This window comes from Pyrus communis, chromosome 10 (genome assembly GCF_041283825.1).
Source record: "Pyrus communis isolate YQ-2024b chromosome 10, ASM4128382v1, whole genome shotgun sequence".
NCBI lineage: Eukaryota > Viridiplantae > Streptophyta > Magnoliopsida > Rosales > Rosaceae > Pyrus > Pyrus communis.
In genome coordinates, this window is record NC_142574.1 from 28,963,493 (window position 1) to 29,085,388 (window position 121,896).

Consider the following 121,896-nt stretch of genomic DNA (forward strand, 5'->3'; position numbering starts at 1 on the left):
ATTTCATCCCTCCCTATGCAACTGCTAGAGGCCAAGATGTACTCAAAGGAGTTAACTTTGCATCTGCAGCTGCTGGAATTAGAGAGGAAACTGGACGCCAATTGGTGATTAAAATTTTCCATTACACATATTTTCACCATAACATTATTCTAATTAATGTGTTTTAATTATATTCAATCATGTTTTATTACTGTTGTAGGGTGATCGGATTACATTTAGTGGTCAGGTAAAGAATTACCAAAACACAGTGTCTCAAGTGGTCAACTTACTAGGTGATGAGGACCAAGCTGCAAATTATCTGAGCAAATGCATATACTCAGTTGGATTAGGCAGCAACGATTACCTTAACAACTATTTCATGCCCCAGTTTTACTCCACCGGCAACCAATTTACCCCGGAGGAATATGCTGATTCGCTCATTCACGATTACGGTCAACAGCTGACGGTTAGTCTTTTTCCCCTTCCTGCATTTTTTGTGCATTTAGGTTCATCAAGACCAATATTGTTTTATGGTTATGAAATTATATTGTTAATACAGAAGCTGCAGCATTATTCCATCAAACAATCGAATATATTATGTTGTTTGACAATTTGATAAAGAACATTTCTCATAAGATCGTAACACTCCCTTAGATAGATCTCAGGGTAGCTTGAAGTTATCTCATATAAACTATGATAACAGCAAGCGTAAATATGACACAAAATGAGAATGCACCTTAAGTTATGGCCATGTGTTACTTGTTATATATATATATATAATATGTATAGATTTTGGTAATTTGCATATAACATAAATATAATATATGTATATGTATATGTATATGTATATGTACATACATACATATATATATGTGAGTGTAACTATATTATGAAATTTAATCAGGTGGTTTCCTTTAAAACCATTAGATTGTAATTATTTAATGTTGATTGATGTGTGCTGTATAGATTTTGTACAATTATGGAGCAAGGAAGGTTGTGTTGTTTGGAATTGGTCAAATAGGTTGCAGTCCAAATGAATTGGCACAAAATAGCCCAGATGGTTCTTCATGCGTACAAAAAATAAACTCTGCAAACCAAATTTTCAATAGCAAGCTCAAGGCACTTGCCAATGAATTCAACACTAATCTAGCAGATGCAAGATTTATCTTCGTAGACTCTTATGGCATTTTCCAGGACATAATAAGCAACCCTGCACAATATGGTAATTACAAAGGGAAATTTTCAAAAACCATATGTTATTCATCTTGAAAATACAACCCTTTTTTTTTTTTTCTGTTGCGACATAACCCGATTTTCTTCTGTTTGTTGATTCGGTTAAGATTAATGAATAAGCAATCACGCAATCACCAATTGCCTGATGAAGTAGTAAAAATGAAAATTCCCTCTCTTGGTCACGTGATTGCTTTTCAGTTAATTTTAACATAATCGACTAGTAAAGAGCAAAATCAAGGTAAAAATGTCGAAACATTTCTTTTGTATTTTCAAGATAATTTTTTAGAGTGGTTCATGAAGTCTGCCCTAATTATGGATTAAAACTCACTAGGATTTTTTTCTTTCTTTTTTGTGTGTTTCTGGTGTGTTTTATTTCAGGATTTAGAGTTACAAACGCAGGGTGCTGTGGGGTAGGGAGGAACAATGGCCAAATTACATGTCTTCCTTTCCAAACTCCATGCCAAAATAGGGATGAGTATCTATTTTGGGATGCATTTCATCCAACTGAAGCTGGCAATGCTGTTGTAGCAAGGAGAGCATACAGCGCCGTTCAGGCCTCGGACGCTTACCCTGTCGATATACGCCGGCTTGCCCTTCTTTAATCATCGTCGTCGTCGTCATCATCCACATAATCATTGATTTATGGCTGCAGTGGCATATAATCATGCTTGCATGATTGCATCGTATCATAAAAAAACTAGCACCTATATAATACGTCGTGCTTTCTTGTACGTCATGGTTTTCTTTGTTGCAGTTAATCATGTTTGGTTTTTAGAATTTTGAAATGTTCATCAAACTTTGATCTTCTTCTTGTGGACTACTGAAGGGATTAAATTAATACGAAATTGAGTTTGTTTGGTTTACTTCAGAGAAAAAGAGAAGCTCCATGAGTGGTCTCGCCGACCCCGTCTCAATTTCAATTATTTTCCCCAGTGCCCGACATTCATTGTCAACTTTACAGACAGGTTAAATAGGTGAATAGCATTATATATCCCCACATTTGGTGTCATCAAATATGTCGGCTGCATAAGTGCAATTATTACTAATGTGACATGTCAATGACTCGATATTGTTGGCTTGTGATCTTCATTTTGCTTCTTTTTTTTCTTCAAACTAAATTTCTAAAATTCTATCAAATAACCTTGTTAAATGTTTGCTTTACAAATTTTGTTGGCTTGTGATCTTCATTTTGCTTAAAAAATTCTCCACAGTTCTCTCAAATAAACTTTTTATAAATAAGCCTAAGCAAATTTTTTTTAACATATACGATATTATCTACACTAAAAGATACAAAAGTGGACTGAATCTCGTAATGAACTAGCCATAATAATTTGGTTAGAAACACTTTTGATGATAATCAAATTTAAGACTTTTTCATAAACCGTAACACTAAGTGGTCAACAACATTTTTTTTCATAGAGTAAAAACTCTTGATAAAGAAGCCATTATTATGAATGTACTTTCCTTGTCCCCAAAAAAAAAAAATCTTTTCTTTGTCCGGTTTCCATTTGCACACCACTCTTATCAGAATTCACTCATGTTTTCATTTACACCACAACTTTTAATTTAAATTTTCTTTCTATAAATATCCACCAACATTATGCCCTCATCATGCTTCCTCTAATGTGTGTATATATCTTGAAAGGAAAACGACAACTTTATATAACTAACCCAACGAGAGTACAAATCTTGGTTGAGACTCTCCCTAATAACATTTGGGGGTTCCTCAAATCAAACTACTAAATCATGACTATATTTTTTTCTGAGAAATCTTCTATTCAACCATATTTGTGTTTCACCAGTTGAAATATTATAAGGCTAATGTTGTAAATTACAATAGCTTTTGAATACAAAAATTGAATAAAACCCCATGTTTTTCGACAACTAATCCCTTTTCCTATTTTTTTTTCCAATGTTTTCGTTAATAACTGCGCATGCCTCACATGCATAACATTTACGAAATTGCTAATATAATTTATAACAATATCCAACATAAGAAAAAACAAAAAATGCATCTAGAATGTTCCATAGGAACAGAATAATACTAGCAATACAAAAGGATGAAGCATTGCAGGTTAAACCCAACCTAAAGGAACAGTCGATGGTAGTTTGTGGTCCAGTGGGAGTGTGAGGACAACAATATATGGCTAGGGTTTTGGAGCGTGAGGCCAATACAGAAACATGTGGCAATGTCATCAGTCGACTCTTCCCCCTTTCTCCTCTCGTCCCACACAGAAAGAAAGAGCACAGAGCCCCAACCCGACCTGTAGGTCCGCTAAAGTAAAGTGAGGAGTTGAGCCCGAACTGCAAATAAAATTAAGAAGCATATATAGGAACCCAAAAGGCCCAAAACGCCAGCCAGAGTTGTAAGCTTATTAGGAGGCTAGGAGCCAAAACTTCCCGCCTTTTACTTGGGACTACTCATAGATCGTGCATTGCATTGCATGTACGGGCAGTAGCTGAAAAGGGTAGCCGTAAGCTATGTATCCCTCCAAAGATAGGTAGGGCATGATTCACTTAGTGTCCTGTGGCAATTTGGCCGTATATATATGATCTGCAGGCAATGTGACAAACTTGATTATTACTATATAATCGCATCTCTTTCTCTTTCTCCTTCTCTAAGAACCACATATATTTGGTTGTATAAATATACATGCACATATAAATATATATTACAGATGCACTGTAACTGGAAGGTGAGGTACTCGTGGCGATTAAAGTATCGAAATGATCGATGGACCAACTATTTGAGCCATTTTTTGTTAGGAATACACACACGCGCACACACACAAACACAAACACACACATATAATTATATATATATATATATATGTATGTATATTACTGGTCCCATACATATATATATGGACGCGAACAAAATTCACGGCATCCCGAAATCAACATATTGCAAGAGTGTGGGAAATTTTCAGTTTTTTGGTTAAACACTTTGCCTCAATATCTCATGAAAGAAAATGCATGAAAGAAAATGCTTTTTAGCTAAAATGGTTCTTTGGTATTGCTATAACTCTTCATTTTGATTTTTGACAATGAAAATTAACATGAGTGGTCCTTGAGTTTGTTCATTGTAAATTATTTTGGTCATTCCGTGAAAAATCTATTAATATCCTCGTTAAGTGAAGTTGGTTTGACAAAAATAACTTAACAAAGTGGTCATGTGGTTCTTAACGTGATAATTTAACGAAGATATTAACATATTTTTTTACAGAATGACTAAAATGATTTATGGTAGACAAATTCAAATATCATTTTTATTAATTTTCATTGTTAGAAACTATGTAGAAAGGAAATGTTACAAGATTTATACTATGAAAACAGTAATGAGATATATAGGAGTGCATGATGACTTGACAAAACATAAAATGAAGTAGTATTTTTGACTAATATTTGGGAAGTGGGGGGAATTGAACAGCAATTTCTGCCGACATATTTAGTACTATTAACTATTTGAGTTACAATTATTTAGAAAGACACGTGAACAACAATTTCTGCCAACCCTCTTTCATTGGTGAAGATCGAGCTGTCTACAATTCTTATCAAAGACACGTGATTTTTTGGTATGAAAGTGCAGGTACGGAAGTCTCGGAGATTTTGAATATTATTTATTTTACTTTTGAGTTTTTATTATAAATGATCTTTATTTTTTTCAAATAATAAATTTTATTAGATTAAATATTAGAATAGTTAAAGATGAGGTTTCAACGTCATGTAAAAATTCAATATATTTTCATCATTATAGTAAATGGCCAATTGCATCACAAATGGTCTTTTATCTTTTACTAATTTATCAGTTTGATCTTTTATATGTCAAAGTCATCAATTTCGTCTTTTATGTATTGTCTTACTCATTAATGTAGTCCTTATCGTCATATTTCGTACTTTTTCTTGTGCCTTTGGTCATACTTTTTCTGGGAGACCTTTTGTAAAGAAAATTATATCGATATCAAGGATTTTATTCTTTTGGGTGATCTTATTTGAAAATACAAGATCGACACGCGATCTCTAATATAAGTAGAGTTTACATATAATTGTAGAATTCATATTTATTAGAGAGTGTTAATAAACGTGTTAAATGCTTCCAAATAATTTTATATTTTTTTCACCCTAAGAGAGTGGTTGCCAAACTTGGTCTTGGTCTCACCAGAAGTTCCATTCCATTTTCTACCTTTAAATAGTCACTCTAGCTTTCACCTTTTTGCCTCGTTCTCTTCTATTTAAAATATTATTCTAGATTTTGGTTTTTTGTATTTTCTGTTCTTGGTATGGCTGGTGGTACGAAACTATTGGCTGTGGTGATTGCTCTATCTTGGGTATCGAACATGCAGCAATTCGTTCAGGGAAAGCCACAAGCTGTCCTGGGAAAGCCACAAGTGCCTTGCTTTTTCATATTTGGAGACTCAGTAGCTGATCCTGGCAACAACAACAAGCTTCCCACATTGGCTAAAGTCAACTACAAGCCGTATGGTATTGACTTCCCCGCTGGCCCAACAGGAAGGTTCTGCAATGGCCGAAACATCGTTGATATTCTTGGTCTGCGCCTCTTCTCCACCTTCATTTTCTTCTTTGAATTGCTCTTACGTACAATCACAGAAACTATATATGGTAAATTACTTTGGATGGTTAAGATGGTTTGGAACTAAAAGTTTCAAAATATCGAAAAAAATTAGCGTAGTTTTTCTACATTGTAGTTTATATTTTGGGATCCTTTTGTGTTCAGTAAACATTGTAAGCTATATACATTGTTTTTTTACAGCTTAAAATTGTGTGTTTAGAAGTTGTTTAATGGTATCAGAGTCTTGTTTTAATATTGAATTCGATTCTCGTTCCTCACTTTCTTTGTTGGTTTTAGAGGGTATAGCGTGGGGCTACACCATTGGCTAATGTGTTTGTCTCTCTTTCTCTGTTGATTTGCCTCTCTGTATGCAGAATGAATCTGCACGTGAGAGGGTGTAAGCTCGATATACTTGGTTGTCCATTCTCTGACAGCTTAAGCTTCTGATTACAGCTGAACTTCTGGGATTTGAAAACTACATTCCAGCATTTGCTTATGCTAATGGCACGGACATACTCCAAGGAGTGAACTATGCATCTGGTGCAGCAGGAATTAGAAAAGAAAGTGGAAAGCAGCTGGTATACTTAATCACTTAAATTAACTCAGCTTTTAGCTATTTGTTGTATAATAAAAAGTTTGATAAACTTGTCTTGCAGGGTGCACGTATTAGCATGGGGGAACAGTTGAAGAATCACAGAACTACAGTGTTGCGCATTATCGACATATTTGGAAAGAAAAGCTTAGCCAAAAATCAATTAAACCAGTGCTTATATTCAGTTGGAATGGGAAGCAATGACTACATCAACAATTACTTCATGCCTCAGTATTACACCACCAGTCAAAAATATACCCTTGAGGAATATGCTGATGTTCTTATTAAACAGTACACTCGCCAAATACTGGTAATTAATTAATTAATTATTAATCAACACATTTTATTTTAATTTCAGAATGTCATTGGACTGCTTGAACCAACAAAAAGAGTTGCAGAACAACAAGATTAAATACCCTTTTTGGATTTTTTTTATAACATATATTTTATAGTACACTTTTTCTTTCATTTGGGCTACTTGAGTTCAAACATTAGCTTAATTAGGTCACAAACATTTGAAATTAGGTCACAAGTCATTTAAAATATCTTTATTTTTTTTTTTATCAATGCCTTTCTTTGTAAAAAATTGCTGTGAACTAAAACTTAGACATGAAAAAGACTGGTATTTAAAAAGAAATATGTCTTAGATTCTGCACTTGCTTAACACCCACCAACAAATTGATTATTTTGTTTAATATTATGTTTTTAAAGAAGTTGCACCAGTTTGGAGCAAGGAAGGTGGCCTTGGTTGGACTGGGACTAATAGGCTGCACTCCAGATGCAATTAAGACCTATGGCACAAATGGGTCTGCATGTGTGGATATAATGAACAATGCATCCCAAGTTTTCAACGGAAAACTTGTTTCTCTTGTGGACGAGCTCAACACCAATCTCACTGACTCACAATTTATCTATATCAACAGTTATGGAATGGGCTCAGGGGACGCTACATTAGCTGGTACGTATTTCAGATGTAATTTTTTTTCGCATATGACGCCCGTTGTTTAATTTGGTTGATAAATTTTGTGTCAGCCGTTTATTCTTTATTGAAGAAAGGATGTGGATTGATATCGTCGAGAAGGCATCCATAACGTGTCCGTGTTTTATTATCCACAATAATATGAAGGGTGAATCAATATGTTATCAATGTATCATTTCAACACTACGCCTGTTCCATAGCCGAATTATGATACTTAAACTCTCTATATCTGACATATATGCTTTGGTTTCACAAGAATTGTAAAAATGATTTGGATGAAAATTAATCTATTATTTAATATTTCAGGGTTCAAGGTTTTGAATGCTGGGTGCTGTGAAGCAGATGAAGTTGGTCAGTGCGTTCCCGATCTAACTCCATGCCAGAATAGGAGTGAATATGTGTTTTGGGACTCATTCCATCCTACTGAGGCCGGCAATTTGATCAGTGCAAGCAGAACATACACAGCTTCTGAACCTTCAGACACATATCCTATGGATATGAGTCAATTAGCTGAGCTGCAAATTAATCCTCAAGTCAACGAGATCTAGCTAAGTTAGAAGTATTGCGAATAAAATTCATAAGCGAAAATTCTATGTTGATTCGGAGTATAGAGCTTGGTCATTTTAGCTTATGATCTAATAACGGGAATATGGAATACCCTTGAGTAACTAGAAAATCTCATTCAGATGAAGAAAAAAAAACATCCTTATCATGAGCAATAAATCACGACATTTGTCTCTAGCTAGATAAGATTGTAATTGTCACGTATCATGTGTTGTTTTGGTTTGATCTGGAACAAAATTTTATGTTTTACCCCAACTCATGAACTATGGGCTGATCAATCCTATGAATCGCAACCTAATTCGTAAAGGAGTTTGACTTCGTCAAATTTAAATCGGCTTGACTCAGTTTTTCCTAAAAATGTTTTTTTATTACAAGTACAATAAGTTTTTTTTTTTTTAATAAAAATTTCAAAGTATTCATGAAGAATCATTTGAAAGAACTAGAAAGCAATTTAATAATGAAATACACCCTTAAGTTTTTGTGCTAAACCTGGTTCACGGGTGCTTCAGTAGGATGCAATGCTGCTGATAAGTAAACAATTGTGTTATATATGCATGCTAGGTGTTTTTTTTTTTAGAATTAATTAAAGTGATTTCAATTGTTCGAAAACAAATTTTGAATTTTTTTTTGTTTGTTAAAATCAAGGGAGACTTTGGATGCGGTTCTTAGCTATAAATATTTTTTAATTAAAACCTTGTTGGTTTTTAATTTTTGATCGAGATCCTTGAAATCAATGTGATAATTTATTTCTATGCACGTTACTATATTTTTTAAATTAAAAATTAGAAATTTTAGTTGTTTATATAAATGAGATTTTAAATAAAAAAAACCATAATTTGTGGGATTAAAAATATTAAAATATAAATATATTATTGTGTGTGTGTGTGTGTGTGTGTGTGTGTGTGTGTGTGTGTGTATATAAACATGGGTACATTCATCAAAATTAACCAAATAAATTATTGTATCAAAACATGGCTACATTCTTCAAAATCACAAAAAAAAAAAAAAAAAGAAAGAAGAAGATATTAGGCTTAATAACATTAGTAAATTTCTTCAATTAAACTTGACATGGATACATTTTAAAATCAAACAAAAAATAATATACCCATATAAGTTTAAAAATGGATTAAAAAAATTGAATATATTTTATATAAAAAAAGGGTACATTTTACATATAACAAATTGGTATATTTAAGAATGAGTACAATTTAAGATTAAAAAGTTTTACATGAATGGGTACATATAATTAGCATGGGTACATTTAGCAAAACAAAAAAAAAACAAATAAAAAATATATGTGTACAAATACAAATAAACTTTAAAAAATATGGGCACAAAAAGAAATTAATATATGGGTACAAATTAAAACTGAAAAGAAAATTGGTACAAATTAAAAAAGAATTATAAATTAAAAATGGGTATAAACTAAAACTAAAAATATATGATAAAAAATTTAGCCATAAATATAAATATACTAATTGTAACATTTTTAACATTAAATGAATATATTTAGAAATAAAAAATATTTTATTATTGAAATAATTAATGATGTTATTAATACACAAGGACCTTGATCAAAAATTGAAAGGGAATAGGATTTTAATCAATGGAATATTAAAAGGAAGGATGAGAACCTAATTTCTCCTAAAATCAAACTAAAACAACAAACAAACTAAACAAAGATATATAAAAAAGAAGGGTAAATTGCACAAAACTACCTCAACTATTGGTTCGCATCACAATCTCATACCACATGTTTTAAACATTGCAATGTCATACCTTAATTTATGAATTTGTTGCAATGTCATACCTCTGTTAATTAATCTATTAAATTGACCATTAAAGTGATGACATGGCAAATGTAGGGCCATATTTTGCTGACATGGCAGCCAACTTGTGCCAACTAATAAAAATATGTAATTGTTAGAATTATTTTAATTTATTTAAAAAAAAATTTTAAAAAAATTCAGCCTCACGACCCTTACCCCACCCAACCCATCCTTCCCCTCACTTCTCTCTCTCGCCACACATCATCCCATAACCACCATTTATGCAAAAGCAATCAAACCCCAATTTCTGAATCATAAGGGTTCAGCCAAGAAAATCAAAGAAAGCCATGTAATTTACATCAGAGGACGAAAAAGAAACCAAATTAAGCAAACAAGCAAGAATGGGCCGATGAGCGAATTTGGGGTAAATGCAGGAGGGGTCGAGGAACATGAGCTTCTTGACTCTAAATGTGAAATCCCACATCGCCCATGGGAGTGATCCTTATATGTATATTCTCATCCCTACCTAGCACAAGGCCTTTTGGGAGCTCACTGGCTTCAGGTTCCATGGGAACTCCAAAGTTAAGCGAGTTGCGCGATTGTCACATCCCGGCCCGAGGGAGACCACTTCCCAAGCCTGCTCCACCACCGTAGCACGATATTGTCCGTTTTGGGCCCCGACCACGCCCTCACGATTTTGTTTCTGGGAACTCACACGAGAACTTCCCAATGGGTCACCCATCCTGGGAGTGCTCTCGCTTACAACTCGCTTAACTTCGGAGTTCCCATGGAACCCGAAGCCAGTGAGTTCCCAAAAAGCCTCGTGCTAGGTAGGGATGAGAATATATATATAAGGATCACTCCCCTGGGCGATGTGGGATGTCACATTGAATAGGTAGGTGCCATCAATGATGTTGCTTTGGATCTAGAGATTGAAAATGATGAAATCCATTGCATTCGTGGTATTGGTGTGAATGACGTTGGCAAGGATTACGAATTAGGGTTTCTCGACGGCTAAAAAGGAATCGACGTCGGCATGGCGAGTGAGGTCGAGCTACGTGTGGGTGCGGAGGACGAGGTTCATGAAGCCTAGAGATTGGAGCTTGCGGACGATGGCGAAGTCGACGAGGCCGCTGTTGCAGCATGAAAGGGAGAGAGAATATAGGAAGGAAGGGGAGAGGGATGGTGGTTCTGGGTTATGGGGAAGGAAGGAGATAGGCGGGGTAAGTGTTGTGTTGTTTTTTTTTTTTTTTTTTGAATTTTTTTAAATAGTATTTAAATGAATTAAAATAATTTTAATAGTTAAATATTTCTATAAGTTGTTTGACCATTGACACAAGTAGACTACCATGTCAGCAAAATATGACCTTGCATTGTCACGTTATTACTTAACGGTCAATTTGATAGACTAATTAACAGAGGTATAACATTGCAACACATTCATAAATTAAGATATGGCATTGCAATGTTTAAAACATGAGTTATGAAATTGTAATGCAACCTATAGTTGAGGTAGTTTTGTGTAATTTATCCAAAAAAAAAATGATGTGTGTAAATAAATTAGGGGTAAATTACACTTTACCATCTCAGGTTTGAGGTCTATTACAACCTCATACAACATCTTCAAAAAATTTCACTTTCATACCTCACCTACTATTTTATTTCAATATAGTACCTCCGTTGACATGCCCCAACCCCGATATTCCCAAATCTCAGGGTAAACACATGTTGGCCGACACCTGAGGGTGACGAAGCCATTTTAAACATGCATACGAATAAAATATCTGCAATTAGAACGATTATACCAAAGTAGGAACGTGTTTAGAGCATACAGCTACTAAAAATAATATGGAAGAATTACTAGGAAAAGATATGAAGAAGGGGAATGAGACCTATATTGAGGAAACTCGAGGATACCTATGCTGTAGACACCTGACGTCGGGATTATGTGCCTCGATCCTAACTCCTGAGAGGGCGCAAAACCAGAAAAGGTGAGTGGACCAAAGTTTATAATATTAGTACTAATAATAGGAAAACATTTTATTTTTGAACATAATAACCCCCCGTTTTGAAAACATATATATATATATATATATATATATATAATAGTATATAGTAGGTTTTATGAAAACCCTAGCATGCAATGAAAAATGTTTGTAAAATCGATACATGTAAAACCATGTTCAAAAATGCTGAAAACGTCGCCCGAAGGCAAATCCATAAATCTCATCAGTAAGGTACTCAACTAGGGGTTTCATAGTCTCCCGAAGGCAGGACCTGTCCATCACCCGAAGGTGAAGCGATATAACCTGTTCATCACCCGAAGGTGAAGCTGAATAACCTGTCCATCACCCGTAGGTGAAGCTGTATAAAATAGCATACATCCACACCGACACTAGCCGTGGTTAGTGAAGTTGTCCGACACCGCTTTCGACAATGAAGTTGTGGGTATATAATATATCAAATCTCACTCCTCCATCATCTGTGTCCTATGGCCATAGACATAATACCCGTGGTGTGCGGATGTGTCGATAAGCCACTAGAGAAGTACTAAAAACATACCTCAAAATCTTGTATCAAACATCAAAGCTCGAAAGCTCGAACCTAGCCTCATAAATCCATGGAAAATCATATTCATAAATTTGTAATATAAATTATATTAAAAAAAACCATAGAAACCAATAAATGCAAATCCAATAATTCATACTCTTTAATAAAACGTAATTTCGATAAATAGTAAATATAGAAATCTGGAAAACAGAATATAAAGCATATTCAATGCATGAAGTATGAAATGCATGCTAAGTTAATATTTTATAAAAAAAATATAAGTTTAGAAGGGGTTCACTCACTGATTTTATTGCCCGAAAACCACCCGAACTAACGAGGATGATGTCGCTTCCCGCCAACGTGCCTAAAGAAAATTAAGGACCTTTTAGTAAAACTCTACTAAAATGTTAAAATTTGGGGAAATGGATAGCTGATTCAGATTCGGCACGTCGAGAAACCTAAGGAGTGACCTCGGGCTTTTCCCCCACACGCTGCCGCGTATGGTAGCCAGCCGCCCTGACTCGTCGGAAAATCCAACAACTCCAAAAATTCCTAAATTTTATAGGAATGAAGATCTCGATGAGTGGAGAAACTTTCATAATTATGACTAAGGCCAATTTGGTCGGGAAAAGCCCCAATTTCACCCGAACTCGTCTGAAACCCTAAAAAGGGTGACTCTTAATTCGTCCTCAAATGGATTCCGATGCTCCAACCAATGATTGGGCATTTTTCCTGAGCTCATGGGAAGTACAGTGGTGGTGGCAATTACATGAAATCATTGCAGGAATGGCGGATTCACTGCTATAGGTGCCCTCGGAGCCAACGTGAGTGTTCGCCGTGAAATCATGACCAATATAGCCATTAAACTTGGGTGGGAATGGAAGATGGGATGACACCAAGTTGATTGGTGGTGTTGGTTGGCTACAATTTGTATGAAAATCGAAGAAAACCGCTGGAATTAGCCTTGGGTCAAAACCGGGTCGCGCGGGTTGGCTGGGTGTAACCGGGTCAAGGGTGATACGGTGTATCCCCTTTCACTTCTTTCCCTCCTTTCTTTCCTCTCTAATTGGTCATTCACCCTCTCCCTTCTCTCTAGTCGTCCTCACCTCTCCCTTCTTTCTCTCCTTTATTTTTCATCTCCACCGACCATCTCTCATTTCCTTTAATCTTAGCCACACACGTGGCTTTCTAGATTTTGCTCCAAAAAATCTGGAGCATTCCAGAAAATAATCAATTGACCATGTTGTCATCGACTTCGTTCGTTAATAACTCCTTGGTTATAATTCCAAATTGCGTTCCGTTTATGCCCACGCGTTCGTAGCGATGAGTACTACGAATATACGCCAAGAAAATGAATCTTACATGACACAACAAGGCGGTCGACAAAAGTCAACGTATTTACTTCGAAAGGCATTTTCATAAATTCACATTTTAAAATTATGAAAACTATAATTTTTAGGGACGGGTCATTACATCTGTTACATTTTTCATCCACTGATCCGTTAAGAGTTGATGTGGCTACCACATTTGTGCCATGTGGCAAAAAAAAAAATTTATGCATTTCAAAATAATTAATCAAAGAAGAGTTAAAAAAAAAAAAAAAATCAAACCAAACCCATAACCCATCTTCTCCCTTTCCTCCACTATCTTTACCTCCCCCGCAACCCCCCACCCCATCCCCACCTCCCCGCAAACCCCCCCCCCCACCCCACCTTCTCCCTCTCATCCCTCTTCACCTCCCCGACCTTCGTCCCCTCCCTTCACCACCAAAACCTCAACTTCTCCCTCTCCGTCACTTTCCCCAATTGCAGTATGCAAGCCCCTCCTCGACTACCTCACCGGAAAGATCTCCTCCTCCGACTCCATCAAGTTTCTCCTTCCTCCCTAGAAGGACGCCATAAACCACCCCAAAATCTCGACCGCCCTTGATTCCGCCAGCAACGACAACGGCGATTACGCCGCTTTGGATTATAGGGTTTTCACTCAAATTGCGACACCGATAGATGACGGAGTGGATGTCAGAGTGGATTGATAAGGGGGTTCTCACTTGTGGCGGCGTGTATTCTGGCGTCGCAGTGTAGGCAGAGAATAACCAAGTCGACTCTGCAGGGAGATAAAGGTCGGGGAGGGAGAAAAGGGGTGGAGGTGATGAGGTAGGAGACGGGTGGGTTTTGGGTGGCTTGGGGTGGGATGGAGTGTTTGGGTTACAGAGAATGGGAAGGGCTCGGGGAAGAAGATAGGGTTTATTTTTTTGTTTTTTTTATTTTAAGGGTAGATTATTATAATATTTTTAATGCATAAAAATTATTATTTTTGCCACGTGGCACAAATTTGGCAGCCACGTTAGCACAAATGTGGATCCCATATTTGCCACGTCATCACTTAACGGTTTACTTAACGGATTTTCTAACAGATGTATGAAATTGAAATAAAATGATAGTAAATGTATGAAATTGAAATGTTTTAAAAATGTTGTAAGGAATTGAAATGGATTCTAAATCTAAAGGGTAAAATGTAAATTACCCATAAATTAGTGCCAAATATACCTAAGTTGTATAGCTCGTACACGCTAATATATGGCTCAAAAGCGCCCGGTCCTCCTCCGAATTGCCAAGACTCCAACATACACTACTAGCTAAAAAAATTCAGTTAGTAAAAAATAATTCAAAATATTTTTAACATCAACGACGTAAAAATTTATTTTTTTTAAGTGAAACAATACTAGTTTTATTAGCATCTTAAGAAAATGTACCTACTTAAAAAGGATATCCTGAATTAAATACGAAGGATCCTCAAACAAAGAGGTTTCCAAAACAATAAAAAAGGCCAACTTGGCAAATCTAATAACCACCATATTGGCAGATTTTTTAGTGTGATTGAGAAGCACAAGAACACAAATAGAATTCCAAAGTCAAATGAACTTCAATCCAGGCAACTAGAAATTCAATCACTTCATGATCCGCCAAATAGAAAACATTGTGCACAAGATTGCCAACAAAACCCTTAAGGGAACACTCGTTGCATACAAGTAGCCCCAACTTTGAAGAAAAACAGCAAAACTAAAAAATAAATAATGACCGCTACAATAGCTAATATGCATACAAAATCACTAACTACCTGTTGCATTAGAAAAAACCGCACCAACATGAGATGTGAACAAAAGACAAAAGCCAAAAGAAAAAAAATATAACACGGAAAAAAGCTGCAGTATAATCTAGAAGACCAACATCACAAAATTTTAGCTCATCTACTACGTCCAATAAACCTAAGAGAGAGGATTTTGGTAAAAGGATTTGATTGAAAAATGACAAAAAATTAGTGATGGGGAACTCATACTAAGAGGAAGATTTAGTCACCATAAAATGGGCTATTATTCAATACAACAGATTAGAAAAATGAAAAGAGGGAGCCGAGTGGAGCAGAGGGAAGAAGGAAAAGCAGAAGTGCTTCAAATTCCTCCTTCCTCCTCCTCTTAAGACGACTTTTGCTCTGGATTGTCTCCGGAAGCTGGGGTTTAACATAAATAAAATTACTTGATGAACCGTGAACGGCACTTTGCCAGTTATGCATGGGTCAGTTGACCTCCAGCACATTCTTTTGATGGGTGACAAAACTGATATCTCAAACAAGTCGATGGTCAACATCTAATTATCCCTTCATTTTTGGCTGTCTGAGTCAGTTGCAAATTTTGTACTGCATGATTTTTGTAATTTTTTCATCAATATAATATTGTATATAAATTCTAGAAAATAAAATAAAAGATCAACGAATGAGCATCTTTAGGTAAAAAATTAAAGAAAAAGTACTTAAACTTCCACGTGCTTTTATTAAACTTGCATAAAATATGTCATGCTTGAAACAGACTGGCAATAACAATTTGTATGCATACATCATCATTCCTTCTTTCAGTTTTATGCCATGATTGTAGCTTACTTGTACCAGCTGCTAGCTTCAATATTCTTTGCCCAATCTTGAGTCAACTCTAATAAACATATCCACGGGGAAGAATAATATTAATTCAACTGGGAATGAAATCTTTTTATGATCGGATTCCCGGCAATTGAGGATTTAAACCTATTTTATAATGGTTACCCCAACTCTCCCATTGCCTTTGCCCACGCCATCTGTTCATTTTTTTTCGTCAACAAACAATATAACCAACACTAAAGGATTGAGCGAGTCGGCTAAGCCTCACAATGGACTAGTAATAATGTGGTTCAAATTCCCCTTTGGCGAGAATCGAACCTAAAACCTTTCATTTACAAGTGAAAAGGAATATCACTAGACCGTAGTACTAAGTTGCGTCATATGTTCATTGATCAAGAACATTAATTTTCTTCTGGTTTGTGGAACTTCCAAACCTTATTCGTGATGTTTTATTAGACGATTGTAATGCTTGATTATTAATAAAACTACCATTTTCCTCGAAAAAAATTGTGTATTAGTTTTCATGTCTAAATAATAATACAATAAAAAAATGCAATAATATTTTTTTTTAACAAACGATAAGATAATCAACATTAAACTCGAGTGCAAGAATAAACACTCTTAATTAACTGATCTACAAACCACTTGCTGCAATAATATTATTTGTACACACAAAGTGACACATTGCTGAGACACTCTTTAATAAAGGTGTGCACTACTATTATATGTAGAATCCATCTATATTGGAGAGTGTATCAACAAATGTGTTAATTTTGTATGTACAAAACAACATTGCCCAAAACCACGAAACCACTTTTTAATATAGATTCAAAGTAACATTTCGAAACCTCGATTTGTCTCTATAAATATTGCCTCCTCCCTTCGATTTCTTCATATCCTATTTCCTCTCTCTCTCTCTCTCTCTCTCTCTCTCTCTCTCTCTCTCTCTCTCTCTGTGTCCTATTATCTTCTAAAATAATGGCAAATGAGGCGAATATGTGGTTCACGATGATTGTGGTTATGGTGATTTTACAGCTGTCACAGTCATCTCTTGTTTATGGAGCACCACAAGTACCTTGTTTTTTCATTTTTGGGGATTCATTGGCCGACAATGGTAACAATAACAACCGCCAGACCTCTGCCAAAGTGAATTACCATCCCTACGGGATTGATTATCCCGCCGGACCAACAGGAAGGTTTTGCAATGGCCGCACCACAGTTGACATATTAGGTCTTAACGTCTCCTATTCCTTTAAATTTCTTTTACGTGCCCATAGTTGTTGTTTGTTCATATCATAGCCCTCCCTATACATCCTAGCTAGCGACTACATAATTAGTAAAGCTTGAGTTGTAGGCTTGATTTGGTAAATTCAATCCAATTGGCTTGATACCTGGTAAACAGGGTTTTCCTCTTCAATCCTGGATTCAAACACTCTCCGGCCCCCTCCCTTTTGTTTACGTGTATTGATCCTTAATTTAGTAAACACAACTAATTGGCTAGCTACCAACTTGATTAATTAGGGCCATGCAGAAGATGAAAATTCTTGTGCGTGTGTTTTAATTTTTCTTTTTTATGTTCTCTATTCATTTGTGTATTTATATATAAGGTATCTATATATGTTAACCCATCTATTAGATGTATGGGTTGCAAGGCATGCACAAAAAAATTAATGAAGCTGATTAGAAAAAGTTTACCCTAATTTCAGCTCAACTTTTGGGTTTTGAGAATCCCATCCCACCATATGCAACTGCCAGAGGCCCAGAAATATTAAAAGGTTTGAATTATGCATCAGGCGGAGGAGGAATTCGAGCAGAAACTTCATACCAACAGGTAAATTTACTAATTAATCACAATAAGCATGACTTATACTGTAATATTGTCCATATGCAAAATTTAATTAGTATTAATTAAAGTGAACCTTTCCTTGCATTTGCAGGGAGCTGTTATCAGCTTAGATCAGCAGCTACTGAATCACAAATTCACAGCCTCACGCATTGCTTCTATTCTGAGAAGTAAACGATCAGCTGGGCAGTACTTGAATAAATGCTTATATTCAGTCGGAATGGGTAGCAATGACTACATTAATAACTACTTCTTGCCTGAACTTTATCCCACCAGTCGCCTATACACCCCTGAGCAATATGCCACTGTTCTCGTTCAACAATATTCTCGCCAAATCATGGTTTGTAATTGTTTACTTTTCCATATCTTTTGTGACTCCTAACCCTGTTATTGATTCTCAGTTTGTCATTTTGCATTCTAGCCAGCCCCGTGACGTTTAAATCTTCTTAAAATGTGCAGAATGACAAACTAGACCTTTAAATAACATTTCCCATAAATTTGATTAAAAAAATGTTTGTTAATATGTTTCATACTGTTTTTAAAGAGTTTGTACGAGAGTGGAGCAAGGAAGGTAGCATTGATTGGAATTGGCTTAATTGGATGCACTCCACGTGCAATTTCAGCGTTTGGTACAAATGGGTCCGCGTGTGTTGATAAACTGAACAGTGCCGCCCAAATATTTAACCAAAATCTTGTATCTCTGGTCGATCAGCTCAACACCGATTTGACCGATGCAAAATTCATCTATGTCAACAGCTTTGGAATGGGCTCAGGAGACCCTACAGCTGCTGGTACAAGTTTATAATTTTGGGGACTAATTAAAATCATTTTATATGATTAATAAGTGACATTAATCTATTTTGTTCATCGAATTTCAGGATTCAAGGTTGTGAATGTTGGTTGCTGCCCAGTAAATAGTTTTGGTCTATGTGCTGAAGGGCAAACTCCATGCCAGAATAGGAGTGAGTACGTGTTCTGGGACGAATTTCATCCTACAGAGGCCTTGAATGTCATCACTGCAGCAAGAACTTACACAGAATTCGACCCGTCGGACACTTACCCGATGGATATCAGTCACCTAGTTCAGCTTAGCCTATGATAATGGATTATTTTAGAAGCCAAGAAAATAAAATTCACATGGAAAGTGATCAACAAAATGTTACATGATATTACATAGGAATAATCACATATATGGCAGGGTTCAGTTTTCGATTGATACGGCATAATAGCTCTTAATGTATTAAACCAAATGTATTTGGCTCTTCAATCGTATAGTAGATTGGTTTGATGTGAGTAGGTGTGTTAAAGAATGGGACGTCCCACATTATTTGCATCAAAGGTTTATTTTATTTTATTTTATAGAATTTAGTTGCATTATAAACTAGGGCTTCCCATAGTTTTTTTTTTTTTTTTTTTTTTTGAACAAACGATATTACATATACCAAAGGGAGGGGGATGGGTTAGCATAGCAATAATGTGGTTTAAATTCGTCTTTAGTGAGATTCGAACCTAAGACATCTCACTTATAAATAAAGAGGAATATCACTAGACCATAATACTAAATGACAGCTTTCTACAGTTAAAACCTCAATATTTTAGAAAGACGCATACCCTTCACGGAGTTTAGGAAGATTCCTCGGAGGACTCCTCTAAGTGTCAAGCTTAGCGGCAGTCATCCAAGTCATCGCTGGGAGGTGTGGGGCGAGAGGCGTAAAAGAGGGATTTAGGAAGATCTCTTCCAATCTTGTGAGAATGTTGAGAGGAGAATTTGAAATAGATACAACCGCTTATGGCATTACTTTCTATATTCTGCATATGGCTAAATAATTGGAGTCAAGTTGAGTTTTTTCATGCTCCTCATCAATGACTCAATGCAACGGAGCCGCTTACTCCATGTCTTCTTATGTGAGTAGAAATGGACGTTCTCATAGATAGGGTGTAACGAATGGTCGAATTTAATAAATTTCTATCACTTTATGTGAAAAAAAAGGACCAATAATACAAGCCTCAAATGTGTAGTTCGATGACTTTACTTTTTTTTTTTTTGGACAAACGATAATATTACTGGATTAAATTGTTATTTGTTACGGGGAGGTGGGCTGGAGCCGGGATAGAACCGGCACTAAGGTGTATAGACATGGTTACTTTTCGCTACTACAATAAAGCACCATTTGCTTGACAACTTTACTTTGAGGATCTTTTTTTTTTTTTTTTTTCCACCCATGTCACACAAAAAGAGAGTAAGGCAACGATTGTAATTCAACGACCAAGCCTTTATGTGTAATTTATCTTGCCTTATTCTTCATTCTCATTGGATGTCTTAGGTTCCAACATTCTCTTTTTGTAATTGAACTTTTATCTTGAGAGATATTAAAAGGTCCTTGGGTAATAGCTTATTGGCCAATTTAAAAGGATGCATGAATTTTTGAATGACACGCCCAACCTTGATATTCTCTAAACACTAAGGTAGGCACGTGCTGGCCAACACCCGAAGGTAATGAAGCCATATTAGGATGCATGAGAAATAATAAATATAAACAATACTTATAAATTTAAATACAACGTTTATGCAATTGAGGAACGTGTTTAGAGCATACAACTAATCCAAGAAACTAGAAAAGAATAATATAAAATTGAATCAACAAAAGGATGGGTCCTACACTGAGAGGACTTAAAGATGCCGATGCAGAAGCGCCTTGACGGTGAGATTGTACGTTTCAATTCTAAGTCCTGAGGGGGCGCAAAACAAAACATGAGTGGACCAAATTGATATATATATATATATATATATATAAAATACTGAAATAGTTATTCAATAATGTACTAACCCCCAAAGTTTTATGAAAACTCATAGCATAATATGGAATAGGTTTTCCGAAAACCTTAGCATGCCATAAAACCTTTCTCAGAACATATATCGTATATAGTATGCTGAATAGTGATATAATAATCGACCCATAGGCCCCTACATCACTCGACCCGTAGGCCAAATATATAAATCTTCATTCGACCCGTAGGCCAATAAGTATCATCGCCCGTAGGCAGAATATTAGTGACTACTAGATAAACACAAAAACATTGAATATAATATTTCCAACATAAATAAACATATCTCAAAACATCTTCATAGTATATAGTCATCCATCATATATACTACAAAGAGTATAAAAACATGTCCATAAATAGTATATAGTCATCCATCATATATACTACAAAGAACATAAATTCGACAAAGTATAATATTCTAAAATATTCTCAGTAAAACATGATAATCATAAAGTGTAAATCTAATTTACTCATAAAATGTTTCGTAAAACGTAACCATTAAATCATGTTTTTCATGCATGCATTTCTACTACTAAAACATGCATTTTAGAAGGGGTCCACTCACATATACTTCGCCGTCGAAAAGCCACGCAAACTAGCGAAGCCAAAAATGTCACAATAAATGCACCTAAGCACATAAAGGGTCCAATTAATAAAGCTATATTAAAATGATTGAATTTGGGAAAACAGACGTAAAAACGGATTCAGAACGTCGAATTACCCTAAGAAGGGTCCTGGATAAATTTTGGAAAAGTCAACAAAAAGTCAACATAAGAATATTCCACAGAATGTTCCTCCGATTTGGGTTGGGCCGGTCAGCCAGTTCTGGGCCTAGACTTTGGGTCGGGTTCTGTGGCCCAAGGTCCTGGTTTCATTTGGTTCGTATTTGGGCCTGGGTCTTTGAGTTGGGCCTATAGTTGGGCTAAAGGATTTCAGGTTTGGGATTAATAGCCCGGCCCAAGGACAATGGGTTTTAGGTCCTAGGTTAGCATGGCCCAAAGGCCTGGTTTCAACGAAAAATGGACGTCGGAGCTTCCCCAGCTTTGGTCAACTCAATTCTCAACCAAACATTGCAACACTATACATCAAAATGAAGCCTGTGAGATAAGGAAGAAGTTTGTAGCACTTTCATGATGTATGGTGGCCGGAGTTGGCCGGAAAACACTCTGAAACTCACAGGTTCTCGTCGGAGACTGGTTTTAGCCTTCCCGTGGTCTTTTCACTATAAACCTTCACCAAACACCTAAAATGAGTCCTAACTAGAGTTTGTTCAATCTACAAGGAAGGTTAAAGAGAGTCCCGAAGCTTACCAATGTCAAGAACGGTGAAACTCGCCGGATTTTCCCCCTGTTTTGCACCGGCTTTCATGGGGTTACCGTCCCAATTGCAAAGGGAGAAAAGGAACGAGGGAGGTGAGGAGGTCCTAGGGAGAGAAGGTTAGTGTGTGGGTGTGGAGCCGTGTGTGCACTACTCGGGGAGAAGAAGATGAGAGGGAGAGTGGGCTATGAGAGAGACCACTAGAAAGAGGGCTCATAGGACCGAGAAGAAGAAAAGAAAAAAGGGTCGGGGGACAACCAAAAGAAATTGGGCCCTATGTGGCACACACTGTAAGACCCAAAAGCACAAATAAAATATCTAGCCCAATTTCCAAATAAAATTACTACAATACCCTCTCGATTCAAAATCCGTTTAAATAATCAGGACGGGTTGTTACATTGAAGGAGTGTTGATATGTGCCCACCCCATAGTCTTAATTCTCTGCCCACTTATTAACCATGTGTGGTGTCTAGTTGTGGTTGCTTTCGGCTAGGTTGGGCGAGGACGTTCTTGACTATTCCATTTTCCTAATATCTCCAAGATTCAATCATTCTTTATATTTATTTTATTTGTAACTTAAAGTTGTTAGGGATATTTTAAAAATATAATGGGTGAGAAGACAGTGTTTGATTTTTTAAACTTTTTATGAAGGGTGAAAATATAATATGAGGTGGGAAACATGAAAGTATGGAGTGGGCATAGTAGCACTTTGTTTGAAATAAGTCAATCAATTACACGTTTACATATTTAGAATGAAATAAGTAGTGAATTTGTAAAATAGAAATTGAGGAGAGAATGAATGCAAAAGATATTCCTCCTAATCAAAATAATCTTAATACCATTTCTCATCATTTCCAAATGAGAAAATATGTGATCAGTCCTTCATTAACCTCAAGTCCAACGTATTCACTATTTCACTTTTGAATTTCCTTGGCAGTGAGGCCTTAAACGTGGAGCCTAATTAACCCTTAATTGGAAAACTAATCGATTTTGATTCTGGACTATAAGTAGATTGGGTCCTCTAATACTCCCTTTGGCTACACACGTATGTAACATCTCCAAGCCCCTCTATATATATTCTCCCCCCTTTTCCATTTTCTTCACATCGTGATTTGTTCTGGTAATATATATACTCTCTGTATCCTACTACTACTACCACCTTCTTTCACAATGGCAAAAGAAGCAGCAATTTATTTCGTAATGAGTATTGTTGTTTTGGTGGTTTCAATGTTATCACAATCTCCTCCTGTTTATGGAAAGCCGCAAGTACCTTGTTTCTTCATTTTTGGCGATTCATTGGCGGACAATGGCAATAATAACCTCCTTCCGACATCTGCTATAGTTAACTACAAGCCCGACGGGATTGATTTTCCCGGTGAACCAACTGGAAGATTTTGCAATGGCCGCACCACTGTGGACATACTAGGTCTTGCATATCTTCTCTCTCTCTCTCTCTCTCTCTCTCTCTCTCTCTCTCTCTCTCTCTCTCTCTCTCTCTCTCTCTCTCTCTCTCTCTCTCTCTCTCTCTCTCAATATATATATATATATATATATATATATACGGGTGAAGGGCCGATTTAGCCCATAAACTATCACCTTAATGAAAATTAGGTCCCTAAATTATTTTTTTTGGTAAAATAAGTCCCTACATTCATTAAAAATTGCTAATTTCATCCCTATTATTATTTCAAAGCTATTTTATTCAATTTTTCATCAACCTAAGTCACTTCATACACTTTAGAATGTAATACCATCATTTTCTCGCTTATAAGCCCTTAACATTTCACTCAGGTGATATTTCAAGGACTAAATTGGCAGTTCACCATATATATCTTTTGTGTGCTTGTTATAGTTGTTTGTTCCTATCATATATTCTTTTAGATCTAGCCTAGAAACCATAGGATAAAACATCCTTGTAGTTGTTTGGTTTATTTGTAGGGAACTTTAACGAAAAACTCCCGATAATGTTCACTTTAACGAAATGAAATTGCGCTAAAACTAGGTCGTCACATGTAAGTGGCGCACTGTGTGGCCCTAGCACAATGATAAACGAGCAAGAGTCGCTATATCTCCATCGGTACCCGGATAGTGTTAAACTAGCAAGGGGCTGTAGAAACTTCTTTTTGAAACATACCATATTTTCATAAATAGAACAAGTTAAAGTGTTATATTAATTTGTATTGTTTTCATATTTCAGGATTCAAGGTGACCAAAACAAACTGTTGTCAAGTAGATGAATCTGGCCAATGTCTTCCTTCCAAAGCTCCATGCCAGAATAGAAGTGAGTATATGTTCTGGGATTTATTCCATCCTACTGAAGCTTCTAATCTCATCACCGCAAGAAAGACATACAATTCTTCTAATTCGTCGGACACTTATCCAATGAATCTTAGTCACCTAATTCAGCTTAGGCTATAACCATGGGTAGCCAAGAAATTAGATTTTACATTGAAATTAGTCTTCCTCGTGTACATAAAGATTAATAAACTAATCGCTACGTGACATTTACAAGATTGAACTAGGAAGAGTATACTATAATTGTAAATATAATTATGTATTTTTTTGCCAATTTGGCATGAAATTAAGCTCCTAATATATTAGTCCAAACGTGACTCCAATTCAATTCTACGAATCTTTTTCTTTCATTGATTAAACGCTTCTATGAACTAGTTCTTCACTTGGCGATGTATATTTCTTTCCAATGTTGAAAGAAGTTTCTAAGTTCAAATCTCCCTCTTCCATTAATAGCATGATTGATAAGGTTGAACTAAGCATTCTAAGTATTTTGTACCCATTTCCGTGGGAGAGATTGATGTAAGTATAAGATATAGGCTGATGGACCTGTTAATCGTGTTTCTAAAAGAACTACATAAATTAACGATTTCATACCAGCCTCAAGCAAAAGTCTAAGAGTACGTACCCTAACTCCCGTATGCCTTTGCCTTTGCGCATCAGCGCATGGCATCTCTTAGTCTCGTTTTCTTTGGTTTCGAAAATATTTGTGCATGGGGAAGTAGCGTAATTCTAAAACCACACCTCTTAGTCCTCAATATCAGCCACAAGAATCAAGTAAATTGCTTGCCAATGAATTGGTAATAACGCATTGATATAATAAAAAATAAAAAATAAAAAATAAAAAATAAAAAAAAACTTCTCAAACATGTTGAGAACACTATAATGTTTAATAAGATTGTATCTTATAAATGAGCAAAGTCTTAGAAGAGTACGCTTTGGTTTCAGGGTAGCAGTGATTACATTAACAGTTACTTCCAGCCTCTGTTTTTTAACACCAGTCTCATATATACCCTTGAACAATATACTGCAGTTCTTGTTGAACAATATTCCAGCCAAATCTGTTAGCAGTCCCATGTCAGTGGGGTAAAGAAAAACAATGACTTTAAATAGGATTACCCCACTCTAATTAATAATGAGGTCTTTTGTGGTAAAACCTCACACCTGACGGATTGGGCAGGTGGTAAAGTTGGGGACAGTATCGGTGTATTCTAACATGGTATCAGAGTCCACGGTTATGGGCCTGTGCAAGCCAAACACTTGTCACGAGGAAGTGTGGGCTTGGAAACAACCTTGGACTCTTAACATAGAGCTGGCTTTTGAGTTCTTAAGAGTCACATCTTGAAAAGAGACTTTTCGATGTGTGGATCTTCACGTGTGAACCACTAAATGGGGTTACACGTGAGGGAGCGTGTTAGCAGTCCTTGATAGGGGTAAAGAAAAACAATGACTTTAAATAGGATTACTCCACTCTAACTAATACTGAGGCTTTTTGTGGTAAAACCCCACACACGGTATCAGAGCCCACGGTTACGGGCCTGTGCAAGCCAAAAGCTTGTCACCAGGAAGTGTGGGCTTGAAAACAACCTTGGACTCTTAACATAGAGCCGGCCTTTGAGTTCTTAAGAGTCACATCTTTAAAAGAGACTTTCCGATGTGTGGATCTCCACGTGTGAACCACTAAATGGGGTTATACGTGAGGGGGCGTCGGTCTAAAAAATTCCAACAAAATCATGGTTAGTAAGTAGTGATAAATTTTCTAATTGATTAGTGGCCGTGCGGGACTGCTTCTGTATGAAAGCACATCTACTCATAAACAATTTTGCTGAAGGTGTTTCTGTAAGTGCTTATTCCTGAAGAAGAAGATGAAAGAAGCGCTTTCTTGAGCACAAACACATTTTTTCCGGTCAAACATAATCACAAACGTTATTGATCGTAATGAAGTGTTTTTAATTGATTAGTTATTTGTTTATGTTGCTTTTAACTAAAGACTATGCACAAATATGGAGTAAGGAAGGTTGCCCTGGTTGGAGTATCAGATATACCATTTGCTAGTGGTGCTTTTAACCAGAAACTCGCATTGCTCAACACCGATCTGAAAGATGCAAAGTTCATCTATGTCAATACTTCTTTAGTGACACGTTCAACTTCTTCTGGTATCAAGTATACATTTGGTTTGGGATATATTGTTCTCTTTACATCTGTGATTTTTTTCGTTACAATACTTGTTTTACATGCCATAATTCCGTCATATGTGACGTTCCTCTTGTAACTTGTATGTGAGACGACTCACTGTTGAATAGCAAGATCCAATGTGCATATGTTGGGAAAAGAAACTCCAAAACGATGGGCGGCTCAGATAAATTAAAATACCTAGCTCGTACATTAAATTTCTGTTAGTAACATTGATTCCGGGCTGCTGTACGGTAAATCAATTAGGTCTATGTGCTCCTTTCCATTTCCATGCCAGGATAGGAGTGAGTATGTATTATGGGACTCATTCCATCCTACTGAGGCCTCCAATATAGACTCTGCAAGAAGAACATACAAGTTCTCCGACCGGTTGGACACTTATCCGATATATATATATATATATATATATATATATATATGTATGTATGTATCACACCTGGTTAAACTCAGCCTATAATCATGACTAAATATCACACAATCAAACATATATTAATAAATAATCCATGCAGCCTTGGATATATTTATATATCAGACATATATAATATGTTCAAACCAACATTATGAAAGATTCAATCACATGTAAGTTGGAGGAACTTGTTAGGGTAATTTCTCACAGAAATCTTAGTACACATTGCTGCAGGCATAAATATAAACATACAGACAAGAAATCCGCTTTCATATACTAAAATACGTACGTATACCTACGTACTTGGTACCAACGGTCTTCATTCCCAAAGCAATCTTGGTCATTCATCTGGTGTTATTATACACGCCCACCACAATAAACTAAATCAGCAGAAGCAATGCAGACCAAGCATATATATTAACTGCGCACGAATAAACGATGATCAAAACAATGTGAATAGTAGTATGTGAAAATGTGTTTGATAATTTGGGATTTTCATGAACTTACACTAATTGAAGGGAAATCTGATCGTGGCGGGGATTGTAGTGATTATTGGGTTGTAACACGTTCACTTGGAAATAGTCCCGAGAGTCGTATGGCTGAGACTGCAGGATCTCATAGCTTGCTCCTCCAGCCATTACATTTATGTTCTGCTGGCCCCTCTCATTCTCAGCTATCTATATATCCAATTCATAATTTCCCATGAGTTCTAGCTAAATACGTACTGCATACTCACATAAACACAAACACAATATGCGCACGAGCACATAAAACCACACAAATTTTTTAAAGAGAAGGAGAGAGAACTCGCCTTTGCTCGTAGGAGCTGGTTATTGTTGTGCAAGTCCAGTTCCTGCAAGGAAAATTTTGACAATAATGAAACCAAAAAATATCAGTTTGATGAGTAGAACACTCATATTAGTTATATGATGATTTCAATAGTACGAACGTACAACTTGTTGCGATAATTCACCATTCGCACTCCCTTTGTTTTTCTAATTTCCCCTTTGTTTACTAAATTACCAAAGCACAAAACTAAGAGAGGGGAGTCCAAGGTAGATATATAACATATATAGGAGTGTGAAAATCGTCAACTATTATTAATGCTCGTTACTAACATCAAAGACTAAGAACTCACTGTTAGTCAACATAGAAGCTATAAGAACGGTGAGAGGCGTCTCTTAAAAATCGAAAGAAAAACCTAACAAAATTTTTGAAGTATAAATCAAATTTTCACCAGTAATCTTGAAAAATATTAGTTTTCAATTCATTAAAAGAATGATGATTTATAACAATGAATTGCAGATTATCATGTTTTCTACCATGCGTGTACTGATTAAGTTGATTAAGACAGTTTGCTGCCGGCCTACAGCTTTCCAAATGCAGATGAAACACATTTACAATATGTTCAGAAATAAAGCGTGTGTGTGTGTATATATATATATATATATGTATCTATGTATGTATGTATGTATATATAGACCCTTTATGCAAAGGAATCCCCATTTAAAAAAAAAATAGGGATTAGGCGTGGGGCCCACTCCATATCGAACTTTAACGATCCGAACTGTCTATTTTGTAAGTCTTGATTCATAGATTATCCTTACAAAAATTCAATTCAATCTGAAACCATTTGCTTATTTAATTATCAAGATAAAATTTCATTGTTTCTTATATAATAAAGTATTCATTAATTTCTTTGAACTCAATTAGATATCTTAAACATTTCGGATTTGGCTAATATTTTGCAAGGATGATCTATGAGGTGTAACATGAAAAATAGATGGTTCGGATCGTTAAAGTTTGATGTGGTGTTGACCCTACAACTAATTCCTATTTTTATAAAAAAAAAAAAGGGGATCCCTTCCCATGAAGGTTTCATGTGTGTGTGTCATAAGAAAAAGTAATTTTGTAAAATGAGCAAACTGAGTTGAAGTGGTGTACCCTTTTCTGCATGTACTCAATTTCGGCAAACAAGAGCTCATTCTGAAAAGAGTTCAAGATTTGAAAGAAAGAAAAGAAAAACGTGTCAATGGCTATGCAAAAGCTAGAAATATGATCACAACAGACAGTTCAGATCGCGAAAATCATAAAAAAAAAAAATTAATAAAAAAAAAAAAAAAAAAAAGGGATCAATAGCTTCATTAGATACCTTTTTGGATCGGATTCTGCTAATTCCTTTCTCCAGTTTATTCTCCAGGCTCTTCAGGTCCTTGACACACATACTACTCAATGCATCACCCATCATATTCCTGGAAACAACATTCATATATTGTCAAGGAAAAGGCTGCCAAGCTTATGGTATAGCTAGGGTTAAATGTCTCTAAGAATATTACCGGTTGTCATTCTGCAATTTCACTATCTGCGCACGCAATTTCGCAGCTTCTTGCTGGTAGTACTGAGATTTACATCAATAAAGCAATAGGTTAAAACATTTGAACATTAAAACTGTGATAAAAATTCATACAAACACTGCTTTAACAGGATGCATGCTTTAAGATATCACAGGTACGTACACCTTCACATGTTTGCTTCTTAATTAGGGCTTTATACGTTAATACATACATAATGTGTAAATATAAGAAAAGTTTCGTATATGTGTATATATATGTGTGTAATACACACACACACGCACACAGCCACATAATTATTATAATTACGGCTCCATATACCTATCATGAATTACAAGTTAGGAAAAATAAACCTTACACAATTTCATTAACTGTTAGTTCCCTGAGAACTTGATATCTTTGTATCAAATATGAGAGTGTGAAACCACTCTTTTAAGGCAATTATATTAATCAAGATAACAGATTAACTACAATTATCAAAGCATATTCTTGTAAAAAAGCTTTCGCTTTACCGGTATCTTTGGTTGCAATGTGAATGAACAGAGAATTTAAAATGGATCTTGAATGCTCACCCAAGTTCCAGGATTTATATTGGAAATATTGATTGATTAAATAATATAGCCTAAAGTTTGATAAAGACATCCAAAAAGGAAAAAAAGACTTGTCTTGGTCATGGATTGGCTTTGTTCAAGACCTACATAACTAGTCTTGAAATCAATGTCTGAGTAGTTCAAGACTTCATATTTCATGGTCCCCTAGATGATATCAAATAAAAATGACAATGAAATCCCAAAAAAAACTGAATCTAACTTTTAGAATCAAACTCCAAAATTATGAACTTTTCTGCCAAATAATACCTACAATCAGGGTAAGTGTACCTGAGTACTAGCTTCAGAAACTGATCCAGTATTTGAAGAATCTGCACATGCCTTCTTGTACCTCTCAATTGTTCCTTTAACACTGCATTGTATGCACTCATAGTATTAATATATGAATCTATATATGTAGGGACCACTGAAATATGAGGAGGATTCGACTAAAGTGATAAATTAATAACACTTTTAGCTACCAGAAAAGACCTTCATGCGTTGATACCCCATGTTAGACATTCTCTTTTTGTCACTAAGATTAGATTAGATTGGATTGGACAACTCATAAAATTGAAGTATGTTGAAGGTAGAGAGAGGTAACTAATTTTTCATTTTAAGGGGATTTGAAGGGATTAGATGTTTGATCCAAAAAAAAAAAAAAAAAAAAGAGAGGGATTAGACGCGAAGAAAATTTTCTCTTTTAACCCTACCATTTTGAGGAGATTGAAAGGGGTAAGTTTTTTTCATGAGTAATCTACCTTCTACCTTGAACTTGGACAAAATTCTTCATTTCTTCATTTAACACACCTTCAATATGGTGAGTTATCAAATCCAATTTAACTTAAACACCAAACAAACCCATAGTCCAACCAATATGTATGGAACCAGTGCTCAAAAGCAAAAAACACCAATATAAATTAATGCAAGTACCAAATCCTCAAATTATAAGCAAGCTACATATATATACTATAGCATTGCTTATGCATCACACTTTAATAATGTTAAGAAATATACGGTCTGAAAAATTGTGACAGTTAATATATATGAAAGGCATACCCTGAGGAAAGCTACCTAGCAAAAGATTGGTTCTCTGTCTAGCTTATCAGATCATACTTTCAAACATGAACGGGTATGAAATAAGTTCCTAAACCTTTTCTACCCTAAAAATACTGTGAAACTAAAGAACAAGATCTTAATTAATCAACCTTTATCTTAAAGCATCTAGGGAGATAAGATGGTAAGCTTCAAGAACATGGTGTGGAGTGGAACTACCAACTAGTTCTTTAGTCATGATATTTTTTTTTCCAATGTTTAAAGAGGTCTCAAATTTGAGAATTGGCAAAAGAAAGCAAAAGGTTAGGAAACAATAAGATGCTACCATTTTCTGTTGCCTTAGGTAGTAAGTCGTTGCATGTGGTTCAATATAGTGTGTTGGGTTTCTTATACGTTTGCATCTCGGGTTCGAAATTCTCTCTCTACATTATTATAATAGTTTCAAATTCTTTCCTCTCCCCTTAATAATAATAAATTATAAAAAAAAGTAGTAAGTTGCTTGAAGTAATGGAAGGCTTTACATTTTTATTTTTTCAACCTTTACCCCTTTGAATATTTTTCTCAACTAATTAACATCTTGGGGATAACTATACAAAAGAAACTTAATTAATAGCTTCTCTGATCCAAAGTAATGAAGCATTTTATACATGTAGGGGTTCCAATCTCAGTTTAACCAACAGTTCTAATTGGGTTCTCTTGTCATCTCTTGGTGCTTGCAATTATAAGTGGAGCTCTCTTCACAAATAGTTTCTAGAAAAATGATTGAGCACGAAAATTAGTGCATTTTAATTAACTTGATATAAACGCTTGGGTTAATTATATATAAAGCTGCTGATGTTCATGTCAATTTACAGAAGAACACAACATGTAAAGGGAGTTCCCAACCACAGCAGAATTTCTGCAAAATGCCTGCTTATCCTCAGCAGAATTTCTGAGTCAGAATCGGCCTGTGCTAAAATTTGAATTTCTTTCCCCAAGCTCTAGCCTTTCTGCCTAGTTCTATTCATTTCCTTAGGCACACATGCCATCACATACCATTAAGTGCTAATCCTATTGACTTAATCTGAGATTTTATGACTAAATTTGAATTATAAGGCAATTTACTAACGGTCAAATGAACAAACTCTTTCAGTTAACTGAGTCTAATTACTAAATCAAATCTCAGTTCCTTGACACCAAAAGGAAAACTCAGTTCTCTCAGTTAGACCTGCTGACCTATTTCAATCAGTCTCTCAACTGACGGATGTGAATACAAAACCATATATCAACATCATAATTATACAAATAAATACAAAAGATCATTCATTTCTTAAAAAATAAAGACTCACGGTTTCCTATGCATACCGATTCCTTAAAATCGTCGAGCTTGTGATTGGTTCCCTGTGCCACGGTGGCACAGCTCCCCAATATGATTGGTTCAACTAGATTAAGGGCCGTGCGTCTTGCCACTCATTACACAAGGGATATTGCCCGGAGTTCACCTTTTTACCCACCTCGAGTACCTTGTGTATTTTTACACCACACCCCTTTTTTACATCCCTCACTCTCTATTTTTCTGTTTTTTAGTTCTTTTTAATTTTTTTAATTCAACGGTTAAAAATAAAAAAAATATGTATAAAATGTAAATAAATTTTTAAAATTGAAAGATATGTATAAAAAGTAAATGGATATTTGTGGATAGAAACACTCTAAAAAATTATTATTATTTTCTGTCTGAAAGACTGAACCTCTGATGAGAACATCAAAACCGTCTGTTTTCAGCAGCAGAGAAGGCAGCTGACATATAAGCCAAACGCTCAGACGTTTCCCATTGGCTCGCAGTTGTCGTACGTTGTTTCTGTTTCACTGTATCTCTCAAACACTCAATAAAATTTGCATAAATATATCTATGCAAGATCTTCCGCAAATGCAATAACCATTCTATGATGCCATAATTTTGATGACCCAGTTGAGCTATGATCTCTCTCTCTCACACACACACGCACACTATCTCTCCCCAATAATTTGGAAAAATAAATTATGAAAGAAATTACTTTGAGAGATCCAATCCAAGTAGAAAAAAATTAACCAGCAAGGTTAAAAATTTAGGGTTGAAGAACTGGGAAAAGGGGAAGAGAGGACAGTGTAGGAATCATGATACAAACGCCTTTTGTCAGAAGTCAAGAACCAAAAAATCTTGTGTGACGTGACCAAAGATTCTATTAACCAAAGACAAAGTAGAAAAAACGAAACAAAAAAAACCCAGAACTTAACCCTAACTAGACCACATCCCATTCCCAAAAAATGTCAAATTTAAGGAAAAAGTTGACATTTTGACACTTGGGTTTTGATTGGCTGTGGAAAAAATGTCTCCTTCACTCGATAAGGGTTACCCACCACAAATCTTTGGACAAATTGATTACCCAATGTTGTTCCTTATGAACCCTAATCTGGGAAATTAGGGTTTTTAATTTTCTGTGGGAAATTCCACGTGGTGAAATTGAGATTTGGGGAATTTTAGCTTCTGGGTTTTGGTGGCTGTAGCCAGATATGGATCTACAGGGAAGTTTGTTTCATATTTCAAGCAAAACACATTTGGGTGTCTTGGAACCCTAATTTGTGCTTATTTTGCAGAGAGGTCCTGTCAATACATTTATTTAATTCTTTTTTTATATTTAAATTGTACTTTACGTTCGTGATGTCTACAACTGACGTGCTATTAAGGAAGTGTCAAAGAGATGGGGGGCTTGGCTAATGGGGGCATGACAGCTTGTGTGTTAAGGGCCTGCTTAGCTTCATAGATGACATAGAGAGTCATGTAGAGAGAGAGAGAGAGAGAGAGAGAGAGAGATTAAAAAGAGAAAGGGGAACAGAAAATTAACAGCAATGGAGGGAGGGAGGGTAAGGAGCTGATCTCAGAAGCCTGCATACATTCCCAAAACCACTACTTTTTTCTATCTATTACACCAGATCTATGTTTCCACCAAACCAAGAGCTAAGAAAATGATCATAAACAGAAAAGAAAAATTAAATTAAAAAAAATGCCCAACAAAAGCACATACAAGGAAAAAAAACAAAACACAAGAAAGACAGACAAGTGAATCTTATAAGTTATATAGAGAGATAGAGAGAACAAGAGAGAGAGAGAGAGAGAGAGAGAGAGAGAGAGAGAACTCAATCTCAACTCAACTGAGTAGCATAACAATGATTATGTTCTTCCTGATTAAATCCACTCAAAGATCTATCTCACAGAAGCAAATATCTTGAGGACTGAAACACCAATAATTTTTTGAAATGCTAAATTTGTGACCAAAATTTGCCCAAAAGAAGAAAGAAAAAGAAAAGAACTTTAACAAGAACAAAGAACTTATATTAAAAGGTAAATTTAAAATATACAAAACTTGGGTCTGAAATATTTTCTAAAATTCTTTCATTAAAAAATTAAACGAAGAACTAAAATTTTGCAAGTAAATTGAAGCAATAATATTACCTATTGTTGGCATACTCATAGAGGCGGCCACGGTTAGAGAAGACTATGAGAGCAACCTCAGCATCACAGAGCACAGAGAGTTCATAGGCCTTCTTAAGCAACCCATTGCGCCTCTTGCAGAAGGTCACTTGACGATTTGTCGTGTTTTCGATCCGCTTAATCTCGATCTTTCCCCTACCCAATTTTCTCTGGGGAGAGTCCATGGACAAGGATTTGCTTTCATAGGCCATAGTTGGAAGCTGAATCAATAAGAACAAAGAGATCAATCAATTAAGCACCTTCCTAATTAAAAAAAAAAAAAAAAAAACACCCCAGAACTTTAATTAATTACTATATTCTAGATCACCAACAAAAAGTTTGAAACTTGCAGAAACAAATGAAATTATGAAAACTTGGTGCAATTCAACTACAACAACTAGGGAGCTTAAACTATAATGAAGTAACTAATTAAGCTAGCAATCCCAACTTCAAGAAATTGTGAGCTGAAGAGATTTGATGGAACTAAAGTTTGAATTTTTTATATTTGTTTTGGATGATCTTGGTGAAAAAGATTGATGGGGCTAAAAGAAGTGAAGCAAATGAAGAAGATTTAGGAGATGGTGTTTGAGTATTTTGCTCAGTGAAACATGGCAAGAAAAAGATCATGACAGAAACAGAGAGTTCTTTCTTTCCACCTTTTGGGATTTTTTCACAGCTCCACAAATCTAAACAAGGAGATATGCAGAAAATGGAAGTGAGGTGGGATGAGAGGTGTGTATTTATAAAAGAAAAAACGACATTTTCTCAGTCATTTTAATTTCCAAAGCAATTATTCTACAACTTTATATATTTTTCACTGGCTAGTTATGCAATGGAGATGAAGCAAAAGAGAAAACATGGGAAATGGGATTCACTCATTTGACTCAGACTCCATCAACCATTCACTTTATTTATTATTTATTACTTTTTTTTTTATTATTAATATATTTTTCATGCCTGTGAAAGATGAGAGGTGATAGGGAGGGAGAGAAGGGAAAGGTTACTTTCTGAAAGCGATTATTAATGGTGTGAATGTGACGTTTGGCTAAGCGGCTTTGCTAGCACACCTCCCTTTAGGTTAAAATATTTACAAAATGTATACATGTAAACAATAGAGAAATAAAATAAATTATGGGAACTTTTATAAAGAGTACACTATATTTGAGGGAACTTTTATAAAAAGAGTTTGAGTTAAGTTTATTTTAACTAAAAATAATGTTATAACTTTATTTAATGAAAAAGTCTTAAATTTTAATGAAAAACTCTTAAACTTTAATAAAAATGACAAGAACTTAAATTTTAATGAAAAAAACATAATTTTAATATTTAAAAAAAAAAAAAAAAAAAATGAAAAGCGGGACCCACGCGTCCTTACACATACTGCTTATGAAACTTACTACACTATTTATGAAACTTAACGGTACTGCATTGTTTATGAAATTTACTACACTGTTTATGAAACTTACTACATTGTTTATGAAACTTAACGGTACTACACTGTTTATGAAATTTAACGGTAATACATTGTTTATGAAACTTAACGGCACACATGTTTATATTTTTTGTTTTTTTTTCTTTTTGTACTGATCATTAAATAAAGTTATTAGATAATTTTTTTGTTAAAAAACAAAAATTTGAAGCTCTTTTCATTACTTTTCTTTATATTTAAAGACGCAAATAATTCGTACAATACGATAGAAATAAAAAAAGAAGTGAACTTTTGGAAAAAAATTCGTCGGACGTTAATCCGGCCTCAAAGAAAAAAGTGGTCACCATTACAAAACTTGGAATAAAAATACCATCCATCCAAATATTTGCTAATAAGTCCGGGCGCTCTTCAAACCACGCAACCTCGAGATCACCACAATTTACGCCCGCCTTGGCAGGTCCTATCTACTAGAACAATTAACCGCATGGTTTTTTTTTTTTTTTTTTTTTGAAGAAGAATTTTATTTATTTATTACTCTTAATTATTTATTTAATTTTATGTAAAGTATAGGTCAAACTTCATTTAATGTTTGTTTCTAATAATTATTTGAATTTAGTTTCTTAAATTGGAATGCTTAGTAATTAGTTACATATATATATCCCTAAATCTAGATAACAAGGGGTTTACGAAATAGAAAAAGTAGTTGGTCCTGGTGGAATGAGAGAATACATATATCCCCATTTCCCACATGAACCATATATGATGTCAATCTATAACCCAATTTAATAATTTCCCGAGAAAAAATAGCATACAAGTACAGAACTTTTCTGGTTTAATCAATATATTAAAATTTGGATTTGAGTTCGTTGATGGTTTGCTAATAAGCTAATTCGAAGTATAACTTTGTCTGCCATATTGTCCAGCCATATATGCAGCTCCTTAACGAGTATATTTATAATACAGGGAGCTCTTGATCACTATTTAGTGACCAATAATTTGTTGATGTGATGGCCTGGTCATAGCTAGCATGTATTTGACATTTTCCATAACCAAGTCCCAATTTTTGGTCCGAAATGAAAAATATTCAGCCGTCAATGATCATTTGATTTAGTCACACTCATTCTTAACTTTACTCAAAAATATTATCAGCATATATTCCTCCGAACCTTTCGTTTAGCTTTGAGTCTTTCTAAACTTTCAATTTGTGTCACCTATCAAGAGTTAGGTCTGGACTATGAGGAGACCAGTTGTTAGACACACAACTGCGAGGCTTATCTTGGCTTTAGCTGCTACAAATGATTGGAAGCTTAGTGTATGAGAAAATTAGCAAGCCTTCACATAATAACAAAATAAACGACGAGAAGAACACTAACATGAAACCAAATTGAAAGTTTACAGGGCAAAGTAAAACAAGACGTGTCAGTTCGTGACATTTCTAAATTTTTTTCAAAAAAAAAAAAAAAAAAAAAAAAAAACCATTCCAATTTCTCACTTTTAACCGTAAATCGGGGCTTCCATTCGATCTGATTAGACCTAGCAAAAGGGGTATCGCTCACCTGTACGTGTACTCCTGTTTGTTTGTTATGCCATTTCATGTGACTTTTCCTTACCCACCTAATTGCAAACACAGGGATGATAACAAGTTTGCGAGGTAAGGTGTAATGTTGGCCATGCTCGATCGACATTGGAAAACACCATCCATCTTTCTCTTATTGCTACATATAATTCGACCTACTATATCCTACCCAATTAATCATCGGAGGTTCTTTCATTTATGTGCCATATTAACTAATTGGTAAATTAATATGTATATAATTTGATTTATGGATGTGAATTTGTTCCTAGGAGCCATCTACTAAGATTGGTATATATACCGTATATATGGAACAATCTCATTCTTTAGAGTATTATTCCACGATTGAATATGAAAGCCTTGCATCAATAGATCAAAGGATTATGAACATGTCACTAATTACCAATTGATTTTTGGGCTGGATGTCTTCCCTCTCTCCTCCCCTGCAATCCAAAAGAAAACTCTAAAACTTTTCTCCTCCAGCTGTTGGCTCCTTGCCATGGCTTAGGGTCGGCAGCAATCCTCTTATTTATGTTTTTTCTCCTTCACACATTATCATGTGCCTCCCTCTTCCCCATCTCTTCACCCACTATTTGGGAACAAACCTCCATAGTTTAATGGAGCTTCATCCCAAATATACGGTTTTGGGGTGGTATTATGTTTGTGGTGGGTCGAAGCCACCTTCTTTTGCTTGTTTTCATGGTGGTCGTGCGCTCCTCGACCGTTTTAGTGGCTGAGCCACCTCGTATGACACGCCTAACCCTAATATCCTCCAGATACCAAGGTAGGCACGTGCTGGCTGACACTTGAAGATGATGAAGCCATATTAGAATGCATGAGAACTAGAAAGAAATAACTAACATAAATAAAACTTGTAAATTTAACTATAATGAATATGCAATTGTGGAACGTGTTTAGAGCATACAACTAATTTGAGACACTAAAAATGAATAATATTAAATTGAATGAACAAAGGGATGGGTCTTACATCGAGAAGACTCGAAGATGCCAATGCGGGAGTGCCTTGATGTTGGGATTGTACGCCTCGATTCTAAGTCCTAATGGGGCGCAAAACAAAACATGAGTGGATGAAGTTGATATATAAGTGATATGGAAACAATTATTCATCAACGTACTAACCCCCAAAATTTATGAAAACTCAATAGTATAATATGTAATAGGTTTTCCAAAAACCCTAGTGTGCCACTTCATAAAACATATATCATATAGTGTGCTTAGTAGTGGTATCATTTCTCGCCTGAAGGCATATAGAAATCTTTACTCGCCTGAACGCATATAAAACTCTTCCGGCCGAAGCCATATATAAATATTTTCTGGCCGAAGCCACCTACACACATTTCGCCGAAGCGATATATGAGTATCATTTGCCCGTAGGTAGGACCATTCGCCCATAGGCAGTATCGTATGAATAACCACTAAGTAAGCACATAAAAACATTAACATAGTCACATCCCGGCCCGAGCCTCCACCACATCCAGGGCTCAACTCCACCATAGCACAATATTGTCCGCTTTGGGCCCCTACCACACCCTCACAGTTTTGTTTCTGAGAACTCACACGAGAACTTCCCAGTGGCTCACCCATCTTGGGATTGCTCTCGCGCGCTACTCGCTTAACTTCGGAGTTCCTACAGAACCCGAAGCCAGTGAACTCCCAAAATGCCTCATGCTAGGTAGAGATGAGAATATACATACAAGGCTTACAGGATCCACTCCCCTAGGCGATGTGGGATGCTACAATCTACCCCTCTTAAGGGCCCGACGTTGTCGTCGGCACACTCAAGGATTGGCTCTGATACCAAATTGTCACATCCCGGCCTGGGCCCCCACCACATCTTGGGCTCAACTCCACTGTAGCACGATATTGTCTGCTTTAGGCCCCTACCACACCCTCATGGTTTTGTTTCTGGGAACTCACACAAGAACTTCCTAGTGGGTCATCCATCCTGGGATTGCTCTCGCGCGCTACTCGCTTAACTTTGGAGTTCCTATGGAACCCGAAGCCAATAAGCTCCCAAAAGACCTCATGCTAGGTAAAGATGGGAATATACATATAAGGCTTACAGGATCCACTCCCTTGGGCGATGTAGGATGTTACAAACATAATATTTCTAATATATATATATATATTAAATGGAAGCTCAGTAACTAAAACGTTATATCGTAAAACCAAGTTCATAAGTAGGTATATAGTCATCAATCATACATACCACAAAGAACGTAAAGTCGAATAAGCATATAATTCATAAAGCGTGAAACCAAATTACTCATAACCGTTTCATAAAATGTAGACATAAAATCATGCTTTTCATGTATGCATTTCTAATAATAAAAATATGCATTTTTGAAGGGGTCCACTCACAAATACTTCGCCGCCGAAAAGTTGTGCAAACAAGAGAGGATGGAAACGCCATAAATAACTACACCTAAGCACATAAAGGGTCCAATTAATAAAACTCTATCATAATGATTGAATTTCAAGAAACGGATGACATAAACGGATTTAGGACGTCGAAAAACATAACGGGAGACCTCAGGTACCCTCACGCGCCGCCACGGATGGCCAATCGCCAAGTTAGGTCACTACTGCCATCGTGGTCACCGCCGTGGATGGCGGTGGAGCATAGTACCTCCGATGGAGACGTGTGTGCTCCACGTGTCGGCCCAAGGGGCTGGGTTTTGGGTAACTGGATTAGGCCAAGGGGTTTTGGGCTTGGGTTAGGTTTAGGTGGGTTGAGCCTGGGCTAAGCGAATTGGGCTTGGTTACATAGGCCCAAGGTTTGGGCCGGACTAAGGGATTGGGCTGGGTTCTGCCTGTCGGGTTTGACCCATCTCCAAGCCGGGTTGGCCGGTTTTGACGAAGAGGAAAATTAGAGCTATCCTAGCTCCGTTCAACCCCAAAACCTAACTAAAACCTATCATGCAAAATACCAAAATGAAGCCCAAGGAACAAGGAAGAGATTCATACCAATTTCAAGGTGAGTAGTGGTCGGAGTTAGCCGAAAAAAGGTCTGAAACCCATGGGTTATCGCCGGAATTTGGGAAAAGCCTTTCGAGGTGGTTTCATTGCAGTTTCGATGTCTAACACATACCAACACGGTCAGAAATGTACTACAAGGATTAAAAAAAAAGAAACATTTGGAGTGTTTTGAGGCTTACCCAAGTTGGAAAAATTACAAAATCCGTTGAAATTACGTCGGGGAAGTTTGTTCTCGTCGGAGCTTCGAGTTAGAGCCTCTAGGCTCAGTTTTCTTACATAACAGAGCTCGGGTTTAAGCTCGTGAGGTCTAGAGGATGGATGTGGTTGTGGTTGGAGCGTTGATTCGTCGAGGTTTGGTGACTTTCTTTGTGTTACGGAGAAAACAAGGATGGAAAATTGAGAAAGAGAGGTCCAAGAGGGAGAAAGACGGAAATGGAACAGAGAGAAAGGAAAAGAGGTTGGGTCGGGGGAAGACAAACCAAACCAGTGGGCCCCACCATGCACACAAATTAAGACCAAAAGCAACAATTTAAAATATTTAGCCTAATCCCAATGAAATTACCAAAATACCCATCCGTTCTAAAATCCGTAAAATTATTCGGGACGGGTTGTTACATCGTACACCCAGTTCTGAGCTGAATTCACCTTGTTTGGGCCATAATTGATACGGATCCATCTAGATTCAGCGGTGGAGTGATTTGTGAACCCATGTCTCAACCAAAGCTTGATCTATGGCCAATAAGCCTTCCATGGCCGAACTTGCAGTGGGTTTCCTTGCCTGCCTTGGTTGTTGTATTGCGGATCATTCGAGGTTCAATGACGTTATTGATGGCCTGAAAGAGCTGCCCTGTTTTACGCCATGGAAATGAGTGGTTTCCTTCGTGACATAGTTGTAACTTGTGTTTGCTTGTGCCACCTAGCGGTTGTATCCTCTCACTTTTGTGATGGATATATTTGTTTTTTGATCTCGGATCTGTCACCACTGATCTATTATTGTAGCAGATGTGCACCGTTGATTCTTGTGTGGTGTGTTGTATGTGGCTGTCATGTAGGGGATTTCAATGCTTGCTTATATCGCTTAAGTAAAAAAAAGGCTAGAGGAGCATGTCGAAAGTATGATAAAGAATGTATCTAACATTCATCTTATAATAAGATAGACTACATTATTGGTATGCACATGAATAAAAATCCCCCTTAAGTTCATGTTGACATGTTTACTTACTTTGAAATCATGAATCAGGAAAAAGAAAGAATGAACGGGTAGTGCCATCAACTAGCCCCCAGTTGACTTGACTTCTGATTTTTGCCTTCTTTCAGGAATTCGATTACGAGTTTTAATGTATCCACATTTTTCTTCTAAATTTCAAATGTGTACTAACACATAAAAAGTTAAAAAAACAGAATAATTTAAATATACATATTTTAATAAACGCAAGAAAGTCAAGGATACTACTCATTCAATGAAAGCAAACATGACAATGTGTGGAAAATGTGTAAAACATGAATTTTAGCCAACTAATCTCCAAGATCAACATAAATTAGGGTTTACTTGATCCCATACAACGACTCCTGGCTTTGTCTTGATTGTTGGTTTCCTCATCTCTCGTTCATTGTTGTTTATGTGATCATTTCACCTTAATCTCGAAACTTCCACTGCCCAAAAATTTCTTTTACCACGAGTCCATACATGAATAACACATCACTGACGCTAGATCGATCCTAGATGCCACATAACAAATTAACACTATATTATATATATGTATATGTATATGTATGTATGTATGTGTATGTATAGGTATTGTTCAATATATGTTCTTGTTGTCCCTTGTACGTATGTTACTGTGTTGACGCCATAAATAATATATGATCAATCTTTAGTGAAACATCACCCTCAATCATTTGCCGTGATTCGATTATTATCTTCTTCTTTCTTTTTCTTTCCTCTGTCAATATATATGTGCATAAGCTTTCTCAAAACGTTCCAATCCACCTTCTTATCTCATTGCTTCATGTTGGAGTTTTCTTAGTTCTAAAACAGAAAGGCCATGGTAATTCTCCATGTTCTCACAGGTCAAAACTCTGTTCACAACAAGAAAATCTCCCCATATCTACAATGAGGACCACATTGAGGGCAACCTATACCATAAAACCCTACTCATACATATCCATCCACGCATGGTAAATCTTGGGTGTGATTTTGGCTTTCTTTATCGGTACGTTGGATGCGATCCTAGTGTGAACAGTACAGTCGAAAACAAATGGAAAAATTAAACCCTAACAGACTTTGGTAAAAAAACTGGTACGATATATAGCCCTTTGTTGACATTGCGAAAAGAAACACTAGCTGAACATCTTGTAATTCAATTCCCCAATTCAGTTGATAGGACTCCAGGGAATTTTCTAACGGTTCACACATATTCTTACTATTCGTTGTATATATACTAGTAATATTTCACGAAAACATGATCAATACCCTTTGTAAATCCAGAAACGAGGCAGCTTTGAACTGTTTAGCTAAGAAGGGAAAAGAAAGTAGTTTAGTTCATAGATGATAATTAACCTCTGTACAATACCACTTAACATATATATGTTTATTAACGTACTAATTAAGTTAATTTGCCGTATACATATCTAAACACATTCGAAATATTGATAAGTAAATCCAAGTCCAAGTCTAATGAAACTAATTATATTCTCTTCAAAGGCAAAGGGACCACAAAAGCAACAATACATTTGTTTCAAATGATGTTGAGAGGTTCATGTCTTCAATGCAAGACCTAATACCATAAATGCATCATAGATTATTCATAGTCAATTGCAGTTCACCATCGTTTTCATTGCTTTGAAGGGTTCTATTTTTTCGTAGTTATTATTATTATTTTTCAGTAGTTTTTATTAATTTGTGAACTAATTATCATGATTCTAAAAGGTACCAGCCATTAGAGGGGCGGCGGACAGGGCTCTAGCGTCTAGGTGATTTTTTTTTTTTTAATTTTAGTTAAATTTATCATATAACATATGAATAAATGTCTACTTATACTTAAAAAAAATACATAAGTAATTGTATTGTGATGTATAAATTGCAAAATTGAGTGAAGTATTGGAACATATTAAAAACATAGGGAACAAGCATATAATAAGTGTTTATCAAGGTATTCAACAAGTCTCTTACGATTTAATGAAAAATAAATAAATGCAAAATGAAATTAAGTTATCTATTCTCTATTTATGTGAGAGTTGCGACCTAGGCAAGTGCTAGACGAGTGAATAGGCAGATCTAGGCACTCTTTCTTAATGTCAACGTTTAGGTATTAATTATCGGGAGAAAAACTAACGAAAAGTCCTAAAAAACTTTAGTTTTAATGAAAATGACAAAATAAAGGTACAAGTGAATAGTACTAGGAGTGACTTTTCAGAGTAAAAATGTCTCCTTCGTTAAAAGTGTACAATACCGGAAGCGTTTCATTAAGATTCCCTTTGGGATAGCGGCGCTAGAATGACATTTTTAGAACATTGCTAAGGGTCTTGTACAAGATGGTTATATTTAACTTAGGTGATTCCTCCCCCCACCCCCCACACCGCCCCCGGCCCCCCCCCCCCCCAAAAAAAAAAAACCAAAAATACATAGTTTTGAATTTTGTTGTTATTTTTTTAAAATGTTAGTAGTATTCTTCTTTACTTGCAAGTAAAATGTCTTAATTCAAATCTCTTTAACGGTCAGTTCAAAACAAATTGTGTGTATTAAAAATAAAAATAAAAACATAAACATAAAAAAATATAATTAATATTTGTCCAATGAATGTCCACCTAATACAGTTGCCTTGGCCCAACTTTAAGTAATGCATTCAGTAACCAATGGGTGACTCTTTCAATAGCTTACCAAGTTTAGCTAAAGGATGTGCCGACGTTTAAGCCTTGCTACAAGGCAGCTAGCAATGATACATGTACAATGTATTATGAACTATAGACTTATCATTGATCTTTTTATGCTTTTTTTCTTAGTTTAGTGTCGCAAGGCTTGTAGAATAATTTTGAAATTATTATCCACCATATTCTTGATAAATTCTATATACACTTGCCTTTATTCACATCGTTGTGAGTCGTGACACATTAAGTTATTAAATTTAATTATTGATGTTCTACAAAACTACCTTATTAGAGGTTAGCTCTCATGTTAGGGATTTGATTTTAGCTTGGCTGCTATGTGATCGTGGTGCCCTGCTTGCGGTGGTGATCTCTGCCTCCATGGCCGGTGGTGTTTACCCAGTAATCGACAACGGTAGCATGCAGCTCCTCATGACAGCGAGTGAGTTCTTGATCTTATGCCCAGGGATTTTGTTTCAGCGAGATTAGTAGGTTGTAAATGGGTCTTTAAGATCAAGAAGAATGTTGATGGTTCAATTGAGAGGTATAAGGCAAGACTGGTGGCTAAAGGGTTTAATTAAGAAGAAGGTATTGACTATGGAGAGACATTTAGCCCAGTTGTTAAACCTACAACAGTGAGATTAGTTCTAACTTTATCTGCACATTTTAGTTGGACACTAAGACAATTGGATGTGAAAAATGTCTTTCTACATGGCATCTTGCAAGAAGAGGTGTACATGGCACAACCACCTAGATTTGTTGATACCAAACATGGAGACTATTTTTGCTGATTACATAAATCCTTATATGGATTGAAACAGGCACCAAGGGCATGAAATGAGAGATTCATTAGTTTTCTGCCATCTTTGAGGTTCAAATCCACATATGCAAATTCATCCGTTGGCGGTTCTATGGTGATCTTGCTATTATATGTTGATGACATACATGCATGCCCAAGTAGAAATTGCCATGCAGAAGATGAAGCTTTCACATTTAAAAATTTCCAGATTGGGGTAATTTAATTTAATTTTAAAAACCTTGGCCAGCAGGATTATATTGTAATCCTTCTCAGTGAGATTGCAAACATGACAGTAGCCCTGTTCTAACGAAGGTGACATGTAATCAGTATTTGATATTTTTGCTTTATGAATCCAGATCCAAAGGACAATCATGATTGCATTTTCTTTTGGGTGGTTTGGTATTCTTTCAATTTCCAACTGTGGAAATTTCTAGTACCCACGATGCACACTAAAGAAGGTAAAAAATTACAAACAAGTTTTTCCTTGTCAAATTTTAGGACGTTCCGTTTGATGTTGCGACGTTGTTTAATGTCTTCTAAAATAAAATCCAATTTTACCTTAAAAGAAAATTTGCAGCTAGAATTGTTAGCTTGATATAAATCATTGTTATATTTTTGAAAAGAAACTTAAGTTTTTAGGGTCAAGTACTGTCTAATTGTATGATAATGTTCAACGTGTGTGTGTGTGTGTAAGGTATATAAGGTAATTTAACCAAAAGTCAATAAAAACTTTACTATTAAGCCATATATCAATGACATATTTTTGTTTTGGACTTAATCAATGATATATTTTTGTTAATTAGGCATATGTTCAATGATGAATGCCACATAGGCTTTAAGTCATTATAACTAGTTAGAATTTGACTATTCTATCATTCTCTTTCTTTCTCTCTCTATAACGATCATATAAGCTTAAGTTATTATAAATACGGATTTAGATTCTCTCCGGATCAATATTGTGGAGATCCTCCGGGCCGATGGATCTCATCCATTGATACAAATCCAATAGCCAAAATCTCTTATCTTTCCTATTTTCCCCTCAACTCTTCTCTTTCTTCCTCACTAATTGAAGCTCTCAACCTAGAATCACCAACTCCCAAAATTCCAAATTAAATTCAACCTCACCTTAGAATCAGCCGCAACATCGCCACAACCCACAACCACCAATTGCTCCCTCACCTTAACCTCTCAAAAATCAGCCCCAACACCACCACATCCCTCAATTGCAAATCCCTTAACCTTACAATCTCAGCCGATGTTAACGAAACAACAAAGATAGGGGTTGTGCAAACCAATGTCTTTTCGTTGCAAATATCTTTTTCATAACTATGGAAGAATTATAGAGAGAGAAATCTAAAAGATGAAGAAGAAGAAAGAGAGATGACAAATAAAAAGCTAAAAAATAGTAAGGGATAGCAAAAAAAATAAATCAGACTTAGAACAGATGAATTGCAATTGAATTTGGGGTTTGTTAACAACGGTGGGGTGTGGGGGCCGTGTCGGGGAGAAAGAGGAGTTGAGGGGGAAGAGAGGCGGAGGAAGAGGCTTTGGCCGTTGGATTTCTATTCTTATGGAACTAATCTTGAAGGGATCTTAATCCTATAAATAGTTACAACATGTATATTTTATCATTCTCTTTCTCTCTCGCCCTTCATTTACATGAAGGAGTCTACTCAACTAAAAAAAAAAAGGAACTAGGAAACGGACACATCATTGCTGTGTCCGAATCCAAGTATAAAAAAACAGAACCAAGAAACAGACACTACGTTATAATGTCTGATTCTAAATGTAAAAGATAGAGTTAGGAAACGGACACTACATTATAGTGTCTGAATCTAAATGTAAAAATCAAGAATCTCATGAGGTGTGAAGTGTAGGAGAAGTGTGAGTGATGGAAAAAATAGAACCAGAAAACGGATACTGCAACACAACGTCTACATCTAAAAGTGAAAAACGAAACAGGAAACGAACACTGCATTGCAGTGTCTGAATCCAAATGTACAAAGGAACATGTAGGAGGCGTGTGAGTGATGGAAAAAACAAAACCAATAAATAGACACTGCAACGCAATGTCTGAATCCAAATGTAAAAACAAAATCAGGATACAGACACTGCATTACCGTGTTTGATCCGTATTGACTTATTCCAAATATAAAACTATGAGAAAGGTGTGTTAGTTAAAGTGGATGCCAGCTGTAGTTGTAGATTTTATAATTTTTGTTTATTTTTTATGCGTTTAAGTATCACAATACATGATTGACCTATTTATAATTAACATAAATATTATTGATCTATTGTTAATATTGTAACTTTTTATTAATTTTTCAGAAAATCACCCATATATATATTTGTGTGTGTGTGTGTGTGTATTTGTAGACTAACACGTTTGTTGATTTTTTAAACCATTTCCGTGTTGAAAATTTTTATTTGAACTCATCATTTGTTTCTTTAGGCTCATCATAAAAAATCAAATATGAATTATTTTCTTACGCTGTTACGCGATGCATTTAACATAAACAAGTAAAAACTTCTCAGTAGACCCAACGTCTGCAGTAACTATTAAAATAACTAAACACCAACTATATTCAGACGTTTTCATAGCGGAAACCAAGTTCATGTTGATGAATGGATGGCGTTCGAGTTCAAAAGTTGGAGCCTCAAAAGGGCGTATGAATTGATTTTAATTGAGTTTTCCATGATTTACCACTTGTTTGGTTGCATCGTGGTCGCGGATGAATTCGGCCGGCCAGCACCAAAACTATCGGGAGAATTCAGCAGAGGTCTGCACAACTCAACAGGCAGACATCGAAAAATAAGCGGAATTAGTTTGTCTGCTACCGAAGTAGCCTTCACTTTTGTTTTTAGAATTTAAAGGTTTCCAACAAGAACATGGTGTTAGGAATCTAGGTTGCTTGAAAACTAGGTCAAATAAGAAAAGAAAAAAAGCAATTGGACAATTTAGGGCCTCAATTTTTCTTCCAATTTTAACCTTCCAAAAGAGCATGTGGTCCAATATCTTAGTGTTGAGTTTTTACCCTCGCGTCCCGGGTTTGAAGCTTCCTCTCTCCTAAATTATCATTAAAAAAAAAAAAAAAACCCTTCCAAAAGATCTTGTATGAGTAATTTGGTTGGTCCAACTAGTGAGTTATTTGGAAATACAAATAGGAAACATTTTTGCTCACCACTCTCAAGTGATCATTGAATGAGTTTAAATTTTGAAATTTGTCTATCCACTACATATATCTCAAAATTTAAACTCATTCAATGATAATAAATGGAGTGGTGAGCATCACAATCACTTGAGAGTAGTGAGCAAAAATACACCCTATACAAAATATGAGCTCATTTCATTACGTTGGTTAATTGGTCCAACTATCTCTTCTTGCCTAATTGAGCCATAAAATAATTAGGTGCAACGGCTAGTTTGACCCATGATATGAGAATAAGCTCTTCTCAATGGATTTCGCTTACACAAAGTTACATTACCAAAACACAAAATTAAGAGATTTTGTTGTATAAGCTAACCAATTTGTGACCACAATACATGCAATGCCAAAAGAGGCACCAAACTTATGTTGGGGTATCCGGGGAACAAAGCTCCAATCTGCATGTGGCTCGTCCCTCAAACGTCTCTTTCACACCATGCAAAATTAGGTATTTAGTCTAGATATTTTCAGTAAGATGAGTTGACCAGGATAATATGCCCACTTCGTCGCATCAAAATTTGATTTTCTCTCCTTATAGATTAGAGTAATTTAGAACCTGACGTTGCAAGAATATAAAAACATTCTAGAAAAATTTCCCATCAGTGTAAAGAAATAAGGATGGTAACAACCATTAGTTGATTCGTTGATTCATGTTCACAATGTCTTGAACATAAACAAAGTAAAACTTGGACAAAATCAAATTCAAAACAATATCATTCAACATCCAAAGTTTACTTACAAAGTTACAAGCAACCTTTATCTATCTTACAAATTCAAAAGCCCGGCATGAGCACAAAGTTGACCGTATTACCGGTGTCACGACACACGAACAAACTGTAGTTTCATGCGAAACATGTTTCACAGTCTCAGCCCAGAATATATATCAGGATATCAAGGGGAGAGTGAAAAAAAATTAGGAAGCAATGTTACAAAAAAATAAATTTTGTCACCAAGCAGGGAATGAGTAACTTCGGTTGGCTGGCTGTTAAGACAAATGAAGAAACAATTCCCATTTATATGCTGCTGGTAGAACGTGATGAACGACTTCTGCCACTTCGACCAGAATTATCCTTCCTTATCATGGCTTCAAGGTTTTGAAAGCATTTCAACGGTCTAACCTGCACATGTTATATGGAGGGGGGTGGGGGAGACGAAGAGAGAAGGAAATATTCAGCTATGCAAGTAACTAGTCATGCAGGGACGTGTAAGTTAACAAAGCAATAGCAAAGAGGTCACCTTCCAACGCCTTTTATGACCAAGAGTGTTATACATAGATTCCAGCCTCAATATTATTTGCCTAAATGCTGGTCTTCTAGCTGGATTCTCGTTCCAGCACTCCTCAATCAACCTGTGAGCAGGCATCACATTAACAAAATTAGCTAAGTTTTTATGACCCTAATACACACAGGTTAAAATATAAGTTCTTCTGAAGAAAAGTGAATTCTGATTTGCATCCCAAAATCACTGGCTAAGAATTTGACAAATAAACGGCAGTTGGTTGCACTCCCAAGAGAAAACACCAAAAGTCGTGACAAAATCCCACAAGCATTCAAGGTTTCCCAGGAAAGAAACTCAGAAATTGAAATTACTATAGGATAAGTTGAACAAGGTTGTTCTTAGAACCATATAGCACTTACTCTCTCAGACCATGTCTATAAAGCTTTTCTGGAGCTCTAAAAGGTGGGCGCTCTTTTGCAACATATGCTTTCGGAACTTCATTATCTTGCTTGGCAGCAAATGGTGGGCAGCCTTCTATCATCTACAATACAGCTCTTACAAAGTCACTAATAAACCAAATCAGGTAGTAATAACTTAGTATATCCATGATGCATTTGATATTATGCTCTTCCACAAGAACTTACTACTAAAGATAAACGTTTACTTAGATGAGGGTGTATGCCCTATGATGGCATACAAACAACTTTATAAACACTGTTGGTCCAGATTTAAAAATGAATCATATTTACCTCTTGTAGAATTAGCGCAAAAGAGAATACATCCACTTTGGTATCATATTCTTCATTCTTGAAAACCTCAGGAGCTATGTATCGACCTGTCAATGACAATTAACACGTTCCACTCAAAAACTATATAAGCAAAGGAAAACTATGTACGAACTCAAAAATATAAAATCTTTTTTCAAGGAAACTACATGAACTATGAACATTTTTTGGCTAGGATCTATGCAACATATTAACCACAATGGTGTATTCCCAGAAAAACAATACTCACATGAAGTATCTTGACAAATCAAAGGCCTATCCTCTTTAACTGTCGTCAGCAACTTGCTAACTCCAAAATCCGCAACTTTCAGGTGCCTGGAATCATCCCGCAATATATTCCTGTAATCTTACTCGTGAGCAACATAAAGTTAAAACGCCAAATTTTCCATGCTATTATGGGTAACAATGATTCATCTCTTTGGAATTTCAATGATAATATGAGCATATGCTTCAAGCAAAATGAGGACATGGGGGAGAGGGAGAGCACTTGGCATTTAAATAACTTAAGTGCTCAGCGGAATGGGATTAGATTGTCACGGGTTTAATTCTTGCCAAGTAAAAGAGAAGGCCATTGAAGAAGAACAAGAAACTTACGAAGGCTCAAGATCGCGATGAATTATTGGTTCTGGCTTATTCTCATGCAAATAACTCATTCCTCTGCAAGATATCAAAAGATAAGTAGTGAGGAAATATCGAAGTACAATACATGATTTTGTTTTCACAACACAAATCAAGCAACCAACTTTTCAACATTGTAGCTTCTAATAATCGAGCATTCATTTAGTATATAGTCTCTCTTCATTTGTTAGTGAAGGAAATACAGAACAAGATAATCAAAGCCAATTCAAACTAGTACCACACCTTGCAATATCAAGTGCAAATTTTACAGCTATGGTTGGTTTTAGCGCTCCTCTTCTTTTCAAAAATGCACGAAGGTCTCCCTGCAATAAAAAGACAGAAATAAAGATCTAAAGAAAACTCTAAATTTGCATTTGTTTTAATCTCTAATTTGACTGTTCTCTCCAATTTTTCTCTCCGCGCACCTCGGAGGAGGAATGCGAACTGAACAGAGTAAAAAGTTCTATGAGTACTATTATTCACACAACTATGCCACTAACACTGTCATGCCTAATTGATTCTGCAATTTTCAATGGAAGCCTAAAACCAAATTTGAGGACTAACATATGCAAAAGAGGATGGCATTCTAACAGTAACAAATTCAACTTCACACTATAAGATTGGAACCTTAACTTTTACTAGTAAAGATTATGAAATATACTCTTGGTACTATTTCGAAATACAGAACAATAAGAACTCAGGAAATAACCGAAACTTATATTAACCATGGCATTAATATTCCATGTTAAGAAGACCAATGGAATGGGAAATTACCTTAGGCAAATATTCTATTACAATCATCATTGGACTGCTTTGTGTCACTGCACCCAGAAATTGGACTACATTTGGATGTCGTATCCTTTGAAGCAACGCAAGCTCATCCCTGAATGCCTTCCTGAAGAAAGACCAAATTGATTTATAATTCAAAAGACCATAAAGCTAGAAATAATGAAGTGGAAAAACCATGAATAGTTTACGATCAACCCACACTTTATCCTCGTCAACAAGCACTTCCTCCGCAAGCATTTTCACAGCAACCTGTATTCCCCGCCAGGATGCGATACAGTATGTTCCCTGTGAAGCAACGTACGGTTGAACAGAACCAAATAAGGCGAGTAACAATACTGAGTAACAATACTAAAAGAGGCACAACATCCAATTAAACAACTAATCGAAAAATGCTTATGAAACACCCAAATTCATACAAAGATAAGATGGTTCCAACTCCAAGATGGGTAATGGATAACAGGGGAAACAAGAAATGGCAAATCCGTATACCCAAGTTATCGAAAAACAAAAATTTTACCTTAGTAATGTCAACACTGTTGGTAAAGTCCAGTTCTTTGGGATCAATTTCGTACTCTGGGACTTCCCTGGCATGGTTAACGTGCATGGGAGCCATCTGAATGTTACATTCATAAAAATTAGAATATAAAACAAGCATAATATACAATATTAAAACAAAACCCAAATCATAAAACACATTGAGCTGAATTGGGTTTGTTTAATTTTCCAATATTAAAAGTTCAAATCAGCTAAATTAATCAAAATGGTACCAGAGATTTTGCCCCACGCTTATCCAGAAGCTTGATCACATCGTGGTTCTTATAGTAAATAGCATCTGCAAGAGGCTGTTTAATCAACGTTAGATTATTACAAATCACTAATTAACACACACTAATTCTCCAATTTTCAATTTCACATTGGTAATCGGGGTTTTTTTTTTTTTTTTTTTTTTAATTATATAAAATTTTCACTTACGGTGCTCCCCCATCGGTCTTTGGGGTTAACGTCAGCTCCGCGGTCAAGCAGCAGCGAAACGACGTCGGTGAGCCCCTGACACGCGGCGACATGGAGAGCCGTCCGATCGTCGATGTCCCTGAAATTCACATCCACTCCCGAATCCAGAAGTTCCTTAATCCCATCCAAGTCAGCTTCATTGGCCAAATACATGAGCTTCACTCCGGGATCGATCCCCTCCGGATCATCCTCCAGCCCCTCCCCCACGCGCTCCTCCAGCCCACCCTCCGGCGCCAGCGACGACTGCCTCCCCAGTGGGAATCTCAACGGCGTCGCCTTCAAGTCCATTGCCAGCTTCTCAGACAAGCTGGAATTTTGCTTTGCTGTAGTAGCAGCAGAAGTGCTTTTCTGTGGTAGCAGCAGAAGTGCTTTCTGTACAGCAATTTGCTATACACGCGACGGATTTTTAGGAAAAGTGCTTTTAGTTCTAACGCTTTTCTTTCATGTTTTTATTTGCTGGTGGTGGGTTTCACGTGGGGCGAGCGCGTGGAGGGAAACTTCGACGTTACGGCGAAGACGGTGCATGTTAAGAAGGGTTATTTAAAATGAGCTGGGGTGTTAGGTGCGCCTCACCAACGAACTTGTCCATGGGACCATTGGGGTTGGGGTTGCAGTGTGAACTGTCGAGTGTGCCGCAAGGGAATACCAGGGTTTTTTCCCTTTTTCCGGGGGAGATCATGAGGGAATATTAGGTTATTATATTTGATGTATTTAAATTTTTAACATATTTTATTATTATATTTGATGTACCAAATCGTTTTTCTAGCCTATTGAAGAAAAATTTGTTATTACTTATCCACTAGTAACACGGGTTTGAAGATTCGTTTAATAGATGTAAAATTACTATTTTACCCTTATTTTTTGGTAGTTCATTTTCCTTCTTCATTAAAACATGATCGTTGTAAAAATATTGAAAGTTTTACCCTTTTTCCTTCTCCCTTCATATATGTAAAATAAAAATAAAACACTTCGTCAACCCCCCACCCCAACCCGTCTTGTGACCCCGACTAGTATAAATTTGTCTTGTGACCTGTTGTATAACGCAACCATTCAATTTGAGAGGGATCTAAGTTGAAAGTCTCATAAAAAAAACACATGAAAATGGAACATATTAAAACCATAGTGGATTAGTGATCACCAAACCAAGCGTTTACTTAAAAAGCCCCATCCTCTGTGACAGCTTTGAGCCTTTGACAATTGACATTACAACAAAACCTCCAACTTGTTAATGTTCTTGATCAAGAGATGACAGGGACACTGAAACAGAACCTGATTACAAGCTTAATCATAAGCACGCAGTAAGAGAACTAATTCGATTCGAGGGTGCACTCTGCAATCTTCTCCCAGGACTTGAGAGTTATATCTTCGGTGTCGGTTTTGTACAACGCAAGGCGGGTAACGGGGAAGCTCAGGGCGGCAATGCTCTCGTCGAGAGTGTTAGCTTTTTCTTGCACCTTCTTCTTCTCTTCGTCGGTCAGATCACCGTAAAGGATGCTCAAATGTGGCATATAAGCTGCAGGCCAAACATAATACCATCCAGGAATCATCAATCCTAAACCAAGAACAATACTTTTGGTTGATAAAAATAAGGCTTTTTAGCCTGGTCCTCGAGATTGACTCGTCACTTTGATCTTGAGATTTAAAATCGATACAACTAACCTCTGAGTTTGTTCATCATCAATCATTTTGGTCATTCTGTAAAAAATCTCCGTTAAATAAGAAGTTATGACAACTTCTGCGACTAAAGTGAAGAGTTATGTTAATAACAGTGATCATTTTGGACTAATACAATATCAGAGACCAATTTGGGCTAATACTTACAAAAATATATCTTTTGAAACATGCAAACCGTCTTCTTTTAATAATGTGAAAGTTTGATAACTATTTCGTTTTTAGTTTTCACAGATAATATTGAGTAGCCACATTTATGCATCAATCGTTGTCTCAGCCAATTGAAGGAGAACACCAACTATTGATCAAAAGCATAAAGATATCAAACTTAATCTTTAGCAACTTTAATTAACAGAAAAAGAAAAATTAGCAGGAACCCATATCCAAGTTGAAAGTCTCATAAGAAAAACACATAAAAATGGAACATATTAAAACCACAGTGGATTAGTGATCACCAAACCAAGCGTTTACTTAAAAAGCCCCATCCTCTGTGACAGTTTTGAGCCCTTGACAATTGACATTACAACAAAACCTCCAACTTGTTAATGTTCTTGATCAAGAGATGACAGGGACACTGAAACAGAACCTGATTACAAGCTTAATCATAAACACGCAGTAAGAGAACTAATTCGATTCGAGGGTGCACTCAGCAATCTTCTCCCAGGACTCGAGAGTTATATCTTCGGTGTCGGTTTTGTACAATGCAAGGCGAGTAACGGGGAAGCTCAGGCCGGCAATGCTCTCGTCAAGAGTGTTAGCTTTTTCTTGCGCCTTCTTCTTCTCTTCGTCGGTCAGATCTCCGTAAAGGATGCTCAAATGCGGCATATATGCTGCAGGCCAAATAGAATACCATCCAGTAATCATCAATCCTAAACCAAGAACAATACTTCTGGTTTGATAAAAATAAGGCTTTTTAGCCTGGTTCCCAAGATTGACTCGTCACTTTGGTCCTGAGATTTAAAATCGATAGAACTAGCTTTTGAGTTTGTCCATCGTCAATCATTTTGATCATTCTATGAAAAATCTCTGTTAAATAAGGAGTTATGACAACTTCAGCGATCAAAGTGAAGAGTTATATCAATATTAGAGACCATTTTGGACTAATACAATACCAGAGACCATTTTGGGCTAATACTTACAAAAATGTAGCTTGCGAAAGATGCAAACTATCTTCTTCTAACAAGTGAAAATTTGATAACTATTTCGTTTTTAGTTTTCACAGAGCCACATTTATGCATCAATCGTTGTCTCGCCAATTGAAAGAGAACACGAACTATTGATTAAAAGCATAAAGATATCAAACTTAATCTTTAGCAAGTTTAATTAACAGAAAAAGAAAAATCAGCAGGAACTTACATCTATCTTCGCCTCCTCTCTCACTTGCTCCCAATCCAAATGAACAAATATAAAAATAAATTAGTGCATTAGAACTTACGGGTTGAGCTTTTGAAACCGAAACGGCCAGAGCAGTGAGCACTAGCTTCCACCACCTGAGAAAATCAAACCCCAGAAACTAATTTTATTAATAACTCGTATTAAATTTCCATTAATCCCAGAAAAAGGGAAGAAATTGGAAAAGTTAAATACCTGAGGGGTCGGATTTATGAGGAGGAAAACACACTGGTAAAAGAAGGTGCCGGTGGCCACGCGATCAACCTTGGCGTCGTAGGCCTTGAGGCCCTCAGAAGCCGATCGGAACTTCGCGAGGGCGTCGTCCAGGGTCAGGCTGATGGCCCCCACCACGGTGATGTGGGGCTCGAACTGTGGACCACCGAACTCGGCACGGAGGCCCTGCATCACCTTCTTCAGCCTGGCGGCCACGTTATCCGGCGGGAGGGCCCACACCGAGTAGACGTTCTTTACTTCCGCTGCAGTAGATGCGGTTAGTGGGTCTGCCATGGAAACTGAGGAGCGGATGAAGAGGAGGAGAGAAGCCCAATGGCCTAACACTTGCTAGGATTTTGGGGATGATTTTTTTTTGTTTTTTTGGGGTATTGATTTGCTCATTCTAGCAAAATAAATAGAATAATCTGGTCACATATTCGAGGCATGAATAATGGTTTAGAATAAAGTTTTTATGATAGACTTTGGATTCTGTCCAAAAATATAAAAAAAGACTTAAGACTCTTTAGATCAACGGTCTTGGTTAATCTAAACTTTGAGGAGTTAGTCACTTACTATTCGATTGAATGGTATTCTTTTTTATTTGTAAATAAAAAAACTTTAAGTTTAAATCTCGTAGATGACGAATTCATAATCAATTTATTTTCTACACAATATATCGCTGAATCAAAAACTTAGAGGAAAAAAGCCACTAGACAGAATATATTAACAAGGTTCAAAATCTTCTCACGTAATAAAAGAGAAAACTAACAAAAGTTGCATTGTTTGTTAATACTAGCAGGAATAATGTTGTAGTATCTTTACGCTGAGTGATTTTTAAATTGGGGAGTGAGATTTAGCTCTTCACATTACATTTAAGGTTTTAAAATTGTATCAATTTATGCATTTTGTCTAACGAATATTTGTATCTTTATTAAAATGATGATATGATAAAATTCGTTTTGGATTGGCATGTAAGTCATATTTGTACCAAATTAACTAAAAATACTCAATAATTTAATGAGAATTTTTTTTTGTTGAAGAAAAGTACGATATTTCAATCAAATTTTTTTTAGATGTTATCCATTTTATAATTCAATGAAAGTTGTCATTAAAAATAAAAGTAATTATATTATACTGTGCATATATATGTACGTACTCTTCTAATTATCTATCGTAAAACCATGCATACTCGTCCACGGAACCATGCATGCTCGTTTAAGGCAGGGGTGTGATTTTCTTCATATGTCCACCGCAAAACCCTTGCCATGCAGCTTCCAGTAGTCTGCCTGCGGATTGACCACTCTGGCTCCGCAATATCCACCCTCATAAAAAATAAAAATAAAAACACAAAAACAGCAGGGAACGTATTAAAATCACAGTGGATTAATGGTCACCAACCCTAAGCATCTACTTAAGGAACAAACACAAGCTGGCAAAAATGCCCCAGCGCAAGAGAATTTTTGCCCAAGAAAAAGAGAAAAAGATCGAGACATGACAGGGACACTGAAGCAGAATCTGATTGCAAAGTTAACTCATATATAAGCAGCAGTAAGAGAACTAGTTCGATTCGAGGGTGCACTCAGCAATCTTCTCTTCGTGATCGCCGTTGATTTTGTGTAATGCAAGGCGAGTAACGGGGAAGCTCAGGCTGGCAATGCTCTCATCGAGAGTGTTTGCTTTTTGTTGCGCCTTCTTCTTCTCTTCGTCGGTCAGATCACCGTAAGGGATGCTCAAATGTGGCATATAAGCTGCAGGCCAAATAGAATACCATCCAGGAAACCAAGAACAATACTTTTGGTTGATAAAAGTAAGGCATTTTAGCTAAAATAGTCTATGAGATTGGCATGATTTAAAATCGATAGAACTATTTCTGAGTTTGTCCAACATCAATCGTTTTGATCCTCATGTTAAAAATCTTTAAAATCACAAAAATATCATCAAGTTTGTCCAACGTCAATCATTTGCGTTTCAAAAAAAGAAAAAAAAAATCCTCAATTTTGGTACGAAAAGACCAAAATGATGGATTTCGGACGAACTCAAGGATCTCGAATTCAAATCTCAGGGACCAAACTGAAGATAGTTATGTCAAACTCAACTATTTTGGCTAATACTTACAAAAATGTAACCTTTTCGAGAGATGCCAACTATCTTCTTCTGACAACGTAAATGTTTGATAACCATTTTATTTTTAGTTTTCACAGATAATACTAATACTAAGTAGCCACATTTATGCTTTCAATCGTTGTCTTGCCAATTGAAAGAGAACACCAACTATTGATCAAAAGCATAAAGATTTCAAACTTAATCTTTGGCAACTTTAATTAACAGAAAAAGAAAAATTAGCAGGAACCCACATCTATTTTCTCCTCCTCTCTCACTTGCTCTCAAATCTCAATCCAAATTAACAAATATTAAAATAAATCTGTGTATTTTTTTTTTACAAGAAAAATAAATTAGTGCATTAGAACTTACGAGTTGAGCTTTTGAAACCGAAATGCCCAGAGCAGTGAGCACTAGCTTCCACCACCTGAGAAAATAAAATCCCAGAAACAAATTTTATTAACTCGTATTAAATTTCCATTAAACCCAGAAAAAGGGAAGAAATTGGAAAAGTTAAATAAATAAATATCTGAGGGGTCGGATTTATGAGGGGGAACACATTGGTAAAAGAAAGTGCCTGTGGCCACGTGATCAACTTTGGTGTCGTAGGCCTTGAAACCCTCAGAAGCCGATCGCAACTTCGTGAGGGCGTCTTCCAGGGTCAGGCTGATGGGCCTCACCACGGTGATGTGGGTCTCGAACTGGGGACCACCGAACTCGGCACGGAGGCCCTGCATCAGCTTCTTCAGTCTTGGGGTCACGCCATCCGGCGGGAGGGCCACCACCGCGTGGACGTTCTTTACTTCCGCTGCAGTAGATGTCGTTTGTGGGTTTGCCATGGAAACTGAGGAATGCTGGAGTGGATGAAGAGGAAGAGAGAAAACACTTGTTATGATTTTTATTTATTTTTCATTTCATTTTTTTTCGGTGTTGATTGCTTGGATTAATAATGGTTTAGAGTAAAGCGTTTTGATAAACATTGGATTAAAAAAATATAAAGAAAGACTTTGAGGGGTATCCACTTAGTGGAAAGAGATCCTCTCCGGATCTCTTCCATCAAGATTGCCGGATTAAGTGATTTGGGCCTTTGAAATTTCATCCTACGACTCACCTGTTTTGAATTCTTAAGGGCTATAATAATTTTTGGCCGTTGGATGAAATTTCAAAGGCCTGGATCACTTGATCCGGTGGCCTTGGTAGAAGAGATCAGGAGAGGATCTATTTCCCCACTTAGTATCTGTTAATACTAATAGTATTTATCTTCACTTGTAAGTGAGGTTTTAATTTTAAATTTCGTGAATGGCGAGTTCGTAGCCAACTTATTTTTCCTACCCTTTAGTGCAAGGGTAATACTAGGGAGACCAACTTTTAATTAAATTCTGTAAACCATATGATTGTTGATAATTAGATTATTAGAAGTGTTGATTAACATGTTTATTTTCTATTGGCGAAACATTATATGATTTATAAATTTAGTCTAAACAATTGGTTTATCTATCATTACATATTAGTGACAGATCGTATGACGAAGTCGTATCAAAAACTTAAGAGGAGGTAAGGTCATCTCCAACTGAAGGAGGGCTAGAGGGCTCCCCTTAACCTTATAGCCATCCAAGAAATTATATTTTAATGAACAGTGTCAGACCATATTTCATACTATCTCCAACTGAGGGGGCCATATGGCTATATGCCAAACATAGCCATGTGACAAAAAATCATCTCTAACCGAGAGGACCAAAGGATCATAGGTCAAACATAATTTATTATTTTAGTTGAATTAATATGATTACTTAAATTAAACTCCCTTATTACATAAGGTTTTTGGACATATTAAAAACTACAACAACTTCAATTTAAAGATTCAACTACTTTATTTTAAAAACTACAACTTAAATTTAAAGACTACAACAACTCAAATTTAAAAACACAACTTAAATTTTAAAACTACAACTCAAATATTAAAGACTACAACATCTTCAATTTAAAGACTATAATCATCATCTTCATTTGCCATTGTAGGAGAATAGTCGGATTTAAACAACTTCCGTTGGCCATATAATTTCCCTTTTTTTCCCATCAAAGTATGTCTTACTCATTGGAGTGTAATCTGAAGTGTTCCTTCGCATGTTCCTATCATCCATCTCTCTCTTCTTGTATTTGTTTTGCCCGTTCTTCGTGCCTACAATTGCTTTCTTCTGCGGCAAATGTATTTTGCTCCACCATTAATCGCAATGAGGACGCCATTTCCTTTTGAAATGCGTAATCATCATTTGCCTTGCTCTTTTCCTTCAATTTTCGGGCCTTGTTTCGTCCCGTAGCCCTACATATGGAAGCTTCACCTGGAAACGGATTTTCTACCCTTGTTTCTTGAATGGTAGGAGATCCATGTTCATCCCCAACTGCATTTGAGGAAACATTTCCGAACACCGACGTAGGACCAAATCTTTCTTGAGATGGATCTTCAAATAACACCCACCCTTTACAAAGTTCCCAACAACCGTGATGACTAAAGGGTTTCGAGTTGTCCTCCATATACAATTCCTCCGCTTGGCGTACCTATAGATATAATTACAAAAATTAAGGGAAATTAATTTATGAAATTAAACGTAATATAATTAAATATTTAAAATAACTTATGAAAACACTTACCTCGTCGTAGTAATTGGCTCCGTTTTCATGTCAACTTCTGGTCTTTAACTCTGCTTGATGCCATTTATCAAACTTGGATGAAGATTTTTTTTACATCTTGAAGAACAACTCTCGTCGTTTCGGGAATTCTGTGGAGTGGTGTCTTTGTAGAACTCATAGTACTTTTTGGACGTACGAGTCCAAACACCTTCACTTATTTGAGAACTCTCTTTTACACTATCTTCCGATACCCATTTATAAGCCTTGCAAAGAGCTTCATCTTCTTTTCAGGTCCAAGCCCTACCTTTCATTGTAGATGTGGTCATTTGAAAATTATTGAAAAAATTGAAAAAGATTATTGGAAGAGGTAAGAGAATAGAATGTGAAGAATTGAAATAAAATGAAGATAGTATGGAATGGTGAAAATTATGTGAGAAATAAGTCTGGCGTGATTTTCAAATTGAGTCATGAAGTTTGAATTTTTTTCACATTACATCTTGCGGTTTTAAAAACTGAACTAACTTATGCATTTTGTCTAACAAAATATTTGAATCTTAATTAAACTGGCGACATGTTGACATGTGAGCTATATTTGTACCAAATTGACTGAAGCCTCATCAATTTGATGAAAAATTAGATGTTCAAATAGACAAAGATATAAACCGATACAATTACCAAACCTTATGATGCAAGTGAGAAAAATGAAACCTTATGGTATTTGAAAAATCACTTTAAAGTCAAAACTTAGACATACTGTAGTTTTACCCTACTTTTATTTTACCTGCAACAATTATTAGAGGCTACATGATCGAAGAGTGTAGAGGCCGAAAATATTAATGCACAGGAACTTCAATGTATAGATAAGAACAGTACAGGCTACACACAACCCAAAAGAGCCAAACCACAGATCCAGATCCACAGTTTGTACATACAAAAGCCAGGCAGCATACACACATTTTGTTCTTTTATTCATGGCGGTATTCTTCTAGTTATGTATGCTAAAACCATGCATGCTCGTCTATGGAAAGGGTGTGATTTTCTTCATTTCGGTTTGCTTAACGTCCACCGCAAAACCCTTGCCATGCAGCTTCCAGTAGTCCGCCTGCGGATTGATCCACTCTGGCTCCGCAATCTCCACCCTCGATGTCTTCAAGGCATCCGTTGATATGTTGTATTTGGCATCCCTCGTTTCCAACAGCTCCGGCTTCACCATGCCTAAATTCACCGGTTGAGGTGACATCATAAGGGCCGGTGCTCCCAGTGGAAGTCGATCACCTAATTGTAACAACCCACAATTTCATCAATAATAAATCAAAGTAACTAATTTAATTTTTAGAAGAAAAAAACATGTACCTAATCAAAGTAACTATTCTTTCTATACAAAAAATTATTCTTTCTCCAGCTCTTATGAACGCAAGTGCCCTAAGTTTTGAGCGCATGTGCCAAGCGGCGTTATCTTGTGACTTACCTCGGTCAACTTGCCATGTGCACCAGAATTTGCCGTAAGTTTTGGCCAAATTCTGGAGCTCAGGTTGGCCAATCATCTCGGGGATCCGAGGATTGACCCAGAGGCCGGCTTTGATCTCGTAAGCATGTGAATGCCAAAGCTTTTGTTCATCCGGAGGCAGCGACTCAAATATCTTATCAGACACAATATATTCTACACCTGCACAAACATGACAAAATTGCAAATTAAGCCTTAGTTAACCCTAATCGACCAAAAATAGAAAAGAAGAAACCCAAAAACGAATTGGCTTGGTTTTAATTGGATTGTTACTTGTCAATTAATCTTACCGATTAGGCGGCCGTGGGAGTCGTCGGAGTCGTAGACGGCGCACTGGAGGAAGTCCTGGTTGAGGCGACTGATGTAGTGGTGGGTCTCGATCTGACGAGTCATGTCGTGGCTGTAGAGCGCAAAAGTGCACACGTGCTGGCTCATCTGGTTCACCGGCTTGAGGGACTGCATCATCTCGGCGCCCTTGTCCAGGACGTGCTGTCCCATCGTCATCGGCTTCCCCGGAGGCGTTGGCTGATCTCCCGGCCTGGAGGCGGGGTTCGGAGTCGGTGTCTTGTCACTTGAAGCCATCTCAAAACGACGTTGTGTCTTGCTTCTGATCTCAAATATACAGTCTAGTCTGTGTGTATCTCTGGTTATAACTGCTAAACAACCAGAGTTCAGAGGGAGGAGGAATAAATAAGTGGATGGGAACGTACATGGGTGTTTTGGGAGGCTTCCACGTGGAACTGCATGTTGCATGGGGAGGAGTGAGGTGGCTGAGGCTTGTGAGTTGAGGCTGCCAAATGTTGAAGATCAGACTAATCATATTCGTACCATGTTTTTGTATCATATTTTCATATCATTTTAGATGAAATTTAATGTGGACAGCTACATCATTTGAATTAATCAAAATTTTAAATTTAGTTTATTATTTAATAAACTAATAATTAAGAAAAATTAATTAATTAAATGATAATTGTAATATCCGATAAGTCATTCTCTTTTATTTCATTGAGTTTTGCAATTTTTTCAAATAAGTGGCTTCTAAGTACTTAGGTTGCTTTGGTGGCTTCTAAATATATTGAGGTGAGCTTAAACAGTGGAGCAACACTGACATCTGTACAGTTCGTTTGGTACTTGTGTTTGGTCAGAATTTTGATTCGGTTTGTCCGGTCCGGTCCGGTCTGATGAAGGATAGGTTGTCTTCGGGTTGAGTCGTGCTAGGCTGACCTTAAACAAGCGTGGGTCGTATTAAAAATGGCACTATAAGAGCAATTCTACCTCTAAAAAATGAATTGGCTCAAAGTACGTTTAATTCATTTAAATAAATTGTAATTAATTCTAATGAACAGTAATTAACCAAATGTATTTATATTTCTAAAAAATAAGCTGAGCAAGAGTCTAGTCAATTTGTATTAAAATATTATTAATTTTTTTTATAAAATAATAAAAAATAATTTTATTTTTAATTTCGGATAGAATTTTTAACCAATATTTTCACGTCATGTGTCATTTTTCGAAAGTACAATTTTTGTGAAAGATGGTTAGGTATTTATATATATATATATATATATATATATATATATATATATATATATAATTCTTTTAATTTTTTTTTGTATTTTAAACAATTTTTATAATTTTTTATTAAGTTAATTAATCTGGACCGTTGGATTTAAAAAAGAATTAAATCCAACAGCCCAAAAGTGGACAGGTGGCCCACGGTAAGATTCTAACATTTTTTTTAATGCTAGAATGCACGCCCATACACTTGTGTATCCCACACACCAACAGCAAAAAAAAAAAAAAAAAAAATCACATGGCTGACGTCAGCCTGGCGTCATGTAGGCCGACCTCTTGCTCAGTCCATTATGTGCTGGGCTTAAAGCTAGCCTCTACTTTGGGCCAGCCTATTGGGTGGGGTGGATTGGGTTTTTAGGAAGGGGATGTTGGTCTAAAAAATAGACTTTGAGCTAGCACATTTGTTAGGAGTGAAAATGCTTTAAGGATACCCATGGAAAGTCACAAACGTTATATGTGCTCTTTGATCTAAAAGGGCACGAATGTACAAATGGCTACGATACAGGTACATTTAATGGGTCCGTTACCTCTTTCGGCCTGGCCTGCGATACAAGAGCAATTCTATTCGTTTTAGGAGGATAGATGCAAGTAAGGGTACGTAAAATGTCTTCATCATTCACTAGAAATAATATTTGTCTTTGTGCAACTCTAGATAGGTAAGGACTATTCGCACATGAATTTTTTAATCTTTTGCATCGTCGAATTGTGTATGAATTATCGACAAAGTGTGCATATCTTCCATTTTTTTTTTCCGTCATCTCATTTCCCATGATTGGGTCTTGAGAAACACACACCCAACACTCAATTTGCCTTTTCACTCTTTTTTTTTTTGTTAAAAAATATGAAGAGTGAAAAAACAAAAATAGGAGATTGTAGTAAAAATAGATTTTGAGTTGTGGTATGATGTGGTGTTGGGAATGAAGAAGATGGTTGGGTATTAATGGAATAATAAAAGAATTCCCTTTTTTTTTCTTTTTTTTCTTTTTTTCAATTTTTACCTTAGATTAATTATGACCATTGATTTCCCTCCCATTCAAATCAGATGCAACATAATGTACCTTGTGTAATTTTTTTCAATCTTGAGAGTCTCCTTAGCATTTCTGATTGAAGATGTATTATCTGATTTTCACACGTTACATTAAATCACATGTATATAATAGCTTCTATTCTTTCTTTTTTTTTTTTTCCTTTTTTTTGAATCCTCTCAGAACTCGTTAACCCCAATTTCCTTCTTGTTCTTCTTTGAAACTAGCATGGGGCTCCCAGGCCTATACTTGTACCTCTTTGTGACAAACACATAGATGAAGAAGTTGATCAAGCTCATCAATGAAAGCAACCAATAGAAAAGATTCAAATGATTCAAGTTAATGTTGTTCCCAGCCAACCAGCCTCCACTTTTTGTGTTACCCTTTGTTGCATTGTTCACAATCTTAACCAAAATGGTGCTGAAGAAATACCCTAGTGCCATGGAGCTCCACAAAAAGCAAGTTGAAATTGATTTCAACCCTTTGGGAGCCTCCGAGTAGAAAAACTCAAGAAGCCCCACGTAAGTGAACATGTCGGCGATTCCAAAAATGAAGTACTGAAAAGACAGCCAGAATGTGCTGATTGGCAATGGCTGCAGGACCGGCCTTGCCAACAGCATGTTGTGCTCTCTTGCCACATCTTTTCTTTTAACTTCCATGATTCCAGCCACACCCATGGAAACACATGAGAGAACTAACCCTACCCCTATGCGCTGCAAGTGCGTTATGCCAGAGGGTATACCGGTGAACTTACTTGCAATGGGGACAAAGACACGGTCGTAGACAGGAATTATGATGATGAGGAAGGCCAGGGGGATGATGGGGAGTGAGGCTGGTGGGATTTTGAAATGTTTGGTGATGCTCGTGTCCATGGTGAGAGCTTGTTGGATTGAGAAGGTTTGGAGCTGTGCCAGGCATAGAGTCATTATAATTGTGCAGCAAAATATTGGGACCAAGCCTAGGAGGATTTTTGCATTTTCCACTTGTGTGACTCTGCAAAGTTTCCATGGGTTTGGAGGCTGTTGTTCATCAACTTCCCCTCTTTGGATGGATGCTTTGTCCAAAAACCTGAATAGAAATTTAATTATGTGTTAGGCAAGGAACTAATAACAAGAAGTTTTCTTATGACGGGAATAGAAATTCAATTATGTGTTACCAAACAAGTTGGCATGTTTTATTGTGAGACTGAATGAGAATTGTAGATTAGGTTTAAATTTGACTGAATGCTCGGTCCTAATCCAGTTCAACCGATAACATAACATATAAGATATCTGGAAGTTAGTAGTGAAATTGAAGCTTCACAATTGGTGTCCTTTAAAGGGTGAAGATCTTATGTTTTGGTAAAAATTTAAAAGGTACCTGAAAATGGGTCTGTGAGGTAGGAATTCTTGTTCAAGAGAAGCTTCCTTGTCTTTGCTAATCTCATACAATTCTGCGGGGTCTTCTGGAAGGCTAAGATTTCTGTTACGGATGGCTGCAACATACACCTGAAACGGACATGAGCAACAAGTCAGCTAGTTGTGATTAACGTTTGATCTTAACAAAGTATATTTGGAAGCAATCATTAAGAATCTTCCTTTTACCGGCCTTACTAATTATAAACACCAAAAGGAAAAAGAAAAATATACGTAGTGACTTAGTAAGGTTTTTACACCCAAATTTTGTTTTTGATTTCCCCCACCTTAGTATTCGCTTGTATGAAGCCAAAAAAAAAAAAAAAAAAAAAACGGAGAAAAGAAAGACAGACTTGGAACCAGTGTTTATAGAGTTGACAAAAGAAACAAACCTGTACAATTTCAACTATGGCACTAGTTCCTCTGATAACTTGAATCCGATACGCCGGAAATCCTGCAAGAAAGATAACCACGCCCAAGAACATGGCGATGGTGCAGAGCCCAAATCCCCAATCCCATCCTTTATTGTCTTGAACCCACACAATTAGGGTTACACTGACTACACCACCCAAGCACACAGATAGCAACAGAAAGTTGAAGAAGCTAGACATCTGCCCTGTCTCTCTCGGGTCTGATTCGTCAAATTGATCGGCACCGTGTGATGGCAACGTGGCCTTCAGCCCGGCAGCGGAGGCCGCCATCGTGTAGAGAGCAATAAAAAGAAGGGCGGCATTTCCACCTTCAACTTTCTCACATTTAGCAGTTGGATCAAAGACATTGCAGACTGGTGGCCTGAGTTTAGGGAAGTGAGCTTGCACAGTCATTAGTGCTAGTCCCTGAAATGAAAATTTACAACACGTATATGCATAAAAAAGAAAACTGTTGAATTGTAAATTATACACAAATAGAACTGTTTACAAACTTTGAATTGAAAAATAGAACCGAGGGTCATTGAACAAACAATAAGTTGTATCCAACACAATTTAGAGCTATTTTATTGTCTATTTAGCATCCATCCGGTTCTATTTCATTAATGGTTCATAACTCGTTATATTTGTGCATTTTCTGGGATTTATGTGAGTAATTTGAGTATTTTGTGCATACCACAAACTCGAAGCACCCGGAAATAAGAAGAATTTTGAATCTGCCAAAGAAGGTGTCTGCAAGGATGGCCATGAGAATGGACAGAATAAAGCCAGTTCCCATGTAGTTGGTGAGTTCGTTAGCTGCATCTGCTAGCTCAAAGTGCATGACCTCATTGAAGTAGGTAACCAAGTTCACAGCCAGGGCAAGACTTGCCATGCTCTCAAAAGCCAATGTACCTGCAACATGTAAAAACAACACTCAAAATGGTAAATTAGTCAAGGATTAGATATTATGCATTTATGGTGATCATGTAAGCATATGTAGATTATGCTAGTTAGTTAGGACAGGGTGTCCCCCCTCTCACGCCAGAATTCTTCTTATCGTACATTAGACCAGTTTGGAATATGGTTTTCTTAGAAGAAAAAGAAAGTTATTATGTATAGGATATGTGTACTAAAGAGTACCTAGTATGAGCACAGCAGTTTTCATTCCTCCATGTTTATATTTCACAGCTGACCTTCCCTTCCAATCAACCTTCCCTTCAACAAGCTCAAGTTTTTCCTGCAGGTTAATAAATCAAAGAGAATATAAATAACAAGATCGAATTCGAAAGAAATATAATTAAGATCAAATGTGCTCATTAATTTGTTAAATTTACCATAGCTAGCTACAAGGATGCAGTGATCTCTCTCTCTGGTACTAAAGAGGAGATGATGATATGAATTTTAGAAAATGGATGAGTGGCGCCTAATGGAAACTGAGGTTTGTATTTATAGGAACTTGACACAGATGGACTTGGGGACTAGTGGTGAAATCAGGAATTATTGAGGGGAGGGGTGAAATATAAAAGGGTAATTTTTTTTTTAAAATAATGTAAACAACCAAATCCTTTTAATAGTAGACAATATTAATATCGTTCATAAGTTATTAATACAAACAAGTTATGATTGTTGTCTTCAATGTTTCATCATTTTTATATCATGAAAACGTCTCATACGAAACTCATTATAAAAAAAAAATACAAAACATCTCTTTCAATATAAACAACCAAACTATCATTCGATTATTAATCTCTCATTTTGTAGTGCAATGGTGTTTGACAATTCATAACAAAAAACACAAAAAATAACTTAGTCAAACGTCACTATTTGTGATACAAATCCAAAGGAAAAAAAAATAAAAAATGTGATGGGTGTGAGTGCTAGATGAAGACACCTAGCGGCTAATTTGTTTGATGATACTGCATGGTAATCAAGTGTCAAACATGCAATCTCTCTTTACTTGTTTTTCAATGAGTTAATGCAAAATGCTCAATGTATTAATTGGTACATTCACTCCCTCTTGTTTCACACATCTTCATAATCTGTCCATCTTCTCTTTGAATTCACCTCTAAAAGCCAACCTTTCCTCAAAATCCATGATGATGACACAATTAAACGGCGACCCATGGAATTAGAGTCATGTGTGCCCCCATCTCCTAATCAAGATCCGTAAAATTGGTGTCTCCTCTAAAGACATCACCATCTCAGACAATCCCAACATCTTGACTCGCCTTTACCTCCTATACATCCATCAAAACAAAACCTAGAAGCTCCCCATCTTGATTTACTTTCATGGTGGAGCGTTCTGTGTGTTGTCTGCCTTTGGACTCTTCACCCACCGCTGTCTCAATCGTTTGGTATGCCTTTGAAAAGAACGCACCGTTTCATTTAATTTTAATTTTCCGAAGCCCAAATTAATGTCATTTTTTGCCTAGGTATAATCAGAAAAAATCAAACCTTGCGCCCAGGGGAGCTGCGCAGCAGCATAGAGAACGAGAAGAGCCATCGTCTTTTCCAGTTTCCGGCCGAAGCAAAGGGGCTTAAGACTCATTCCTGGACTTGTTTTCTAGTGAGCAGAGAGGTGGCCACCTCCCTATGTAGCTTCGCCACTGGGGACTTAGTGGAAGTTGTGTAACAACCATTTGTGATGCCCATAATGCCCTTTAAAATTAGGTATAAAATTACCTTTTGTAATTAGAAAATAAAATTCAAGTGGAAATTTGTCAATTTTAAAATTCAAGGGATAATTGACAAAACTAAAATTCATACCACTCCTTATAAATTTGAAGAAAAATCGACAAATACCTCCTTGGTATAAGCCGACCTTCTTGAGTAAGATTCCCAAGACATGTCCAGATTGTCCAAGAGGAAACTATTGAATTTTTCTGATTCAAATTGTAATGTATTTCATATCTTAGAAAGCCTTATGGAAGGCATACTTATACAATACAAAGAAAGCTGAAAGCAAAGCTGAAAGCTTTACACCCTACATTGAAAGCTTTACACCCTACACACTTGTAATCTGACAGCACACATGCACTTGCACGTTCCTTGCTGTGCTGTCTGTGCACGTTCTTTGCTGAGCTTGCCTGTATGTGCACGTATTTTTCTGATTCAAATTGTAATGTATTTCATATCTTAGAAAGCCTTATGGAAGGCATACTTATACAATACAAAGAAAGCTGAAAGCTTTACACCCTACACTGAAAGCTTTACACCCTACACACTTGTAATCTGACAGCACACATGCACTTGCACGTTCCTTGCTGTGCTGTCTGTGCACGTTCTTTACTGAGCTTGCCTGTATGTGCACGTTCCTTGCCTTTTTCTTCCAATACTCCCCCTCAAGCTGGATCCAGTAGGTTGATGGATCCAAGCTTGGAGAGGAGTCTTTGAAACTGATGAGAAGCCAGAGGTTTGGTGAATATATCAGCCAGCTGATCGAGGCTTTTTACATAATGTGTCTGAATCACCTGCGACTGTACTTGTTCACGGACATAATGACAGTCGACTTCAATATGCTTCGTCCTCTCGTGAAAGACGGGGTTTGATGCTATGTGCATGGCAGCCTGGTTGTCACAGAATAAGGTCATTGGTTGAGCTGTGAACACACCTAAGTCACATAAAAGTCCTTTTAGCCATATCAGCTCACACGCGGTTGAGGCCATTGCACGATATTCAGCTTCGGCACTTGATCTTGCGATGACAGTTTGTTTCTTGCTCTTCCACGTGACCAAGTTTCCACCAACAAAGGTACAATAACCAGTGGTGGACTTGCGATCGATTGCGTTTCCTGCCCAATCAGCATCACAGTACCCCATGATTTGAGTGTTGTCATTCTTTGCCATGAGGATGCCACGACCAACAGACCCTTTTAAGTAACGTAAGATTCTTTTGACAAGGTTCAGATGCTCGATGGTGGGAGAGTGCATGAACTGACTGGCAATACTTACTGAATGTGAGATGTCTGGTCTGGTGATCGTTAGGTAGATCAGCTTGCCGACAAGCCTCTGATATAAGCTGATATCCGAGAGTGGCGTGCCTCCCAAGTCAAGCTTGAGCTTGCTATCAAGAGGGGTAAGTGCAGGCTTGGCATCACTCATATTTGCATCTTTAAGTAGGTCCATGATGTACTTTCGTTGATTAAGAAATAGTCCTTTGTAAGAAGATGCCATTTCGATTCCAAGAAAATACTTCAACACCCCAAGATCTTTAACCGCAAATTGTTGTTGAAGTGATTGTTTGAGTGTGGTGATTTCAGCAGCATTGTCACCTGTAATTATTAAGTCATCCACATATATCAACACAACTAATTTGCTTGCAGCTCTTGTGCGAACAAATAATGATGAATCTGCATTACTCCTTTTGAACCCAATGCTATGAAGAACGGTACTTAGTTTTGCATACCAAGCACGTGGTGATTGCTTCAGTCCATAAATTGACTTATGTAACTTACACACCAAATTAGGCTCTTGGCTTTGAGGGTGTCCTGGTGGCAATCTCATATAGACTTCTTCTTCAAGATCACCATGTAGAAAGGCGTTCTTCACGTCCATTTGATACATAGACCAACCTTTATTGACGGCAACAGACAATAGAACCCTTACTGAGTTCATTTTTGCAACAGGAGCAAATGTTTCCTTGTAATCCACCTCAAATGTTTGAGTGAATCCTCGAGCCACCAGCCTGGCTTTATGCCTCTCAATCGAACCATCAGAATTAAACTTGATCTTATAGATCCACTTACAGCCCACTGCCTTTTTTCCTTGTGGAAGTTTGGTGATGCTCCAGGTTTTGTGTTGGTCTAGTGCTTTGAGTTCTTCTCTCATTGCTTCTTTCCACACAACTTGATTATTAGCCTCATAAAAGTTTTGAGGCTCACTGTGACTTGAAATGTTGTTAAGAAAGGTAGCATGAGATGGAGTTACCTTTTGATACGACACGTAATTTGAAATTGGATGCCTCGGTTTATATGTGACAAAATCTTGAAACCTTGTGGGAGGTTGTCTATCACGCCGAGGATTGCGTCGAGGTACTAGGAGGTTTGTCTCATCCTCATTCAAATTTCCAACCACTCCTTGAGAATTTTCTATGTTGCCGTTGTCATCATCATGCACCGAGTCATCATCATGCACAGAATTATCAGGATGAGTACCTTCATTATTGACTTCAATGGGAGGTGTAGAAGTACAGATTCTTGGTAGAGGAATTAGGTCTAAGATGCACTCCCCCTGACTTGTGGCTTCATGTGATTTGCTGAAAAAAGGGTTAGCTTCATGGAATCGTACATCTTTAGATACAATTATTTTTCTTAGTTGAGGATCATAGCACTTATATCCTTTTTGTGTTGATGAATAACCAAGAAAAATACATTTGAGAGCTCTAGGGTCCAACTTATCTCGATGGTGTGACTGTATATGAACAAAACAGACACATCCAAAGACTCTAAGATGGGAAAGGTCGATTTTTCTTCCTTTCATGACTTCAAGTGGAGATTTAAACCCCAAGACTCGACTAGGTAGTCTATTGATGATGTACACAGCCGCCATGACTCCTTGTGACCAAAATCTCTTTGGTACGTTCATTTGTAACATTAATGCTCTCGTTTTTTCCAGAATGTCACGATTTTTCCTTTCAGCTACACCATTTTGTTGAGGTGTGCCGACACAACTTGTTTGATGCATGATACCATGATTGCTCAAATATAATGACATAATATGGGACATATATTCGGTGCCATTGTCAGATCTTAAGGTTTGAATTTGAGAGGAAAAATGGTTCTTAACGAGATTGTGAAAATCCTTAAAAACTTCAATCACTTCACTCTTAGACTTTAAAAGGTACAACCATGTGGCTCTAGAGAAATCATCAACAAAAGTTACATAATACTTATAACCATCAAAAGATTCAAACGTTGGTCCCCATACATCTGAGTGAACTAGTTCGAAAACTTTACTAGTCTTAGATAAGGATGAGGTAAAAGACAATTTGGTGGCTTTAGACAAATGACATGTTTCACACGAAATTAAATCATTACCTAAGTTTGGAAACAAGGAAGACAAAACAGGTTGGGAAGGATGAGCTAAACGTTGATGCCACAATTGACTATCTTGGGATGGACTGGACTTGGCTTGAAATCCTCTGGGACTGTTTTTTGATATGTAATAAAGGCCATCAAGGTAAAACCCTTCACCAATCGTCTTCTTGGTGAGGCAATCCTGAAAAATGACATTGTGAGGAGAGAAAATGGCCAAACAATTTAAGGTATTTGTGATTTTTCCCACAGATAGAAGTTGAAATGGAAAAGAAGGAACAAATAAGGCTACTGACTCAATTTTGTCCGATATTAAGTTGATATTTCCCTTCCCTAAAACCTTAGAACTCTCACCATTGGCAGTTGAGACTTGAGACGGTTTTGAAAATTTTTCAAACTTGTGAAACTTAGAAACATGGTTGGTCATATGATCTGTGGCACCCGAATCAACAATCCACAAATCATGCATCATATTTACATTAAGAGCAGTTTTAAAAGCAGTCATGATACCTTGCATGTCATCTTGGGCCATGTGTTGTGTTTCTGTCAGAAATCCAGCAAACTTGCCTAGCAAAGCCATTGAACTTCCATCTTCAAAGCCGACCGTTTGGTCACTCTTAATCCTTTCTTTCTTGCTTTGAAGATACACTGCAAACTCATTTATGAGTGCAGCTGGATTTGCAGTGAAGCTCTTGAGTGCATCAGACTTATGAGAGGTTGAGGTAGTTGCATTGTTGGCTCTATGTGGTGCACGGTTCAGTCTTTGTGAGCCCTTGTTATCCTTCATGAACTCTGGCTTTAATTCTGGATGTAAAATCCAGCATGTCTCCTTAACGTGACCAGTATAGTTGCAGTGTTGGCACTTTAAGTGTGGATTCTTCACTTTGTATTTTCTTTCGTTGGCTAGATAAGCCCTTGCTTCAGTTACACTGGTCTTTGTGCCAGTGTTCATGACTTTCCTTCGTACTTCTTCACGTTGGATTGTTGCACATACGCTGGTGAAGGAAGGTAGTTCGGGGTTCATGAGTATGTGGCTTCGTAGGTCTTCGTATCCTAGATCAAGACTTGACAAGAGTTGGAATATCTTGTCTTCTTCTGCCCTTTTCAGTAGTAAAGACGCCTCAGTTGTGTGAGGCCGATACATTTCCAGCTCATTCCACATGCTCTTCATGCTGCCTAGAAGTTGAACAAAGGGCTTTCCTTCTTGTTGTATGTTGGAAATGTTCTTCTTCAATTGAAACACACGTGCAGCATTGTTCTGGCTGCCATACATTTCCTTGACTGTCTGCCATAGTTTGAATGATGATTCAGAATAACTGAATATTTCAGCTAGTTTACGTTCCATGGAATTTAGGAGCCATGACATAACTAGCTGATCCTTGCAAAGCCAGATTTCATAAGTTGGTGAAGAAACATCAGGAACTTCGATGCTTCCATTTATGAATCCTAGCTTGGACCTTCCACCTAGGGCAAGACTCACTGCTCTCGACCAAGGTAAGTAATTAAACTCATTTAACAAGACCGAGCTTAATCTTTGATTTGGATTGACATCCACCTCAGACACGGTTGAGGAGGAAGGTATCTGGGAATCTCCAAACGAATAAGAATTCTCTTCCGCCATATAAAGACCTATAAGAATAAAGAAAGAATTTTTCTTCCTTTTTTTTTTTTTTTTTTTTTTTTGATTTTTTTTTTGATTTTTTTTTATTTTTTTTGATTTTTTTTTTTTTTGATTTTTTTTTTTTTTTTTTTTTTTTTTAAAACAAATTCGTAGAAAGCAGAAGCTCACAGGATTCTCTGATGCTGTCGATCCTTTTAAAATCAATAGAGAGAAAGCAGAAGCTCACAGGAGAAAAAAAACCGAAGCCAACCACGCCCGCTGGGGCTCAGACCCACCGCCGCTGATCCAATCGCCACCTCAGATTCCGGCAGCTCCTCCGGCAGCATTATCGCTGGAATGACAGATTCCCATCTCCCCGACGCTCACGATGCGGACAAGAAAAACATGGCTGCAAGTGTTGAAAAAAAAACCGAGCCAGCTGCTACCCAAAGGACAGCTTCGTAACTGCTGTCTGAAAAAAAAAAACTTGGAGAAGTTGACTCCTTTTCTTGCGGAATCAAAGATCAATTGTCTACCCTCAAACCTGTTCTGGACGAATTGATCTTGAAGAAGAAGAAAGGGGTCAAGGAGTTTTCAGCAGTTCTGTCCCAGATTGCAAGGATTTCGTCTGAAATAGCCGGGGCTGGCGTGTCTGGGAATGTGGATGATCCACGACTTGACGAGCGCGATTTGAGTGTGAAGAGGTTGCGGGACCTTCAATCACAACTTGAGGAGCAGCTTGAGAAAGATAAAGATGATGAGAGTTTGAGGAAATGGAAGGAGCAGCTTGGATTGTTTATCTCTGCCTTGATCGAATCCGAAAGCTTACTGATAACTGTACGGGGCTTCAAGATTTTATGGTGTTCCACGCCGTTGGAGGTGGAACCGGCTCTGGCCTCAGCTCTCTGCTCTTGGACAGGCTCTCTGTCGATTATGGAAAGAAATCGAAACTTGGGTTCACAGTCTACCCGTCTCCTCTGGTCTCAACCTCCGTCGTTGAGCCATCTACGACATGGATAAGATGATGCAGAAGCAGGTTATTTTTCCTGCTCTGATACCATATTGAATTTTTCTGATTCAAATTGTAATGTATTTCATATCTTAGAAAGCCTTATGGAAGGCATACTTATACAATACAAAGAAAGCTGAAAGCTTTACACCCTACACACTTGTAATCTGACAGCACACATGCACTTGCACGTTCCTTGCTGTGCTGTCTGTGCACGTTCTTTACTGAGCTTGCCTGTATGTGCACGTTCCTTGCCTTTTTCTTCCAATAGAAACATACATGAATAAGCTCGAATTTACTGCTAAAACATAAAATAAGCTATTTTTTTTTTTTCTTGGTATCATGAAGTGGACAATGAAATTTTTAGTTCAAATGATGACGTATTTATTCATAATAAAGCAAATTGAATTCTCGTTCTCTTTTATAAAAGGATAATATTAGAGAAACCAAATTTTTTAAACAAAATCACGTGGTTGTAGATAATTGAATTATTAATTAAGAGTCGACTAATGTATTCGTTTTTTATTGGAGACACATTATTTGATTTACAAAATTTGGTTTTCCTAATATCATCCTTTATAAAAGATTGAGTTTTCAATTTTTGCTTGGATTAAAACATGACAGCCCTAACGGGCATGCAACAGAGAAATTTTTTATTGTGACGGGAATACGGGTGGTACACCACATGTTTTTATATATGTGGTGGGAAATTTTATTTTTTAAGTTATTAACTTTTTAACTCACATATTCCATCATTTATTTAATGACACGTGGTGTACCACCTCATGCGCAAGTCACGTTGAAAAATCTCTCAATACAACACTCCAAAAGCCTAAGCAACTTATGTGCCAGAGTTTTCATTGTTTAAATAATGGGTAGTGTCATGGAAAAAAGAATTATGGCAGTGATTTTCAGACACCGTTTTTCGCCTTTTTCACTTTATTCCTTTTTGGTTTCTAGACTCTCCTCTAATTTGTTCGATTTAAAGACAAGAAAAATACGAAGAGTTGCATAGGAAGAAAATAAGAATGTATAAATCACTATACCCTAAATTTCAATATTACCGGGTTAGTACTTCCTTGTCCACGAGGAAAGGAAGGTAAAACAAATGAGTAGACGCATATGGAGAAAGCATTCAACAAGGGATTGAGTGCAATCCAAAATATTTGGGGTACGTTCCAGTTCTAATTCTAGAAAAAAATTCACAAAAGAAACATTACAGGAAGAAGTATCTTGCATTTCACCCAAGTCCAAAAGCATCTAGACACTTGCCGTTGGAGAATCCTTGTTTTTGGACACTACTATCTGCCTCTTTCTTGCAGCAAATTAATCATCCACATCAAGAGCATCATAGTTTCCACGTAAACATGATTAGTGAAATCTAATTAGAAACCCTTTAATTAGTGTAAATTGTCAGACTATACAAGTATGGGGCTTAGCGTTAAACAGGACTTGCATGTTGTTATTGGAGAATGGTCAAAACAGACAGCTGACAGATACTAGAACAAACATATCTCAATGGTTCACGCTGTATTATAATAAAAGGTTAGATGTTAAACACTGTTTAATACTTTGATTAATGTATGATGGTGAGGATGATTAAGTCATATGTGGGGCTGCATAATCTCATATAATCTCACGCGTAGCGACTTTGCCTGCTCCAGTCTCCCCTGAGCTAGAATATTTAATGGCTCTGCGCCAATGATTCCTGCGGCGTAGGTCATATGTCAATTTACGTACGTTGTATGAAAAAAGCTCTCGTTAACATCGCCTGCGGTTAAACCCGCTATCAACTTCGATCACCGCGGTTAAACCCGTTTCATGTCCTGAAAGGACCCTTCCACCCATGCATATGACTTACACGGAAAAACCTGGACATATGTTAGACGGAAAGATCCATTTGGACTGAGATTTAATAACTCGTTTAATCACGAAGACATCATAAAGAAGGTTTTTCGCCACAGGAGTAAATCCACACCACACCAGATGATATCTGCAATTTCGCTCATTTGGTAAGAAATTTCTGATGCAATCTCTCTCGCAACTGTTAGATTCACGTCGACGTCGTATGTTGGAGCAGACAATAATTTTCCCATACGGCATAAAAACTGATATTGAGATTACAAACTCATCCAACATCCAATTGTGTTAATAAGATTGTATTGAAGGACTACTGTTAAGTACAGTTTAGTAGAAGTGACTGATTAATCTCTTTTCTCTTTAAGGTGGATTAATTCTGGTTTGGCATCTTTGATGCTTGTACGGTACTGTAAAAGCAGACAAATTTATAAGTGAAATAAGTAAATGCATGACAGTTTTGTGAGGATTGGTTTGGTATTGCTGTATTTTGAAAAAAAAACTGCTTCTGTTGTACTGTGAAAATAAATAGTTGTAAAATAAAACAGCAGAGTGTTTGGTAAACTTTTATGTAAAATAGATGTGAAAAAAAGCCGGTTTTTCAAAGCTGGGTTTTGCAGCTTCTTGTTTTTGGCTTTTTTTTACCCAAAACTGTGAAAAAAAGCTGAAGCTGAATGTTTAACAAACACAAAAACAGCTCCCAGCTTTTTTTTATACCAACTTTTATTATAATCACCTCAATACCAAATTAGACCTGAATCAACTACTGTCTCATGATGCAACAACTCGCATATTTCACAAGAAGTTTTCTGAAGTACATACTTTCCATCACTAGGCTGTGGTTAGTGGTTACTATATATTGTCCCATTGCACACAAGCAATCAAAGAACTTCCCTTTCAAGTTTTCTAAAGAGTTATATGAATACTATTTTTTCCAACATGACAGTCACACTACAATATTATACCTTCAATTCATGATATATTAACTCTCTCGTCCAACGATATCACTGTGACTAAATTAGTAACACCTGCTAGACTAAAAAAATATTTCCAAGTACGGAAACTGTTCATGATGGGATTGAAAAACATATAAATACATGCATGCAAACTTTATAAGCAATCAAAGAACTTTCAAGTTTTCTAAAGAGATACGAATATTAATTTCGCTATGACGGTTACAATGCAATATTATACCCTCAATTTCTAAAGTATTAACTCTCTCGTCCAACGATACATGCATACAAGCTCTCTAGTCAACAATCATACGCAAGGGTTGATGTCACTGAAAATAGTACTTCATATATTACGTAAAAATAGTATATAATTATTCGGAAACATACATTGTCTTCTCAACCGATTCTAGAAGAAAACCCCTCAGACAAATAAGGATGTCACTTGAAGATAGCTAAGAAACAAGAAGAAGAAAATGTACAGAACAGGGGTCCCCTGTGCAAAGAATGCTGGACTATCAAATTTTAGTAAAAAAGCCTACAATTACTGTGGTTTTGGCGTGGGGGGGGGGGGGGGGGGGCGGGCTCGGAAGGCCGAAGATCAGTAGTTCAGCAAGGAATATTTTACGCGCAATATAATCTTTCCCTTGTCGACTCCAAGCTTAGCCCCGGTGACTAACCAATGACCTGGTATATCTTGCGGTCCCTTTGACATTTCTGTCAAGTCCACTAGTTTTGCTAGTTTGTCCTTTTTATCGTCAGAGCTTCTGTTGTTCAAATGCGATGAAGAAGAACCATCCGTCCTCTGTGCAGAAGACAGGGTGGCTGGGCTGTGATCCCAAACAGACCGCCTGATAGTGCAGCCTGGGACTTTGGAGAAGAGGAGTTTGAGGTGCAATACATTTTTGGCACCAAAATCCCAAACACCAAGCTGAGCCCCTGTGACAATGTGAACACCAGAGAGGTCACCAATAGAAGCCTCCACGTGCTCTATCGGTGCAGTGCTTACATGGGAGAAGTTTTTCCACTTGATTGGTTCAAACCAACGGCTGTCTTGCTCCTCCGGACCTTGCCACTTGGGTGCACCTATTGCCATGTGCGCATCCCAATGGGGTTGAAGAATTTTTGGAAGGGACACCAGATGTTGCAAATGTATAGCCAGTCGGTTCTGTTTGCTGCCTTCTAGATTTAGTCTAAGCCCTGTGACAGGCTTACGGCCTACTGTTACCTGCAGCGTCAAGAAACTTTTTAAGTTAAGGTGAGGTGGAAGTGGAAAACTACGAATTTAAGGAAATGAAAGCATCATTTTTTTCCCACACAATAATTTAATAATAATAGTCATCAAAGAACTAATGAGAACCAACAAAAGTACCTGATCCGGACTGACGTAAAGCTTCGGTCCCATCAAGCTGAACTGAAGTGATGTACACACAGGTTCTTTTCTTTGAAGATTATTATGCTCCGGGGCCCAAACTTGAGCAATTTGAAAATCCAAGAAATACTGCAGATCTTCAATTGGTGGCTTGTCTGGTATAAACAATGACAAACATATAATAAATGTTAAAAACACCTCCGAGACCTGAATAGATGGAGAAGCATGCTTCTAACTATATAACAAAGTTTCGGGTTCTAGACAAACAATTCAAACCAACCATAATTGAAATGATTTATCTGTCATCATATTGAAATAAAAGTCACATATTTAACAAAATGCTTTTTGTATTAGTTCTTACACTCTAAATATAATTCAATCGCGCGACTCAAGTGCTTTATTCCAGGCACTCCTTCAAGCAAAGAGACAATGGGTGTAAATGTCATGTTAATCACATCTGGTGCTAGTTGTACAGTTTCGGCCCACTTGGGATGACTCTGCTCAAGATCATCACCCCCTCTTCTCCTGAATATGACTGTAACATCCTGAAGGAGGACACAAAATTAAGGATATTCACACGCAAATCCATTTCCTCAAGAATTATTTCGAGAATGAGAGAAAAGTTTCGTGAGACTTTTAGATAAAACAGTGATAGCCAGATTGAATTCCTTGGTAAAACCTCACGCAACAAAAAGGAAAAAATACGCCCACGACACAAACCTTATCCTTGTATTTTAAAGGGCCTGGATTTGACTGGCTTTTTGAGTCCACAAACCTATGATCACCAATGTCCTTCACATAATCCTCAATGTCCCCTGCTGACAAAGGAGATAACTGGTGCTGCCTGATATAAACTACATCTCTTCCGCCAATAGTTGCAGACGTGACGATATGGGTACCATAACTCTCAATAAAACTGAAAAATGAACAAGAGGAGAATGAAGAAGAAGAAAATTCTGTATAAAAAATTCTGGTGTTTTACAGACCAACAGATCCAGTAACCTTAACAAAGAAAACACACTGCGGTATGCAACATCAAACAATGCAGTTTGGAGCATTTTGAATTTAAATTTCGATACGAATTGATGGGGCGCCATGTAACTATAAGAACTGCCCAACTTAAGGAAATTTGATTGATTATCCTTCTTGTTAGTGCATATCAAGTTTAGTTTCAATAACAGTTATTAGCATCTTTAAGTACATATCTAGACAATTTTCAATCAAGTATCTCGCCATTAGTTTGTCTTTGAGCATACAAAGGTCTAATAGTTAATCATTCAATTTTTCACCGAGCTCTTTAGTTGTATTTTATAACCCATTAATCAAAGTAGGAAACAGAATATGACAGAAAGTAGTATTAGACTGAGTAATCAGGTACTGCCAAGTTGCCTCCAGAAGATCTATTAGTTTAAGGTATAGACAGGAAATGAGTTGTAGGTATTAGCCTATCAACTTTGTTCATAATTGATTTTTTACTGAGAGGATTATAATTGAAAAAACACAGATTCATGTTTATACTATCATATTTAGTTGCTTACCTTGCTAAGGCTGCAGGATCCCATGAGTACGGAACAGCACGCTTAATTTCCTCATGCAAAACTAAATTATCCTTTTCTAGTTTAACTTTGTACAGGGGAATGAAGTATCCAATCATGGCAAGGGATTTGGTTGTTGCTGCATCAACTTGCCAAGAACCAGTGAAATTGAACATGGCATTGAAGCTTCCAAGGGGAACGCCCCCTGAAATACCCGATTTCTTGTTGAAGTATTCTGCCATCTGAAATTTCAAGCATCAAAGCCATAAGGTCACAAAAAATGTTGTATAACAACAAGGTAAAATGTTTTCTGTAATTAGGTGAAGCAAGTGGAAATCCAAATGCATGCACCAAATCCTGACCAAGTAGCAGGAGATACTGTTCATTCCATAACTGGGACGATATATTCCAAAGAGAAAATGTAATTTAAGAAACTGCAGATCTAAAGTTAGCTAGTGTTAGAATATATATTAACAGCTTGCTCACATCCTAACTGCTCAAGCTTTATGGGGATTGTAGTAACCAAACAAACTTTATGTTTAAGCATGTTCTCAGTAAAATTTTATTCTCTAATGCACCAAATAGTTTTAGCAAACTCTAACAGTGGAACTCAAACAATTACCTAATGCCAGAATTTTTTATTTAGCCATCTATCTGTTGTCTGATATGCAACATTTTCCCAGTTTTCTTCATGTTTTGCGTGGTAAATTGACTAATTACACTGGCTAGTAACCCACTTTACAATCCAGAACCAAAATATAAAACCAACACTGAAATATCCCATACGATTAATTTGCTGCTTGTGAAGGAAAATAAACATTCACTAGAACGTTAGCGTAACGAGCTCATAGTGCACTGTTCCGTAAGAGATGAGTAATCTATTCTCTGCATATCACAAAACAATTCAAGACAACCTAGCCTATAATGCTTACAGAAAATAAGGCTTCATCATACCTACGAGAATATATCATATATGGAGAAAAACAACTCAAAAGCCCGGAAGAAGTGAAAGACAATATCATTTCGAACTTTCAAACCACGCAACACAAGAGCAATTGAATGACAAACAAAATTGAATAACTTTAAGCAACCAATGTACGGTCATTCAATTTAACCAACTCCCACAAATCCAACAGAGCACAAAAACATGAATTACGATATCGGAACCAACGATTTCGCAAACAAATCAATCCCAGAACCATAAAAACCCAGCAAAGCAACATTATCCAACTTAAAATAAACCAAGATTATAACTTTCTGTACTCAGCCAAAACAATCCATGAAAATTCAAATCCAGCAGGTCCAATACTGAACTGAAGCTTCTGAAAACATTAATACAACAAAATAATCACAGAATCCAAATCCAAACTCACAAAATACAAAAACCCATCAACCAAAATTGGATGAAAAATCACCTCATGGAAGCTGCAGGCATGAACTTTGTCAATGGTCCTCTTCCCCGGCGCGCGCTCGACGTCGATCTTTCCCCCGATCCTCCCCCGATCTTTCCCCCGATCAGAAAAAACAAGATCTTTCCCCCGATCCTCCTCCAGAATCACGAGTCTCGATCCGGGTGCCCCTTTGCAGTAGAGAAGCCTGATATCGGAAGTGACGTCAAAGCCGCGACCCAAAGCTTGGATTGAGTTGGAGAGGGTGGTGGTAAGCGCGGCGGAGCTGGAAGTTCTTTCCTCCGCCGCAGAGGATTCCATAGAGAGAGAAGCAGCTTTGTCTTTCGTTGGCGATGAGAACGAAGAGAAGAAGAAATCGATGGCGTTGTTGGTGTTTTCTAGCTTGTTGGGGGAATCATTTGAAATACAAAAGTGCTTTTTGTTTTGGGGTTTTCCGCTGGCTGGCTGGCTGGCCGGCCTTTTAGGCTAAAAGAAGAGTTGGTGGGGATTGGCCTTCTTCTTCTTCCTCTTTGTACCAAAGAGCCGAAGGAAGGAGGGCAGCTCTTGCTGTTGACTGTAATAATGGGCTCAAAACGCGTATAATGTGGTTTAAGTACAAAAACAAATTGGTATATCGTATGGAACCGCACAAACTAAAGAGGATTCTCAGTTGACTGGTCTTCCTTGTAAAAGGCTTTTAAGTCAAACCTCTACCCAAAAGTCAGATCAAACCAAAGATCCTGCTGCTGCTAAATTTTTCAATTTAACCGTCACACTGTGTTGTTAATTCTAATGTCATTTAGATAAGTAATAATATATTCACGTCTATTATAACTCGTAAATGATTAAGATTTAATGGTGCAACGGGCAAATTTTGCGTTAGTACATTCTAATGTTTTTCGAGATGAAAATTTTCTTTAACCTTCAAATTGTAACTTTGAATTCCCTCAAAAAGAAAAATTGTAACTTTGAACAAATATTAGTTTACAAGTCATACTTGGGTACTTATGTAGTTATCTCATTGACAAAAAAAATCTACCGATCTCAAATTTCGCAACTATTAAAAATGCTTTCAGATAATCATAAGCATTTTGCAACTATTAAAAATGCTTCAAATAATATTTCAGTGTGTAAAAAATTAGAAACAAAATAAAAGGATACATCTTCCAAATGAATTTAGGAATACAACTATTTAACCATACCAAAAGGTATTTAAAACAAACAAAGAGTTGTCTCCTTTATTTTTCCTTTATTTGGTGGATTGAGCATAGAATTTGAAACAGAGAATTTTGGGAAGGGCCATCAAGTTGGACCTAAATATTATTGTGTTCATTTTTAGAGTTGTTGGGTGGCCGGCCCTCAAGCCATGTGGTCGAAAGCACTGATCTTTGGCTAAACTCTAGCAGTAGACTCGGATCACAGCCATATTAGCTCAAGATTTTAGTCAACGTAAAAGTTTTGAAGTCGTTTTTTAGGAGAGATTCTTACAATATCTGAGTTACATCTTATCTTTCTATCTCATGAATAATATGTTTGACAAAAAATTGATCGGTATTACATCTTATCTCTCATCTCACTCTCATTGTATAACTATTACATTAATGAAATTATATTTTTCATCTCTCATTCTCATCCATTACATTACCTATATGACCGAAATTTCTTATTTCTCTATCTTATTCTTTACGTGACTCATATGGTATACGGTAATAAAAAAAAAACGTAAACGTAATTTTTTACCCAACCAAAGAAAAAAGAACGAATGAAAATGAGACCTAGTCATTGTCGGTCAATCGTTTAGCCATCAGATGCAATTTAGGCAAAAGTTTCCAACAACTCATCATGTCCATTACCAAACAGAAACCCTAATTTTAGACATCATTCCAAAAAGCATCAGCAAATTGCTGGAACGAACCAAACATGCAGAGAAATTTTTGCACAGCCTCTCATAGAAACCTAACCAAAGTGCCCTCCATCTCAATATAACACTGCCTCCTCCCCCTCTCTCCCCCATCTCTTAATAAGCAGCCTTGGGCAAAACCAAGGAGGCAGTGGAAAAATCATGCAGGCCTATGGCTGCTTTCTAGTTAGCTTTTTCCTTTTCTCTTATTTTTCCTCTTTTTCCTCCGCCCTAACCGATGCCGAAGTGTCATTTATTGCACATCGCCAGCTCGTCAGTCTCCCAGAGGGCGGCGACATTCCTGACAACTATGAATTTGAGGTTAAGCTTGATCTGAAGTTTCCAAATACCAGGCTTCGACGCGCATACATTGGGCTTCAAGCTTTGAAAAAGGCCGTGTACTCGGACCCTTTGAAAACAACCCAAAACTGGGTTGGCGAGAATGTATGTGCTTACACTGGAGTTTTCTGCGCCCCGGCTCTTGATGATCCGGAAATTGAGGTGGTGGCAGGCATTGATCTCAACCACGCAGACATCGCCGGACACCTTCCTGCGGAATTAGGGTTGTTGACGGACATGGCCTTGTTCCACATCAACTCCAACAGGTTTTGTGGAATCATCCCCAAGAGCTTTAGAAGGCTAACTCTTCTCCACGAGTTTGATGTTAGCAACAACCGCTTCGTGGGATCATTCCCCGACGTTGTCCTGGAAATTCCCAACCTCAAGTACCTCGACCTCAGGTTCAACAATTTCGAAGGGAAGTTGCCTCCTGAGCTTTTCAACAAGGAACTGGATGCTTTGTTCTTGAATGACAACAGATTCACATCCACCATTCCTGAAAATCTCGGCAACTCCCCCATCTCGGTTCTTGTCGTTGCTAACAACCATCTTGAAGGCTGCATCCCCAATAGCATTGGAAAAATGGTGAACACCTTAAATGAGGTTGTATTATCCAACAACAAGTTTACCGGATGTCTGCCTCCTGAAATCGGACAACTTGCAAACGTGACGGTTTTCGATATTAGTTCAAACACATTCAGTGGGATTATGTCGAAAACTTTAAAGGGCTTGGAAAAGGTGGAGGAGTTGGATATCTCACACAACATGCTAACTGGGTTTGTTCCTGAGAGTATATGTATGTTGCCAAACTTAGGGAACTTCACGTTCTCGTACAACTACTTCAATGGAGAGACCCAAAAATGCGTGCCAGGTTCTTTGAAAGATGTTGTGTTTAATGACGCGAGCAATTGTTTACTGGACAGGCCAAAACAAAAGTCGGTTAAAGAATGTTATGCGGTGGTGAGCAAGCCAGTGGATTGCGATAAGGCAAAGTGTGGCGGTGGACATGGGCCTTCGAAACCTTCTCAGCCTCCAGTTGAGAAGCCAAAGACACCAAAGCCTTCACCTGAACTGGTTCCAACAACTCCTACACCCAAACCGCAACCACCCAAAGAAGAGACACCCAAGGAACAACCTTCAAAGGAGGAGCCACCAAAGGTGCAAGCGCCCAAAGAGGAGCCACCAAAAGTGAAACCTCCCAAAGAGGAGCCACCAATAAAGGTACAACCTCCCAAGGATGAGCCATCAACGGTGCAACCTCCCAAAGAGGAGTTACCAAAGGAGCAACCTCCAAAAGATGAGCCACCCAAAGAACAACCTCCAAAGGATGAACCACCCAAGACACAACCGCCTAAAGAAGAAGCACCCGCTCCAGAGTCGGTGGTTCCAATTTTCCCTCCACCAATTGTTCAAACCCCTCCACCAGAACCCTTTGGGCAAAGTCCTGTCATTCAAATCCACCCTCAACCACCACTAGTTCATTCCCCTCCACTAGTTGTAGTCTCGCCACCACCTCTAGTTCACTCTCCTCCACCATCACGAGTCTATTCACCCCCACCACCAGTTCATTCTCCCCCACCACCAGTTCATTCTCCTCCACCACCACCAGTCCACTCACCTCCACCGCCAGTGCACTCGCCTCCACCACCAGTGCACTCGCCTCCACCACCAGTCTATTCTCCTCCACCACCAGTGCACTCACCCCCACCACCCGTTCACTCCCCTCCACTACCAGTGCACTCACCCCCACCACCAGTCCATTCTCCTCCACCACCAGTACACTTACCCCCACCACCCGTCCACTCCCCTCCACCACCAGTGCACTCACCCCCACCACCCGTTCACTCCCCTTCACTACCAGTGCACTCACCCCCACCACCAGTCCATTCTCCTCCACCACCGCCCGTTCACTCCCCTCCACCACCAGTGCACTCACCCCCACCACCAGTCTACTTTCCTCCACCACCAGTGCACTCACCCCCACCACCAGTTCACTCCCCTCCACCACCTGTCCACTCGCCTCCACCACCAGTCCACTCGCCCCCACCACCAGTCCATTCTCCTCCGCCACCAGTGCACTCACCCCCACCACCAGCACCGATTCACTCACCGCCACCTCTTGTCCAATCACCACCACCAGCTTCTCCATCTTTGTCACCTCCTCCTCCCATTTTCTCACCACCCCCTCCAGACTTCGTCTTGCCACCGACCTTCGGGTTCCAATACTCATCTCCACCTCCGCCAATGTTCCCAGGCTACTAAGCGCACTACGATATCAAACTCGTTGCTCGGCCCTGCATGAAACTTTGTTTATAAATATTTACAACCTCACAAAAATACACCCACTTTTGTTAGTTGACCATAGCTCGTAATTCATGACATCAAAGTGTAAATCTTTTCATATGCTATTCAATGCAATAAAAGGACGTTATCGGCAAATTTCATATCCATTTTTTTTTTCTTTTGTTTAATTTGAAGAATTTGCTTGATGTGTGTGAATGCATACTACAACAAAAGATCAAGCACCACTACATCTAATTCTAGGGTAATTCTAGAGAGATCATAGTCTTCCTTGCATTTTCCATAATTCTATTATATTACCTTATAATATTGATTAGTTTTCTAGACCGTCGTAAAATGAATGTTAGCTCACATTTTTTTGGAAAAATGTGATTGAGTTTCTTCAAGATCTTTTATCTTCGTGTTAAAAGAAAAAATTATAATAGCTACGATTTAACTCTTAATTAGTGGTTTTTAAGTTGGGAAACAAAATACAATAAAATACTAACTGTCGGGGCCTACAATTGATTTTTGACAGCTATAATGGATTTTTGGCGGCCAAAACATCTCTTTAATATCTTACATGAATTTATAGAAGTTTTATAGTGCGGTGTTAATGCCAGAAAATAGGTTTTATGATGGTGTTTATGAACCTTTTGCAAAAACAATTGAAACATGATGAGTTACACCTCACAATCCTTGTAAGGCATGATTTGATATATGTCAATTTTTGTAAAGTATTTATTAGGAGTAGTTCAATTTTGTGTTGGGTGATGCACTCCGCACATCATTTTTTTTTTAAATCTTTCACATTTTGTAATTTTTGTCTTTTGATCATTTTTAATTCATTTGATCCGACGATCAAATTAAGACAAGTATGGCAAGGTAAAAAAGGTGTGTATATAACATCAAGACAGCTTCTGAGATTTTGGGAACCCTGTGCGAAATTTATGAAATGGCCCTTCCTTAAGATAGTTACAAAAAAAAATAGAACAATGTATTAATGTTAGAAAACAATCACTTAAATCAAAACGAAATTTATCACTCATTGATTGCAAGTTTACAAATGTCATTAATTATAAGTAATAAAACTACAAACATAACCTTCATTAAATAATAAAAAAACAGTTCAATCTTAATCAACCAAACATGGAAAAAAAAACTTCAAAACTCAAACTTTAAAGTTTCACTTGAATATATAACATTATCATATTATAAAGGGGCGTTTAGAATTAAATGCCTCGTTGTTCTATTTGTTAGATTAAACATCTATTCCTTTTAGAATTTTTATTAAACATTTTCCTACATTATTTTCGGTGCCAAATATTATAAGTAGCATTTTTTTAATGCAAAATTACACAATTTGCCATATATATAATGTACCAATTAGCTAATAGGTATCCAAATCTCCTAGAATCTAGTAGACGTATGTTTTAAAAATCTAAAACATATCAAATTTGATTTATTTATGCTTCTAACGTGATATATACTTATGTTCTTATTTCACGACCATTCTACAATCTTTTCGTGTCATTTCTTTTCCATTAGTTGATACTCTTCCGTCATCCTTTGTGAGTCATGTTCATTCCCTTTCTATTTTCATTTTATGCAAACCTCTTGATTTGAGTATTCATACCATGGTATGTTTGGAAAATAGATTCTAGTGGTAGATGATATGGGGTATGTTTCCATTTAGTATTGGTAGGTTTCTAGCCGATATGTTGGTACATTTTAAGTTGGCATAGGTACATTTTATATCTACATCGGCATGTTTCAATTTGGTATGGGTACATTTTTAGACGATATGTTAGTATGTTTCAAGTTGGCATGGGTACATATCCTATTAGCATTGGTACGTTTCAATTTGGCATCGATACATTTCAAGTCATATCAGTACATTTCAACATGGCATGAGTACAATTAAAATTAAAATTAATATATTTAAAATTGGTTTCAATTTAAAATTCACATTCATATATCTCATACTGGATGACATTAATCTCATTCCAACTAACCCCTTTTGTCAACAACTTTTATACAAATTATATTGTAGTACAATATTTTAATTAAAAGCACTTGTTTTCTATTGCATACTACACAACTATGCAATCACACTAGAACTCAACAAGATAAATGTAGCGTCCATGGTGTTTTGATCATGTTGGATTGGCTATCTCCATTTTTTTTGTTGCTGTAAGTTTTTTTTTGTGATCAATGAAATTTTATTATAGAAAAATAAATGTTAAAAATTCAAAAATTAAGAGATAATATTGATGATTTAATAGTTAATATCTATTCATTATCCAACATAGGGGCATAAATTCTGACACGCCAAAAAACCTCTATTAACTAACAAGATTAAGTAGGAAATCAACATATAACATTTTTCATTTAGAAAAAAACTAATTAAAATAAATTTAAAAATGCCTAGGTGGGACATTCTAATTTTCTCTATAATAAAATTGAAAAAAATATTGTTTGTAGGGTGGTATTATTGACACTCAAATTATCTCATTGTACTCCAAATTTTAATATTTAGGAAGGAAAAAAAAAATATTCTTATAAAGGGTGCACAATGAGATTTTAAAGTGCTAAAAAAAACAAAATTTCAAATATAGAACATTATTACATAATATTAGATGCCAAAAATTTTGGGATCCCTTCAAATTTGGGGCCCTACCCGACTACACATTTCGCTCTCCCCAACGCCCCCTCTAGATAACACCACCCTATTGTGTTATTGTTGAAATATGCCTTAACCCACCCATGGGCTTTGTTCCTAGGCTCAAGAGACACCTAAGGATGGTGGTAGTTGACGGAAAACCTTTCAGAATTGGTGGATCGACGACACTGCACCCATTGGTGCGGGTTTCACTAAATCAAATCCAATTTCCATCAATTTTAGGTTGTAATTGGTAGAGGGAAGGTTGTGGCGTGTTTCTCAGGTGTTTGTTTGACATGGTTCGCCGTAAAATCGACGAAAAACCATCGGAGGGGGTGAAGGGAACCGAGTAGGGTCGCATAGAGAAACCGGGTAAAGGGTGATCTGGTACTCCTTCTTTTTCTTCCTTCCCTCCTTTCTTCTCTTCTAATTGGTTCCCTCCCTTCCCTCTCTCCTCCCCATTGGCCACCCTTCCCCCTCATTTCTTTCCTTTCCCTTCTTCTGATTGGGCAGTTTTTCCCCCTCTAGTTATAGCCTTCCATTTGCCTTAAAAGTGACGGGAAGGCTCCCAAATTTTATGGAGCCTTCTAGCAAATGGAACAAAGTTACCATTTTACCCCTAACCTTTGCTCGTTTATATTTTATTCGTTATAGCTCCAAATTACGTTTCGTTTGTGCTCACGTGCTCGTATCGATGAGTACTATCCAAATATGTAAAGAAAAGTAGGAAAATATATGCAAATAAAATACGTCCTAAAAAATTCTGTTTAGTCCATTTATGGCGTTTTCGTCCTTTTATTGAAATAAATTTATGCTCCGCAAATATAAACACATCAATAATAATAATACAAAATACGTAATTTTAAATAGTGAAATCCGGGGACGGGATTTCACACGAATTCTTCTGATCTGGGCTCCAACAAGAAAGAGGACGAGCTAGGCTCCGATGAGGAGAGGGATAGCAATTCCGATCTAGGCTCCGATGATAAAATGTTGGTTCATTGCCGTTGAAAATATTTAATTTCTGGGATTTTATTTTGGTTGGTGAATTGATGAGTGGGTTCGCATGGAGGGTGGGATTTGATGAGATGGGGAAGACGGAGAAGACTAGGAATAGACGTGGCTTTTTGTTATTCCTTATTTTATTATTATTTTTTAACTTTTGTCTGTGTTATGATGTTTTATTTATTTGTTTATTTTCTGTTTTTCTTCCTTTTCTACATTTTAACAACAATTATTTTGTGAAATTATTTAAAAAAATTAGGGAAATTTTATTTAAACCTATGTAACATCTTTCTACACTCAACTTACTTTTTGCATCCATTTGATTTTTAACTAAACTATCAATATCTCTTTAAACCCAAATTTACTACCTAAAATACTCTTACAAACCTAATCCAATATGCAAATTTACCTTTACCCCCATTTGACTCTTAACTCTATTAATGATATTGTGCATCCATCCAATGATTTTAGCTTTTGAAAAGGTATCAGGCAAGGGAAGAGGATCCTCTCCGGATCCACTTTGTGGGGATCCTAGGGATCCCACATCCTAGCCGTTCATCGTTTATCGTGCAGTCAGTTTTCGTTAGGTATTATTTGTGTTTAAGTTTAAATAAAAAAGTCAAATGATTTTTTACAGCACGATACACGATGAGTAACTAAAATGTGAGAATCCTTAGGATCCAATTCCTCAGGTTTAGCAGGTGGATTTGTTAGCTATTTAATTCTTTATCCGAAGTGATTGTGGACGACTCATTTCTTAAATTAGTGTCTTCAAGCATTGATTAGTTACAAGAAAAATGTAAATCATATTGGAGGGCATGTGGACACAGGACAACAACAACCATACACGTACTAGCAACAGCAGCAGAAATCGTATTGGAGGGTGTTTTGGGGTGCAGACAGACTCCGGGAGAGTGTCCAATTTGTTGTTGCAGAAAGTTTAACAAAGGCTACTATGCGGGATTGATGAAAAAAAAATTGAAACTCAAATACTCATCTTCTAAATTCTAAAATAAGTTAAATTAAATGAATAAAATATCCATAAATCGAGTCATACCTTAATTTGATTATTTACAACTTCAAAATCACCATCTATTAATAAAAAAAGGCTTTATATATTACCACCCCACAAAATGTTGGATACACCCCACATAAAAATTTAATATTAAATAACTTATTTATCCTACTATGCAATGACAATTTTGACCTTATTAGGTTAAAAAAAATTATATACACCCCAAATCACTTTTTACGTATTATTTATCTTCAACTATCAAAACCCCTATGACCCTCTATTGTTGAACAAAACCCTAACCAATGAAACTACAAACATGTTGATTGAGAAAAAATTATTTTTGACGAATGAAACACGAAATCGATGTTTTAGAAGCTTCACATGAGGTAAGACTTCATATTATTTATTGTTTTAGTGATTTTGTCGACATCGATAATTATTTAATTTTGCTTTTGATGTGTTATTCAAGCTTCTATGTTCGTATTCATCTTTTACGGATCACAAGGATTACATAAAGAATTAAACACCTAAAATTACCACCAAATATTAAAAACAAACGACATGGGTTTTAATGATGGAATTGAAAACAACCCACACATGCTTTAAATATCATGCGGTATCTTTTGTCAAAATTTTAATAGGCATTATTTGTCCAAATTAAAATGTGGGGTGTATGGAAAATATGGGGTGCATATAGAAAAATGAAAGGTGTATATTAAGAATGTGGGGTGTGAGGGTATTATGGAGAAGTAAGTGGGATGTATTAAGATAATTTTTAATTGAAAAACCAAATGTGGGGTGTATTAAGTATGTGAGGTTTATTCAACAATTTGTGGGGTGTTAATATAATAAGCCTAAAAAGAAAAGCTTGTTTTTCTCTATAAGAGCTATTAGGGTTTTAGCCGAAATGAATGTAGGATAAACAAAGAGTGATGCTAGGGTTTAATTATAGTATGTGAGTTTATTGATAAATTTGAGTTTTATTTTTAATTTTATTTGGTACTTAATAGTAATTATGCAATATATGGTAAAATAGACAATTAACATTTAAAATTTAAGTTGGGTATAGAAAGAAATTATATGGGTTTAAATTTCCCAAAAATTATTATTGTCCGACGTGTTATTTGATGCACTAATTAATCTGATAGAATACCAAACGCCCAACTAATTTAGGCAGTACTATCTAACGACTATTTATTTTATCCGACTGAAATAGTCAGTATAGTCTAAGCTGCCAAACGAGGCCATCTACCTCTATCAAAGGTTCTTTTTGCTAGGATTTTGTGGTTGCCCTATAACGTAAGTGCAACATCCCACATCGCCCAGGGGAGTGGATCATGTAAGCCTTATATGTATATTCACATCTCTACCTAGCACGAGGCCTTTTGGGATCTCACTAGCTTCGAAGTTCATCGGAACTTTGAAGTTAAGCGAGTTCGCGCGAGAGCAATCTCAAGATGGATGACCCACTGAGAAGTTCTCATGTGAGTTCCCAAAAACAAAACCGTGGTTGGGGCCCAAAGTGGACAATATCGTGCTACAGTAGAGTCGAGCCCGAGATGTGATGGGAGCTCGGAACGGGCTGTGACAGTAAGTATGTCATACATGCCGTATTTTAACACTAAAATGAAGGTATCATATATGCTTCCATCGTTTTTTTCAACCTTCGTGATATTATTATGGTTTTATAGGTATACACAACATATGAGTTTTTTTTTAAAAACTATTTTATTAAAAAAAAAAAAAAGTACTTTCGTAGATAATTGTAAGTTTGAATATGTATAAATATTTAAAAATGTAAACTTATGTTGCTGATGACACACCTCGATCAAGATCAAGGCATGCTGGCCGTCATGTGGAAGTGACGTAACCATGTGCACAGTGCAGAAGCTAATAAAATAATAATAAAAGTATGAATAAATAAAAAACCAGCTTTACACAAAGTAAGAACATACATGTGCAAGCGTAAGTGTGAAAAACAAAGTTCAGAGCTCGAAGACCTAATGCAGTCCGGGAGAAATAACCCTACAAAAACACACCCAAAGGTGGTCCTACACTGGTGATAATCTGTCAGATATGTCGGGGAAATCCTCTGGGGAGCCACCAAAAGTGCTAGCCAACTAGAACCTGGAGGGGCGCAAAACAAAAAATGTGAGTGGGTAAAAACAAAGTTTTTCAAAAACCATTTCATAAACAAGGTTCTAACCCCTCGCCGTAAAACCTGTGTACTTCCCAGAAAAATAGAATATACATATATATAAGTCATGCTCAAAAATATGTCATGCCAAATGCCTCGAATAAATGCAAGTGCTCAGGAAAATGTGAAAATCAATGCCATGAATCTGTCAGCCGGAGTCACCTAACGTGACTTGTATGGCTAAATCTAGAGCTCAAATCTCCATCTCACTAACTGTACCTGCACACGAGTCGGAACCACCTAAAGTGGTCTGTACGACAAGACTGGGTGTACAATAAGTACGCTCAAGTGCTACGATCACGTGAAGGCTGGGCGAATAATCGCGGGTCACCTACGAGTTGGAACCACCTAAAGTGGTCTGTACGACAGGACTGTGTACCTAACTTGGATCCAAGATAAGCGTGTGGTGCGGGAGGTGAACATCACGTGAAGGACTGTGCCCAACTCTGGGCAGGAGCACTAACACCAGGGTTGCAGGTTATGAGCTTTCTATGCATCTCAAATCACTACTGAACATAAACATAAATCATAACTCACCTGGTACTTACCTATGCGTCCGCAACACCAACACATATATAAATATGCAACAATAATGCATAAATAACTGGGCAAACAATATACGTGGCATATAAACATATAAACATTTCATTTCACTTTCTGGGAAAAGCATAAGTATATAGGTATATACGGAAAACCAAAAGCCCACTCACTGGTATGTAGAAGGGTCGTAACCCCCTTGCCTCGAGTGACCGCGCTCGTCCTCGGGATAGGTCTCACCTATATGCAAAACAACTATAAAAACGTTAAATTTAAAGCACATAACCAACATTATGAAATAACTTCTCATACAATACTCAAATGGGGTGTATGAATACACCAACGTGATCTACTCAACCTTAGGAACATCCCCATATTTTTAGAAAAAATTTCCACCGCCGCACTCGCCGGCCAAGGCACGGCCACACGCGCCGCTCACGCGCAAGCACGTGCCTGGCACACTGACGGCGTCAGTTAACGCCGTCAGGAATATTCCATTAAATCTGACAGATTCCGTTAACGCCGTTAGGAATATTCCGTCATCTTCTCCGGCGAAGCTCCAGCGCCGTCGTCGGCGCAGGAAAATCGGGAAAACTTTAAAACCTTGTATCTCACTCGTTTTTCAACCAAAATTTCACAAAATTGGTACCAAAATGAATCTTACAACAAGAGGAACAAATCCATACCACTTTCAAGCACTAAAACACACGGAATCTCGCCGGGAAAACACCACCAACTCCGACCAACCTTGTAACTCACGATCCCGACGTCCAAAACCTTCAAACGAAACACCCCGAGCCTCCTAAGGACCTCACCAAGCTTCCTACAAGCTTGAAATTCCCAAAAACACAAGAATTAACGTGTGCATGAATAATGACCAAATCGGGGTATCCCGAGTTCGACGTGAAAACGAAGGTATCCTTATCTGAAATGGGTATGGTTGAACTCCCAAGGACCTCACGAGCACGAATATGTAATTTGTTTCCTCGATCTGTGAAAGTTTGGATGATTTTGGTTGTGTCTGTACATGTGGGGATAGAAATGGGAAAGAGAGAGAGAGAGAGAAATGGACATGGTACGAAATAGGGAAAAGGGTGAAGGGATGTGGGAAGGTGTGTGTGGTCCAGAACCAGCCAAACAAAACCCAAAACAACCACACAACGAAACCAACATGCTAGGGGCAAAATCGTCATTTCACCCCTACGGTTCGAAAATCTGGAACGGACTGTCATAGCTGATGCATTAGTTAAGGAATTTAAATATATTCTTTGTTACCTCAAAGAGTGAAATAGGCACAAAAAAATTGAAATTGGACAAGAAAATATAATTGAACTCTTAAAATTTAGCCTATGATTTTGGACCATCTAAAAACTCATTTTCGTAAAATATGTGATAATTCTATTTCTGCAAGATCTTCCCATTAAGAAAATTAATATAAATTATTTGGAAGCGGTCTTACAATTTATTGAATCTCATAAGTTATTTTTTTGTTGTAATTTAAGTTGGAAAACTCAAAAATTAAGTAAACTAGCAAGGCCTAAAATACATTTCGGAAGCCAAAACGGTTTTTTGGTTGCCGAAACATCCTTGGAATGCCCAGTAAGAATTATAACGGAGCTTACAGTGCAACAAAAATGGCACGGAAATTGATTATACTGTAGAACTTTGCAGAACCATTAAAACTTGGGAGTTTTAATGAAACACTTCTGATACTGTTCATTTTTAACGAAAAACCGTTTTTTTATCTTTTCTTGGTACTATTTACTACACCTTTATTTGTCATTTTTCATAAAAACTAAAGTTTTTTGAAACTTTTCGTCAATTTTCCTTTAAAACTTAAGGTTATAGCTCACAATATTTGTTAAAAATACAATTGTTGAGTACTTGAGTTTTAGCATCGTTTTTGCACGCACATCACAAAAAATGTTAGGTAACGGGCCTACCATTTGGTGACTCTTATAAGTGATTTTTATAACATTTTATGATCAATGCCGGTTCTGAGGGGGTGCAATAGATGCCACCGCATAAGGCTTCCAAATCGGAAGGGCCCCAGATTTTTCAAATTTGCATGCATTTATGTATATATAGTAGTATGTGTAGAATATTACAAACTTGAGTCTTAGTGCAAGTGGTATTATTGCTTCATTATAGCGGCCTAGGAAATGGGTTCAAAACTCATCTTCATCATATTTTTAGTTTATTTTTATTAAATGCATAAGCTTCTACAAAATAATATGAAAATTTCACACAACAACTACCCTCTAAATAGTTAAGAAAAAACAATACGTCACTTTTCTACTTGTTGATTTGTTAAATTGGTTTGTACTTTTAGAATTTATAGAAGTTCAATTGAAAACTCAAATTATTTTTTTGAACAAAAAAAAATAAAATTCTTAGTGTTTTTTAAGGTCTCCAATTAGCTTTCGAACAGGGCCCTGTTACGATGGAGAAATGGAAAAATCTATAATAAAATAGTGGGATTTGGAGCACATAAGTTTCCGACATCAATTAAAAATTTTCAACGGCCAATGTGTAATGTTCTGCATAGGTTACGAAGTTTTTATGCGGCGAAACTGACACAAAAATAGAATTTTCTAGAATTTAATAAAACCGAGTAAAATGATAGCCTACAATCTTTGTGAGCGATGCTTTATTGAGTTTTCATAAGATCGTTTGCCAAAAATGTTAAAAAAAAAAAAAAAATTATAGGCCACTTGGAAACGGTTCTCCAATATAAATGTGGAATAAATAATGATGTTAAAAAAAATAAACAAAGTAACTTTATATTGACGTGTCAGTATTCCTCCATCATTTATTGATTAACACATATAATGACATTTAGCTCAAAGTGTAGAGCGAAAAAAAGCACTGAATCATTTTGTAAAGAAAAAGAGAACCAAGAATATGAATGCCGTCGAAGCTGTTTTTGGTATTTGTTGTTCTCGACAGGTACGAATTGCAATGCATTTTTTGCTTATGTTCTCTGCATAGTACTAAGTTAATAACCAGTTCATGACATTCTGTTGATTTACATAAAAAGCATGGCCAAAAGTTCAGTGATAATTTGGATGAAAATATTTTGTTTTAAAAAAATGTTTGTCCGGGGCTTGTAACTCCAGCTACTAAAAGTATTTACCTTTATAATCGAAACAGAGTCGACTTTAAAAGTGTGCAATATGTGCGACCGTATAGGACCCCAACTTTTTAGGGCCTTGAATTTTAATAACCTTTTGTGACAGTAGTACATGTTCTTAAGACGCGGGAATATTGAATACAGTAGTGCTTAGCTGAGTTGTCAAGCTTCCATTATTTTCGAATCCCTGCCTTCATGTTTGTTATTTTTGTTTTTGTTTTCCAATTGTGGTATTAGAGCGTGTTTACATAAGAAGAGTGGAATGAGAGAAATGAGAATTGCACTCATTCCAAGTTATTCAAGTGTTTAATAACACTTGGGGTTTAGGGTTGTTTCTCTCTGCCTCAATGGGCAACGACCAATATGAAAGAAGAAGAAGGAGAAAAGAGATGGGAAAGCTGAAAAGAGTTGGGGGATGGGTGCAGCGCGGACTTCATGAGAAAGAAAAAAGAATTGGGGGATGGGGAAGACAATCAGAAGGGAAGAAGAAGAAGAATCAAAAGTGAAGAGTCAGAAGAAGATGGGAAAAAGAGATGTGGGAAATATGAAAAGAGTTGAGGCATGGGGTGCGGGCTTTACCAGAAAGAAAAAGGAATTGGAGGATGGGGAAGAAGAACATCACAGGTGAGGATTAGTTTAGGTCTAGTTGTGGTGCGATGGATTAGTTAATTCAGTCCAACAAAAAAACTATACATACAATGCCTAATTTTAAAAAGCCAGAAAGGCAATTACTCAAGTTTGCGAATCCAACAGAGAAATTATTGCACAGCCTCTCAAACAAACAAACCAAACTGACCCCCCCCACTCAATATATTCTCCCTCATTCACCCTTTTCTCTTCATCAGCCAAAATATGAAGGCTGTCTACTTTCTGCTTTCCTTTCTTCTCTTCTCTTCTTTCTCATCATTCTCTTCCGCTCTAACTGATGCCGAAGTGTCCTCCATTACTCGCCGCCAGCTCTTACATTTTCACAAAAGCGATGACCTACGCGATGAAAAAGAATATGAGGTTGAGTTGAACGTAACTTTCCCTCACACCAGGCTTAGATGTGCATACATTGCACTCCAAGCTTGGAAAAAGGCAATTTACTCAGACCCTCTTAAAACAACTGAGAATTGGGTTGGTGGTGATGTTTGTGCTTATACCGGAGTGTTTTGTGCCCCGGCACTTGATGACCCCAAAATAGAGGTTGTGGCCGGCATTGATATCAACCATGCAGACATTGCAGGATACCTTCCGGTCGAATTAGGCCTGCTGAGTGACATTGCATTGTTCCACATCAACACTAACAAGTTTTGTGGTGTCATTCCCGAGAGCTTTGCTAGGTTAAATCTTCTCCACGAGCTTGATGTTAGCAACAACCAATTCGTGGGATCGTTCCCTGAAGTTGTTCTCAAAATTCCCAACCTCAAGTACCTAGACCTCAGGTTTAATGACTTTGAGGGAAAATTGCCTCCTGAGCTTTTCAACAAGGAATTGGATGCTTTGTTCTTAAACAACAACAGGTTCACATCCACCATTCCTGACACACTTGGAAACTCCCCCGTCTCGGTTCTTGTGGTCTCCAACAATCGTCTAGAAGGTTGCATTCCTCACACCATAGGAAAGATGGTGAACACCTTGAATGAGGTCATCTTCTCTAACAACAAGTTTGGTGGGTGTTTGCCTAATGAAATCGGATACCTCTCAAATGTGACGGTGTTTGATGTTAGCTCAAACACATTCAGCGGGATCATGTCAAAAAAATTCGAAGGCCTTCAAAAGTTGGAGGAGTTGAACATTGCACATAACATGCTAACCGGGTTTGTTCCTGAGTGTTTATGCAACTTGCCTAGCTTGGGAAATTTCACATTTTCCTACAACTACTTCAATGGTGAGGCCAAAGAATGTGTGCCGGTTTCTCAGAAGGACGTTGTGTTTGAAGACACAAGCAATTGCTTGCCGGATAGGCCTAAACAGAAGTCAGCAAAAGAATGTCAAGCTGTAGTGAGCAAGCCAGTGGATTGTAGTAAGGCAAAGTGTGGAGGTAGACCAGGACCTTCAAAACCTTCCCTTCCTACGCCAAAACTGCAACCACCTATTCACTCTCCACCACCACATGTACAAATGCCACCATTCCCTGCACCTTCAGGTCAAAGTCCAGTTGTTCCAATTCACCCTAAGTCACCACTGGTTCATTCGCCGCCACCACCACCACCAGTCCATTCTCCTCCACCACCTGTAGCAACACCACCATCACCCGCATCTATAGGGCAAAGTCCCGTTGTTCCAATTCAACCTAAATCACCCCTACCACTAAGGAAAACTCCACCACCATTAGTCAACTCACCCCCACCACCAATTCACTCTCCCCCACGGCTACACAACAATCCAAACAACTTTGGCTATAAAAAATTATAAACAAAAGAAGGTGGGAAACACCTTCCTTGTTTTAAGGAGAAAAAAAGGGAAAGGTGTTTGTTGCTTTTGGAAAAGTTGTGATGAGTGCTCATTATTTCGGTTTGAAGAAGAGAGAGATGAGAGCTTATTTCGGTAGAGAAGAAAGAAGAGAGAAGAAAGAGCTTTTCTTCAGAGAGCAAGGGAGAGTTGCAGAGAAAAAGGGAGAGTTGCAGAGAGCCTAAAACAGAAGAAGAAAGTTGTTGCTTCAATTGGTTAGTAATCATCCACCAAAGTAGTTGTTGTTGTAATAGCTTTGAGCTATATGTATAGAGAAGAAATTATTCATTATATTTCTTTCTCTATTTGTTTCTTTGGTGTGTGAGAGCTATTGGGTGTATTGGGTTTTTGGGTTGTGAGATTGCCAACAAAAGTTGTTGCTTCAATTGGTTAGTAATCATCCACCAAAGTAGTTGTTGTTGTAATAGCTTTGAGCTATATGTATAGAGAAGAAATTATTCATTATATTTCTTTCTCTATTTGTTTCTTTGGTGTGTGAGAGCTATTAGGTGTATTGGGTTTTTGGGTTGTGAGATTGCCAACACTTTGTAAACTCCCATTTGGTTGATAGTGGATTATTGGGTGAGCTCCTACTGCTCCGAGGACGTACTCCAGTTACACTGACTGTGGAGGAACCTCGTTAAAATCTTTGTGTCTTTTATATTTTGTTCTTGCATTTCCATTTGATATATTCCTTGTGGGCTAGCTTGAGTTGGTTCCAAAAGATTTTGGTGTTATCCTAGCACAACAATTGGTATCAGAGCACTGGTTGCTCTTGGGTACTGTCTAGTTGCCAAAGATGTCAGACGGGCAAGATGAGAATCCTTTTGGAAGCAGCTCCGGGTTTGCAAGAACTACGGTGCAAAATGCAAAGTTCGAAGTGGAAAAGTTTGATGGCACAAACAACTTCGGGATGTGGCAATGTGAGGTTAAAGATGTGTTGGCTCAACAAGATCTTCTTGCCGCCTTGGGAGAGAAGCCTGAAGCTATGTCGAAACTGGAATGGGAGAAATTAAATTTGTGGGCTTGCTCTTCAATTCGGTTGTGCCTTGCAAAAACTCAGAAGTATTTTGTGATGCGGGAGACTTTGGCAAGTGTGTTGTGGCAAAAATTGGAAGACAAGTATATGACGAAGAGTGCAGAGAACCGGCTACACTTGAAGAAAAAGCTCTACCGCTTCCAATACAAAGAAGGTACAAAAATGATTAGACACCTTGATACTTTTAATAAGTTGATTGCCGACTTGTTAAATTTAGATGAGGATATTAAGGATGAAGATAAGGCCTTAATATTGTTGAATTCCTTGCCGGACTCTTATGAGCATTTTGTTACCACTATTATGCATGGTAAAGAAACTGTGAAATTTGAAGATGTGTCAAATGCCTTGATGAATTATGAAATGAGGCATAGAGATAAAAATCATGATAGTACCTCTGAAGCTTTATTTGTTAGAGGTAGATCATCGGAGAGGAGATCCTCTTCTAGCAGAAAAAAATCACAGTCTCGACCTAGAGGAAACTCTAAAGGTAGAAAACCTTTGGAAAAGGGATGAATGTGCCTTTTGTCGTAATAAGGGCCACTGGAAGAAAGATTGTCCTAGATTGAAGACCAAAGGCAAAGAAAGTTCTGAAGCTAATGTTGCTGAGGTTGAAACAGATTTTTCTGATTTTGCTTTAACCACTTCCTCATCATTTGATTGTGCTACTAAGTGGGTTTTGGATACGGGTTGTACTCATCATATGACTCCTCACAAGGATTGGTTTTCAAGCTTGAAAGAGTTTGATGGCGGTGTTGTGTTCATGGGAGATGACAATCCTTGCACAACAAAAGGGATTGGTACAGTTCGTTTGAAGTTGCATGATGGCATGGTTAAAGAGTTGACAGGTGTTCGGTATGTACCGAATTTGAAGAAAAATCTTATTTCTTTGGGAACTTTAGAAGCCAAGGGCTTCAGGTTTCATTCAGATGGGCAGACATTGAAAGTGACTTATGGTGCACTTGTTGTGATGAAAGCTCCTCGATGTGGCCATTTGTATTTATTGCAAGGAAGCACTGTGACAGGTGAAGCGTCTGTAGTCTCAGAAAATATGGGCACATCCGATTCTGATACTACTAGACTGTGGCATATGAGGTTAGGCCATGCTGGTGAGAAAGCTCTACAAGGGCTTGTGAAACAAGGTTTTCTAAAAGGTGCCACGACTTGTAAGCTTGATTTCTGCGAGCATTGTGTCTTGGGGAAGCAAACTAGAGTGAAGTTTGGTACTGCCGTACATCAGACGAAGGGCATTCTTGATTATGTGCATTCAGATGTTTGGGGTCCTACAAAGACTCCCTCTTTGAGTGGTAGACATTGGTTCGTGACCTTTGTTGATGATTATTCAAGAAGGTCTTGGGTCTACACTATGAAGCACAAGAGTGAGGTGTTGAGCATTTTCTTGGGTTGGAAGAAAATGGTTGAGAACCAGACTGGGAGAAAGATTAAGATTTTGAGATCGGATAATGGTGGTGAATACACATCCGACCCTTTCTTTAAAGTTTGCAAAGAGGAAGGGATTGTGAGACATTTTAGTGTCCGGGGAACTCCACAACAAAATGGAGTTGCAGAAAGATTGAATCGAACCTTGCTTGAGAAGGTTAGATGCATGTTGTCTCAGTCGGGTTTAAGCAAGTCGTTTTGGGCAGAGGCAGTTACTTATGCATGTCACATCATCAACCGATTACCCTCAGCTGCTATTCAGGGTAAGACGCCAATGGAGGTATGGACTGGAAAACCTTCTACTGATTATGATTATATTCGTATTTTTGGTTCACCTGCTTATTTTCATGTAACTGAAAATAAACTTGATCCTAGAGCCAAAAAGGCTATCTTTCTTGGTTTTAGTAGTGGTGTCAAAGGTTACAGGTTATGGTGCCCGGAGATGAAAAAACTTGTAATCAGCAGAGATGTGACATTTGATGAAGAAAATATGTTTAGAGACTCTGAGAAGAATGTGAAAGATGTCCAACAGGTGGAGCTTGAGAAAGTTGCCTCTAGTACTTCAAATCCTATTTCCGCTGATGTCGAAGCCACTACAAGTGAAGAAGTGGGAGACCATGAGGATGTTGAAGAAGTTGAACTTGAAGATTCTATTCAAGTTGAAGAGCAAGTTTCACCTCAAGAGTCTATTGCCAAGAACAGAGGAAAGAGAAATATTACCAAGCCAGCTCGGTATAGTGACTATGTTGCTTTTGCTCTTCCTATTATTACTGATGAGATTCCATCCAATTTTGAGGAAGCCATTGAGAGTGAAGAAAAGGAGAAGTGGTGCAATGCCATGGGCGACGAGATGAATTCTCTCATGAAAAACAAGACTTGGGAGTTAGCTAAATTGCCTAAGGGTAAGAAAGCTATTGGTTGCAAATGGGTGTATGCCATGAAGGAAGATGTTGCTGAGAATAGCAATGTCAGATTCAAAGCAAGATTAGTTGCTAAAGGGTATGCACAAAAGGAGGGCATTGACTACAATGAAATCTTTTCTCCAGTTGTGAAGCACTCCTCAATTCGCATTATGTTAGCTCTTGTTGCACAATATGATCTTGAACTTGTGCAACTTGATGTGAAGACGGCTTTCCTACATGGTGATTTGAATGAAGAGATTTATATGTGTCAACCGGATGGGTATAAAGTGAAAGGGAAGGAGAATTTGTTTTGCAAGTTGAAGAAATCACTTTATGGCTTGAAGCAATCTCCAAGACAATGGTATTTGAGATTTGATAAATTTATGAGAGGTCAAAATTATTATAGAAGTCAATATGATCATTGTGTGTACTTCAAGAAGTTGCAAGATGGGTCTTTCATTTATTTATTGATATATGTTGATGATATGTTGATTGCCTCAAAGAATGTCGAAGAGATTGAGAAATTGAAGAAGCAAATGAAGAATGAGTTCGAGATGAAGGATCTTGGTGAAGCAAAGAAGATCCTTGGCATGGAGATCACTAGAGACAGAGAGAAAGGTTTGGTATGCTTGAATCAAAGACAATACCTTGAGAAGTTGATTCGGAAGTTTGGAGTTCATGATTCAACCAAACCGGTTAGTACCCCTTTGGCTCCTCATTTTAAATTAAGTTCTCTACAGTGTCCTAAAACTGATAAAGAGAAGCTGAAAATGAAAGATATACCATATGCAAATTTGGTTGGTAGTTTGATGTATGCAATGGTATGCTCTAGACCGGATATTGCTCATGCAGTTGGCATGGTGAGTCGATATATGCATAATCCTGGTAAAGAGCATTGGAATGCAGCTAAGTGGATATTGAGGTATCTCCATGGTACTCGAGATGTTGGTTTATGCTTTGAGAGAGATGACTCTGGTATTGGTCATTTTGCTGTTGGTTATGTTGATTCAGATTATGCAGGTGATCTGGATGGAAGGAAGTCTACTACAGGCTATGTATTTACTATGGCTAAAGGGCCAGTTTGTTGGAGGTCCATTTTGCAGTCATCTGTTGCCTTGTCTACTACAGAGGCTGAATATATGGCAGTTGCTGAAGCTATAAAGGAAGCCATTTGGATACATGGGCTGATTAGAGATTTGGGGGTTGATCAGAAGCAGGTGGAGGTGCATTGTGATAGTCAGAGTGCCATTTATTTGGCTAAGTATCAGGTTCATCATGCGAGGACCAAGCACATAGATGTGCGTTATCACTTTGTTCGTGAAGTTGTTGGTGAAGGAGAAATCATTCTCCAGAAGATTCCAACTAAAGACAACCCCGCTGATATGTTGACTAAGGTTGTTGGTGTAGCCAAGTTTGTTCATTGCTTGAACTTGGCTCACATTTTGCCTATATAAAGAAGGCGTTGAGCAGTAGGAGTTTTGGAGCATTTGGCTCGGCATGAGTTGTTCTCTTGCTAGTGATTGGGAATGTTGTGTATCAATTGTGTTGGTTGTCTTGTCATGGCGTTTTTCGGAATTTGGCCAAGGTGGAGATTGTTGGATAGTGGCCAACATTGCTTTCGGCTACACAACAATCCAAACAACTTTGGCTATAAAAAATTATAAACAAAAGAAGGTGGGAAACACCTTCCTTGTTTTAAGGAGAAAAAAAGGGAAAGGTGTTTGTTGCTTTTGGAAAAGTTGTGATGAGTGCTCATTATTTCGGTTTGAAGAGGAGAGAGATGAGAGCTTATTTCAGTAGAGAAGAAAGAAGAGAGAAGAAAGAGCTTTTCTTCAGAGAGCAAGGGAGAGTTGCAGAGAAAAAGGGAGAGTTGCAGAGAGCCTAAAACAGAAGAAGAAAGTTGTTGCTTCAATTGGTTAGTAATCATCCACCAAAGTAGTTGTTGTTGTAATAGCTTTGAGCTATATGTATAGAGAAGAAATTATTCATTATATTTCTTTCTCTATTTGTTTCTTTGGTGTGTGAGAGCTATTGGGTGTATTGGGTTTTTGGGTTGTGAGATTGCCAACACTTTGTAAACTCCCATTTGGTTGATAGTGGATTATTGGGTGAGCTCCTACTGCTCCGAGGACGTACTCCAGTTACACTGACTGTGGAGGAACCTCGTTAAAATCTTTGTGTCTTTTATATTTTGTTCTTGCATTTCCATTTGATATATTCCTTGTGGGCTAGCTTGAGTTGGTTCCAAAAGATTTTGGTGCTATCCTAGCACAACACCACTCACCCCCACCACTAGTCCATTCTCCGCCACCACCAGTTCACTCACCCCCACCACTAGTCCAGTTACCTCCACCACCAATCCATTCTCCTCCACCCCAAGTTTACTCTCCTCCACCACCAGTCCACTCTCCACCTCCCCCTGTACAGTCACCTTCACCACCAGTCCACTCTCTTCCACCACTTGTGCACTCACCCCCACCACCAGTCCACTCACTGCCGTCGCCAATCCATTCTCCACCCCCACCAATCCACTCTCCACCTCCCCCTGTACAGTCATCTTCACCACCAGTCCACTCTCTTCCACCACCTATGCACTCACCCCCACCACCAGTCCACTCACCACCGTCACCAATCCACTCTCCACCACCTGTGCACTCTCCGCCACCACCATTCCACTCTCCACCACCACCTGTGCACTCTCTGCCATCGCCAGTCCACTCTCCACCCCCACCTGTGCACTCACCCCCACTAACAGTCCACTCACCTCCACCATCTGTTAACTCACCACCACCGCCTTCTCCTTGTCCTTCTCCTTCACCTCCTCCCTCCGTTTTCTCACCGCCTCCTCCAGAGCTCAGCTTTGTCCTGCCACCTACCTTCGGCTTCCAATACTCCTCTCCACCTCCACCAATGTTCCCAGGATACTAAGCACTCTACATTGCGACTCTTATTTTTATAAATTTTACAGTCTCAGAGAAATACACTTACCACTTTTAGTTAATTATAGCCTGTACTTCATGACATCAAAGTGTATGTAAATCTTCTGCATATGCTTGCTTGTTTCAATAAAAAACATTCTTGGCAAACTGTACATTTATTTTTAGTTTGCCTTATTTCTTTCATTTAATTCTTTTCGACGTGGATGAATGAAATTGTCAATCAGATCCAATCACAAATTTTAATATAATTAAAGTTACAAATATTAGAATGTAAACGCCAGGAACTGTAACTCGCCAATGTTTGGGATTTGTTATAATTTTCATAGCTGCACATAAACATAATGGATTAGAAGAACTTAACACTCGTTAAAAAATGACCATCTGTCTGACGCACTTATGAGTATGAATATGATGATTTGACAATCAAGAATCAAAATTTACCGGATACAAATCTTGGACAGACGAGTGGGAAGAGGGAATTGCCGTTGGATCAGATAAATAAATTAAGCTTTCTGTCTCGCACGCACTCCGACTGTTGGACTCGTCTCTAAAGGACGCAAACCTCATTTCATCACCGTAAATACATGGATTTATGTTCAGTTCATGAACTATAGCTCGACCTTCAAGCATGCTCACTACTGCAGACATTGTAGGTCTTAATGCCAGTGCTGGGTTAGTGCATAGTATAGCGACCTTAATCATTCTCATTGCCTGTTCCTTGTTAAAGTCAGAGCCCAACTTTGGATCGACCAGCTCCATCAGATTTCTTCCAGTCTGTTGTAAAACAAAAGCCTGCAATATACAAAAGACCCTGGAGATGAACAAAAAAATGAAAAAAACTTCCACAAGAAATGTCTTGATTGTTGTTTTACATTGCTGCATGGGTCGCTGAAATTCCAGTCCTTTTTATTCAGTTGCGCAGCTATTTCTCGAAGTGCTTCCACTGCCATTACAAACACCAAATTTCCATACACCAAAACAAAAATAAAAACTTATGAAAAGGTTAAAAGTTTTTTGACAATCAAAAATGTTTTTGACTTGCAGAAGCACTAACAAAAATTTTGACGTGTTTCTAATAAGAAAAATAGATACAATCTCAAAAACACTTATGAGTAAAAGTGTTATATACAAAAGCAATCCTAACAAGTTTTAAAGTAGTAGAAAACGGAAATTTTACCCATGAGAAATTTTAAAATCCTAATAAATTCTGAAATGATAGAATTTAAAATGATGATGCGGTAGGATCTGTTTGTGATTTAATACTTAGAAAGCACTTTTTTTTTAAATGTTTGCGACTATTTGAGCGTGGCTCAATACTACGTATTACATGGATGAGTTGTTAGATTTGATTTTCATAACTATAGATCTTTTATTTTCAATCTTAGACATTCATTTTTCCTATCATTAATTGTATGGCTGCTGAAGAAAATTGTTTTTTTCATAAGTGGTTTTGCTTTTACTAGAAGATTTTTGAGAGTTGTATTGAACGAGGTTGCTCACCACCCTTAGCTGGTGGTTATGCTCACCATCCTACTCATTATCATTAAATGAGTTTAAATTTTGAGTTTTGTATCTATTCACTACTCAAAATTTGAAATTTAAACTCATTCGAACGTGATAAATAGAGTGGTGAACATCACTTGAAATTGGTGAGCAAATATATATATTTCCCCTAATGGTATAGAAATTGTGAAGTTTATTATTTGGCTAAAGTGTAATAGAATTTAAAGAGAAATTTAATAACTCAAGTCCTGCAATGTTGTGATGGGATTTTTCGAGATTCTACTAGTTATTTTCTTGGTGGTTTCTTCTTAAGCTTGGGGCATCATACTTCTTTCTATGTAGAACTTCATGTTGTCATCCTAGCTATGGAGTTAGCTCATGCACGGAATTGGCAAAATTTATCGCTTGAAAGTGACTCTTCTAGTATGATATCTTGCTTTCCTTCTGATCTTTGTCTCCTCCTTGGTCTCTTCGAACTCATTGGAAAAATTTTGTTTCCTGGTTGCAGCACATAATCCCCCCTCCCGTCGGGCCCCCTTTCTTGTATTTTCTTATTTGAGAGAGATAAGATTTATGTGTTTTTCTCTTCTTTTTTTTTTTTGTATCTTTTTTTTTTCAAGAAGGATAAGGTTTATACCCTACCTTTATTTTTGTATTTTATTTTGCTTGCTTTATAAGAATAAGGTTTATATTCCTCTGACTAGATATAATTTTTTTTCTTCATATGAATACAATTTCTTCATACGGCCGAGGTTCTCCAACAACAAAAAAAAAACGAAATTTAATTCCATCTTTTAAGCGACACCAATATATAAATGAGTGATCGTGGGATGGGGTCCAATTGAGGCGGCGTTGATGGTGGGACAGTGGCTGCAACGTTGGTAGCGGTGGCGAGGGGGTTTAAACTCGTGAGGTAGTACTGGTACTTGATTAATTGTTTGTTTCTTCTTTGAAATTTTCACTCTTGAATTTTATGACCTCAAAATTATTTTTTTCATGCAAAATTTCTAGACCTTTTTGTTTGGGAATCCAAACAAGGATTTGGTGCATGTTGATCTAACTTTTGTTCCAAATTTATTTCAACATAAATGATTTTAGAGATTTTGAAATCAATTACATATTTTGAAAAATGTAAAAATTGAAATTAATTACTAAACAAGTTCTAAAAAATAAAACATGGGGATGTTTTGATATAGACGCTTTGTTTTTTAATTTCGTTGATTAAATATTTGTTCATTTTAAGAATTTGATTAAATATTTTTTCCACAATTTTACTAAAGGTACGATTGACTATCTATAATATTGGTACACTTGATTTTATGGTAATTTGAATTTCTGGTACATTTTGTTTCTTGGTATTATTTAGAATCTAAATGTACAAAAAGTTGACGTTTATTTTCAAATGTACCACAAGTTTTAAAATTTTAACAAATTAATGAAGTTTCCTATGAAAGTATTAATGACGTTTTTTTAATGAAGGAAGAGACTAATTAAATATAATAACAGAAATAAAAATTTACTCTTTTTTTAATGATAATGAGAAATTAGTTAAATTAATATTTTTAATAAAGTCACAATTTTAAAATTCACTAAATTGTAAAAAAATTAGTTGTTAGCTGGTGGATATATATTAAATAAATAAAAAATGTTGAGTTGGCAATTGATCAGAGATCTTAATTAAATTTTGTAAAGAAACAGATATTTAGTCTAAATAAGTTAGAAAATATAGGGGATTTTAGTTACTCCAAAAAAATATTCACTTTGCAAAAAAAGATGAAAATAAAAACAAGAAAAATAAAGACTTTGACAATTAAAAAAAAAAAAAAACGAAAAATGAAGACTAAATGATTATCAAACATCTCGTAAAATTAGCTACTTAAGAAAAATTGCTTACCTTCATCATCTGCAAGAGTCCCCACCTGTGCTTGGGACTTGATTGGTTCAGTGCACATAAGCACTGTGAGTACAACAACATAGCTGAAGAGGATGATTGGCAGCTTTGAAATAATATTACGACTTTCCGTCATGTTTCCTCACCACGCACTTTACAGTTTACATTCGATGAGCTCTGCTGGCTATATATGTCGGCAGAGCCCTTATAATATCAACCTTGACCTTAACTTTTCTTTTATTAATTAAGTAATCTTTAGTTAATCGTACGTGCTTATTAGAAAAATACAAGTTGTTTGCTGTAAACTAATTGGCAAGCAGATAAAGATATAGGAATTTCTACGTTACCATCTTACATTATTATCAGCTGTTGGTTTTGATTCTTGTGAACTAATTGACAAGCAGAACTGGATTAGTCCAAGTTTGAATAAGACCATTATTATTATTCACGCACGCGTCATTCAAACTTCAAAATTAGACGTCTTCTATGCATGTCCAATTAGAATTGATATATACAGGGAATGAGGACAATTTTCTCTAAAACTGCCTATTATAATTATCTCGTACCAAGTAAAGTCAAGTTATATCGAATGTTTGATGTGTACGGCCAATGCGGTGGCTCGTCGCCGGGCTATGTTTGCATTTTAGTTTAGTTGGAATCTCTATTCATCATCCGTGAGAGAATTATTAAAGGTTTAAGGTAACGACAGCCAGTAATAAGTTATATGACCCGTGCAGAAGAAATTTTCTAACTCCTCAATACTCTTTGAATGATCGATTTAAGGTAATGACAGCCAATAATAGGTTTAGTTGGAATGTCTCTTCATCATGCATGACAAATTTATGATTGGAAATTCTAACTCTTCACTACTCTTTGAGTTCCCTAGTCTATTTCGTGGATCTTGAATGAACTCTTGAATAGACATTATTATGGTTGGTTGTTTTTTTTTTTCTTTCTTTGAAATAGAAAAGAAATGTTTGTTTTAGTGATTTCAAATTGGAAGCATTGGCCAAAAGGTTGGTTCTGTGCGAGAAGTGGAGGGATGGGGGGCTTTATATAAGAATGTTAGCGAAAAGGTTAACTAAACTAAATGCAACCTCTTCTCTATCATTCTTATATAAAGCCCTCCATCCCTCCACTTCTTGCACAAAGCCAACCCTTTGGCCAAGGCTTCCAATTTGAAATCACTAAAACAAACATTTCTTTCCTATTTCAAAGAAAGAAAGAAAAAACAACCAACCATTCTCTGCAAATAATGTCTATTCAAGAGTTCATTCAAGATCCTTAAAATGGACTAGGGAACTCATTCAAAAGTTCATTCAAGATCCTTAAAATAGACTAGGGAACTCAAAGACTATTGAGTAGTTAGAATTTCCAATAATAAATCTGTCATGCAGAGATTCCAACTAAACTTATTATTGGTTGTCATTACTTTAAATATGTCATTCAAAGAGTATTAAGGAGTTAGAACATTTCTTCTGCATGGGTCATATAGCTTAATATTGGTTTTCATTACCTTAAACCTTTAATAATTCTCTCATGCATGATGAAGAGAGATTTCAACTAAACTAATGCAACTTCTTCACTAACCTTCTTATTTAAATCCCCATCCCTTCACTTCTTGCACAGAACCAACCCCTTGGCCAACGCTTCCAATTTGAAATCACTAAACCAACCATTTCTCTCCTATCTCAAAGATAAGAAAAAAAAACAACCAACCATTGTTTACGAATACTGTTTATCCAAGAGTTCATTCAAGATGCACAAAATAGACTAGCTAGGGAACTAAAAGAGTATTGAGGAGTTAGAATTTCCCTAAACCCTATATATGCTATGAAATAATGGTTTGTATTATTTATTTGTATGCTACATCATAACTTTTATGTGCTATCAAACAACGGTTTGTAAGTCGAACACTTTCTTGTAATTCTTCTTATATTCTACGTATAATGGTTTAGATAATGAGGTATGTATTGATTATTATACACGCTTTGTAATTTGGGTTTGGATATTTTCCCCATAGGTATGAGGGTTAGAAGAAGTCGGAGAATGATCTGTCATCTCTTTTGTAGCAATCCATGTCTCCGCAGCAAGCCTTCTTCCCACGTACCTATATGGAGAGAGTGTTCACAGTCACATGTCAATATTTTAAGAGGCGAGACTTTGATTTGAACGCCCTGATCAAACTACTATTCCTCCTATCAAAGTGTAAGACACCTCTCGTTTAATATCACAATTTGTGAAAGTATTTTACGATTACGAAGCCACTGACCTTACAAATTGTGTATTCTCGATGTTTCTCAATATCTCTCTCAATTCGAAAATTCAGGATTTGAATTCATGTCCTTTAATTGAATCCTCCTACATTGAATTGATTTATCCTAAAGATTTCATTTCATTTGGAATTTAGTTATTCACCATGTAAGAGGATCGCCGCTAAGTATCCATGACTAAATGGTTAAAGCGCCAAACTCATAATTGTCCCACGTATCTATATTGTCATTGTGCATTTTATGGAACCTTTTCTTAGCAAAGCCTTTTCTTTTCTTTCTAAGTTGAAAGTATTACAGTTGTGGAAATCGTTTAGAGAAAATAGTGTTGTTATCCAAAAAGAACAGAGAAAAACGTACAGCAAGTCTGCAATACAACGATTTATGTCCCACCACCTCCTCTGAATTCTACCTGTTTGGTCATGTTTTCACATTTTAGGTGATGGAGCATCCTCAAACCGTTTAATTAAGTAAGGTGGTGCAGGCAAATAATTCCTTCCAAGAGTCTGTTGTTACCAAGGCCGACCCCTCAAAGAGAATTCGGCAGTGGAGGGATCTTCAAGAGTACATAAATGTGATGTACAATAGCAAGCTGCTAATGGTTAGTGAATGTGTATTTCAAGTTCTCTGTTAAGTATTTTAATGTTTAGTTCTAGAGTGACGCAAATGACAACAAAATATTCTCCTGAGTTTATTAACAAGTAAGCTTGCTAGAAACCCTTGTTGCATGAAAGCCTTAGCGGCCCTCATTTATAATTTTAGTGGAGAAGACTTCTTATCAATTTGTTGGACATGAAACAAATGCCTGCAATATGAGAAAAAAGCTTCCATGTCAGTGTCCATTTAGAAGAGATAGCAACAAGGTTTTCTAGCAAGCTGACTTGTTAGTTTTAATAATTTATGCAAGTAGCCAACTCCCAAATAATGGTTCAAACAAGCAAACATATTAGCCGAAAACCTACGCTAAAATTTTAAATGAGGGTTGATAAGGGTTTCTAGCAAGTTGACTCGTTGATGAACTCGAGAAAATATTTTGCTGTTATTTGGGAGAGTTTTGCCGGAAATAATGGATGAGTACATTGGTGTGCAAGTTTTGAAGTTATAGGGTGTAGAGATAAAAACACCAATGTTTATTTTTATTTATTTTCTTATTCTTTTATTAAAAAGGGTTATTTCAAACAAACTTGTTCGAGAGAGAGAAAGAAAAAAAAAGTGATGAAATTATTTTGCATGTATCTATTAGGCACATTTTGTTAAAATTATATATATGCATACAAATAATTTATCTATATTTTTATGTAAAATAATATATGATTAATTAATTTTGAATCAATTGGCTAAAAACATTTATTTATTTTGTAGGTAAATTACTTTTCATGTGATATTACATATATACTAGCCACATTTTGTTATTATTATATAGAGTGTGCAATCAATCGACATTCTTTTATTTTGTAGGTAAATTATTTTGCATGCAGGTAATTTACCTATGTTATATTTTAAATATTGATAATTTTGAATAAAATAAATTTTTTTTTTCTATATTTGTAGGATATACTAATTTACATGTTAGCACCATGTGAAAACAACTATATAAGGAACATTGGTATCATGTAAATTTTTGTTATTAAATGCATGGGAATCATGACATTTAAATTTTTTTCCAAATCCCCATAAGGTATTTGAAGACATTTAATTGAATGAAATAATGTAAAATAAATGTAGATAATAAGTGAGAGACCCAAAGTAAGGGTTATTAGGGGTAATTTAGACATCCAAAAATACAAATTTTTGCCAAGTCAAACTTAATTATGGATATTGTTTAGTTGGAGCCTAATCATCGGGTTTTTGTTAGAGAAATTTATCATGATGAGTTTTAGTTAAAGAAATTGAATTTCAAGGGGTGTACACAAGCCTCAGATTATCATGCTTCGCTTGCTGGTTGTATTCTACCTTAATTCAGCATGAATTTCTGTCGTTTTCCATAAATAAATAAAAAAAAAATGATGTTCAGGCACCATCATGCGATCTACTACCACCATTATGTTATACACGTTATATGCAGAAGCTATGATCAATAAAACCATAAAGTAGTTGATGTTACCCTCTTCATACTGTACAAGCTTGTATAGCAGTAGTCTCTAGTGAAGTTGCGCTTTTATTTTGGTACGAGTACCTGCTTTCAGTGGCAGAGTACCCGGCTATACTGTTCTTAATTTTACCGTAGAGAATCAGTATCAACTCGTAGATATCCTAGACAAACGATGAGGTAGAGGCGGTCCATTTTGCATCGGATGAATAAGGTAAGCTTCGCGCGCTCTGTTCAGTATAAGTATCAGAGTCCTCCGAGAAGGCCAACCTCAACTCATCACCATAAATACTGGGGTTTATCTTCACCTCCTGAACAAGAGTTTGGCCTTCAAGCATGCTCACTACTGCGGACATAGAAGGTCTTAGTGCTGGTGATGGATTGGCGCATAGTAGAGCTACCTTTATCATTCTCATTGCCTCTTCCTTATTGAACTCAGACCCCAACTTTCGATCCACCAGCTTCATCAGATGTCCATTTTGTTGCAAGACAAGGGCCTGCGGCATTGAGAAAAAATGCAGAAGGAATGACGAATAATTGTAAACATTTCAAGAACAAAATGAAAAGCCACGTTTCTTAATTCTTCATTCTATTTTACAAATCAGGTGGAGCCAAACAATTTGCTTATGTTGGAAAATCAGTTCTACGGAAAGCACCCTGGTTTCCTATATACTTCATGTACTAAACGAATGCGACAAAGATCTTACCCAATCAAGAAGGCATACAAAATTCTCATTTGGACGATATTTGATGTTGTTTTTTCCAGATACGAGTTCCAATGCGACGACCCCAAAACTGTAAACATCTGCTTTGTCACTCAAATAGCCCCATAACGCGTACTCTGGAGCCATGTATCCTCTGCACATTAACAACTTCTGTTAGCATCCATGAAGATGCCATTTAACGAATTTTATGTACATTCATTATATTAAGTTCAGTGATGTTTTGAAATACACTTTTGCAATTAATACATCTCTTACAAATAAAAGTTTTTCTTTAAAAAGAAGATTGAATAATAAAAAAAAGCTGTCTAAACTAAGAGAGTAAAGAAAGCAAAATAGAAACCACAATGATTGATAGAGCAAAACGAAGGTTACTCACATAGTTCCAGCAACTCTGGTGCTAATATGGGTCTTCTCCTCTTCGTCCAGCTTAGCTAAACCAAAGTCGGATATCTTAGGGTTAAGGTCCCGGTCAAGTAGTATATTGTTTGTTTTGATGTCTCTATGAACAATTTTTAGAGTCGACTCCTCATGCAGGAAAGCCAGACCTCTTGCAATGCCAAGACATATTTTCTGCCTTTTATTCCAGTCCAATTTCTTTAGGCCTTCGTCCGGGCCTGAAATTAACAGAGAACTTAAGAATATTTATGAAACTAATTATAAGATACGGAAGTATTGCACTTCCAGATTGTCCAACTTACCAAACAAAACATGGGCAAGGCTATTGTTCTCCATATATTCGTATACCAAAAATAACTGATTTCCTTCAATGCAGCATCCATACAATTTCACAAGATTTGGGTGTTGTAAGGCAGAAATCATGCCTATTTCATTCACAAACTCACGATTTCCTTGCTTTGATTTTGAAGAAAGTTGCTTAACTGCAATAAAAGTGCCATCTAGTAACTCGCCCTGCAGTTTGAAATATAACACATTTGAGGAATATAGGTCAACCATAATAGTCTCTTAAGTGTGATACACCATGGCATTCAAAACAAAAGAAAAGTTCTGACAAATATAGGGAAACAAAAAGGAGTCATGGAATACCTTGTAAACAGCTCCAAAGCCACCTTCCCCAAGCTTGTTGGCAGTATCGAAGTTGTTAGTTGCAGCTTTAAGTTGCTTGAATTTAAAGAAACCAGTTTGCAGATCTAATCCCATGAGATCTGTTCATGTTGAAAGGTTAACATATTGAAATATTTACTCACTGAGAATCGAGAGGGCAAGTGAACAACTAGAGGTAGGACAAAAGTTGAATTTGCACTTATAACAGGTTTACAACAAGGGCCGGCATTAAACCCCTCTGAGTTTTAGCATATTGATGAACTGTCAAATTCCATCAGATTCGTGCGTGCATGATTTGATGATGAAATTATTTCAGAACTGGGATTAAATTTAAGTTAGAATTGTAAATGGAAACATTAGAGGCTAATGATTTGAGGGAATTAAATGTAAATTTAGTAATTCTAGGAATAAGATTTCCGATCCTCTGCAGTGTTCAACCATGCAGCTGACTTTCGTTGATAAATTAAATCTTTAATGATTCAGCATACTGATAGGTGTGACCAGTGTACAATCCCTTTTGAAAATTCTTATTGTAGCAAGTAGAAATATGAATAGCTTTCAACTTTTCTAAATAAAAAATGACCTATACGGTTTTGTCTGTACCTTGTTCCCTGGTTGTCCTGCTTCCGAAACAGCCTTTCCACCAAAGAATGCCCAAAATCAAGAAAATGAGGAATAATGGTGAAACAACTCCAATGACAATGAATTTCTTCCTTTTGCTATCATCAGGCGGGTCGAAATCTAGAATAAGTGACAAGGACAGTGACAATAAGAGAACAATAAATTTCTACAGGATTGTATAAAGAGAAACTTATACGTTACTACTTACCAGACTGCACTGAGATAGCTGATATCAAAGAACCATAGATTCCTCTTTTTGGAACATTTGTTGTCCCTTTCCCCGCCCACTGAAATCGGATTTCTAAAGTCTTAACACTAACAGCTGCTTTAAATACCTTAATCACTTCCTTATCAACCCCTTGTGCTTCCTTTTCAATATCAAAATCCTCCAAAACCAGTTGTTCCTGCATTAAATAATTTACTCAGTCAAGTAGAAAAATAATAAAGAGGGGGAGCGGTTAAGAAAAATTGTAAAAAAGGTATGAGGAGTTGTGGATCTTTGTGTGTGAAAACTGAAAAGACAAGGAAGAGTCAAAACTATCCAAATGGTTAAAACCAAAATGATAAAAAAAATGTTTAACTATTTTTCCAGAGCCAAAAAAGCACTGCGAATGACTACCTGGATATAAACGTTAAAAACACGTCTTCCGACACCATAATAAGACCTGTTGTCTCTGAGAACTATTTCTGCAAAGTGTAGTTTCACAGTGTAATTTCCATTTGCTAAGCAACGAGCATAATATGTGAGAGAAAGAGGAGACAGTCGTGCAGTTTTGTACAATTCAGAGTTGTTCATTCTGAGTATTGAAATATTATTTGCTATGTAGTCACTGTCAGAGCTCCAAACATCTGCAAAATCACCAGTACTACTAAATCCCCAATTTGCTGAGTTCTGAAAAAACTTTGCTGCACCTCCTGAGGCCTCATCTTCCTCATACTTGATGTTTCCAATGGTGGTTTGGTTTCCACCACAATTTATATGCAACGAGTACCGATCTGTACAGAGAAGATCACAAAGAAAATATAAGCTTTAAGAACTTAAAACAATGCTTTGTAACATTTTCACTTCATATGAACACAAATTTACTCCTCGATCTGGATTTAATTCTACAACAAACTTAACTACCTTTTGAACATGGCAGGAGGCAATTGCTAAGTATCCTACAATATGAAAAATAAACATTAGCTTCTTAACTTAATTAGAAGAAATGAAAAGTCTTCGCATGAAGCTCAAGAAGTTAGAAGCATACGCATTGTTCCGACTGTAAAAACTTCTGAACAAATTGCTGATGCAAAACAGATTATAAAATGTTAGATTCATCTATTTAGAAAGTCAAAAAAAGTAATGCAAGTTTATGATCTCAAGGACATTAACATAAAGAAGAAAGGGAAAAACAGTTATGCTTACAAGGTCTCTCGACAAGAATTTGGGACAGAATTCTGAGAAAAATTATTGTAAGAAAGATCTATATTGCTGCACAAAACACAAAGTTCTCTGTTAACTTGGAATTTCAGTAAAATCAATATCAGAATATTTTGGTAAAACTTGTAAATAATATAATTACTTGTTAAATTCAATAGTCTGCATATCATCGGAGTAATGAAAAAGATAAAGCAGAAGCAGAACATTTAAGATTCAGGATGACGAAGTAGAAAAAATATGTAAGATTCTGGTCTGAAGAAACATACTAGCGACTGTCTCTGTTTTTTATCCACTCCGGAAGACCAGTAAGCAAGTTACTTGTCAGATATCTGATCAGTGAGCAATATAGAACAGATGTCAATGAACGTTTATGTGTAAAAATGCTGTTCCAAAATACAAAGAAAGACGGGAAACTTAAAAGTGTTTATTAGGCCTTTCCCTTGGTACAACTATGATTCCTAGCGAGAGTGTGGTTAAAGATAACTTTAAAAGTGCACTCGTTCTCATCTTTCTTTATCTTTTTTCTGGTAAATGAGAACCAGAACTGCACTCGTTCTCATTTGATCAGAATGTGCATTATCCGAAATTAAGCTCCATGATAACATCAAAACGACAACTTTAAAAGTTAAATCATGACATATGTAGGAGCCAAGGGAAAGGCCTCCATGCATCATTATGTGTGCTAGCTACCCTTATGAATTACAGTCCTTACATTGTGGCCAATTGCATAATATTTGCAAGATTTGGAATGCTCCCTTCCAATCTGTTGAAGCTAAGATCTCTGCAAATAAATATGTAAACAAATAATGAGACGTCATGGAATGGAGGTGATACTGTGAACACGGAAGCAAGTTTTTGAAATGGAAATTAAGTAAATCTTAAAAACATAAATTAATCAACCAGCATGAAGACTGTCAGTGTGAAAAATAAACAGATCACTGTCCGTACACCACATTCAAAGTTGGGTTAAGAACAATTTAGAATGTGATGCTTAACTGAAAGGTACATGTTTTAAAGCTTGTTACGTTTAAGGCCAAGCAAAAGTTTTGAGCCCATAAATCTGAAACATGACCAAATTTTCGTATGAAATATGTTCAGAAAGTTATCGGTTTGTTAGACAACATTGGTAATAATCCAGAGCTATTGTGTAAAACTAATTATTAAGAGCTTCATGTCGTGAAAAAAAATGAAGAATGAATACAGATAGAAGAATTACAAAACAGTCAGACTTGTCATGGTAGAGATATATTCAGGGATTTCTCCTGTTATATTGCAGCTCCTTAACATCCTGCAATTTGAGCAACCGGTATTAGGAAAGTAGTTTTCAACTGCATGTGTTATGCTAATAGAAAAATATATAAAACGTAAAATATGGCTCACAATTTATTCATGCCGGTCATGTTTGATAAGTTTGGAAAAGCTGAACTCTCACCGCTTAAGTCGCTAATCCTTCTGCAAAAGGTTAAGCATGACAACTTGTTGGAATACAAGTATCTCCATAAATCCATTTTTCTCTTTAAATTAGAAAAGGGACTCAAGGAGATCATGCAAATTAAGATATCTGAGAGCTTAAAAGGGGACTCACAGGTCTGTCAGATTATTCAATGCAGAGAGACTAGATGGAAGGGGCCCTTCAAGACCACTCGCTTCGATCTCTCTGTAAACAACGTAGTTGATGGATTTAGGATTACACGTGAAAATATTTCAGTTGAGAATTTAAAGTGCACTAGAAAAGATCTCTTACAAGGTCTGTAGGTCTTTCCAACTTTGAAAGTAGTCAGGTATTCTTCCAGTGAAGTTGTTACTGCCAATCACACTGTAAATAATGCCACAAAAAGCAGAAAGATTAAATGACATAAATCTTAAGTATTTCATGGAACGAACCTAAATTATTTAAGGTAGTCATATCACTTACAGTTTTCTTAATTTGGTCATATTTGTGAGGGCCAAAGGCAGCTCACCAGTGAGATTGTTAGCACGAAGATAGCTGTAGTTACCCATGGCAAAGCAAGACCAATCCGTTGTCAATTGACATATTTACTAGCTTATGAAAATCCAAGAAAATTAAAATATAAACATATAGAGTTACAAAGGAAGATAAAATAGCAAACTGACAGAATCTCCATGTTAACCAAATTGCCCAACTCCGGGGGAACAGTTCCAGAAAATAAGTTGCCCTCCAGGCCCCTGAAAAAAAAGCCTTATCAAGTTCATATCCAAATCATACAAATTGGTGCACCAAACTAACTATTCTGAATGAGGTGACAGAAGTGAAAGAAACATTCAATGCATACAGAGCTTGGAGAGTAGTCATGCTTCCCAAATAGCTAGGAATAGGTCCGGATAAGTTGTTCACACTGAGAACCCTGCACTGGGCATGACATTAGTTCAATAAATGGCACGCGAGTTTATCATCAACCTCAAACAAAAGTCTAGAAGTCGCTTACAGAAATTCCAACTTCGTAGAATTCCATTCGCGTGGTATTGAACCGCTAAGGTCATTCTGGCCCAAATTACTAGGATCAAGAAAAAAAAATGCTATTAGACAGAAGCTTAATAGATTTGTGATGGGAGAAACTAAAACAAAACAGTGGAAATATCTTCATACACTTGCTTAATGTAAGGCAGCTTCGACAGTGCTGGCGGAAGTACACCATCAAGGTCTTGTCCCATCAGAAACCTGCGTGATAAGGATCCACAACTTATAGGTTATGATTGATGTGCTAAAAATCACGATCTCTTACAACTTGATAGACAAAAACCTTTATACACTTGCAGTTGTAGCATTGGCCAACAACCATCACAAGCAATTTAGAGCAAAAATTATAAACTACGGCTTGTAAAAAGTGCATACATGCTTTCGATATGGCATACATTGCCAGAGAAAGAGCAGTTGCAGACGAGAGTGTTGTTGTACTGATCCGCATGCGGGATTGAAATAGTCGGAATATTGCTACAAGGATCACTAAAATTCCAATCCTTTTTATTCAATTGCACAGCTATTTCACGAAGTGCTTCCACTGCCACACCCAAATACACAGAAACACAATCTCAAAATCACTTTTCACAAAAGCAAGTAATGGATAAGATAATGTTTCTTCCTTTCTAGTAAGTCTAATAAAATTGGCCACAGAAAACTGAACTTCATAAAAATTTCATGCATGAGCTCTGTTCTTTGTCAATTTGCTGTCAAAATTTGTCTAAAAAGCTTATAAATTTAAGTTATTTCCACCATAAATATACAATTTTCAACATTTTTCAGATGAACAATCCCATTCCAGCAACTAAAATTTCAATCACTTCACACGTATTAAGCATCAAAACTAAAGATTTCAAAAGTGAGAGCCTATACCTTCATCATCTGCAAGAGTGCCCACCTGTTCCTGGGATTTGATTGGCTCAATGCAGATAAGCACTGTGAGTAGAACAACACAGCAGAAGAACAACTTTGAAAGATTTTGACTTGCTGCCATTTTTATTCACATCCCATGGAGCTCTGCTGCCTCTGCCCGCAGGCTCTTATATAAGTTATAATTATTGATCGTGAAATGGAATAAATAATAATGCGGCTGTCTCCATCAAATATCATTTAAAGTGATATAAAAATATGATACAAAAATATGGTACGAATATCATTACTTTAATTCAAATAATATGATTGTCCATATCAAATATCATTTATAGTGACAGAAAAATATAATACAAAACATTATATAAATAGCATTACTCGGCCGACGATCCTTTAATTTTTGTAAGTTAAAAAACTTCTGTGTAACATGGACCCATCCCGTAGTATCATTTGTTCAAAAAAGAAATAGACGTCTGAATTAAATTTAGAGAAATGCTTAAGAGAATTTATTTAAAGTTGGAATCTTTCTGTATTTTTTTGTTACCTTATAATTTAATATAAATTTCATACTAATATTATAGAATTATGTGAAAAATATAAGATGATAGAATGCTATAAAGAGCTTTACATTTGAAAAGAATTCTTAACCAAATTATTATTTTATGTATTTTCTTC

General features: G+C 36.8%; 13 protein-coding genes and 1 long non-coding RNA gene across 21 annotated transcripts in view; 5 read left to right on the top strand and 9 right to left on the bottom strand.

Annotated features, from left to right (window-relative positions):
* The window catches only part of LOC137730015 (GDSL esterase/lipase At5g45670-like), a 3,734-nt gene extending 1,659 nt beyond the window's left edge, over positions 1 to 2,075 (top strand). The window contains exons 2-5 of the mRNA XM_068469077.2: positions 1 to 104; positions 200 to 445; positions 946 to 1,201; positions 1,591 to 2,075. The exon at positions 1 to 104 is cut by the window's left edge and continues 21 nt beyond it. Coding sequence (XP_068325178.1) covers positions 1 to 104; positions 200 to 445; positions 946 to 1,201; positions 1,591 to 1,814 — 830 coding nt within the window. The 3' untranslated portion in view covers positions 1,815 to 2,075. The remainder of the gene's footprint in view (positions 105 to 199; positions 446 to 945; positions 1,202 to 1,590) is intronic.
* Positions 2,076 to 5,269: 3,194 nt separating this feature from the next.
* Positions 5,270 to 8,172, top strand: LOC137730145 (GDSL esterase/lipase At1g29660). The gene is made up of 5 exons (XM_068469212.2): positions 5,270 to 5,760; positions 6,236 to 6,360; positions 6,439 to 6,684; positions 7,086 to 7,332; positions 7,660 to 8,172. Exons 1-5 carry the CDS (start codon positions 5,493 to 5,495, stop codon positions 7,899 to 7,901), a joined length of 1,128 nt encoding a protein of 375 aa, XP_068325313.2. The 5' UTR covers positions 5,270 to 5,492; the 3' UTR covers positions 7,902 to 8,172.
* An 8,890-nt stretch (positions 8,173 to 17,062) lies between these two features.
* LOC137727236 (GDSL esterase/lipase At5g45670-like) lies at positions 17,063 to 19,299 on the top strand. The gene is made up of 5 exons (XM_068466096.2): positions 17,063 to 17,394; positions 17,870 to 17,994; positions 18,101 to 18,346; positions 18,551 to 18,797; positions 18,885 to 19,299. The coding sequence occupies exons 1-5, from the start codon at positions 17,142 to 17,144 to the stop codon at positions 19,103 to 19,105; spliced, it is 1,092 nt and encodes a 363-aa protein (XP_068322197.2). The 5' UTR covers positions 17,063 to 17,141; the 3' UTR covers positions 19,106 to 19,299.
* A 7,822-nt stretch (positions 19,300 to 27,121) lies between these two features.
* On the bottom strand, positions 27,122 to 35,563 carry AG (K-box region and MADS-box transcription factor family protein). 4 transcript variants are annotated; one of them, XM_088678144.1, is made up of 9 exons: positions 35,526 to 35,563; positions 34,504 to 34,742; positions 30,270 to 30,351; positions 29,377 to 29,438; positions 29,193 to 29,292; positions 28,985 to 29,026; positions 27,852 to 27,893; positions 27,548 to 27,717; positions 27,122 to 27,461 (listed from the first exon to the last, which is right to left on the bottom strand). In XM_088678144.1, exons 2-9 carry the CDS (start codon positions 34,731 to 34,733, stop codon positions 27,458 to 27,460), a joined length of 732 nt encoding a protein of 243 aa, XP_088534270.1. In that variant the 5' UTR covers positions 34,734 to 34,742; positions 35,526 to 35,563; the 3' UTR covers positions 27,122 to 27,457. The 4 variants fall into 4 exon arrangements, with proteins under 4 accessions (XP_088534270.1, XP_068322744.2, XP_068322745.2 ...); XM_068466643.2 differs by lacking the exon at positions 35,526 to 35,563 and adding an exon at positions 35,178 to 35,414; XM_068466644.2 differs by lacking the exon at positions 35,526 to 35,563 and adding an exon at positions 35,178 to 35,354 and having other exon boundaries at positions 27,122 to 27,388.
* Positions 35,564 to 49,078: 13,515 nt separating this feature from the next.
* On the bottom strand, positions 49,079 to 53,480 carry LOC137728033 (serine/threonine-protein kinase 12). Its single transcript, XM_068466908.2, has 12 exons — positions 52,775 to 53,480; positions 52,570 to 52,644; positions 52,320 to 52,415; positions 52,002 to 52,087; positions 51,788 to 51,908; positions 51,257 to 51,336; positions 50,990 to 51,052; positions 50,625 to 50,734; positions 50,360 to 50,445; positions 50,030 to 50,151; positions 49,629 to 49,740; positions 49,079 to 49,510 (listed from the first exon to the last, which is right to left on the bottom strand). Exons 1-12 carry the CDS (start codon positions 53,099 to 53,101, stop codon positions 49,406 to 49,408), a joined length of 1,383 nt encoding a protein of 460 aa, XP_068323009.2. The 5' UTR covers positions 53,102 to 53,480; the 3' UTR covers positions 49,079 to 49,405.
* A 435-nt stretch (positions 53,481 to 53,915) lies between these two features.
* Positions 53,916 to 56,503, bottom strand: LOC137729350 (cyclic phosphodiesterase). Of its 2 annotated transcripts, none has more exons than XM_088677147.1 (3): positions 56,072 to 56,503; positions 55,920 to 55,974; positions 53,916 to 54,326 (listed from the first exon to the last, which is right to left on the bottom strand). In XM_088677147.1, the coding sequence occupies exons 1-3, from the start codon at positions 56,381 to 56,383 to the stop codon at positions 54,121 to 54,123; spliced, it is 573 nt and encodes a 190-aa protein (XP_088533273.1). In that variant the 5' UTR covers positions 56,384 to 56,503; the 3' UTR covers positions 53,916 to 54,120. The 2 variants fall into 2 exon arrangements, with proteins under 2 accessions (XP_088533273.1, XP_068324377.2); XM_068468276.2 differs by lacking the exon at positions 53,916 to 54,326 and adding an exon at positions 54,898 to 55,314.
* Positions 56,504 to 57,283: 780 nt separating this feature from the next.
* On the bottom strand, positions 57,284 to 59,091 carry LOC137727634 (cyclic phosphodiesterase-like). The gene is made up of 3 exons (XM_088678644.1): positions 58,747 to 59,091; positions 58,562 to 58,652; positions 57,284 to 57,837 (listed from the first exon to the last, which is right to left on the bottom strand). Exons 1-3 carry the CDS (start codon positions 59,026 to 59,028, stop codon positions 57,647 to 57,649), a joined length of 564 nt encoding a protein of 187 aa, XP_088534770.1. The 5' UTR covers positions 59,029 to 59,091; the 3' UTR covers positions 57,284 to 57,646.
* A 2,559-nt stretch (positions 59,092 to 61,650) lies between these two features.
* LOC137727520 (oil body-associated protein 2B-like) lies at positions 61,651 to 62,973 on the bottom strand. Its single transcript, XM_068466369.2, has 3 exons — positions 62,612 to 62,973; positions 62,286 to 62,483; positions 61,651 to 62,092 (listed from the first exon to the last, which is right to left on the bottom strand). Exons 1-3 carry the CDS (start codon positions 62,901 to 62,903, stop codon positions 61,836 to 61,838), a joined length of 747 nt encoding a protein of 248 aa, XP_068322470.2. The 5' UTR covers positions 62,904 to 62,973; the 3' UTR covers positions 61,651 to 61,835.
* A 2,019-nt stretch (positions 62,974 to 64,992) lies between these two features.
* LOC137728521 (protein NRT1/ PTR FAMILY 4.6-like) lies at positions 64,993 to 68,170 on the bottom strand. Its single transcript, XM_088678579.1, has 6 exons — positions 68,060 to 68,170; positions 67,866 to 67,962; positions 67,420 to 67,637; positions 66,708 to 67,151; positions 66,281 to 66,408; positions 64,993 to 65,989 (listed from the first exon to the last, which is right to left on the bottom strand). The coding sequence occupies exons 1-6, from the start codon at positions 68,060 to 68,062 to the stop codon at positions 65,101 to 65,103; spliced, it is 1,779 nt and encodes a 592-aa protein (XP_088534705.1). The 5' UTR covers positions 68,063 to 68,170; the 3' UTR covers positions 64,993 to 65,100.
* Positions 68,171 to 78,499: 10,329 nt separating this feature from the next.
* Positions 78,500 to 83,095, bottom strand: LOC137728795 (MACPF domain-containing protein CAD1). Its single transcript, XM_068467561.2, has 6 exons — positions 82,495 to 83,095; positions 81,083 to 81,321; positions 80,265 to 80,460; positions 79,906 to 80,089; positions 79,545 to 79,699; positions 78,500 to 79,400 (listed from the first exon to the last, which is right to left on the bottom strand). The coding sequence occupies exons 1-6, from the start codon at positions 82,786 to 82,788 to the stop codon at positions 78,774 to 78,776; spliced, it is 1,695 nt and encodes a 564-aa protein (XP_068323662.2). The 5' UTR covers positions 82,789 to 83,095; the 3' UTR covers positions 78,500 to 78,773.
* A 1,376-nt stretch (positions 83,096 to 84,471) lies between these two features.
* LOC137729722 (uncharacterized) lies at positions 84,472 to 87,145 on the top strand. The gene has a single exon (XM_068468732.2). The coding sequence runs from the start codon at positions 84,530 to 84,532 to the stop codon at positions 86,966 to 86,968; it is 2,439 nt and encodes an 812-aa protein (XP_068324833.1). The 5' UTR covers positions 84,472 to 84,529; the 3' UTR covers positions 86,969 to 87,145.
* Positions 87,146 to 98,244: 11,099 nt separating this feature from the next.
* On the top strand, positions 98,245 to 106,409 carry LOC137728522 (pollen-specific leucine-rich repeat extensin-like protein 3). Its single transcript, XM_068467287.2, has 2 exons — positions 98,245 to 99,886; positions 105,629 to 106,409. The coding sequence occupies exons 1-2, from the start codon at positions 98,388 to 98,390 to the stop codon at positions 106,275 to 106,277; spliced, it is 2,148 nt and encodes a 715-aa protein (XP_068323388.2). The 5' UTR covers positions 98,245 to 98,387; the 3' UTR covers positions 106,278 to 106,409.
* LOC148693847 (uncharacterized) lies at positions 106,318 to 107,080 on the bottom strand. Its single transcript, XR_015952586.1, has 2 exons — positions 106,730 to 107,080; positions 106,318 to 106,614 (listed from the first exon to the last, which is right to left on the bottom strand). It is a non-coding gene; the product is annotated as an uncharacterized LOC148693847 (long non-coding RNA).
* A 6,830-nt stretch (positions 107,081 to 113,910) lies between these two features.
* Positions 113,911 to 121,422, bottom strand: LOC137727424 (putative LRR receptor-like serine/threonine-protein kinase At1g07650). Of its 4 annotated transcripts, none has more exons than XM_088678440.1 (24): positions 121,225 to 121,422; positions 120,727 to 120,892; positions 120,481 to 120,552; positions 120,320 to 120,388; positions 120,167 to 120,238; positions 119,988 to 120,059; positions 119,788 to 119,859; positions 119,617 to 119,688; positions 119,458 to 119,529; positions 119,253 to 119,324; positions 119,089 to 119,160; positions 118,585 to 118,653; positions 118,139 to 118,201; positions 117,858 to 117,923; positions 117,700 to 117,735; positions 117,576 to 117,610; positions 117,069 to 117,445; positions 116,658 to 116,853; positions 116,432 to 116,569; positions 115,811 to 115,929; positions 115,465 to 115,675; positions 115,143 to 115,380; positions 114,749 to 114,899; positions 113,911 to 114,538 (listed from the first exon to the last, which is right to left on the bottom strand). In XM_088678440.1, the coding sequence occupies exons 1-24, from the start codon at positions 121,343 to 121,345 to the stop codon at positions 114,206 to 114,208; spliced, it is 2,964 nt and encodes a 987-aa protein (XP_088534566.1). In that variant the 5' UTR covers positions 121,346 to 121,422; the 3' UTR covers positions 113,911 to 114,205. The 4 variants fall into 4 exon arrangements, with proteins under 4 accessions (XP_088534566.1, XP_088534568.1, XP_088534567.1 ...); XM_088678442.1 differs by having other exon boundaries at positions 120,167 to 120,243; positions 121,225 to 121,398; XM_088678441.1 differs by lacking the exon at positions 120,727 to 120,892 and having other exon boundaries at positions 121,225 to 121,370.
* Positions 121,423 to 121,896: the final 474 nt, after the last annotated feature.

Excerpts from the sequence above, each read along its gene's own strand:
- LOC137729722 (XM_068468732.2), top strand. The coding sequence starts at position 84,530 with ATGCAGGCCTATGGCTGCTTTCTAGTTAGCTTTTTCCTTTTCTCTTAT.
- LOC137728522 (XM_068467287.2), top strand. The coding sequence starts at position 98,388 with ATGAAGGCTGTCTACTTTCTGCTTTCCTTTCTTCTCTTCTCTTCTTTC. Across the intron at positions 99,887-105,628 it reads CCACCACCAATTCACTCTCC|CTCACCCCCACCACTAGTCC; the intron begins CCCACGGCTACA and ends AGCACAACACCA.
- LOC137727424 (XM_088678440.1), bottom strand. The coding sequence starts at position 121,345 with ATGGCAGCAAGTCAAAATCTTTCAAAGTTGTTCTTCTGCTGTGTTGTT. Across the intron at positions 119,325-119,457 it reads TTGAATAATCTGACAGACCT|AAGGATTAGCGACTTAAGCG; the intron begins GTGAGTCCCCTT and ends AACCTTTTGCAG. Across the intron at positions 115,676-115,810 it reads GCTTTGGAGCTGTTTACAAG|GGCGAGTTACTAGATGGCAC; the intron begins GTATTCCATGAC and ends TTCAAACTGCAG.
- LOC137729350 (XM_088677147.1), bottom strand. The coding sequence starts at position 56,383 with ATGGCAGACCCACTAACCGCATCTACTGCAGCGGAAGTAAAGAACGTC. Across the intron at positions 55,975-56,071 it reads TCATAAATCCGACCCCTCAG|GTGGTGGAAGCTAGTGCTCA; the intron begins GTATTTAACTTT and ends TGATTTTCTCAG. Across the intron at positions 54,327-55,919 it reads CGGTTTCAAAAGCTCAACCC|CTTATATGCCACATTTGAGC; the intron begins GTAAGTTCTAAT and ends TTTGGCCTGCAG.
- LOC137727236 (XM_068466096.2), top strand. The coding sequence starts at position 17,142 with ATGGCAAATGAGGCGAATATGTGGTTCACGATGATTGTGGTTATGGTG. Across the intron at positions 17,995-18,100 it reads CAGAAACTTCATACCAACAG|GGAGCTGTTATCAGCTTAGA; the intron begins GTAAATTTACTA and ends TTGCATTTGCAG. Across the intron at positions 18,347-18,550 it reads AATATTCTCGCCAAATCATG|AGTTTGTACGAGAGTGGAGC; the intron begins GTTTGTAATTGT and ends CTGTTTTTAAAG.
- LOC137728033 (XM_068466908.2), bottom strand. The coding sequence starts at position 53,101 with ATGGACTTGAAGGCGACGCCGTTGAGATTCCCACTGGGGAGGCAGTCG. Across the intron at positions 51,337-51,787 it reads TAATAGAATATTTGCCTAAG|GGAGACCTTCGTGCATTTTT; the intron begins GTAATTTCCCAT and ends TTTTTATTGCAG. Across the intron at positions 49,511-49,628 it reads GTCATAAAAGGCGTTGGAAG|GTTAGACCGTTGAAATGCTT; the intron begins GTGACCTCTTTG and ends TAACATGTGCAG.
- LOC137730145 (XM_068469212.2), top strand. The coding sequence starts at position 5,493 with ATGGCTGGTGGTACGAAACTATTGGCTGTGGTGATTGCTCTATCTTGG. Across the intron at positions 6,685-7,085 it reads AGTACACTCGCCAAATACTG|AAGTTGCACCAGTTTGGAGC; the intron begins GTAATTAATTAA and ends ATGTTTTTAAAG. Across the intron at positions 7,333-7,659 it reads AGGGGACGCTACATTAGCTG|GGTTCAAGGTTTTGAATGCT; the intron begins GTACGTATTTCA and ends TTAATATTTCAG.
- LOC137727520 (XM_068466369.2), bottom strand. The coding sequence starts at position 62,903 with ATGGCTTCAAGTGACAAGACACCGACTCCGAACCCCGCCTCCAGGCCG. Across the intron at positions 62,484-62,611 it reads CTCCCACGGCCGCCTAATCG|GTGTAGAATATATTGTGTCT; the intron begins GTAAGATTAATT and ends ATGTTTGTGCAG. Across the intron at positions 62,093-62,285 it reads CACATGGCAAGTTGACCGAG|GTGATCGACTTCCACTGGGA; the intron begins GTAAGTCACAAG and ends TGTTACAATTAG.
- AG (XM_088678144.1), bottom strand. The coding sequence starts at position 34,733 with ATGGCCTATGAAAGCAAATCCTTGTCCATGGACTCTCCCCAGAGAAAA. Across the intron at positions 30,352-34,503 it reads TATGAGTATGCCAACAATAG|TGTTAAAGGAACAATTGAGA; the intron begins GTAATATTATTG and ends CATACAATGCAG. Across the intron at positions 29,027-29,192 it reads GCAGAATCCGATCCAAAAAG|AATGAGCTCTTGTTTGCCGA; the intron begins GTATCTAATGAA and ends AACTCTTTTCAG.
- LOC137728795 (XM_068467561.2), bottom strand. The coding sequence starts at position 82,788 with ATGGAATCCTCTGCGGCGGAGGAAAGAACTTCCAGCTCCGCCGCGCTT. Across the intron at positions 81,322-82,494 it reads ATGCCTGCAGCTTCCATGAG|ATGGCAGAATACTTCAACAA; the intron begins GTGATTTTTCAT and ends TTGAAATTTCAG. Across the intron at positions 79,700-79,905 it reads GATTGAATTATATTTAGAGT|ACAAGCCACCAATTGAAGAT; the intron begins GTAAGAACTAAT and ends TGTTTATACCAG.
- LOC137728521 (XM_088678579.1), bottom strand. Across the intron at positions 67,638-67,865 it reads AACTGCTGTGCTCATACTAG|GTACATTGGCTTTTGAGAGC; the intron begins GTACTCTTTAGT and ends TACATGTTGCAG. Across the intron at positions 67,152-67,419 it reads CCGGGTGCTTCGAGTTTGTG|GGACTAGCACTAATGACTGT; the intron begins GTATGCACAAAA and ends TTTTCATTTCAG.
- LOC137727634 (XM_088678644.1), bottom strand. The coding sequence starts at position 59,028 with ATGGCAAACCCACAAACGACATCTACTGCAGCGGAAGTAAAGAACGTC. Across the intron at positions 58,653-58,746 it reads GCACTTTCTTTTACCAATGT|TTAATAAAATTTGTTTCTGG; the intron begins GTTCCCCCTCAT and ends ATTTAATACGAG. Across the intron at positions 57,838-58,561 it reads CGGTTTCAAAAGCTCAACTC|CTTATATGCCACATTTGAGC; the intron begins GTAAGTTCTAAT and ends TTTGGCCTGCAG.